Below are 121,896 nucleotides of genomic sequence, written 5' to 3' on the forward strand. Positions count from 1 at the left end.
ATAACATTCTATCCGATGTTTAATCTTCTCTGAGAGGATTAGATCCTGATAGGCTTGAGTTCTCATGGTGAGAGAAGCGAGTTCTAATCTGTCACTTTCCCCACTCCTACCTCTATTTTTCTATGCTGGAGACCCTTGCCCCTTCAAGGATCCCCCCAAAAAATCTGCTCTCAGAAATTGCTATCATCTTTCTGCAAACATACGGACTAAGGTATCGCCTTCCCTTGAAAAATTTTAAGGATTATATATAGTAATATATTTTTATTATTCCTGAGGTCATCAGAAGGCACAACTAGCATGAATTTGGCCTTATTTCCTGAAATGCACACACACGCAAAAAATCAAAGCCAGTTCCTCACTTTTCAGCATTAGCTGTGGATGGCTGTCTTTACTTTTCTGCATCTGTGTTAAAGAGTAATTCAAAGCCAGGCAAATCATTCTGAAGAAATATTTGTTCGTTGAGCAATGGTTTGTAGAAGTGCTCACTAAACACCGAACAAGCTCAGTGCAAAGTTAGGAATTAATCTTATCTTTTGGAAGGATGCCTAGGGCCCCGAGAGGTGTCCTGGTTTTCTGGGATTTAACCGGGGACCACAGAAGACTTGAAATAGCACAGAGACTTTGCTGATGCTACAACAGGGACGGAGGATCAGTTCAACCTGCCTCAGTGCCCAACGTGAATGCCCCACCAGGCTTTTTCTTTCTCTCTGAGGCACTGAAGATGGAGAAGCCAGCAAAACTTGGAGTTCATCCACAGCGTGAGTTTTCTCCCTGATGACCTGCTGGATCCCTTCCAGACAGATGTTGGGAGATGTCCAGAGAACTTCACTGAAAGCCACAGGTATGTCTTTGGAAGGGTTTTGACTAAAGCAAAACAGTGTTGGGTTTGTGGTTGATGCCAAGAGATAGATCGCACTCTCTGAAATCAAGACTTAACAACAGAGCTGTCATCGAGTTTTTTCTCCGGTGCTCACAGGCTTGCTGCCTGGCTGGTGAAGGAGAAATTCTCTTGTCTCTGGAACACATGCAGCAGGTTTGAATCTCACGGGTGCAGACTCGCTGAACCAAAATATGTAATCCTTTTTCCCCTGTATCTCAAGGTTTTCTCCATACTGAGTTCCCATCCTCCTGTGTAGAATGAACTTTACACTTGCCTATTCATGATAAACCATCCATATGCATCTTTTAAAAATCAAATTACTGTTTTCTTAGTCAATTTAGTGTTCTTTGCCTTCCTTCCTCTCCGTTGGATGGGTCCAAAGTTCCATCAAGTCATTAGGGAATGGATTGGGGGTATAAGGAAGGGTCCACTGGTCCTCAGTCATCACCTGTGTTATAGACTGAATGTTTGTGTCCACCTAAAATTCGTATGTTGGAGCCCTAACCCCCAATGTGATGGTATTTGGAGGTGGGGCCTTTGGGAGGTGATTAGGGTGAGATGAGGTCATAAGGGTGGGGTCTCCTCCTTATAAGAAGAGGAGGAGACACCAGAGCTCTCTCTCTCTCCACTCTATGAGGACACAGTGAGAAGGTGGCTGTCTTCAAGCCAGAAAGAGAGCTCTCACCAGGAACCAAATCCACCGGCACCTTGATCTTGGACTTCCAGCCTTCAGAACTTGAGAAATAAATGTCTGTTGTTTAAGCCCCCAGTCTGTGGAACTTTGTTACAGCAGCCTGAGCTGACTAATACACCCATTAATGTTGGCACGTGCATCATCCCATCTGGTTGCCAGGGTCTAGGGATGCAGGGAAGGGCTGAGCGATGGAGGGATTGGGTGTAACTATAAAGGAGTAACAATTCAAGGGACATCTTTGTGGTGATGAAACTGTCCTGTATCGACTGTGGTGGTCGTTACACACGTCTACATGCGTGATATAATTGTAAAGAACTAACCCCCCTTCACACACACACACACACACACACACACACACACACACACACGCAAGTGCATATAAAACTGGTGAAATCTAAGTCTGTGGATTGGACCAATGACAATTTCCCTGATTTTGATCTTGTGCTATAATTATGTGAGATGTTACCAACAGGGAAGTCGAGTTAAGGGTATGTGGGACTCCACTCCCAGGGTACCCGCCTTAGGATACTGGCATATAGAAAGTATTCAGTAAATGTGCCTTGCTCGACTGGCTGATTAGTTTACAGTAAGTAATTATCCATATCTTCTGTTTTCTAAGTGCAGCTCCTGAATAAGACTTAGAAGTGAATCTCTCTTGGGTATTCATGAGTTTTATGTGTTGTATGTCAGGATCAGTATTTTTTTTTTTTTTTAAGGACACCAATTGTACTTGAACATTTGTTACTTTTTTTAAAAAATTTATTTATTTATTTATTTATTTTTGGCTGTGTTGGGCCTTCGTTTCTGTGCGAGGGCTTTCTCTAGTTGCGGCGAGCGGGGGCCACTCTTCATCGCGGCGCGCGGGCCTTTCACTGTCATGACCTCTCTTGTTGCGGGGCACAGGCTCCAGACGCGCAGGCTCAGTAGTTGTGGCTCACGGGCCTAGTTGCTCTGTGGCATGTGGGATCTTCCCAGACCAGGGCTCGAACCTGTGTCCCCTGCATTAGCAGGCAGACTCTCAACCACTGCGCCACCAGGGAAGCCCAGGATCAATAACTTTAATACATGACGATGCCAGCGTTTTTGGAGGGAACACTGCATGGTTGACTGGTGATATTAGGCGTGTGCTTATGCAGTGCCACTACAGTAGAGCTCCTATGATTATTCTAGAATGACACGGGAGTTCGTTTCCACCCACTGCCTGGTCAATGCTTTACTGTTCTTGGTCCCTATTTTGCCCAAGGGCCTTTGGATCACCTCAAAATAGGTGAGCACCTTGCGCCATCTAGTGGAGACACATATGAAAACATTTCCGGTTATTTACTGGCTGAGATTTGCAGATCCACACCTTCCAAAAGCCACTTTGGTTAGACTTAGGAATCGCGGTAAAAACAGAAACTTCGAATAAAACTAAAATCTTTTCCCCAGTAAGCAGGAGCTCTAAAATCATTCTTCCAGACTCTGCCAGACTGTTCTTCCTGATTTCGCACAGCAGCTTTCTACTGAAAACACCCCCTATGTGTCCTAGAAGAGACCACTTTGCTGATCATTTGACCCCAGAGATTTCTTTCCTTCACAGTGTGGTGAAGGGGCTCCTGGCAAAGTCAGCAGTGCTGCTGGGTGCCCAAGGGCGGGCTGCAGGGTGTGGTGGGAAGGGCCAATTCCTGATTCCTGGTCACCCCTTGTCAGCTACTCACCTTTGCTGATTGAATGTGCTGTTCCATGCTTGATGGGAAGTTCAAGGGCCTCCCCAAATTTCTGCAAATTCTGGGCCTTATTCTTAGGTTAGTATCTACTTTTTATCCTGCTGAACCCCCAGTCTCAGTTCTAGCTTTCCTCTGCTGGTAGGCATTATTCTATACCAAAACCCAGCTTCCTTCTACTTCCAGGCATAAGGAAAGACTACAGTTCCCTGCCCCACTGAAATTAAGCCTAGCCATGTGCCTTCCTCTGGCCAGTGAACTATGGATGGAAATGACGTGTGTCACTTCCAGATAGAAACATCTGAACAATGTACTCCTCCTCACTTTTTCATTCTCCCTACCATTCCTCTTTCAGCAGGTTGTCTGAGTGAGGCAACAGGGAGCAGAGCCCTCTGCCCACCTGCAGTGGACAGGTAGTGAGTGTATCCATGAAGCACGCAAGATTTTGTTGCTTTAAGCTACGGAGATTTGGGGCTTGTTTGTTACCAAAACATAGCTTAGCCTATACTGACTAATACACTCCCCAAAGCAATTCTCTCTCTTCTTCTCACTCTCTTTCTCTCTCTCTCTCCTTCTCTTCTGTACTGATCTATTCATGGAATATGTCTCCCTCTCTTTTTTAAAATTCACCAAAATGCCACTTATTAAAACCTTCCATGAGTATAGGGAACTTTTTAAAATAAAGCATTATATATTCTTGTTATTAAGGATTCTGTGTCCACTCTGTGGTGACCTAAATGGGAAGGAAATCCAAAAAAGAGGGGAGATATGTATACATATAGCTGATTCATTTTGCTGTACAGTAGAAACTAACACAACATTGTAAAGCAACTATACTCCAGTAAAAATTAATTTTAAAAAGGGAATCAGGAAAAATTTTTAAAAAAAAAAATTCTGTGTCCACACTCCCATCACTAGAACCATCCTTCCACCTTTTTCTCTTCTCCCCTCAACTCGTGCTGCACACACAGCACTTCAGCAATTCCTGTGTGTGTCTCCTTCTAAACCAATGGTTCTCAACTCTGGCAGATCCAGTATTCTGTCCTTTATAATAAACATTTTTAACACTCCCTTTACTATCTTGAGACAAAATTCATAGCTAATATAGCTTACCTACACACATGATTTTTAAAATTCAATATAAACTCTTCCCTGTAATAGAAGGGAGAAATAATCCATAATAAAATATGATTTTCAGTAAGTTCATGCTCAGAACCAACCAGAGGAGAAGATGTGAGGAAGGAGTCAGATGCTTGCACGCATATTGGCCACTGTGACCGTCACACTACGGAGTCAGGCTGATAAAGATACAGATTCCATAAGCACCATTGTCATCGATGATGCTGTTTTCCAAAATGGTGCAAACTTCTTGGTTCAAAGTACAATCATTCATTAATTTGCACAGTAGTTGCATTCCCACAAATTCAATTACATTAAAACATTTTTAAACTATCGCATGAAATAGAATTAGGTTGGAAGACCAAATAATTTTAAACATGCTTTTCACTTACACAAATGTCTGGCGGGGCATTCAAATGCCATGTGGCCCTCACTGTCCTATGCAAAGCAGGACACTTGTTATTCTTGACCTCACCCACCAATTGCTCGCAGCACCTTCCAATCATTAAGACAACCAAAAAGTGCCCCCACAAACTCCCAAAGTAGCCCCTGGTGGAGGCCCACTTCATGGTTCTCAAACATTCCAAAGGAGGCCCCATTTTTTACCATAAAGCAAGCTATTGTGTACATGTGTATGTGTGTACGTATTTATTTTTATTTTCATATTTACACACACACAGAGGTGGTCCTCACTTTGCAACGTGAGACCATAAACATGACCCTAGATGCTGATACTGTGCAAACCAATCAATAATAAATGGGAAAAATGATGATTATTCCTTGACCTTTAAAATTTTTTTGTCAAAACATTAAAAACTCTCTTACTGTTGGTTAGAAATGCATAGGAAAATTTTAAAAGAGTAAAACTAGTATCTATTGAATACACCATAAGTTCAGGCATCAAAAACATTGAGAAAGTGTTTCACTTTTTGGTAAAAACTTACCAATAGTAGTTGAACAGTGCTGACTTTCTTCTTCCCACTGTGTAACTTCTGACATTAAGTGAGCATCTTCTCTATGCCTCGGGGAATTGCCCTACCTCTTTCTAAGTTTGGGTTCGCTTCCAAAATTTCTTCCTTTGAGCTTTCAGTGCTGTGAAACACCCCCAAGGGTTCCTTTAAGTGTGTTTTTTTGGCGGTGTCACTTTCTCTAAGAGACATCCTTCTTTCCATCACGACTGCTTTCCTCATTTATGCAATAAATTCACCTTCACAGAATTTCTCTGGCTGCCCAGCTAGAGTGTCCACATCCCCCATGTCAGCTTTTCGTTGTGACTCCATTTACGTTCAAATCCAAATTCCACTCCCAGCATGATTGCTTTTCATTTTCTTCCTGCACTTTCATCTTTTAGGCCAATTCTCCTTTTCAATCATCCATGTTTGTAAAATGTCACATGGGTTTATCACCGGGAGACAAGGAGGAAATACAAGTACATGCTTTGCTGTCTGTGTTTGAACCCAATAACAGATGCTTAGCGGCCAATCACAGAAAGACCGTGAAAGAAGTGATGTGATTGATCCTTGATTATGATGCACCTGCTGTTTACAGAGTGGAATTCTTTCCCTTGAATCTGGGGAGACTGCAGACTCTCTTGACCCAGTAAAACGCAGCGCAAGTGTGACTGTGCAACTTCCATGGACGGGCCTTACCCATCTACAGCTCCCACTGTCACACACCAGGAATACTCCTGTGGAGATCCCGCAGCCATGCAGGGAGAAGTGCAGGTCACGTGGGGAGGCCACAGAGAAGAGAGTCAAAACGCTCTGGTCAGCAGCCCCAGCTAAGCTCCAGCCAGCCACCAGCACTGCCTGCCAGCTGTGTGATGATCTGTTGTGGATGTCATAGCCCAGCTGAGCCCCAGTTGACCGCAGCCCCAGCCAACACCGCATGGGGCAGAGTCCGCCCATCAGAACCCCGTCAACCCACAGACTCAGAAGAGAGATTAAACCCTTGTGCTAAAGCACTGGAACCTTCCAGGTTCTGCCCTCTGGGAAGACAGTGATTCATCCATCTCCACAGGGCAGTTAGGTCCAGTTTGCCACCAGCAGAACCTTGTCCTAACCCAATGAGTCCTGCTGAACGGCGCCTCCAGGGAACGTGCCCACAGGTGCTCAGTGGTCTTGGGGTCAGTTCCAGAATGGCCCAGCTCCATCCACTTGACCCTGCCTCTGCCCACAGCCTCCCTGGGGCAGGGTTGGTCTTGCTCATTCTCCTGCCCCAGAGATCGGCCACCTGCCCAGCTCCTTCCAGTTTGTTAATTCTTTTCCTGGGTTCTGAATTTTTCTCTCCATCTGGCATGGCGTCTCCGTAGAACAATAGCCCCATGAATGAACCTCCTCTCTGGCCAGCAGGCTTCAAACTTGGCAGCTGTCATATCCATGCCTTCGCCTCATTTTTGAGCAGCTCTTTTCCTAAATGATGTATAACATCAAGCTCTCTTATGACACAGTTTTCAAATCTCTAACAATCCTGACTACCTTCCAGTGGTTTACCTTCCAATTTATTAGAATCCCTCATAATATTTCATTCAGATTTGAATGCAATATTCCAGGTAGAGTCTACATTGGTGAATGCACTGAGTCTTCACTGCTTCTGGAATTTATTTTGGCCTATCAAGATGTCTTTAAATTCTCGATCTGTCCTCCAGAATATTAGGCATTCTTTCCAACAACCTGTCATCTGAAATTTTGTCCAGTGTTTCATTCAAGTCTACTTCAAATATATCTTATTTGAACAAGCTCTGTGAGTTTTATTTTTTATTTTATTTTTTAAATTTTATTTATTTATTTTTGGCTGCGTTGGGTCTTTGTTGCTGCCCACTGGCTTTCTCTAGTTGTAGTGAGCGGGGGCTACCCTTCGTTGCGGTGCGCGGGCTTCTCATTGCGGTGGCTTCTCTTGTTGCAGAGCACGGGCTCTAGGCGCACGGGCTTCAGTAGTTGTGGCACACGGGCTTAGTTGCTCTGAGGCATGTGGGATCTTCCCGGACCAGGGCTCGAACTTGTGTCCCCTGCATTGGCAGGTGGATTCTTAACCACTGTGCCACCAGGGAAGTCCCTCTGTGAGTTTTAGAATGCTGTTTCTCACCACAAAATCCATTCCTTCAATTTAACATCAATCTATTCATCAAAGCTCTTCTGCTTGGATTTGTTCAAACAATGGGTTCTGTAATTAAGCAGTTGAAAGCTCATTCGTTTTCATTTTCCACCTCATCCATGATAAGCACACTGGAAACCATCTGTGCTTATAAGAAGTCTGGGTCTCTAGCGTAGAAACACTGGGGTAAAAAGAAGTGAAATTAGTTCAATCAAGCGCTGCATAATCACTGATCCTTTAGGCAGGAAATGGCCCTTTGCCATTCACAAGCTCACAAATCAAGGGGAAGAATTAGGCTATGATACACAGTACGGGCATGTTAATGGATTATGTGTGTGTGTTACCAGACCCTGACTCTGCTGACAAATTAGTTTGCATCTCAGTGCCGGACTAAGCTTGGGCCCATGCCTCGGGTTTCAACTCCAGCCAACATCAGCATGCACCTGAAGGTGGCTGGTTCCTCCTGCTTCCTGACCTTCCTTCCTGAGAAGGTCTTTACAGTACTCTTGCACCTTCCCGTGGTTTTCAGACTCCCCTTCTGCCTCCTGGGTGCCCACCTCCCAGGACTTCAGAGCCCAGGCTGTCTTCCTCTGCCATCTCTGGTCCGTCTACCCCCGAATCTCACATTGATTCCTCCCACTTTATTCCTATCCCATAGAATCTAGCGAGCCTTAGTCACCAAACCCCTTCCGCACACATGACTTTGTCAAAATGCTTCCTTTTCAAGAGTTCTCAGACCCTCTTTTGAATGGTTTCATTCATTCATACTTTTTCTAAAAAAAATAAAGTCAACCTCAAGCTCCCCAACCTATAATTTATAGAATCTAAATGGCTTCCTTTTTGGAAACTGAAGGAACCAAATGAGCATCATTTACAAGCTCTTTCTCCAGAACTTCTTTTGGTTCCCTGGCATGTAATTAGTCTTGGGCCGAAACACGATTAATTTGAATTAGTTCAGTGCAGCCTTATTACCGGTACATTCCTCCTGGGTTTTACCCATTGTTCATGCTACACCTTCCAGTTGATGATCCTGTTCCAAGGAAAAACCAAGCTAAATAAACTCCCAGTTAACATTACCCCTTCTTTCCCCGGCTGTAGGCCTGGTATTGTTCTTCATTGTCCCCCACACGCTCCAAACACAGTTGTTTTTTTGTTTTTGTTTTTGTTTTTTAACATCTTTATTGGAGTATAATTGCTTTACAATGGTGTGTCAGTTTCTGCTTTATAACAAAGTGAATCAGTTATACATATACATACGTTCCCATATCTCTTCCCTCTTGCATCTCCCTCCCTCCCACCCTCCCTATCCCACACCTCTAGGTGGTCACAAAGCACCGAGCTGATCTCCCTGTGCTATGCAGCTGCTTCCCACTAGCTATTCCAAACACAGTTTTAAAGGTGCATTTTGGTGTTGGTATCTCTCACACATCTATTTATTCTTTTAGACTTCCCAGCACTGCTCTCAAAAGTGTGCTGGTCCTCTTGACCCCTTCATTCCACCTCTCCTTCCAAGTTCCTTTCACCTTCCATCCCATTAGAAAAGAGGGTGAGAGTTTATCCTGTTGCCCCGACACCAAACTGCAAGAAGTACGTTAGGGATGAGAGTGAGGGAGGCCCATGAGGCCCCTCCTTGATGCAAGGCTAACAGGACAGCCTTTCTCCTTGGCTGTGTTTATTCCATTTGAAATACCCTTGAGACACCCTTGAGGAGACAAGAGATGTAACATGAAATGGAAAAAAAGCACCGAGTACTTACCTGGAGATCAGAATTCCTTGGATTAAATGTGCTTTGATATCACTACTAATCATTGCTGACATTAACTGAGCACTTAATGTGTTGCAGGCACTGTTCTAGGCCCTTTACACATGCTCAGAGATGAGTACTATTTCTTATCCCCATTTTTCAGATGAGAACATGGAGGCATGCAGAGAATTTCCCAAAGTCATGAAGACAGCTGGTGAGTTAGCAGGCTAGGGTTGGGGTTGGAAATGAGGAACTAGTCTGCCCAGTTCAGACACCGTTGCCACTACTAGTCTGTCCCCCACCCTATATCACTCCTCTGTCCACGACCAGCTTGTATCACTGTAGCCCCGGACTTAGCTTCTCAAGCCTCACTTTCATCACCTTTTAAATTAGACTCTCAGCCAGATGACTTTGAGCATCCCTTGTGGCTCAGATACCCACATACTCCTTGCCCTATTTATACCTCAGAGGCAACCACAATAACTCATAAGGAGGTGCTTCCCAACCTGGGACAGCAATACCAGCTGTCAGTGTCATAGTGAGAGCAGCTTCCAGATGTGGTCCCTTCCCCACCATAAACACCCAGATTCCCTGGGAGGGATGCAGGAAGCCGCTACACTGGAATTGACCTATAACGGCTGGTCAGTTCCCAGGCACCCATGAACCCAACTGTCTCCCTTCTGGCAATGGGTTTGAATGCAAACTTCTGAGACAGGGAACACAGAGCAGAAAATAATGGGAATGACTCAACGGCAAAGCCAAGTTTTCGTGGCTCAAGAATTAACAAGGAATAGAAAACCATAATTTGAAAACATCATATGCACCCCAATGTTCATTGCAGCACTATTTACAATAGCCAAGACATGGAAGCAACCTAAAGGTCCATCAACAGATGAATGGATAAAGAAGATGTGGTACATATATACAATGGACTATTACTCAGCCATAAAAAGAGAATGAACTAGGACTTCCCTAGTGGCGCAGTGGTTAAGAATCCGCCTGCCGATGCCTGGGACAAGGGTTCGAGCCCTGGTCCGGGAAGACCTCACGTGCCTCGGAGCAACTAAGCCCGTGAGCCACAACTACTGAGCCCACGTGCCACAACTACTGAACCCCACGTGCCTAAAGCCCGTGCTCTGCAACAAGAGAAGCCACCGCAATGAGAAGCCCGTGCACCGCAACAGAGAGTAGCCCTCGCTCACCGCCAACTAGAGAAAGCCCGCGCACAGCAACAAAGACCCAACGCAGCCAAAAATTTTTTTAAAAAAGAGAGAAAATGAAATAATGCCATTTGCAGCAAACATGATGGACCTAGAGATGATCATATGAAGTGAAGTAAGTCAGACAAAGACAAACATCATATGATATCACTTATATATGGAATCTAAAAAAAAAATGACATAAGCGAACTTATTTACAGAATGGAAACAGACTCACAGACTTAGAAAACAAACTTATGGTTACCAAAGGGGAAGGGTGGGGGGTAGAGATAAATTAGGAGTTTGGGATTAACATATACACACTACTATATAGAAAATAGATAATCGACAAAGACCTACTGTATAGCACTGAGAACTCTACTCAATACTCTGTAATAACCTATATGGGAAGAGCATCTGAATCTGTATATATACATATATATGTATATATATATATGACTGAATCACTTTGCTGTACACCTGAAACTAACACAACATTGTAAATCAACTATCCTCCAATATAAAATAAACAATTTTTTAAAAAGAATGAACAAGGAGATCAGCCCCCCACACTCTAACTTTGTGTTTTTGGCTCATGAAACCTCTACCCAATGTCTAACATTTTTCTTCTGAAATCTCTTTGTGTTCTGGTCCCAAATTACAGCAGCCCACACCTACACCTAAGAGAGAGGAAAAAAGATGTGACAGAATAATGGAACATCATCTTGAGAAATTAAAACAAATAATCTTTGAAGAACCTAAGACAGAACATCTTAACCTGACTACTCGAAGGAAGGTATGAGAGTTCAAATACGTGTAGAAAACAGACCTGCTCCATATCACGCCCCATCTGAACTCGCGAAACAAGCAGGTAAGGGTCAGATACAGCTATTTGTACGTTAGCTCACCTTTGACTTTGGACTTTTAAAAATAGACTCTTTCACAATGATAGAACTAGAACTGGATTTTGTAAATGTGCGATAGTTACCGCCGCACCGTTATCTAAGCCACAATGCCTTACACCCAGAGCCACAAATCCCAAGTGTATTGATATTCCCGAGAATTCTCATTGGGCACGAAATGAGTTGTTCTTTTATTTAAACATTATGAAGTGTACTGAAATTTTTTTCTCTTAGATTCCTACTGATTCTCACATCTGTGAAAGTGAATATTCTGGCAGCATTTGTGGTAGCGATTTCCATGCTATAAATCGGGAGAATGTAAGTACCAACCGATACTTTCCATTCACCAGTGACAGCCGCCCAGGGCCAAGGCTGGTGGAAGGGCCCCAGGTGCAGGACCCCGTGACCTGAATACACACCTGCCCTGATAGGGAGCCTGGCGCTTCTGGACAGCAGGAGAGATCAAACGTGGTGGGTTTTTTCCCAAGACCTTGGAATTTGGAGATAGGCTATCAGCATAAAAAGAGAAGCGTGACCCAGGCTGCCCTTAGCTTGGCTTGTCCTGAGGTCATTCCAAATATCAGATAATAGTCATCAGAGATGAAATGACCAATGGAAGGGGCCAGAATATTGGAAATCATCCTTATATTTGCAAAATATGCCATAAGGTCTTTTTTTTTTATTAGACCAACAAAAATGTTCCACATTATCCTTGCCCACAGCCAACCACCACCAACATGCTAGAAATCTCAGAAAACAGCAAAATGTGCTAAGTAACTTTCTTTTAGACCATGTTAATTTTACTTTCTCAACTTCAGTATCCACAGTATACTATGGAATTTATTTCAACATTAATAACTGTTAAAGATATCCACCGAGAGATTATCTTGGACCTCTTAGTTGAGAAAAAAAAAGTTGTGAATGGTTTTGTTCAAATTTTGGAGATTCTGTTTGGTACTCAACCCATAAGGTCTTAATTGTCTTTATCTCAGCAGAGAATGTAAAGCTGTGACAGGGTTTTTCCGTGAGGGCTAGGCTGAGGCACCCACTGGGCTGGGAACTCCCCCAGCCCGTCCTACACAAGGGAGGGGAGGGGTGGTTTTCCCACTTCCGGTATCCAGAAGATACATTTTTCCAGAAGGTATAACGCTGTGCGATTTCAAAGGCTGAAGGGAAAACTTAGGCAGAAAAATAGAGACAACTCTCAGTTATATGCCCTTGAGCTGGTTTTCTTTTGCTGTTTAGAACAGTGACAGTAATGATACAAACACAGAACAGCCACTAGATTTGCGCCAGGCACCTATCTCGTTCTTCACTTACTCTTCCTCACAGCCGCCCTATGACGTGGATGGTATAGTCCCATCTTACAAGTGAAGAAACTGATTTACAGAGAGATAAAGTAACCTGCTACAGTCACTAATCTAGTAAGAGGTAGACTCTAGATTTTGAAGATGGTATTGAATATTATGTTCCATTATTGGGAGCTAAATAGCTCGATGTGAACATATTTTGACAAGCACAATGTATGAAAGGAAAGAATTATTACTCTTGGGCCCAGGTCACCTTCCAACAGTGATTTAAGTCAGTGTTGATACTTAAGGGCCAGTTATGTTCAAAGGCACTGTGGTGAGTACTGTCCACAGTGCTGGGCACATAGTAGGCTGTCTATAAAGAGTGGGTTTTTTAGTTTATTTTATTGAAATACAATTGATTTACAATGTTGTGTTAGTTTCTGATGTACAGCAAAGTGATTCAGTTATACATATATGCATTCTTTTTTAAAATATTCTTTTCCATTATGGTTTATCATAGGATATTGAATATAGTTCCCTGTGCTATACAGTAGGACCTTGTTGTTTATCCATTCTATATATAATAGTTTGCATCTGCTAATCCCAAACTCTCAATCCTTCTCTCTCCCACCCCCCTCCCCCTTGGCAACCACAAGTATGTCCTCAGTCTGTTTCTGTTTTGTAGATAAGTTCATTTGTGTCATATTTTAGATTCCACATATAAGTGATATCATATGGTATTTGTCTTCCTCTATAAAGAGCGTTGAATGAAGGAGTGTGTGGTCTCTACACTTGAGAAAATGTAGCAAGGCATGGAGGTGTGTGTTGCAATTATGCCCCCAAATGACATGAATGATGAGTGTCAGCCAGAGGAATCTGCAAAATGTTGGTGACGGAAGTCGCAACTAAGACGGGCTTGGAAAGAGGGATGTGGTTTTAATAGAGAGACATTGGAGGAAAAGGTTGGAATTCCAGACAAGGGGAACTGTGTCAGGGAAAGCACTTGGTTGAAAGGTTTGGAGGTGAGCCAGTAATCTGGCTTTGTGGTGTGAAGGCTGGAGCTCAGGCTGAAAAGGTAGAGCACTGACCACCATGAAAATCAGTCTTGGCCGGATCCTGTATAGAAAGAGAGTGAAAACTTTGGAGCAGGGAGTAAGCGCTTCACAGCTGCACTTGGATGCTGCTTCAGCCGTGGTGTGATGGATTCAGAAACAGCAGCCAAGACGTCTCTGGAAAACATCGCTATCGTTCCAGAAAAATTCATGAGAGTAGTGACAGTGGGAATGGAGAGAAAGTACAATCCACATTGGTTGGTATGTCCCCAGAAATGCTTACCACGTTCACTCTTAGCTGAGACCAAGCATTTGGGGCAGGTGGGGAAGGGGCGTGTAAATTCACTACCCAAATCATGCAGTACACACTTAACAAAACCAAATCAACGTACACGATCCGAACCCACGTCATCTTCATTCGTAGCAAACGCCGCTCTACCTTCAGTTAATAGATTTATTTGTTTAGCTTAGATCTCTATTCTATTTAAACAAAATTAGGTGGCACGTAAAACAAGGGATTTTCTTTATTCCACCAAGTTTACCTGTATTGCTTGCTGAAAATATTTTTAACTGATTTGAAACTGATTTTTTTTTGCTCTTTAAATTGTTTTTAAAATGTTTAGTTATGAAGTATTTCAGAGAAAAGTTTAAAAATACACTTGTTTAACAGACGCAGCCTAAATGTCCATAGCAGGATGAATGGATAAAGAAAATGTGATATATACATATGATAGACTATTATATTTAGCCTTAAATAAAGAAGGAAGTCCTGAGAGGCATTAACATGGATCGACCATGAGGACGTTATGCTAAGTGAAATAAGCCAGTCACAAAAGGACAAATACTGGGTGATTCCACTTATATGATGTATGTAAAGTAATCATACTCATAGAAAAAGAAAATAGAATGCTGGTTGCCAGGAGCTGGGGGAAGGCAGAACGTGGAATTATTGTTTAATGGGGAAAGGGTTTTAGTTTTGCAAGATGAACAATTTCTAGAGGGGTACTTCACAGCAATGTGCATACAATTAATAATCTTAGATTTAATTCTCTCTTCTGACTTTCTTTTTACTATTATTTGCTATGACATCTATTTTAACCCGATACCAACTTTGTAACCCCCATTTTCAAGTATTTGAAATAAATAAGACAGATTTTAATGCTATCTCAACTTTCAGTCTGTTTTTGTCTCTTGGAGATAAAGTGTAATTGTTAGAAACAGCATACAGTTGAACATTTTTAAAAAAATCATCAGTAACCCTTCATAATCTTACAGATAAATTTAATCTATTTGCATTTTATATTACATTTGAACCAGCACTTCCAGTTATTTGGGGCATGTGCCTGGATTTAACAAATAAATTTGTAGTTTTTTAAAGATCATTTTGCATATTTTAATATGTCAGTTTATCTTTTTTGGCATGGTTTTTGATTTCCTCTTTTCACTTGCATTGTTTTTGAAATAAACTTTAAACCGTATCCCTTTGACCAAAATCAGAGGGCAATCTCAGAGAAGTGACCTATTTGTCCTGGGTTCACTGTAATCCTCAAGATGAGTGTCTGAGATCCACAGAAACTAGCTGAGTCTGGTCGGCACGGATCTGGTGGAAACAGCCCTACATCACCAGGTTTCAAAGGCCATCGCAGACTTCCTGTTTGCATGTGGGTGCAAGTTCCCCTGTGGGAGTGAACTTTGAGAAAGTAGAGGTTTTTTCAGCAGCAAGACCCGGACCAGGTGATGGATCAGTGAACCTTGGGCAGGAAGCCGTAGTTCCATCCTGGCAAAGGAAACTGCCAGAAAAGACATGGGAGCTGGCCAAATTGGGGTCCACAGCATGGCCCTGTTCAAGCAGATGTCTGGAGTAGAGGGTCAAGGAAAAGTTTCATCAAGTACACTGGCCACCCAGCTTGGGAACTACAGGTAATTGTTAGTCTAAATTCACACTTGGAACACTGATCCCAGAGATGGACCCCAGGCTGCCTCTCCTGGACGTGGTCATGAACAACAAAGGATTTGAGGTCAGGCTGACCTTGAATTAAGTCTCCACGTGCTAACTATGAAATGTGGAATCAGTGATTGTTACTTAAACTTACTTTCCTCCACTGTGAATGAAGATAAATGTAGTACACATCTCACATGGCTCTTTTATAGTTGGAAAAAAAACGGGGTTAAAGTTAATGTAGGTAAAAGTGCATGACACCACAAAGGGCTCAATACATCCTAGTTAACATTGTTATTAGGATTCATGACCATGAGCGGGCAGGGACTCCAGGCTGGGCTGTCTCTGGTTCTGGGATGGGGAGAACTGATTTTCCGCTGACCTGAGTGAGGCTGACCAGGGGCAGCGGGAACAGACTCTGTTCTCTTAATCAAAGAGGTTCCTGAAACTTCCTTGCTGAAGGGGTGCCTAACCTCCCACACTGCTGCTTGCCCAGTTCTCTCGTGAAACAGGTTCTCGGTTTTCGAAGGGAGAGGGAGGAACACTGCCAGTGAGTGCTTTGCTCAGAAAACCGTGGGGTTTCTTCTCCCACTTTTCCTAAATCCCTCCTGCTTTCACTTAAACCAAAGGATTTTGTTTCCAGAAGCTTTTCACTTTAGCTTTTTCCTCTCTGACTCGATTTCTCAGTCACGTGCCTCACTTGGTCTTTCAGAGAAGATGATGCTGATCTTTAGGTCTCTCTGATTTTAAGATGAACAGAAATCAGCAAAAGGGAAAAAAAAAAAAGCACTGCATATCTGTCCGACCCTGCCTTGCTCTCACAGCCCAGGGACTGCCCCCAGCTCTGCTGTTTGAATAACCTCTGGGTGTGTGATCCACCCCCCCACCCCAGCTTAAGTTTGAACTCCAGAACAAATATTTGTCCTGTTTTGGAGCAAAGTTTGAGAGCTCTCTTCTTCTCTTTTCTCTCAATTCTCTTTTTGAAAACCAACTGTACGGCTCTGTTGTCCCTCTGATCGTGGCTCAGGGAACAGTGGGCTCCTTCCAGACCCGGCGCTGGAGAGCTGGGCAGAGCAACCTAGCACAATGAAGGGGCTCATGTGCTTTCTTGTCTGCTTCCTCCTTTCTGAATCACAGGGCTTCGAAATCCCCACCAATGGACTTTCAGAGGTAAGTGCTTCCAGAAGACTTCCTTGCTGTCGGCCCCATATGTTAGCTTGGTAAATAACTTGTTACCTGTTGCTATTCAAGGACGGTATTCTGTGTGGAATGGAAATTCATGATAAAATTATTCTGAGTAGACGTGTTCACTATTATAATTACTGGAACCTGTATTTACCCTTTTTTTGATTCAATATTTGTATATATTGGAAAATGATCTCTACAATGTCTTTAATATCTCTCACATACATAGTTACAGTGTTTTCCCCTTGTGACAAGGATTTTTAACTTTTTATTTTATATGGCGTATAGTTGATTACCAGTGTTGTGATAGTTTCAGGCATACATCAAAGTGATTCAATTATACATGTATCTATTCTTTTCCAAATTCTTTTCCCATTTAGGTTGTTGTATAATATTGAGCAGAGTTCCCTGTGCTATACAGTAGGTCCCTGTTGGTTATCTGTTTTAAATATAGCAGTGTGTACATGTCAGTCCCAAACTCCCTAACTATCCCTCTCCCCCTCCCTTCCCCCCGGTAACCATAAGTTCTGGAACATATATTTACCCTTTAAAGCATTAACAGGTTTTGCATGAGAACCAAGTTCACAGCCCGGCCCCATAGTGTACCGTTTACGAAGTACAGCTGCCCTCTCCTTATCTAAAAAATTGGGGATAATAATTGATCTAACCCAAAGGGTTGTTATAAGAATTAAGTGACATATGTAAACTACCCAGCACAGTGCAAACCTGAGGAAGAACTTAATAATTATTAGCTCTCATAACTATTATTATGAAATATCATTATCACTCTTTTACTTAAGAGTATATAGAAAAGTCATTTTCAAAGCACTTTGTTTGTCATACCTAAGTGAAAATGATTTCCAAATTAAGGACACTTAATATTCCTGTTAAAGGGGAAGATAGGGCAAATGGGCGGGCAGAGTGTAGGAATTACTCCTGGGGAGCTCAAGGTCTTCACTTCAGACCCTTGATCATCCCCAACATATTGAAAGTCTTGGACTGAAAGTCATATAAGAGCTTTTTTTTTTTTTTTATAAATTTATTTATTTATTTTTGGCTGCGTTGGGTCTTTGTTGCTGCACGCGGGCTTTCTCTAGTTGCGGAGAGCGGGAGCTACTCTTCGTTGCAGTACGTGGGCTGCTCATTGCGGTGGCTTCTCTTGTTGCGGAGCACGGGCTCTAGGCATGTGGGCTTCAGTAGTTGTGGCTCACGGGCTCTAGAGTGCAGGCTCAGTATTTGTGGCTCATGGGCTTTGTTGCTCCGTGGGTTGGGTGGGGTCTTCCTGGACCAGGGTTCAAACCCGTGTCCCCTGCATTGGCAGGGGGATTCTTAACCACTGCGCCACCAGGGAAGCCCCAAGAGCTATTTTGATGTCAGAAAAGCAGCATGTATTCTGGGAATATCCTAGAAGGCGCAGCGGCTTGTGATACTTACAGAGTGGATTACCTACAAAGATGCCAAAGAACACGATGGCATATTTGCAAGAAAAAAAAAATCACCCTGTCTGCCTAGAAACTATCATATTTTCTAACACTTAAAAAACTACCAGAGTATGTTGGAAATCTCATTGACGAAGCCAGGAGTTGGAGGCAAGATATCCAAATGTGTTTGTGCTTTTTCAGTCACTTACTGGCATTCCTTTCACATCGCCATTTCTAACTCAATGGATAGTGGTCCACATTTACCTAGTAAGACACCTCTGATGCCCCCAAGATCTACCCAGTACTTCTGCCAGGCACCTTCCTGATCACTGGGCTACTGTAACCCCTACTGGGATATCCCATCATCTTCAGGCAAACTCAGAAATGAACTCCTGCCTCCAGCAAATTTGGAGATACTAACTCTCATTTACTCACCTCTGAGACGTAACTAGCAAACAAATATATTAAAGAAATCATTGTAGGGACTTCCCCTGGTGGCACAGTGGTTAAGAATCCGCCTGCCAATGCAGGGGACATGGGTTCAAGCCCTGGTCCGGGAAGATCCCACATGCCACAGAGCAACTAAACCTGTGCACCACAACTACTGAGCCTGTGCTCTAGAGCCAGCGAGCCACAACTACTGAGCCCGTGTGCCACAACTACTGAAGCCCGAGTGCTATAGGGCCCGCATGCTGCAACTAGTGAGCCCATGTACTGCAACTACTGAAGCCTGCATGCCTAGAGCCCGTGCTCCAAAATAAGAGAAGCCACCGCAATTAGAAGCCCGCACACTGCAATGAAGGGTAGCCCCTGCTCTCCACACTAGAGAGAAAAAAAAAAAAAGAAATCATTGTAACAGACACAGAAAACAAACTTAATAGTTCCAAAGGGAAAAGGGGGGAAGGATAAATTAGGGATTTGGGATTAGCAGATACACACTACTATATATAAAATAGATAAATGGCAAGGACCTACTGTATATATAGCACAGGGAACTCTACTCAATACTCTGTAATAAGTTGTATGGGAAAAGATAGTGGAAAAGAATAGATTATATGTATATATATAGCTGAATCACTTTGCTGTACACCTGAAACATTGTAAATCAACTATACTTCAATTAAAAAAAAAGAAATCATTGTATGAAAAAATGAGATTGCCCAGAGATATAGAAAACAAGACAAAATAATATATTGAATACAGTACCTTATGCCTGTCACCAGCTCCCTGTTTTTTGTTGATAGAACTAAACATCCTAAATTCTTTTTTAAGTTTGCAGAATATGGAGACCTTGTGGAACTGGCCCCAGGCAAATTTCAATTTGTGCCAGAGAACCGGAGGTACCAGGTACAGTAAACCTCAGTTGCAAAAGGGAAAATAAGTGAAAGAGATCATGATTGAAGAAATAAGAGAAGGATTGAGGTGATTTTTGCTACATTTTCTCAAGAGCATGTTTTTTTAGCAGCAAAGAGTCCGGTGGTTTTACACCCGGGGGAAACACTGTCCAGCTGAAATAAAGGGAAACCTCCACATGGCTGTCTGTTCATCTTCAAACTGTAATGGTCACCTTGGTCCCTTAGAGAATACATGGCTATGTGTTTTCTTCAAAGTTTAAGATTATGGGATAGTTTTACTGCCTTGTATGGAAGAGTTTCCTCTTAGGACACTTCCTATTGGGGCCGCACGTGCTCTCCTACCAGTCTGGGTCACTACTGTCTCGGGGAGTTGCTCAGAGAGCACAGGGGACCTGACCGGTCTTCTCCCGGATGCCAGCAACAGCACAGACAAAATGCTCTAACTCATGGGGTGAGTTCTCCAGGGGGCCAAGAAGGGTTTGGCTTCTCCCATGTAGAGCCCAGGTGCTAAAAAAGGAGGTATTTGTGGAAGCAACTCTAAGCTGACCTATGACATCTTTTGTGCGGGTACGAATTTTTGACCTGCTGCAAGTCCAGGCTTTTTGTAGACCGATAATATTAAAACCCAGTAGGCAAGTCCTCACGTCAGGGTCTTCATCTAAAAGGGAAAACTTCATCGTTGGGAATTGCATTCAAAAAGTCCAAAAGACCCACAGACATAGAAAACAAACTTAGGATTACCAAAGGGGAAAGGGGGAGAGGGATAAATTAGGAAGTTGATTAACAGATACACACTACTATATATAAAACAGATAACCAGGACATCCCTGGTGGTCCAGTGGTTAGGACTGCACGCTTCCACTGCAGGAGGCACAGGTTCGATCCCTGGTTGGGGAACTAAGATCATGCAAGCTGCACAGCACGGCCAAAAAATAAATAAAATTAAATAGATAACCAACAAGGACTTACTGTATAGCCCAGAGAACTATACTCGGTATTTTGTAATAAACTATAAGGGAAAAGTATCTGAAAAAGAATAGTTATATATGTAGGTATAACCAAATCACTTTGCTGTACACCTGAAACTAACACTAAACTAACACTGCTTCCCTGGTGGCACAGTGGTTAAGAATCCACCTGCCAATGCAGGGGACACAGGTTCGAGCCCTGGTCCCAGAAGATCCCACATACTGCGGAGCAGTTAAGCCCGTGCACCACAGCTACTGAGCCTGCGCTCTAGAGCCCGTGAGCCACAACTACTGAAACCAGCAAGCCACAACTACTGAAGCCCGCGCGCCTAGAGCCGGTGCTCCACAACAAGAGAAGCCACCACAATGAGAAGACTGCGTGCAGCAGCGAAGACCCAATGCAGCCAAAAATGAATAAATAAACTATGCTTCAATTAAAAAAAAGTCTAGAAGAAGGCAGTCGTTGGCCTCGCTATGTCACATAATACCCCCTAAAATTTCAACTCACCCCAAATGAGGCAAGCTAAGCTAATGTCCCACACCTTAATTATTACTTTAAAATCCATCTGACATTAAAGGTTCACCCATCACTCTAAAGCCAGTCAGTTTTCCATGCCCACAGGACAATCATTCATGTGGATACAGTAAGTCCCCTACATATGAATGAGTTCCGTTCTGAGAGCACGTTCAGCAAGTCCAATTTGTTCGTAAGCGTGACAAAGTTAGCCTAGGTACCCAACTAACACAATCGGCTATAAACCTACTGTAATAGGTTTATAATACTTCTCACACAAATAATGCATAAAAAACAAACAAACAAAACTTTTAAAATAATTTTTTTAATTTTAATTTTTTAAATTAATTTATTTATTATTACTTTTGGCTGCGTTGGGTCTTCATTGCGGTGCGCAGGCTTCTCATTGCCGTGACTTCTCTTGTGGAGCACAGGCTCTAGGTGCGCGGGCTTCAGTAGTTGTGGCACATGGGCTCAGTAGTTGTGGCTCGTGGGCTCTAGAGCACAGGCTCAGTAGTTGTGGCACATGGGCTTAGTTGCTCCATGGCATGTGGGATCCTCCCAGACCAGGGCTTGAACCCATGTCCCCTGCACTGGCAGGCGGGTTCTTAACCACTGCGCCACCAGGGAAGTCCCAAGAAAACATTTTTAATCTTACAGTACAGTACCTTGAAAAGTACAGTAGTACAGTACAACAGCTGGCGTACAGGGGATGGCATCGAGTGAACAGGCAAGAAGAGTTACTGCCTGGAGGAGGTAGAGGAGGTGGGAGATGGTAGAGCTGAAGGATCGTCAGAAGTAGGAGACGTAGGGCAAGCTGCAATTTCACTTATGCCTGACGTTGATGGAATGCACGTTCGCATCTTCAAAAGTTCGCAACTTGAAGGTTCGTATGTAGGGGACTTACTGTAATTCTCTAGCATAGCGGTTAGAGTACAGAATTTTCCACCGTGCTTGACTCAGGGGCTACACCAAGGAGGGAAATGCATCCAAGTCTCTGCTCCCATGTAGCTTCATCTAGTGGAAGAGACAGACACGCCTTCCCGCTGCCTGGCTTTGAGGAAAGACTCTGCTGCTGAGAAAACAATCAGTCAGACAAATAGGATAAAGGTGATCTGTGCTACTCAGCTTAAGTTTGGTTGAACATTTTCATTTGAAAACATAGGTTTTAGCACTGTATCAAAGGATGATGGGCATGCAACCAAAAAGTGACTGAGACATTTGTTCACAGAAACACACCAGTGGGAAAATAGCATTCAAGAATATTTGATAATTATGTCTTGGTTCCAGTGAATGAGTTATAGCTCAGCCCTGAAGGAAAAAAATATCTTTTGAGAAAGTATATTTTGAGAAAACAGTTTTTGCCCTCAAGGTAATAAGCAACACGCTTCTGAAGAATGATTATCCAACTTCCTTTCACAGAGGAGTGTTTCTGGAGAATCTGGAGAAATTATGGTAAGTTTACTTTGATTTTGTTAAAAATTGATGTCTGAATGACTTTTCTGTTACCTATTATCGAGAAATCAATACGGGTGCCTCCTTTGTCTTCATCACTGAGAACGTTTACCTGACTTTCGAAATACCCCCTTGCCCAGTTCTGTTTGGAAGTGTGTCTAAAATTCAACATGAAAGGGTGCAGTTTGTATGCAGCCGGGAGAGCTGTCCCCAGGAGCTGAAAATGTCCCTTCTCTTTACTTTCGCAAGTTTTGCCAACAGTGTAGGTGTTTTTGGAATAAAAACTGTGTATTTATTCCAACAGAACAGTTTTGATTTAAAATAGGACACCTAACAGCTTTGGAGGGTAAAGCGTGAGTGTGGAAAAAGCACTCAAACATGAAATGGCCCGATTCCCTGAGATGTTCGGAGTAGAGCTTCCTGTGGCAAGAAAACATCAAGAGGAAGGGGTTCCCTGGGCTTCCTGCTCTGAACTGACAACAACTGTGAGAAGCTCTGGTTTAAGGGGGAAGAAGGACAAACAATGTAACCTGGGTTTTATCTCAGCTTGATGTGGGCTGGATGTTAATGTGTTGAAAGGTTTAATCTTGGATGACAGAGTTTAGGGATATGACACCTAGTATTGAAATAAGCAAAACTTTTCGGAGAAAAAAGCAAAACCTAGTGGGTCACATCACTGCCATAATCCTGACAGTTTAGAGTCACCTCCTAAAAGATGTGCGTTTGCAGTACTTTGTCTTTGAGCACACGGATACTGGAACTGCCTTAAATCAGTAGAGAAGGATTGGGATTAGGGGTCCAGAGTACTGGACTGCATCAAAACGCCGTCTGCAAGATATTCTGTTCTTTGCTCACATCCATCAGCATTCTCATGTTTTGTTTTAATTTGGGAAAGGACAAGAGGACTGCGAGAAGGTGAAATTACAGTAGATAAGGTTGAAGACGGTAGGTGGCAGTGTGGGGCTTTGGGGACCACATGTGTCTTCCACCCCACCGTACCCCTGGAAGTGCCCAGGTCCCCTTCCAACGCTGCAGTCCTGCATCCTTCCTTCCCTCTGGCCCTGCATTCAAAGTTATTTCCTGCACTTTCGTAATCCAATCTTGCTTCCCCACAACCATTTTCTCCTCGTATTCTAACCTTTAAAATCATTTTTAATAGACTCATAGCGCTTGAAAGGCATCTCAAGATATCTCAGGCCTTTTGTTATTAAATTTTATTTATTTTAATTTCATTTTTCCTCTGACTTTTAAATTTTTATTGTTGTTGATATTTATTTAATTTATGACTTTGCTTTTTTAATCTTTGATCTGTTTGGTTCTGAAAAGGGCACATTAAAGTTTACTAATGACAAAAAAAAAAAAGAAAAGATATCTCAGGCTTCTGCCTGAGGGGTATTCCAAGAAGTTAGGAGAATGCTTAGTAATACCTGAGTTATACGCTTAACGATGCCTTAGAATTGTTTGTAATAAAATGGACCAATGTTAGCATTGAATACGTAGTGAAGTTCTGTGTCATTTTTCTCTGAGTACAGTTGTATTTTCTCACCAATTACAGGAAGATGTTGATCAAGTGACTCTTTATAGCTATAAAGTCCGGTCTACTATCACTTCCCGAATGGCCAACACTGTCATCCAGACCAAAGTGGTGAACCACTCCCCACAGCCTCAGAATGTCGTGTTCGATGTGCAGATTCCCAAAGGAGCCTTCATCTCCAACTTCTCCATGTGAGTAACTCCTGTGCAGAACCAGAAACTGGATATGCTCTGCTCACAGAATTGAACCCCGTCGCAGTTAGGATGGACCTTAATGGCCACCTATTCCAGTGGTTCTCGCTTTCAGAGCTGTGGACCCACTGGACATCAAGAGTCATCTTGGGGTGGGTCCCAGTATTTTGCGTCTGTTCAGAGTAACAGAATTTATGAAGCATTTGCTTTTCTTTTCTAATAAATTAAAGCATCCTTAAGCCTATCTCTGTGGTAACAACCTCCCACTTACTTGGGGAGAGAAAAATATATGGAGTTGCCCTGGGTTACAGGAAACCATATATGAGTGTGTAGGAGGTGGCAGGTCAGCATCATCTATCACATGTTTCTTTATGGGGAAAAAAAAGTGGAGAACCGCTGATTAAATCCAGTCACGTGTCCAGTGCTTGAATTCCTCTGTGTAGCTGCTGACAAGTGAATTATCCAGGCTTGACTTGAATATCTCCTTAATGATAAACTCACTACTTTCCAAGGCAATTCACTCAGTGGTTGGCAGTGCTTAGAATTATTTCTGCCACTTAATTGAAATCCGTTCCATCTCCTACTCAATGACTCTAGTTCTATTCACAAAAGAATTCTTAAAAAATTCTCTACAAAATGCATACTGAAGTGTTCAATGATGAGATGGTCAGCTACCTGAGACTGGCTTCAGAATAAATGAGGTGGAAGGAGGGGGTATAGACAATGGAGGTTGGCTGAGTATTGATAATGGTGTAACTCAGTGATGGTTTCATGGAGGTGTCTTACATTATTCTATTTTTTGTGTGTGCTTAAAGATTGCCATAATAAAAAAATTTTAAACCACCCCAATGTCTTTCAAATAGTGAAGGCCAGTTATTTTGTTCCCACTCTGAGGCTTCATTCATCAAGGGTAAACTTTCCCTGTTCTGCCAATAGAGGAATAAATAAAATAAAAGGTTCAAATACCAAGCACTTTGGCTTCTAAAAATGGCAGAGCCATTTTAATTATATTTTCTAAACAAAACAAAGCTTCTAAACAAAACAAAGGTTAGGGGAAAAAAAGGCAATTTGTGACTTGGAATTGGACTTTTTGGAATTGGAATTCATGGATTTTGAATCCTTTGAATTGTCTGAAAAATTTATTTCCGAAAAAAATTTTTTTAGTCAGCCTTTTCTAAAAAGCAAATGTAGAAGGAAAAGCTTTTATGTAGTGGTATTATATGACACTGTCTAAAACATTATATTAAAACTAGTTTAATAAATTCTTATTTTTAAACTATATGACTAGATATTCCAGGTAGCTCATCTTTCCATTTTCCTTCATTCTTTCAATTCGTCCTCATCTCATTCCTTAGAAGATTTGAGGTGATGAAAGACAGAATTGTGAAATATATGTTTATTTTGATCTCTCTGTACTCCCGGCTGAATGTATAAGATCAGAGAAGATAGCTCCTTACATCACCACAATTTAACATGAACTGCACAGACCTCCATCTCCAGTCAAAAAACTTCTCCTGCCTATTTACCAAGGTTCCGAATATTCCACCATTAGAGATTATTTCCTTTTGTCATAAAAACTTTTTGGTCTTCGAACCTTAGCATGATTTGATGGAAATAGTGCCGACCTGGGCACACGGGGTCCAGTTCTAGCTCTACCTCTGAGCAAGTGTGTGACCTCAAGCAAGTCGCTTGTCTCCTTGGCTCTGATTTCTCTCACCTACAGAGGTGAACCAAGCATGCTCGACAAGCGTGCTGTTGGCATTTGGGACAGGAAACTCCACCTCACGTTGCAGAATGTCTAGCACTCTTGGGGTCGTCCCATAATGCCAGTAGCCCTTCTCAGTCATCAGAACAGCCAAAAACTTCTCCACGCACTTCTAAATACCTCCTTGGGGAGAGATACTGCCCATTTGAAGGCCAGATGTTCCATTTTGCTTCTAAAATTCTGTCATTCGACTGCTCCAACTAATCATTATTTGGACGGATTAGGTGATGGCCAGCTAAAAGACAGAGGTGACATGAGCACACAGAGGTCCCCGAGGGAGATATTGGAGAGATAAACACAAACTTTGCGAAGAGATTGACAAGCACCTTTCTTTATCTTTCTTTGCTCTTTTCCACCCTCACAGGAGAGTGGAATGCCCCCAGGCCACCCCAGATCCTTAACACACGGGAGAATGATCTTATAAACCAAAAGTCAGCCAGATAACTAGTGACTTATCAGTCACCAATCCTCGGCACATTTGTCATTCCAAAGGGATGCACAAGAGAACAACCCTTAATCTGAAGGGTAAAACTGGAAAATGAAGAAACATTAAAAAATTTTTTTTATATTGGAGTATAGTTGATTTACAATGTTGTGTTAATTTCAGGTGTACTGCTAAGTGATTCAGTTGCACATATACATGCATCTATTCTTTTTCAAATTCTTTTCCCATTTAGGTTATTACAGAATATTGAGTAGAGTTCCCTGTGCTATACAGTAGGTCCTTGTTGGTTATCTATTTATATGCAGTAGTGTGTATATGATAATCCCAGTCTCCTAATGTACCTCTCCCGCTTCCACGTTTCCCCTTTGGTAACCATCAGTTTGTTCTTTAAGTCGGTAAGTTTCTTTCTGTTTTGTAAATAAGTTCATTTGTATCACTTTTTTTAGATTCCACATATGAGCGATATCATATGATATTTGTCTTTCTCTGTTCAACTTACTTCACTTAGTATGATCATCTCTAGGTCCACCCATGTTGCTGCAAATGGCATTATTTTATTCTTTTTTATGCTGAGTAGTATTCCATTGTATATATGTACCGCATCTTGTTGATCCATTCCTCTGTCGATGGACACTTAGGTTGCTTCCATGTCTTGGCCATTGTAAATAGTGCTGCTATGAACGCTAGGAAGAAACATTTTAAACACTACAATATGCGAGAGGAAGCTTTTAGGACAGAAGCCCACCTCACCTCTCTTAATCACACCATCAGATAAAGGGACTCCTGTGAAATATGCAAACGTCTCCGTGTTTCCTGCAGGTTCAAAATGATAATTAAATAATTCATTAAGTCCACCTGGTTGGGTTGTTGGCTTGTTGTTTGTTTGTTGTGCTAAGACTACTATTTGGACCAACTGTAGGCCCTCTGTCATTTTTTAGGACTGTGGATGGCACGACATTTACTAGTTCTGTTAAGGAGAAAACGGTGGGCCGGGCCCTCTACTCGCAGGCCAGAGCAAAAGGCAAAATGGCTGGATTGGTGAGGTAAGGGGGGGGGGGGTCCTCATCCACTGCTGCCCCCGCTCAACCCCAAAACCAGCCTCCAGGAAGGCACAGAACCTCATCCTCAGGGGGCAGAGTTAGGTATCGCCATTCCTGTTTCCCTAAGGCCTCCTGCAACACATGAGTTTTGGATGATCTCACACGTGTTAGCCTTACATAGCTTGCCTTGCATGTAGATGGCTGTCCTGTCACTAAACACTGATTCTCAGCAGAGTACAGAGAGGAACTACGGAAGTATTGGTGATCTTGTTACAGCACTGACCACATACACAGAAAGAAAGGTTTGGAATTTGTCTTAATGATTTTCTTGGCCTATTTTTATGGGGTGGCACCTTTTTCAGCACCAGTTACTTAGTTTAGATTCTGTTTATTTTTTTCCCCTTATGGTCTTAAATAAGACACTGGAAATGCCACGCCACCCTCAAAGAGGCAGCCTCTCCCACCAGAAATGTCAGAGGAACGTTCACTGATCCCACACTGTGTATCTAAGCTGCTCTCAGATCCTGCCATCTTTTTTTCTTCATCTCCTCCTCCTCCTCCTCCATACGCCCAAATTTCCCCTTAGTTGAAGTTCTTTTCATTTCATTCATGTGTTCATTCACTCAAAATAATGCACTGAATGTTAACACTGTACCCAGCTCTGTCAAAGGTGACAGCAACGCTGCAACAAACACCATCAGGCCAGTGGAGGAGATGGCCACGGAACCGACAGTGTATAGGTGACTGTAACATATAGGTGACCATAACATATATAGGTGACTATAATATATATATCATACAGGTGACTGTAATATGTATAATATTTAGGTGACTATAATACATATAACATACAGGTGACTATAATATATGTAACAGATGACTGTAATATATATAACAGGCGACTAATATATATAATATATAGGTGACTATAACATATATACCATATAGGTGACTACAGTATATATATTATATAGGTACGTGTAATATATATAATATATAATGGGGTAATATATAATGGTATAATGTGCTAATGTAGAGATGGTACAAAACCCTATGGGAGTTCCAAGTACCAAGTGAACAGTTCTGCCCGGGGGTCCAGAAGATCATCACAGAAGACTCGATGTTTGAGCTGAGCCCAAAGAGATTAATAGAATTCAGCCAGGAGAAAGGACAGGAGAAATTCCAAGCCAGGGGAACATCTCCAGCATGCATCCAGGTTAATAAGTGCTTTAAGTATCATTTTGCCGTCTTTACCCATCACTTTGACCACATCATCCATCCATTTATTATTTCTTCATTCCACAAATATTTCTTTACAGCAGAAACTCCTCCAGGTACTGCGGATACAGCAGAGAACACAGAGCTCACATTGTAGCCTGCCCCCCCCCCACCCAGATACATCAGGCCTCTCACCCCATGCTCTACTCCTAAGCTCTGTACCCGGCCGTGCTCGTCTTTTTCTTCAGCTGCCCTGTATCCCAAGCTCACTTCTTCATGGTACTTCCCTGATCCCAAACGATCCCATTATGCATGGTCTCACCTTGCTTATTTAGCCGTTTAATTTTTTTTTTAATCACCCATTGTTTCTCCTAATGCTCAAATCTCCCTCATTTGACAGTCCTGCTGTTTTCTCTTTAAAACCATAAACACCTCAAGATTAATGATCACATTGGACTTGGTGTGTATGGGACTAAATAAGGCATTAGTGCTGGAAATACACATTCAGTTTGATGAAATAATAGATGTCTTCTTTCTGAAGACTTTCAAAATATAAAGAATCTCTAGAACGAGTCTCAAAAGCAGTAGAGGAAAGGCGTGCTGTCTTTGGAATCATCTAAACTTGGGTTTGAGTTCCTACCGTAAAACTGACTCACCGTGTGGTCTAGAGTGATTACTTACCCTTTGTGAGCCTCACCTGTCATCATTTGATAACAGGGTATTGGGATCCAGCTTGCAGAGCTGCTATAATAGCAATGATATGTGTGTCCAGTTCCTGGTACATAGTAGGTGATCAATAACTAGTAGCTCTTTGCAGATGACACTCAAATCTGTAAGACGCTCTGGAAGAAAAAGATCAGGTAGGAGAGGAGAAGAAAATTCCAGGCTGGTGGAATGAAATTTATCTAGAAGTTGCAGTTACCTCTACTGTACGTACCGTTCATTCTTCTGAACAATGAGCAGGTTGTTAGCCCAGGGAAGCCCGGCTGCCCTCTGCGTAGGTTCTGCCTGTGATGACTCACGTGGGGGCCTCGCACCTTTAGGAGCAGAGCCCTCAATATGGAGAACTTCAAAACCGAAGTGAACATCGCCCCCGGAGCAAAGGTGCAGTTTGAACTTCATTACCAGGAAGTGAAGTGGAGGAAGCTGGGGTCCTACGAGCACAGGCTCCACCTGCAGCCGGGACGAGTGGCCAAGCACCTGGAGGTGAGCCCATCCTCCTACGGCTCTGTCCCTCATCTGTGCTTTCTGCCTGTCCCCACTCCTTGTGGTGTTCCATGCCACTCGACACTGCAGGTCAGGGTGGCGTGCAGAAAGGATTCTGGGTTTGGAGTCAACCAAGCCACTCCCTTGCGGATTTCAGTGCCAGCTCATCTCCTTATTAGCTGTGTCAGCTTCCTGTGGCCTGCTGTAACAAATGACCACACACTGGGTGGCTGAGAGCAACAGAAACGCCTTCTCACACAGTTCTGGAGGACGGGAGTCTGAAATCAACGTGTTGGCAGGGCTACGCGCCTAAAGGCTGCCAGGGAGAGTCTGTCCTTGCTTCTCCTGGTATCTGGAAGCTACTGGCATTCCTTGACTTGTGGCCACATCGCTCTAATCTCTGCCCCCCTGGTCACATCACCAGGGTGTGACCTCTTCTGAGTGTCTTCTGAGTGTCTCGAGTCTCCCTCTGCCTTGTTCTTATAAGAACACTTGTCGCTGGCTTTAGGGCCCATTGGGTAGTACAGGATGATCTCATCTCAAGATCCTTTATTGCATCTGCAAAGACCCTTTTTCCAAATCAGGTAGTAGTCACAGCTTCCAGGGATTTGATGTAGACATGTCTTTGGGGGGGCTCCATTTAACCCACTACACTGACCTTCCAACATGGGACAAGTTATCCTGAGCCTCAATTTTCTCACCTGTGAAAAGGGTACTACAACGTTCTTAGATTCCTTGGTTACAAGTGAGATGAGCTTATGGAAGTAGGTGGCAAATAATAGGAGTCAGTGAAGGTTGAGGTAGTCGTCTTCATCTGCTCCACGTTCCCCACGTTGCACCCCAGCTCTCTTTACCTCGAGAGCAATGCCTGTGGCAGGGCATTGGCTACCGATTTGAACTCACCTCTGCTGTAATCTTCACCTCTTGCCTTGAGAACTGAGCTGCTCTTTTCTTGGCTCGATTCTTATTGACATCACGTGAACACTTGTGTAAGAGGCAGAGCAGAACTGGAAGAAACCCAGGGAAGTGCACAGTTCAACCTGCTCTGCATTTGACGCATAGGAAGGTGAAGCAGACAGGTTGTAATTTGCCCATTGATGTAGAAGATTCAAGGGGATGAATGAATGGATCATGGTAAAATTCTCATTCCATTCTTGTTTCTAAATAAGAATGGAATGGGGATTCCCCTGGTGGTCCAACGGTTAAGACTCTGCGCTCCCAATACAGGGGGCCCGGGTTCGATCCCTGGTCAGGAAACTAGATCCCACATGCCACAACTAAAAGATCCCGCATGCCGCAACTAAGACCTGGTGCAGTCAAATAAATAAATAAATATTTTTAAAAAATAAATAAGAATGGAATGGAATAGAGTAGACGAAGGGAATTAAATCCCAGAGAAATGAAGCAATAGAAGGGGAATACTAGGTTGCCCAAAAGGTCTTCAGCCTACATGGTGAGATGCATTGTGTCACACAGAATTTAAAGAGCTTGCAGAAGTGATGGTGGAGCCATGCTGGGTCATCTTTGGGAAATCCTGAGGATGAGAAGAGCAGCAGAGGACTTAGTAAGTGTACTTCTTGCTCAATCTTGAAAGATATTTTAATGCTTTGAGTAATTTCTTTCCCACCTCTAGGTAGATGTGTGGATTATTGAACCTCAGGGAATGAGATTTCTTCATGTTCTGGACACATTTGATGGGCATTTTGATGGAGTTCCCGTCGTATCTAAAGGACACCAGAAGGTACCACAAGCATTGATGTTACAGAGTCTAAGAGGCCACTGGCTCCTGGGTTCTGCTCTCCTCCTCTGCTCTGGGGGATAGAAAAGCCATCAGGTGCTGAGCTGAGGGAACTATATGAAGGAACAGTGATCCCTGAGCAAAGTCTAGGGTCTCCCACCAGATATACAGAATAATATTACTGATTGTTTCATTGCATTTTGACCAGAGTCTGTCCCTTTTGGGGGTCCTGTCCCACTTCCCCCGGGTAATTTCACTTGACCAGTAGCTAAAAGACAGTTTTCACAGGGACTTGAAAACCACTGGTCCAGTGGTTAAGACTCTGTGCTTCCACAGCAGGGGGCAAGGGTTCGATCCCTGGTTGGGGAACTAAGATCCTGCATGCCGCGCGGCGCAGCCAAAAAAAGACAGTTTTCACATAATACACAGTGGGTTTTCATTAACCACAGCAAGAAATACTCAGCCTAATTCTCTCTGCCCTAATGGCCAATAGTAACCACCTTTGGAGGGATCGAAGTCCTCTAAGAACCTTTCACCAGCTCTTTCTAGAGCTGGTAGCTGTTTCTTCCTTGGGGGGAAAGGGAGGAATTCTTTGAATCTCTTATGAAGGACTGAAATCAGGCCAACAGCACCGCAGGCTGTTGGATGCCCCCTCCCATGCTTTGGCACCATCCCTTCCATCAACAACAAGACCACCGATGCTGCCCGGATGCAGAATGGCCCTGGACCTCCACCTGTGTGCACGAGAAGGTGCAGCTGTCAACTCCTCACCTGGAGAGGGAGGGGGGCCGAGACCGGGCTGTGACACTACTGTTCTTTCCAGGCACACATCACCTTCAAGCCCACGGTAGCACAGCAAAGAAAATGCTCCAACTGCTCTGAGACTGCGGTCGATGGTGAGCTCGTGGTGATGTACGATGTGAACAGAGAGGAGAAAGTCGGTGAGCTTCAGGTGGGTGAAAACAGACTCTGGGAGAATGGCCCTGCCAAAGCCTAAGAACTGTTTTTTGTTGAATAATCCCCCCTCATCCCCCCACCCCAGAATAAACCTTGCCAGCCTCTGGTTAGTTCCCAGCTGCCCAGGTGAGTGTCAAGGCTGCAGACAAGGGACTAAAAGCATATTTCTCTAAGTGTCGCTGAGCATTTTATGTCAAGATAACTGAATAAAGGTCATTGGGTCTCATGCCTTTGTCCCAGGAAGGTACGTCTAGGCCTCGAATGAAGAACCATAGGAAATCACAAAATGGGAATTTTCGATAACCTTCCAAGGCCCTTTGCAATGAGATGATCAAAGAAAGCACAGAGATTATGTTCCTTGTGAGATTTCTTGAGCATTTCCCTTTCCTCTTTTGTCACGTCTTAGATGTGTGTGCATATTTCCCTGTGCTAAAGTAATGAGGCCTTAGTAGCCAAGAACCTCTCTCTTGGGATGAGAGAAGCACTTGAGCCAAGTGCTTCTCTCCAGGGATGGGGGGGGCGGGTCGGGAAGTGTCCACAGCTACACACCTGACAGCTGGACACTGTAATGTCCTGGGGGAAGCAACCAAAGGGCAGTGGAAAGAGAATGAGGTGAGCCAGTCTTTAGCACCTACAAGGGAAGACAGAGGCGGGGATCAGGAATCCAGCTCCTCCCATTAACTTCTAGAACAACCCAGACTCCCCGGGGTGCACATCAAGGTCATTCATGGTCTGCCCAGTGGGTTCTCTGCCCTAACTCCTTGAATTCATCGTGCTGAACCACTTATAGAGCCCTAAGTGTGCCAAGGGCTGCCCTGTCTGGAAGTCTCTTCCCCGGCCTGGCCCCCACCCCCCAGCTCAGTCCAACCCCGACGCTGGCAGCCTAACTGCAAACTCACGAACCCACGTTGAAGTCCAGCGTAGTTGCCCTTTTCCTGGGGAAGACTCCCCTGTCTGACTTAGATGCACCGCCACTGGGGGTGTTCTCGGAGCCTTTTATTTTTCCTGATCACGGACTTAACACCCTGTGCTGCAAATTGCCTCTTTATTTGTCTGGGTCCTTCATCGCCCGCGAGCCTCAGGAGAGCAGGGACTCTTCCTGATCCACCTTCGGTTAGCAGGGTGCCTGGGACGGAGGCTCTCGATGAAGACTGGGTGGGGTGGCAGGAGTGGAGGGAAGTACCCTAGGAGGTGAACTGCTGAGAAGGCTCAGACCTTCGCAGGGAAGGACAGAGTGGGAGCAGGAAGGAGAGAGGAGAAGCAGGTGGACACCAAGCCTCTGTTCTCTCCTGCTCCCTGTGACCACCCCTCTCCTCTCTGAGTCCCCAGACCCTCGTCTTCCTACATTCCGAACATTGATAATGGTTTGGCTCACAGATGTGTTCTGGTTTCCAGGTTTTTAATGGATATTTTGTCCACTTCTTTGCTCCTGAGAACATGGACCCAATTCCAAAAAACATCCTCTTTGTCATCGACGTTAGTGGCTCAATGTGGGGAATAAAAATGAAACAGGTAAGTACCCCTGGTGGGCAGTGGTACCCGGGGCTCCCTACCTTTTCTCATCCTCTCCTGATGATGCAATTGTTCGAGGCCCCTTCCCCGCAGGGCTTGTCTCAGCTCAGGCTGCTAACGAAGTCACACAGACTGGGTGGCTTCTGAACAGCAGAGATTTATTCAAAGCTCACCTTTTTGAAAACTTTCATCTCAGTGTAACCTCTGCTCACTCTTCTGCTTCATATTCTTTTGGTTCTTCTGCATATAACCCTTTAATACCTTGCCATTGTTCATGAATAACTTTGACATCACTGTATGCATATATTTTCTAATTATGCTGTAATTCCTTGAGGGTGGCCATCCTGTCTCACGTCTTCCAGTTCAGAGTTCAACATAGGCTTATTCAGGGTTAATGGTATAGATGCAATTCTAAACAAACAAGGAAATTTCTTATTTTATTCATCAATCCATCCATTCAACCAATTTGAACCACCAACTAACCATTCATTCATTCAGCAACCATTTCTGACCACCCAAGTGTTCACTACTGTTCTAGGATCCAAAAGACGGAAAAGACATGGCCCTGCCCACTGTGCTTCTACCCCGGTACCCGGGTCTCCACAGTGGTGTTTTTGACAGTTCAGGCTGGCTGATCCTTTGCTGTGGGGACCACGCTATATGTTGTAAGATGTTTAGCAGCATCCCTGGCCTCTATCCACTAGATGCCAGTGGCACCCACCCTCCCAGTCATGACAATCGAAAATGTCTTCAGACATTGTCACATATCCCCTGGGGAGAAAATTACCCTCAGTTGAGAACCACTGCTCTAATACAAGAGTTTTTTCACCCCTCCCTCCCTCCCTTCCTTCCTTCCTTCCCTCATTTAACAAGTATTTATTAAGCACCCACTATGTGTCAGGCACTTAGTTCATCACCGAAGTCTGAGATGACTATTACACACCCAAGTGAACACGTTAAGCAGGCTGTTGGCTCTACAGATCTGGTGCTCAGAGGTGAGATATTGAGATAGACACTTAGGAGCCACGAGTATGTAGAAGGTATTCACAGCCATGAGACCAGGTGAGAACATCAAGGAGTAAGTGTAGATAAGAGAAGAAAACCAAGAGTCAAACTTACACTATTCCAGTAATTAGAATTATCTGAGGAGAAGACGAGGAACCAGCAAAGAAGACTAAGAAAAAATAGCCAATGAAAGAAGAAGAAAACCAAGAGTGTCCAAGGCTCTGGAAGAAGACGAGGAAGTTATATTAGGAGAGAGATGTGACCAGTTGGTCCAAACGCTGCTCAGATTGAGTCTGATGAGGTGAGAATAGTCCACCGGATTTCACAACAACCTTGACGAGCGATGTTTCAGTGGAGGGATGATGGTGAAAACCTGAATGGAATGTGTTTCAGAAAGAATAGGAAAAGAAGATTTGGAGACAGTATGTTTAGACAGTTCTTTCAAGGAATTTTATTGCAAAGGGAAGTTGAGAAATGGGGCAAGTGGGTACATTATGAGGTTTTTAAAGGAATGAGAAATGATAGCATGTTACTCTGTTTATGGAAATGTACCAACAGAGGGAAATTCAAGATGCAGGAGAGGCAAAGGGCAGTTGCTAGAGCCATGTGCTTCAGTAGACGAGAGAGAATGCAATCTAGGTCACAGGTGGATGGATTTGCATTAAGCGGAAATACAACTACTGGTTCTTCTACATTACCAGGCGGGAAGGAAAAGTTTATGGGTACAAGCACTGGCAGGTGGGACTTTATGGTGGTGGGAGTTGTGGAAATTTTCTTCTGATTGCTTCCATTTCTCAGTGAAGTAGGAATCCAGGTCATCAGCTGAGACAGGAGAGGCGGGTGTTGGTGGTTTGAAGGGGAAGGAGATGGGAAGCAATAATTACGTGGTAGTGGATGAGAAGGCTGAGTAGATGCACTTGAGAAGTACATTTGATTTTCAGGCACCACAGAGGGGACACCTGAAGCTCATAATCCTCAACTTAAAGTCAAGCTAGTGAGACTGGTCATGCATGACAAAAGAAGACAGTAAAAGTTTAAGTATCAAAATACAGACAATACATGTTCAGAATACAGGAGAGGTAGATCTGTGTTGACTCAAGTGGATTTATATGGTTTTCTGGAAAAATTATAGCTTGAGCCAGTGCTTGAAAGATGACTAGGATGAATTATTGGTCTTCCTCATTTCATCTTAGGCTTAGAGCTTATGTATTAAAACCCTTCTCTATTCTCTCTCAAAACAGACAGTGGAAGCGATGAAGACCATATTGGATGATCTACGCGCTGAAGACCATTTCTCCATGGTTGATTTCAACCACAATGTTCGAACCTGGAGAAACGATTTAGTCCCAGCTACTAAAACACAGATTGCAGATGCCAAGAATTACATTCACAAAATCCAGCCCAGTGGAGGTGAGTAGGGTTAGCCCACAGCCCAGTGAGAAACTTCCATAGGATTCAAATCTTGGTTCACTTAAGAAATACGATTCCCTACCCCAGTGGTCTTTGCCCAGTCTGCAGTGGTCTGCTTTAAATAATACATTTATTATTAAACAATGAATACTATGGTCGTGGTGAAAGCATACCCCATTCCACACACATTTTTAACCATTCCATCCTCAGAAAAGGGTGTCAGTAAGTGATACTAGCCTTCTTATGACTCGCATAGCAAGAGAAAGACAAATACCATATGATATCACTAAGATATGACACAAATGAACTTATCTGTGAAACAGAAACAGACTCACAGACATAGAGAACAGGCTTGTGGTTACCAAGGGCGACAGGGACGTGGAGGAGGGATGGACGAGGAGTTTGGGATTAGCAGATGCAAACTATTATATACAGGATGGATAAACAACAAGGTCCTACCGTATAGCACAGGGAACTATATTCAATATCCTGAGATAAACCATCATGGAAAAGAATATAAAAAAGGAATGTATATGTATGTATAACTGAATCACTTTGCTGTAAAGCAGAAATTAGCACAACATTGTAAATCAACTAAACGTCAATTAAAAAAAGAGAAAAAAATCACATGTCATAACACATAATTGTTTACAGAACAGTGTCCAAGTATGTCAGCAAGGCTGAATTAGGTGACTTCAGTTTGGTGGTTAACAAAATGACTGTTGCTTTGAAAGGGTTAATTCATCTCTAAGGGAACCATTTACTACAAAGTGAATATTTTATTCCACTGGGGGATCTGGACCAGCCTGGTCAAAATTTGGAAAGCAATCGAATGATTTGGGTACTGAATAAACTATACATGAGTCATCACCAGACAGATGAACCTGAACCCAAGACGTGATTGTTTCTGTGGAAAGTAAGAGTATGTAACAGAACAGCACATTCTATGGCTTTCACAGGGACGAATATCAACGAAGCACTCCTGCGGGCCATCTTTATTTTGAATGAAGCCAATAACTTGGGGCTGTTGGACCCCAACGCGGTCTCGCTGATCATTTTGGTGTCTGACGGCGATCCGACAGTAGGCGAGTATCATTTACATTTTTAGTGATAAATATTTTTACTCTCGTTGCTTGGGAACGTGATTTGCTCAAAATGGGAACTCAAATGGCATTTGCCTGAGTGTCTAAGCCATTTTAAAGCCATGCTTCCTAAAAGGATTCTTTTGACCCTGAAGCATTCACTCCACTTAAAGCAGTCCCCAGACGTTTGGGGGCAGGATGCTCTTGAATGCCTCAGTTTCCCCTCCACAATGTGGGAAAACTTGCATTCGAATTTGAGTCATGTGCTATGAGGATTGCTGATACATACTAGTGCAGTGTGTTTATTTCCTCAGCGTAAGGTGTGTGAGGTGGTGTGTGGAGTGTGTGGGTTGAGGATGTATCCTCTGAGTCTGCAGTGACCTGTTCTCCCACTGTTCTCCAAATTTCCCCCATGTACTCACTGCACCTGGGCAGATTACTTCCCTCTGATGCATCCTGTGTGTTTTCTTATCCACACAATGGCTCGCCATCTCCCTGCTTCTATTACATATAGTGTTATTTTCATTTGCTTCATTTGCGTCTTTACACGGACGAGCATCAGTGAGAGTGAATGCTAGATTGAGCTGCAGTCCGTCTTGTAGACAAGGTTGTACCTAACTGTGCCTGACACAGCTCAGTGGAAGGAGAACCAGTGGTGCAATCCTGACAATGTACCAGAGTTCTAGAAAGAGGGAGGGCGAGGCAGAATGGCAGTCGTTGTGTATTTGTCGTAGATTCAGTGCTTGGATCAGATGACTTTTAAAATTCAATTTTAGAATAAAATCCTAAGGAAAAAAAGGAAATAAGCTTAAAAAATTGTCAGTTTCTTACTCCTGACCCTCAACCATCCATTTCCTGTCCCGGGAGACAGTCACGGGTTACCAGTTTCTTGTGTATCTTTCCAGAGATATTCTATGTGTATCTGTATACTGTATATACATGTACACACAAATATATGAAAATATATACACACACACATATATACATGTATACAAATGCATCCTGCATACACTGACCTTCACCTTGTTTTTCTCCCCTTTAAAAATGTGCCTTTGAGATCATTCAATATAAACACATAAAGAGTTGCCATGTTCTTTTTTATAACTGCATAGTATTTCACAGTTTGAATATACCATAATTTAACCCATCTCCTTTATCAGTGTACATTTAAGTTGTTTCTAATATGTTGCTATTCCCAATAACATTGCTATATACCACTGCCCGTCCTTCATTTCAACATGTATGAGGGCATCTCTAGGGAAAATTCCTAGAAGTTGAGTGACTGAGTCAAAGCATAGGTGCATTCTGAATTTGGACAAATTTTGCTAAACTGCCCTCCATGGGTTTTCCCAAATCTTGATAGCATTGCCTCCTCACTCCTTTCCTTCCTGTCATCATCTTTAGGGGAATTGAAATTGTCAAAAATTCAGAAAAACGTGAAGCAGAACATACGAGAAAACATCTCCTTGTTCAGTTTGGGGATAGGATTTGATGTTGACTATGATTTTTTGAAGAGACTCTCCAACGAAAACCGTGGGATCGCGCAAAGGATTTATGGAAACCAGGACACTTCTGCCCAGCTCAAGGTAACTTTTTTTTCTGTTCTTTTTTTTTTTTCTTCACTTGAAATCATTCAACTAGCAATATCTGATGCCCAAAAGAATATGGCTGAATTTAAGTAAAAATTGTCATTATGTCAGCTATATTAGGTCACAAGAATCGGGGAAGTGTTCTATTCCTTTCTCATGCACCCCACCCCCACTTGTACACCTGCAGTAACAGTGAGATGAGAGGTGGTAAGGTGATGGATACCAAGTTCCCTACTCCCTGAACAGGTCTTGGGAGACACCATCACGGCTTCCTGTGTCTCTCCAGTCCTGCTAAGCCGTCGGTCCTCCTAATCGCCATGGGCACTGGTCTCCCTTTAAAGTACATTGGCATCTTGGAAATCAACTTTCTATAATGCAACACAAATCAAACTATAGCCTGTACGTTTCCTTAAATATAAAGGATATCAGTTACTTGTTTATTTTGACTAAATGGACAAGAAAAAATGAAGGAGAAGAAGAATATACTTTACTCCACCCTCTGTCAGTACCAGGTACCATCTATCAATAGCAGGCACCATATTTAAACCTGGGAACAGGTAAGAGACGGGTTCTAACTTGGGGATATCCACCCAGCTGACTTATTATGAGAGTCCCTGAGCTTTTCATGCTCGTCATAACAGAAAGAAAATATACTGGGCTCTTAAATCAAGAGTAACATTCTTAACAAAGTCTTGATCGTCTCTGTTTCAGTTCATTGAATAACTATGAGGATTTTCCATAGCTTTCCACAGAGATCCTGGGAGAATAAATTGAGCGATGTCTGCTAAGCACTTGAAGAATCTCAGAGAAAAATGCTTTAGGTCTATAAAGTGATATGAAAATAATGATTTCTCTGTTTTTTTCTATGAATTGTAGAAATTCTACAACCAGGTCTCGACTCCCTTGCTCCGGAATGTTCAGTTCAACTATCCCCAAACACCAGTAACAGATGTCACTCAAAACAGTTTCCATAACTATTTTGGAGGCTCAGAGATCGTGGTGGCAGGAAAAGTTGACCCTGATAAATTGGAGCAGTTACAGAGTATTATCACTGCAACTTCGGTACTTCTACTTATCTGCTTATTCTAAAAATACTAATTGTCCCCTTAGTATACAGGAGACATCTTGTATATTAACAGGCTGATACTCTGAATTCCAAGAATCTTGTGGGTATGATAAAAGCAAAAAGCGAAAGGGAAGGCCTGAGAATATCTGTGCCATCTTCCCAACTATTGTGTAAATCCTTACCTTTTTCATCCCAAACTCTAGAGGTTGGCACTTACTTCCTCTTGTATATTCTTTTGGATTATTTTGCATTCCCCTTCAAGTTGCCTGCTACCCTGATTCACTCACAGTAGATCCTTTGGAAAATGTGAATTGATTAACTACAATTCTGCCCCACTGGTGTCTTTCAACTGAACCTTCCATTGTCCAGGCTAATGCAGAGTTAGTCTTGGAAACCCTGGCCGAGATGGATGGCTTGGAGGATTTTCTATCCAAAGACAAGCATGCAGATCCTGATTTCACCAAGAAATTGTGGGCCTATCTGACCATCAACCAACTTCTGGCTGAACGGTAAGAAGACCATACACCACAGGGATTTGCAAACGCAAAAGACTTGCCTTGGATACTTGACATAATAGACAAAAAAAAAAGAGTTTGGAACCAAGAAAGGCAGCAAATTATTACAGGGTTTGGAGTATTCATTTCCACTGGTTTCAGGCAGTTTTAACTCAAGCTGGGTTCACTCTTTTTTTCTTTTTTCTTGACATGTAACATGCATACAATAAAGCATGTGAAGTGCATTCATTTTAAAGGTACAGTTGAATGAATTTTTACGCACATCACCCACGTAATCAGCACCCGATCCAGACACGGAACACTTCTTCCATTTCTGAAGTCTCCTTCATTTTCCTTTCCACTCAACACCCACCTCCCACCTCGAGTAGAAATCACTATTTTGACATCTGTCACTATCAATTAGTTTTGTCTATGATGAAATTTCATATAATGCTACAAACTGTATTTTTTGTTTCTGTCTTCTTTCACTCGATGTGATGGCCATGAGATTCATCCATCTCATTGCTATGGGTATCAGGAATTCATTTGCATTTACTCCTGAAAATAAATTATTGTCCAAAGAGAAATTTACGCTTATGCAATTCTGATATCACATAAGGAAGGGCTTCCCATAGGTACCTGTTTCATCTCTGGCTTCTCAGCTGACTGGTATTTAAATGCTCCAATATAAAAACTATATTTCTAGAGTTATGTATGGTTCTTTGATCACGTGTATCAGAATTACAGGAGGGTGTTTGGATAAGAAAATTACTGTTCCCCAGCCCGCCTCCACCTATTCGATCAGATTCTTAGGAAGAGGGAGCAGGGTGGTGTGAACGGGGCTGGGAAAAATGAAATACGGCTGTATAACTGTGCTCAGAGAGAAAATCCTTAATGTCAGTAAGATTATAAAACAGACACAAGATTGTAAGCTGTGGCTTTAGAGTGAGTGGGAACTGTCCCTGCATCTTTACAGAGGCAACTGGGTGTATGTAAAGGTACATAGCAAATTGCTGCAGACGTTAAATATTGATTTTTAAGAAAGAATCCCTGTAAAGTGGATCAGTGTTTGCCATTGAGCAGTGGGTGGAAAGGATGAACAGGCAGAGCACAGGGCATTTCTCAGGGCAGTGAAACTACTCTGTATGACGCTATAATGATGGATACCTGCCATTATACATTTGTCCAAACCCATAGCATGTACAACACAAAAGTGAACCCTGGGTGATGGTGATGTGTAGATGTAGATGTATCGATTGTAACAGATGTACCACTTCTACTGGGAGATGTTGATAATGGGGGAGGTTGTCGGGTGGGGAAGGGGCAGGGAGTATACGGAAAAGCTCTACTTTCTGCTCAGTTTTGCTGTGAACCTAAAACTGCTCTCAAAAATAACTTATGTAGACTTGTTTCCAAGGGGGAGGGGGTCGGGGAAGGGGTGGAGTGGGAGGTTGGGGTGAGCAGATGTGAGCTATTACATCTGCTGAACAACAAGGTCCTACTGTAGAGCACAGGGAACTATATTCAGTATCCTGCGATAAACCATCATGGAAACGAATATGAAAAAGAATGTATATATATGTATAACTGAAGCACTTTGCTGTACAGCAGTAATTAACACACAGAACACTGTAAACCAACTATACTTCAGTTAAAAAAAATAATAATCTGTTTAAAAATTCCTTAGGACTGCATGGATAGACAAAATACTAAGCTCCATGAAGCCAGTTAATTCTGTTTTACCTCGTGGTCCCCAGGGTCCCAGTTGGACCCAGAAGTGGTGGAGTTAAATCTAGTGATGCTGTCCAATGTCTCTGTTTCCTGAGTACAGGAGCCTGGCTCCTACAGCTGCTGTGAAAAGGAAAATTACAAAAACAATCCTGCAGATGTCTCTGGATCACCATATAGTGACCCCCCTCACATCCATGGTGATAGAGAATGACGCCGGGGATGAACGCATGCTGGCAGACTCCCCTCCACAAGACCATTCTTGCTGTTCAGGTGAGTCTGCCTACCTGGTGGAGAAATTTTTCATACGATGTTACGGAAAAACCCAAATGAACTTTTTGGCCAACCCAATATTTTTTTATAAGCCTAAGTCCTGATAAGCCTTGTTGACATACATAAAAGTAAACAGGAATGGAAAGAACTTGGTTATAGCAGTGGCACTCACTTATCTGAACTTCTTTGAAGTCATATACAAAACTCATATAGAATCTAGTACTCCAAAAAGTATTTTTAATGGTCTATCAGATGACAGGTCAGGTCCTACTCCAATCCTGTTGAAAGCAAAGAGTTGAAAATTGTCTGACTTACAAATAGATTTGTTTCCTAGACATTGGAGTTATTCCATTTGGGGGCACTACACTGATTTTCAAATGGACACTTAGTTCCCGGGAGGTTTTTGGTGAGGCAGGCAGGAAAAGGTGTGCCTTCCATTTCTAAACTAGGAGAAAGGGGTTTTCTTGGGAAAAATATATATGGAAGCTAAGAAGCTCAAAATTGCCATAAAAGCTATCCATGATCTCTGTGTCTTGTGGAATGTCCCAAGGTACACCCAAGGGCATGTGTGCCCACATTTAGAAGAGCTTGGTTTACTCATCTTCTTCCTTCCTCCCTTTCTTAGGGACTGGTCCTGTTATAACAATCTTGAGAATGACCAGCATTCACCGGAGGGATCGTTTTCTGCATTTTTAATTCTGTCCAAGTGAGATGCCAACTTTATGACAGTGGTCCAGGCTTCAAGAAACTCTTACTTCTGACTTCCAGTTACAATAGCCTGGAGCCTCACAGCTAAACTTATGCAGGGAGAAACTCACGCTAGATGACCTGGCATTTATAGGTGATTTTATATCCCCTGGATAAAATGCCTAGGTGAACTGGCATTTTTTCTCAGAGACAAGGAGCTGACTGCATATCAGAAAGCCAAATGAATTTTTTGCAACCAGTAGGGGATATTGGTTGGTTGGGAAACTAAATCGTTCAGATTGTTTTGTTTTGTTTTCTTTTTTATTGAAGTATAGTTGATTTACAATATGGTGTTAGTTTCAGGTGTATGGCAAAATGATTCCATTTTATATATATATGTATTTTCAGATTATTTTCCATTATAGGTTATTACAAGATATTGAATATCATGTTATACAGTAAATCCTTGTTGCTTTCTGATTGTCGTTTGGTGAGTAGATAGGAATAGATCCGAGAAGATGCCGTCCAGAGTCTGGCTGGACCTCATCTCCCCAGTTTATGGTGAAGGCACAAGGTCCTTCCCCAACCTCTGAGGGCTGGTTCCTCCTACTACTGACCCTAGCCCGGGACCCAGACTCTGCAGAGAAGCCTACAGCAGGCCCTCACAGCATGATGATGGAAGGAGCTGGAAGATGGAGAACTCAGGAATAAAAATAATGGGAGAAAACCTTAGCTGAGAACCTCTGGGGTCTGTCTGCATAAAACAGATTCTTGATATTGTAAGCAATGTCCATGGAAAAGTAAACCCGGAAACTAATGGATACAGTTTTTTTCTATGCAGGTGCCCTGTATTATGGCAACAGAGTTGCTCCAAATTCATTCCCACCTTGGGTGAACCCTTCACCGACACAAATGGTCCCAATGCCCGCGGTTGGCGCTCCAGTGCTTGAGACAACCCCTCCTCCACACGTGATGAGAGGTAAGGGAACTTCCACAATGCTTCCACATCCCAGATCTCAATTGGACCATAATGCCATGGAGCATTTGTATACGTTTAAAAAATCCTGGTAAAACTGGGAGCCTTTTATAGGCATCGTTGCCTTCCATGGAAAGAAGATGGCCCCGTGTATTAGTCAGCTTGGGCCACCAAAACAAAATACCATAGACGGGGTGGTTTAAGCAACAGAAGTTTATTTCTCACAGTTCTGGAGGCTGGGAAGTCCAAGATCAAGGTGCCAGCAAGGTACATTTCATTTTCTTCGTTTGTAGGCAGCACCTGTCTTCCTGTGTGTTCACATGGCCCCTTTGTGTATGCACTGGAGAGAGAGATAGAGGGCAGGCTCTCCAGTGTCTCTTTTATAAGGGCACAAATCCCATCATAAGGGTCCCACCCTCATGACCTTGTCTAACCTTCATCAGCTCCCAAGGCCCCACCTCTAAACACCATCATGTTGGTGGTTACAGCTTCAACATATGAATTTGGGGGGGACAACGCGTTCCATAGCACCCCATTTCCAACTGTACGAGGCAAACCCTCTGGGATGGAAGAGATGCACCTCTCGTGTGGGGAGGGCCAATGGGTATCAATGGAAAGGACATCTTCTTTGGAGATTGTTCATGACACTCATTTGAACTTAAGTTACTTAACATTTCTGCACTTCACTTCCTTCATTTTGAAAAGAGGCATCATGATACTTACATAGCTGTAAGTACGTAAGTATCATGATGTAAGCTACTTACATAGCTGTCGATTAAATGTGTAACCATCTTTAAAGAGCTGGCATGTTATAGTCACTCAATAAATAGGTGTTTTGTTTGTTTGTTTTTGGCCGCACCGTGCAGCATGTGGGATCTTAGTTCCCCCGACCAGGGATCAAACCTGTGCCCCCTCCAGTGAAATCGCAGAGTCTTAACCACTGAGCCACCAGGAAAGTCCCTAAATAGGTGTTATTATCAATTTTATAATCAAAAATACTTGAATGTTGTTTCCTATATAACTGCATTATCATACATTATTTTGTGGGGTTGTTTGTTAATTTGCTTACTTGATTTTAATCAACAGCATATTTGAAAATCCTAGTTTTGCTCAGCATTTAAAAATCTTTCTACCAGTGGTTTCAGTGGCAGGCATGGGTAGCAGATGCAATCGTGTGAAAGCCAGGAAAACGAATTTCCTCGTGAGAGTCCTGGCAGCTGCAGCTGGCTTCCTTGTGCAGATTCTTTCTTTGCCTTCTGGTTGTCAACCTCTGCAGGGTCTTATTTCTCAACCAGAGAGAGGAGCTGCCTGGGGGAAATAGGAAACTATCTTCTCTCCTGTTCCTGGTCGGCACTGTGCCTTTCAGTGAAAGGGATTTCCACTGCCTACCCATTGGCTGGTCCCATGTAGAAAGCTTGTGCCCCTTTTCTGCCTTTTACTTAGGAGTAAATTTAAACATTCAAAGAAGGAGCACATCCCTCTCCCTCTTGGAAGTTCCAAAGTACCAGCTTAACTCAGGTGGTTTGCAGTTTAAATATCAGAGTAGCTTCTGGTGTAGCTTCTTAGAAATGTGCTGCTTTTCTAGACTGCTTGGAATGTAAGACTCTTCTATCCAGAAATCCTCAGAACTGATTTCTCAGGACTGTACACCTACCACTCACCCGACATCGAATTATAACAGAGAGAACACAGCAAGGGCTTTGAATCGATATTTATGATATCTTTAAATATCTTTAATAAGTATCTTGATAGAGATATTTTGAAACATCCCACCTCTACGACTTAGCTCTGAAATTGTTATTTGTGGGCCCAAAGTGATCTTCTTCACACTTTCATTGGTGGTGATGCTTCAGACAGAGGTCCCTCCACTCCCCTCCCACATCACCTCCAACTATGGAGCTTTGGTGAAGGGCTCTGCATGTGACTCTCAGAAGTGACAGCCTCGTAAAGTGGCACATGAGGAGGGACTCTATGTGACCAAGGTTGCTGTGCTTGCACAACAGCCATTTTTACTATGTGTTTCCAACGAGTGGCTTCTGAGAGCAAGACCTGATTGCAGTGACAAGTTCATGAGTCACTTAAACTGTTCCTTTGCAAAATAAAACTTTTCGTAGAAACATGTAGAGCCCGAGCCAATTTATTTTGAAGTGTTCTTCTCAGTAAGAATGCAGTGCTTGCTCCGAGTTTCTTGTGTCTGCTGTATGAGGCAACCAAAAGGACAAGGTCTTGAGAGTCAAACAGTTCTGGGGTCAAACTCTGCCCCCATGACCTTGGCCTGGACACTGAAACATCTATAGGTCTCAGCCCACCTTCAAAATGGGTATGATAATAACCTGCAAGGTGGTTCTAAAGTAGGTTCCTGGTTCCTAGGAGAAGCTCAGTAAATGCTGGCTAGTCTTACACCCATTAACCCCAGGTCCTCAATCTCCCTCCAACCTGATCAGAATGGAAGGCTGCACAGACTAACTTCAGTATGATCCTTTGTTTCTGGAAGATGTCTATCAACTCATTACGGCAGTACTGATTCACTGCTGCTCACCAGAAGGTCTGATGGATGGGATTTAGGTTCATCAAAATGGCAAAACCCATCATTATCTTTAATGAAAGCAATTTCCTTCAAGCCAGGTTATCTCAAAACACCCTATTTGTGTAGAGGAAAGAAGAGGCTATCATAATAAAATGATTTTTTTGATTAAAAAAAACAAAGAGCTGGGAACCTTTGTTGCGTGTTTTAATGATGCCCTCTCATGCCCAGCTCCTACACAAAATCAATTAACCAAGTATTTATTGACTACAGAACATGAGCTTGGTGGTGTGAGGGGTGCAAAGAAGTACAAGATTTTGTTCCAGTTCTGGATGAGTTTATCCTCCATTTCGAGTTCCCAAACACACACCTGAAGGAGCATATCAGGATGGCTGGGAGAATGGGCATGTAATCAGACGGCGTGGCTTTGCGTCATAACTCTGCCACTTATTAACTCTGTGATGTGACCTCGGGCAGGTCACCTGTCCTCTGCAGGACTGCGGTGAGAATTAGTTAATATTTGCGAAGAGCTTTGTGATAGCATCTAGAAAACAGCGACCTCTCACTGGATGGTAGCCCACTCTTCCAATTTTATTCTGGAAAACACAACCACTGCAGGTCTTAAGTCAAACCTTCCTCTTCAGTTTCTTCAATTCTGAGGCTAGAAGCCTGGAAGTGCTAAATGACTCCTCTCCACTCGGTTACCAGATACTGTGGATTCTACCAGATGAATCTTGAATTTCCCCTCTCTCGCCAAACCCATTCGCCCGCCATGCTGGGTTTTGCATTTAACATTTCTTGCTTGAATTACTGCTGCCTTAGCTGCTAAATGATCTTCCTATGTCTACTTTCTGATCCTTAATTCATACTGCGACCAGTAATTTTCCTAAAATGAGGGTCAAATCATATCACACTTTTCTCCAAAACCTTCAATAGCTCCCCAACAGAATAAAGGTCCGTTCTGTGGCCTGGTGGTCCACGGTTCCCTACGACCTACATTCTCAGTCTTATCTAAGACTTCGCAAAAACCCATCCTCTAGTCATCTTGAGTTACTTTCTTAACAAATCATCAACTTCTCTCCCTCCATGCCTTTCCTCATTCTGTCCACTCAGAATAAAATATCTCTCTCCTGTGTCTTTTATCTACCTGTGTTTTCCTACCTTCAGGACTTAGTTCAAAAGCCAACCCTTTTATAAAGCCTTTCTCCGCTTGCCTGGGTGGAATTGATCATCCTTCCATCTTCATTCCCAGAGTAGTGTGCTTGGGCCATTTTTCAATCATATACTTTAGTCCATCTCACATTAGTGGTTGTGTCTGCCTTCATGAAAGAAAAAATGATATTCTGTTAAAGGAAAAAATTATTCATGACATTTGTTAAAGCACAGTAAGGAACAATTTATTCATGATGGGTGTAGGGACCACTGCATTTGGGGTATTGCAGTGCAGGAGGGAGATTAGACTCAACTCTGAACACACCATGGGAAAGTGGGAATTTACAGACAAAAACCAGGCTGGGGTCAGTAAATGGAAGATTACCAAGAGGAAACATCAGTGGAAAGGGGGGGTTCTGGTTAAACTAACCTAACAGGATTCTTCCTGAAGGCAGGCCAGGTAATCAGACCTCACTTGAGGATGGTGGGGGGAGGAGGAACCTGAATAGATATCAAGGGTGATCAGATTTGGAGGGTGGGGGATTCTAGCTAAACCTACTTAGTAGGATTTTTGCTAAAATTAGACAACGCAGAGAGGAACATGGAAGTCCAAAAGTTGAGGTCAAACTTGGAGAGTTCAGGGAAGCCTGAGTAGAGTTAGTCCCAGGAGAGTCTTTGTCACTCCTTCATTAAATTGTTTCTCTCTTGAAGGTAAAGACCATGACTTATTTATAGCTACACCAAGCATTGCCTAATTCAGAGTTTTGCACATAGTTTGGGTTTTTTTCTTACCAAATATTTGTTGAATGGGTAAACAAACAAACAAAAAAGATCAGCCGGAATAATGGTGTCTAGTAACAAAGGAGTACTTTCTTGGGAATAGCTTGATCCTTCATTGCTCTTGGAATTGATCAATATTAATCTGTATGCCAAAAGGTAATATTATGTCTTTTTAATTTTTATGCACTGTATATGACTACTTAAAAATACAGGTATTTTACCTATCTATACACACAGTCACTGTATATACACATATGTAGTGCATTTGTAGTATATATTATATATATATAGTGTGTATGCTTGTGTTTCTTATACCTTATGTCTTTCTTATTCATTTTTTTCTCTCTAGCCTAGAATATATGTGATAGCTACAAAACGAGTATACACTATATTTGTAAGATAACCTAGAACTCTGATGGCAGCCCCATGAGGAAGGGACAGCGCTTGGACCACTGGGTCCCTGGTGCCTAGAACAGTACCTAGCATATAGTAGGAGCACAGTAAACATTTGTTGTTGTGAAATTAAAGATGTTCGGGAATAAAATACTGTTCAAATTAACCTTCCTTTCTATGATTTTGTTTGTTTTCATTTTCTTTGTATATTTTCCAGTTGAAAATGACCCACACTTCATCATCTACCTACCAAAAAACCAAAAGAATATTTGTTTCAATATTGACTCAGAACCTGGAAAAATCCTCAATCTTGTTTCTGATCCAGAATTAGGTAAAATAAAAAGATATTATATTAGAATTGGACTACTAGATCATGGTCATTCTTCACTGTCACTACCTGGGATTTCTTTCTTTTCTACCTTAATAAAATCTTATATATATATTTCAAACTACTCTTTTCAAACTCTGATAGTGAGAAATGAATTATAAATATATTCCTAACTATTTGAACTATTATAGATAAAATGCTCTGAGTATGAACTAGCAGAACTTGTTGTGATGTGATTAATTTAAACCATAATAAAATAGTTATAAAATGAGAATTACAGAGGAAAAAAATGTTATGTAAATCCTGAAGCTAAATAAAAAAATAATTTTCCCATACTGTCAGGTTTTATAAATTTGAATTATGGTGCCCATATGTGCAAAAAAAAAAAGAAAGAAAGAAAATGAGCGCACAAGAGAGAAAAAAACATTTTTTTTCCTTGCAGGGATTTTGGTCAATGGACAGCTCATTGGTGCCAAGAAGCCCAAGAATGAAAAACTAAGCACCTATTTTGGGAAACTGGGATTTTATTTCCAACATGAGGGCATGAAAATAGAAATCAGCACCGAGACCATCTCCCTGAGCAGGGGCTCTCGAACATCCGTCTTGTCCTGGTCTGACACGGCCCACGTCCTTAACCAGAGGCAAGTACAGTTACATCCGTATTCAGGTGTATCCTTGGCACGTGACTACATCAACAAATCCAGACATGCGTGACACAAACATAAAATTCAAAATCATCATTTTAAATGTGAAGAAGTCAAGGTTCAGAAAAAATTTTGTTACTTTCTGCCCTGCTCCTGGCAGTAGAGTCTATGTGTTTTGGTCACGGTGTGTCTCAGTGCTAGCCTGGCGCCTGGCATACAGTAAGTCCTCAATAAGTACATGTTGGACATGTGAATGAATCCATCAACTGAAATCCAGCTCAGAGTGTCAGAGTGCTCAGAAACACTATGATTTTGTCCTGTGAGTAATATCTTCCCATTAGTATCTGTTCATTGTTGATACGGAAATGTATACATTGACAGAATTTCAGCGCTGGGAGATAAATCAACGTTCTGTGGCCAAAATGTTGTAAAGCTCTTAGAAAACTGGGGGGATTGTACGGGGCAGAGTGAAGTCATATTAGGGGTGAGAGAGGAATGACATTCTAAAACGAGTCTGTTCTGGAATCATTAATTCCTTTTTGACTTCCCACCAGGGTGCTTGTCTCGGTGAAGAAAGAGAAAACTGTGACTATCACCCTGGATAAAGAGATGTCCTTCTCTGTTTTACTTCATCGCGTTTGGAAGAAGCATCCAATCAATGTCGACTTTTTGGGGATCTACATCCCCCCCACAAACAAGTTTTCTCCTAATGTACACGGGTTGATAGGTAAAGTGTCTGTGGACCATCCGGCAGGTGTGGGACTGACCACCCTAGGTCTTGAACAACTTTGGCTCAAGGTTAGAACATTTGGTTAGAATGTGGGAAAGTGACAGGTATGGACTCAAGGGTTCAGGGAGGACCCACACTCTGTGCCCCGGTCTTAATTTATGAAGGTGCCTGAGTGGCACACAAAGAGGTCAGTGTCGCTGAGAGAGTGTAACATTTACCGTTGCTCGCGGTTTCCATAGAAACATGAGACACATCTCACCATGCAGGGCCATGGGGAGGCCAGGTTTGGGTCAGGAACCAGAAGCAGAAGCAAGAGGTAGGCCCGGGCCAGAGCCTTTATTGGGGTTTCTGTGGCAAAGACAGGACAGAGCAGGATAGTTTGGGGTTGGCTAGCTTAATAATTTCAGTGGGCGTTGGGCTACAGGGCGGTCTTTCCTTGCCTGGCACCTGGCCCTGGAAAGATTCCTTCTGGGGCTCCCAGGCCAGAGAGAGGAGGTCCGGCTCTGGCTTGGTTCGTTTGCAGATCCCCGCCATGCTCCCGGCTGAGTCCTTTGCTCTCTTTCAGACTTGGCTTTCCCAGGGAGGCGCAGTCTCTCCCCAGCCAGACGGAGTTTTTAAGATGTCAAAACATCATAATACACAGAGAATAAAAAACATGATTCCTACAACCCAACACAGCAGTGCAGGGCGACTCGTAATGCTATAGCTGGGACTACTTGCTGCTCCAGACAAAGTTTCCCAGGGCTGGGATTTCATCACATACTGGGCAAATTAAGAGAAGGGATGGATACATTGTAAGTTTTGTGCTGAAGATTTTTTTCTCACTGAAGAGAAGTGAACTGGTTTAGGAAGTCTGTGATAACAAGCAGGGCGTCCAGGTCAACCTTCCCTCCTTTTTAAAGAACGGTGGCAATTTAAGCGTACTGTATAGCATCACAAACCAAACGTGTTTCTAGATTTGAGCTGTACTCTCAGGTGCTGACCTTTACCCCCACCATCAGGGTGTTCGATTTTACTTAGGGTCCAGTCGATCAGACTCATATGTCAAATGACCATGGGGTGAGCAGCATGGATTTGCCCTCAGGAAGAACCCATCCCCATCTGCATCCTTTTCCTCTCAATACATCTGCCTACCCCAGAAAGTCTAGATGGGGGGACCAAAATGCAGCTTGGATCACATGACCAGGCTGTCCTTCTGTCTTCCTTTGAGTTACATGTAAATAAACGTCTGGACTTTGTTTCATAGGCCAGTTCATGTATGAGCCAAAGATACGTATCTTCAATGAGCGACCAGGAAAGGACCCTGAGAAGCCAGAGGCAACCATGGACGTGAAGGGACAAAAGCTGATTGTCACCAGGTATGTCTCAGATGCATACTACGGGAACAAAAAGGGCTCCTGTTAGGATTGGACTCACTCGGCCAAATAGAAGAACAAGAAAAGCCATTTCAAGCTTTACCTGTGTCACACTAAACAATTCACCAGGAAGAGACACATACGTGGCATTGGCGTAAGGACACTGCAGAGAGTTCATCCGAAATGCAAAAAATGACCAGGTACATAAGTACGTACCATCAAATGCCAAGATTAATTAATCTACTATTCTCACCTTCATACATTAGAAGCCATATGGCCACAAGCTGGATAATTGAAAAAGCAGATCAGAGGAAGAAATCATAAAAATATCTACGTGCCTTAGTGCTAGCGAAAGAATGTGTAGATTTTTACGTAAGCCTAGAGCTTTCTTTTTGAGTATTTATCCACTGAATGCATGTTTGTGTTTGAATCTACTGAATATGTCTTGGTGTAGCTTTTCTTACACAAACCGGATCCATATGTTTCATTTTGAAGTGAAAACATAGATACCTGTAAAGCATCCTGAGTGTAAAATTTTTATACGTCTTTTTCATTTTTCCCAGTTTTTTACAGTTGTCTCACCCAGGCCTAATTTGGTATCATATTAAAGAATTTGGGGCCTTTTTAGAGTTTTTACAAAGCAGCCAACTTTGCTCGATGAGAAATGACTCTTTTGGCACATGGATGTCATTGGCTTCCATGTACTTCATTAAACCATAAAATTACAACAATTAAGCCATAAAATTACAATAATCATTAAACCATAGAATTACAACAGTAAAATAAAATTACCACAGAGATAGATTTGTGAACTGAAACAATGGGCTCTTAGTACACTACTCAACTAGTACGGGTTTACCAGAGATCAGTGAGTTACCACTGGGCGTCAGTAAACGTGTTTCGTAGAAGCAACGCTGAGCACAGTTGATCACAGTAATAACAAGTTATCTGAGGTTGGTAAACACACATCTACTCTATGCTAATGACCAAAGGTAAAGGCTGGGCCCCATTTTCATCTACTGCCAGCACCTCGTGACGCACAGCGGAAACTAACTCGACCAGTGGGCCACGCGCAAAGATGTATGTTTTAAAGCTCATTAATGGCAATATACCGTATAGCTTCTTTACCCTTAAAACGAAAGACATGAATGTCTCAGGAACAGCCGGCGTCGCCCCTAAGTAGAACAGTCACCCCTGCAGTCAAGGTGAGAGGCACCTCAGATTCATCCTGCAGGGAACCTGCGAGCTGGAGCTTCGTTTCCACCTTCTTCCCATTTGAACGTTATTTCCGCCCCGCAGCCTCCCTGCAGTAGCCTCAGCGCCCCAGAGAGCACGATGGCTGGATCCTCTTCCAGTCTCACCAGATAAACACAAGACACCCAGGAAATTGTGAATTTCAGATACTTGGGACATACTTCTGCTGAAACATGAGTGGTGTTTATCTGAAATTCAAATTTAACTGGCATCCTGCATTATTTGCTAAATCTGGCAGCTTCTTCCTTGCTCTGGGCTAATTTGGAGACTATACCAGCCCTAGGCAACCTTGAGGACACAGCCCCCAGCCAGTTCCCACTGCCCCCTTGTCCCTTTCCCCATGTCCAGAAAGAGGACTGCCTCTGAATACATGGGCCTCCCCTCCGCTAAGGCAGCAGGGAAAAAATAAAAAAGGAAAGTTAATTTGCACTCTTTACCTTCCTGGAAAAGTCCATATTGGTCAATCTCTAGACAGGTTATTTGAATTTCTAAGGACACACTGCTTATTGTCTGTCTTTCTAAACCAAGCCCCAGGCTCTGGTGCTTTGTATGACTTGGGGAAGACTTGGGGAATGGGGATGGGGCACGGGGGTGTTAGCAGATACGGTGCTAGAAGCGGGCAGAAAACAGAGAGGGAGAGTGTGTCTTCTTTCTGGATACACAGGCTGGCCACGCCCCAGTCTGTGTCCTAACCACGCCCATCGTTCTCCTTGCAGAGGCCTCCAGAAGGACTACCGGACAGACAGAGTGTTTGGGACCGACGTTCCTTGTTGGTTTGTGCACAACAGTGGGAAAGGCTTCATCGACGGACATTACAAGGATTACTTTGTGCCTCAGCTCTACAGCTTTCTCAAATGGCCTTGAAAAGTTTATAGTTGGGGAAATTCTATGTATAAATATACATTTTTTTTCCTGCCACCTTTGTAGTCATTTTTGAGTTTGAATAATTAAAAACTAACCAGATATCATGGTGGTTTATAAAACCTGTTAACACACCTGAAGAAAATAAATACTTTGCAAAGAAGTTTTAGGATGTTGTTGCGTTTTCAGATGGGAAGGTGTATTAATCGAGGTCGTGCAGAGGAGGGCTGCGTTGGTGAGTGAAGCTGCCGTCCAGACGGAGTCCTGGGTTTGGCATTTACAGTAAGGACTTCACTGTTTTCAGTGTCAGGTCCTCAACCTTGCAACTGAATACATTATTAGGTTGTCAGTTACATGGGAAATTCAATTATAAGGTTATTTGGTGAACTTGGAATAAGAACAGGGGAAGTCACTTATCTTGTTTTGTAGTTATATATATATATGTATATAAAGCCCTGTCACCCTCTGTAGGGATAACCTTGTCAAGGTACCTATGATGCCCATGACGCTTTGCCAAAATTCCCTCCTTAGTGTTGGCCTCAGAGACACTTTTTAGTCCAAGAAGCCTGTATTAGTCAGGGTTCTCCTGAGAAAGAGAACTAGTAGGATGGCTATATCATATATACACACATATATAAACGTACACACATATACAGTTGGCCCTTGAACAATGTGGGGCTTAGGGCTGCCAAAATCCCACACAGTTGAAAATCAACAAACTTTTATCTGTGTCTCAAAGACAAAGGAATTGATAGATGACTCACCCAAGGGCAGGAAACTGAAACAGTATAGAACAGATCAGGACTCAAACCCTAGTTTTTTTGTTTTTTTATAAATTTATTTTTTATTTATATTATTTATTTTTGGCCGTGTTGGGTCTTTGTTACATGCGCACGGGCTTTCTCTACTTGCGGTGAGCAGGGGCTACTCTTCATTGTGGTGCACGGACTTCTCATTATGGTGGCTTCTCTTGTTGCAGAGCACAGGCTCTAGGTGCGTGGGCTTCAGCAGTTGTGGCATGTGGGCTCAGTAGTTGCGGCTCACAGGCTCTAGAGCACAGGCTCAGTAGTTGTGGTGCATGGGCTTAGTTGCTCTGTGGCATGTGGGATCTTCCCGGACCAGGACTCGGACCCGTGTCCCCTGCATTGGCACGTGGATTCTTAACCACTGCGCCACCAGGGAAGTCCTCAAACCCTAGTTCTTTGATTCCACATACTGTGATCTCTAATTAAACACAAACTTTTCCCCATACTTAATTTTAAAGATCTGTAAAATGAAACAACAGGTGCTATATTTGTTTTTTAAAAATCCACATACATGGGCTTCCCTGGTGGTGCAGTGGTTGAGAATCTGCCTGCCAATGCAGGGGACACGGGTTCGAGCCCTGGTCTGGGAAGATCCCACATGCCGCGGAGCAACTAGGCCCGTGAGCCACAACTACTGAGCCTGCGCGTCTGGAGCATGTGCTCCGCAACAAGAGAGGCTGCGACAGTGAGAGGCCCGCGCACCGCAATGAAGAGTGGCCCCCATTTGCCGCAACAAGAGAAAGCCCTTGCACAGAGGCGAAGACCCAACACAGCCATAAATAAATAAATAAATTAAAAAAAAAAAAATCCACATACAGGTGGTCCCATGCAGTTCAAACCCATGTTGTTCAGGGGTCAATGGTATATATATATATATATATATATATATATATATATATATATATATATATATATATATATATATATATGAAGAGATCTATTATAAGGAATTGGCTTACGTGATTATGGAGGCTGCTGCAAGTCTGATCCATTATCATTCTGTGCTTTCCTTTGTTTATAACTTTCCTTTAAATCTATTCTGAAAATGGATATATGTTCAAAGGCCAAAGTGATGAAATTGCACTTAAAAAAGTTTTTTAAGTTGCATTTTTATGAAGCTTTCTCTCCATAATTTGGTAAAAAACATTTTTCATTTTAGAAAGTAGACAAAACTACCTCTTTTTGGACGTACCCAACCAATATTTGAGAAAGCAAGCGATCATCTTTTGACATAATTGCAAAATATTAAACGTGATTATTTCTATAATTTCAAGATAACCTCAGTGCTGAAGAGGTAAATAGCATTGCCTTTTAGTTTCATTCCTCTATAAAAATTGGTCATCTATGGCACCTATGATTTTTTAAAAAATCTATTGCATCTTTTCTATCCCTATTTCAAAAATACTAATCTTAAAATGCTAATATTCAACACAAACTTCAAAAGTGGGTTCTTATACTGGTTACTTTGTAAAAAATTTTGACCTTAAAACTGCTACCTTTAGCTATATAAGGTTAGTTCTATTCCTAGTATTTTACATGTGCTCAGTAGTTTTAAAAATAATGATGAAAATCTTGGGGTGTAAATTTACATGCAGAGTACTGAGCAACATAGTCCTAGCAAAAGAAACTAGATTTAAAATCAAACCCATGTTATTCAAATTATCAAAACTTTTATTAATAGCTGGTGTTTTAAAATTCATTTCCTGTAAAAATAACCTTATTAATACTGTTCACATGTGTCCCTCTTGAGACCAGAAAATTGCCTTCTCTATATAATTAATTTTGAATTATAAGTGAATAATCAATTTTGAATTTCAAATGAAGAAACCAAATTAATGGGAATCATTGGAAAAGAAGGAACTATTCCACTGTCTACCTCTTGATTAGTTCTGAAAGTATTATGCTCTCAGTGATGAAGAAAAACGAGTTGACAATTATCTATGTTTATTCGTTGAAGCACCTTGGAACCCACTGGTAATTGATCAATATTTAATTTTGTATAAAGCTGGGGTATTACAGGGCTGGTATTTGTCAAACATATTCTTCTTTAGGACAAAAGTAGCCTATCGTCAAAGCTTTTTGTAAGTATCAATCTAAACAGTTCCCATTAAACCAGTTAGATATGTATGTCTTATTGTCAGAACTGTCAGGAAAATAAGAGCCTTTGTTTGAGAAACAAGACTGCGTTCAGATCATACTTCTGTCATAAGTTTGTTTGTTTGTGTTTTTTAATATCTGAAAATTAAACAAGGCTTCTTAGAGTTGGAAAATTGGCAATCCAAAGAAATAAGTAAAAAAAAGGGAATTAGAGAGTGTCTCTATGTGTAGTAGAAATGAACTATGAATCAGCAGTTATTTTAGTACCTAATGGTATGAGGTCTTATGCAAATCATTCTACTTGCTTTAAAGGATCACTTAATACCATAAGGAGGAGCATCTTCTCTTCAGCCTTATCCCAATCGAAAGAGATGTAAGACTCCAAAGACCCAGTAAGATGAAAGTAGAAATTACCTGGCTGCCTAGATACATAAAAATGCTTATATGCTGTAATAATTTAGTAGTCTTATTCCTTTCTTAACACTTTTTCAGGGAATTCCCTAGCAGTCCAGTGGTTAGGGCTCAGCAGCCGTGGTCTGGGTTCAAACCCTGGTCAGGAAAGTAAGATCCCGCAAGCGGCAAGCATGAGGCATGGCCAAACAAACAAACAAAAAAACACTTTTTCACACTGGCAAAGTCTACATGGGTGACTTTTTCTGAAATATCCATGTGAGAGAAAGAAAAATCAAGGATGCTTCCTTTTAATGGTACAGTGATTCAATTACCCAGTTAACGTTTCTGGGGTCACTTCAGTCAACCTAATGACGAACTTACAACGAAGGCTGAGCCATATTCTAATCCTGTGATCCCATTTCACCAGAGTGGGAACTGAGGTATATACGGGTAACAGTAAAGGTCTCTCACTGCAGTACGTCAAAATCAGGGCGGGTTTTTTTTTTTTTTTTTTTTTTTTTTGGCTGCACCAGGTCTTAGTTGCGGCATGTGGGATCTAAATCCCTGACCAGGGATGGAACCCGGGCCCCCTGCATTGGGAGCGCAGAGACTTCACCACTGGACCGCCAGGGAAGTCCCAGGGTGGGTTTTTAAGTAGCTACTCCAAATTAGCTAATTTCTCTTTATCAGCTAATCATTTCATTTGAATATCAAATGAATATCAATTCACTGAACATTTCAATTCCTACACGACACCCATCTTGGGCCTACACCTGCTTCTCACCCTTTTATCTCCAGCACCTCCTGCAATTGTTTACTTACAGGAGGCGCTTTAGTAAATGTTTGTTGAATAAATTCACTCAAACATGTCAGCAAAAACTGATAGGCAGTTAGAAGTACACAAGGGGAAAAAGCAAATAAGGCAATGGGATCTGACGGCATTCCTAATGAAGAAAACTCAAGGAATTTGGTTTCCTAAAATATCAATGCCAATAGTTTGATATGACCTCAAGCAAGCTGGTGAAAAAGAATAGCTTTCCAAAAACTGAGAAGCCACAGACTGAGAGAAAATATTTGCAAAAGACATTATCTAAGACTATCAATCATCCAAAATATACAAAGAACTCTTAAAACTCAACAGTAAGGAAGTGAATGACCCAATTTAAAAATGGCAAAAGACTTGAATAGACACGATATACAGATGGCAAATAAACATATGGAAAGATGCTCAACATCATATGTCATTAGGGATTGCAAATTAAGACAATGAGCTACTACTACACACCTATTAGAATGCCAAAATCAAGACAATACTAAACGCCGGCGAGGATGTGGAGCAACAGGAACTCTCATGCACTGCTTGCGGGGAAACAGAAAAGAACAGCCACCTTGGAAGTCAATCTTACCATTCAATCCAGGAACCACGCTCCTTGGTATTTCCCCAAATGAGCTGAACACTTAGGCCTACACAAAAATCTACACACGTAGGTTTATAGCAGCTTTATTCATAGTTGACAAAACTTGGAAGCAACGAAGATGTCCCTCAGTAGGTGAATGGATAAATATACTGTGGTATATACAGATAAGGTGGTATTATTCAGCACTTTAAAAAAAAAAAAGAGCCATCAAGCCACGAGAAGACGTGTGGAGGAAACAGATGCATATTACCAAGTAAAAGAAGCCAGTCTGAAAAGGCTACGTACTGTATGAGTCCAACTATCAGGCATTCTGGGGAAGGCAAAGCTATGTAGACAGTACAAAGATCAGTGTTTGACGGAGGCAGGCAGGGGAGGGGGGCTTGGCAGGTGGGCGTTTAGACTGATGAACCTATTTTGCATGACACCATAATGGTGAATCTATTTCATTATAAATTAGTCCAAGCCCATAGAACGTACAATCCCAAGAGTGAACCCTGACGTCAGCTACGGACGCTGGGTGAGGATGACGTGTCCATGCAGGGTCATCAGTTGTAACAGATGCACCATCTGGTGGGGATGCTGATGGTAGGGGGGCTGTGGCTAGTGGGGCAGGGAGCACGTGGGAAATCTCTACACGTTCTGCTTAATTTTGCTGTGAACTTAAAATTGCTCTAAAAAATAAAGTCTATTTTTTTTTTTAAAAAAGAATAGCTTACAATGCTTTAAAAAGAAAAAAAAAAAGTCAGGGAATTCCCTGGCGGTCCAGTGGTTAGGTCTCTGTGCTTCTACTGCAGGGGACCCGGGTTCAATCCCTGGTCGGGGAACTAAGATCCTGCAAGCCGTGTGGCTCGGCCAAAAAAATAAAAAGAAAGAAAGAAAAGAAAATAGAGAAAAAAGTCTACATAAGACTTGATTTTAGGTGTCTGCAGTCACTCTGCTTAACATAACCATACTGGCCTCTAAAAACTTACAGGAAAAAAGGTTCTACAGTCTAGCATCATATTTTCGTGCTTCAGACTTTTTCAATTAAGTTGACCTTCAATAATGCTACTTTATTTTATTCTGTGATAATTTCAGGAAGATGCTGGAGAAAAGAATTAAACGTGAGCGGTAGGGATGAAACATGGTTTTCTAAGAAGAAAACCACTGAGTTGATTCCAAACTTACAGATTTGGGGGAGGCCTATGAAATTTGTCATGTTTCATTTCTCCACTATAATCAGGGAGAACCATTCCCCTTATGGAAATTCCTCAGGTCACAAACGCTCGCCCTCATTTACTGACACTACTGCTTACTTCCGTTTATCAAACACCTACTAAGTGCTGGGCTTTACGTCTGACACCCCATATGCATTTTCTGTAGTTCTCACAACAACCCTGCCGGGACACACTATTTTTGACAATTTATACATTAAAAGCATTGAAATTCAAGAACATTAACTTTCCTGAGATGACTTAGCTAGTGAATAGAACAGCCAAAATTCAACCTAAAGTCTGCCCAACTCCAAAACCCAGCTCCTTTCCCCAGTACGATGCTGTCCAGCTATTTCAGAAACGCTTTAATTCATCCCAGAACATTTTCTGTAAAGCTACTGACATCATCCTATTACTATTTCTTTCGCTGCCTACTCTGTCTCTGTTCACCAGCAAATATTCTCCCGCCTTCTCATAATAGATTTATCACCCCTCCCCTAAGGGTGGGGTTCAAGAGGGATGGCCCATGGGTTGGAATACAATCCAAGTCTGGCCAGTCGGTAGTATTCCAATCCTTTTACTTGGAATGATCTGTCCCGGTGTGGATCCATAAGACTCAATCCCAGGTTTTTTGCTGGAACTGTGACAGAAGGGTAAGATGTAAACCTGGAGGCTGGAGACGCTGGCAGTCATCTTGCTGTTTTGAAAAGCACCTGCGAATGAACCCAACACAGAAGCCAGAGATGACAGGGACCCAGCCCTGAATCTGGACTGCTTGCACCCTGAATCTCACTTGAATCGAGGGTCTGCTCCTTCGCAGTTATATGAACTATAAACTTCCTTTTTTTTCTTTCCATAAGCAACTGTGAGGTGGGTTTCCTGTCTTTTGTATCCCTTCATAATATGCTGCCCTACTTATTTAAAAATGGATAGCTCACCATTGCTGGTGGGATTGTAAAATGGTGTGGCCACTTTGGAACACAGCCTGGCAGCTCTTCAAATGTTAAACATGGTATAACATGAGTAAGTTACAGTATGACTCTGACTCCAATCCTAAGATCTGAAAACGTACGTTCACACAAAATCTTGTACACGAATGTTCACAGCAACATTATTCATAATTGCCTCAAAGCGGAAACAACCCAAATCCAGCAACTGATGAATGGTTTTTTTAAAATGTGGTATACCCATATAATGGATAATTGTTCAATGAAAAGGAATGAGATAGTGATCCGTGCTACAACGTGGATAACCCTTGAAAACATGCTGTATGAAAGAAGCTGGTCATAAAAGACCGCATATCGTATGATTCCATTTATATGAAATGTCCAAAACAGACAAATACACAGAGATGGAAAGTTGATTAGTAGTTGCCAGGGGCTGGGGAGAGAGGGGGAGTTAGGAGTGACTATGGATACAGGGTTACTTTCGGGGGTGATGAAAATGTTTCAAATTAGTTAGTGGTGGTGCTTGCACAACTTTGTAAGTATTCTAAAAACCACTGAAATGTCCACTTTAAATGGGTGAAATTGTATGGTGTGTGAATTATATCTCAATAAAGCTGCTATTCTATTTATAGTTTGACTCTTTAAAATGCAATTGTATTTACAGTTCAACTTTACTACTTTACTGATGAAAATAGAAATTTAGAGTATATGAAGGATTTCCTCTAACTATATGATTCTAAATTGTCCTATATAAAACACTTTACAATAATGTTCTTTTAATGAAGATAAAAAATCATCAAGGAAATATTACAAAGAAAAAAAAATAACAAAGACAAAATTACATAATTTTGATACTTCGTGAGATATAATTAGATTTTTCTATAAGTTTAGCTAAACAACTATACAGTAATATTTAAATAAATCCTTTTGTTTCACACAAGAGAAACACCCTAACACAGTAGAGTCTTGTAATGCCTTCGTGAACACCAATTTGATGCTTTAAGATTTTAATGTGCTGTTAACAAGTTTTCAAACTCAGGCAAGTTTAGAAATGTCTTCGTATTGAATTCCTTCAACTCTGCGTCCTTTTAAAGGGCCCTACAAATTAAAATAATTGAAGAAGAGGTTAAGAACACACATGTACTTACAAGACAGGAAAAGGACACACACTTCTGGATCCAAATTTGCCTTTTTCACATCGCTAAGATACCATTAAGGTAGCTAACAGTTCCACACATCTGTGAATTTTTAAAGTATTCTACGGCATCCTCATCAAGAACTGGCCATATTTTCTTCAGTGCTATGTGGCATGTGTTATCTCTAGACCCTGTGGCAGAGCCTGGCTAGCTGGTCAGTATCTCCTCTGCTTCCTGGATAAAGTCACACTTCCTGGCTCCTCCTGTGGTCAGGTATGGCCGTGAGATGGAGCTCCGGCCCAAGGAAGGGAACAGAAGTGACGCGGGCCCCTTCCAGGCCCAGGCCATGCTCCCCTCCACAGGCAACCCGTCACGCTCCCCGCGGCCTGCCTGAAGCACACAGACATGGCAGCTGTCAAAGCCCCGGCTGAAGGTGGTAGAGCCACAAGTCAGAAGGACCCTGGGCTCACAAATCACCCCTAAGAAAAGAGCCATTCCCTGATTCAGAAGACCTGTTCTGGACTTCAAAATGAGAAGTTAATGTCTATCATGTTTGTGCCATTATCAGCTGGGTTTTTTTTTAAATAACAAATATTATTTTAAGCAATACAAATCCTCATACTCAAACATATTTGTCTAGTTTAGCTGTGACAGGCTGGTCTTATTGCAGAAAATGAGTCTAACCTGAAATATGTTTTCTTCTTCCCTTCATATCCAACAAAAAGGGAAAGGGGAAAGAAAACTGGATTAATGAAAGATGATACCTGTCATAAAAGCTGATACAGCCTGGGAACACAGAGGCTAAGAATATGAGCTCTGGACCCAGACTGCCCAAGTTCAAACCCCACCCTCAGCAGGTGACAAAACCCCTCAGTGCCCCATTATCCCCTAGTGGGGAACAGTAACAGTACCTACATTACTGGCTTGCTGAGAAATATAAATGAGTTAGCACATATAAAGTGCTCAGAATAACATCTGGAACATAATATGCATATGAGCTCAGTAATTCTTAACTCTTATTATTAAATCTTTCGGTTAAAGTTTAAAAGTTGCTCCTCTCCACTGCGAAATAGAAAATGATGACGATGACTCTACCCCTGGGCTGAGATTTCAGCATTTCTTAGATTCCTTTAAAAAAATGCTTTTAAAATGTCTTCCTTTTAATGTACTATAATGATTACATATAAAGGAAATAAGTTCCCAGATAAAGCATGACCCAGCTTGACTCTTTCATTATCAAGTTCAAAGGTCGAAGGTCAATCACACTTCTGTGATAAGAAGGCCAAGCAAGGGATAAAGAAGGGGGCCAGACTTGGGTTAACTAGGCAAGTAGCTAAAAAGCTGGGGCTGGTTTTGAACAATTTGTGAGCTATTTAAAAAATCTGCTTAATAAATGTGTAAATTTCAAATCTTATGATACTGATACTAAAATTTAAGATGCCAGAAATAATAAAAAAAGGAGAAACCACTCGAAAAGTTCATGTTTTTCAGGGCATTGACTTGGAGAAAACATGCGGACGTAGAGACAAGCTGACCGACATGCACAAACCAACACAGATATTTTTAATGGAGGCAGGCTGCAAAAGAAGAAAAAAACAAAAAATTCCCATGTGGGTTTCCTCTCCCAAGAGTACACGCTGCTTTGCAATCAACCAGAAAGGCCTTCCCTGCGATCACCTCCGAGGTTCTATCTCGGTCCGGCTCTGAGAGCAATGAAAGCATTAGAGGGGAAGATGGAGCTATGGGTTCACAGCAAGGCCGGGAAGAAAGCAGCTCTCGAAAATCATACAGACTGGAAACCAAAGGTGTGGATGGAACCTAGAATACCCTCAACAGTACTGAGTCGTTCTGTTTCCCTTAGATGAAAACGTGAAGCGAGATCTAAGTTGGATAGTATTAGGAAACTACAAAGTGGAGGAGATTCAACCTGCCAAGGAAATATGAGAGTTTCCACGATCTTATGCTGATTGAATCAGGAAAAAAAAAAAACTGATTTAAAAAAGAGCTTCAATCTGTTCATGTAGTCAGATTAATAAATTCCCTACTGACAGGTGACATTCCCTGTTCCTTTTTTTCCCCTTAGAGTTTATGTTAGTTGGTGATTAGGTTAGTATTTTCAAGGACAGGGAAAAAATGCTTAATTTACTGAAATGTGATTTCTTTCAAATAAGAACCTAAATGGTTTTTCTAGAAAGCCTTCCTGAAACACATATTCTCAAACCAGTTCATAGGTGGGCTCAGGGGACCTAACAACTCCTTAAAGGGAACACATAAAATTTGGCAGTTTATGTGCAGTTTCTTGCAGAGAGCCCAAAACTTTCATCAGACTCTTCAGGAAGTTGATTATTCCCCCAAACACTAAAACTTCCTGTACTGGAGATGAAAAAGCCTCTCGTTTAGAGATAAAGATACACGGTGCAGTAGCGCAGGGATCTAAAAAGAATCAGGCAGTTAGGAAAAAACATGTTTCAGACCCTTCCTTCTGAAGACAGCTCAGGTCTCACTCAGCCTCATGCGCAGACCTGTCAGTGGACCATCAGTTCTAAGTCAACGAGCAATTTTACTTAAATGTCAGATTTCTTAAAATTAATTACTTTATTGATCTCTCCTACCTTAAATCCTTTATGAAAGAAAGAAGGACATTAAAAAATATTATTGAACTCTGGCTTTTCCCCCATTAACTCTGACTATACATTCCCCACTAATCACACTACTACGGCAGATTGAATTTTATGTTAGATGTGGGGGAAAAAAACTGGGATACAAAACTATGTGTAATATATACAATTTTATAAAATACAAAGACTGAAAAAAACAGACCAAAATATTAATGGAGGTTATCATTTGCCTGGAGGTTTACGGGCAATTTTAAAAATTATTTATATTAAATTGTATTTTTCAGCTTTTATCCAAGAGAGCTGCTAGAGACTGAATGTTTGTGTCCCTGTCAAAATTCATTCAATACATTCAAAATGTGATGGTATTAGGAGGTGGGGTCTTTGGGAAGTGATTAGGTCATGAGGGCAGAGCCCTTGAGAATGGATTAGTGCCCTTAAAAAGGGATCCCAGAGAGCTCCCTTTCCCCTCCCACCATGTGAGGACACATTAACCAGGAAACAGGCCTTCAGCAGACACCGAATCTGCCTGGGCCTTGATCTTGGACTTCCAGCCTCCACAAATGTGAGAAGTAAATTTCTGTTGTTTCTAAAGCCACCCCAGTCTATGGTATTTTGTTATAGCAGCCTGAACAGATTAAGACACATAAGGAATTTCTTTTGTAATCAGAAAATAAAATGCTTTAGTAATGTCAGTCATTAGAGAAAATAAGCTTACAGATTTCCAAATAGGAGAGAAGGCAAACAGAAAACCCAAACGTAAAACACCAATCCAACAAAAAAAACCATAGCACGTTTTAAAAGCATTTTGAAATTTCTGTCTTTGTGTAAACTATACTTACGGTTTCAATGACTATAGTAGCTGAAAAAGTCTTCTCATTGATGGATTCTAGGGTACCTTCATTTCCTCTGTAGCCTCCATTTAAAACGAGAATTCTTTTTCCTATAACAGAAAAGGGTTAACACTTAATAAAAAGAAAATGGCCACTTTCTTCTACTTTCTTACAGCCAAATGCAATTACACTGAATCAACGTAGTAGAAAACAAAACTATTCTCTTAGAAGTTCTTAATCATTTAATATCTGTATGATTCTAAAGTACAGTTTGTAGATACTTTGATTACTATAAACTTACAAGACTCATCATTTTTTCTACTTATTTGTCAAGAGATGTTTTAATTTTATACCAAGGAGTATAAGGTTCTTGGAGGAGATGCCCAGAGCCCAGAAGTAATCAGAAAAAATTCAGCTTACTTTTAATTTCTCTCTTTTTAAAATCATAAGATGGTTGCTAGTTTCATAAAAGCGTAAATATATGCCTGCTATTTGGTTGAGCCATTCTATCTCTAAGAATTTTCTCAACAGAAATCATATATCCATACAAAGATCTGTATGTGAATGTTCATATAGCAGTTTTGTTTGTAATGGCCAAGAGCTGTAAACAGCCCCAATGTCCATCAGTAAGTGACTGGATAAAGAAACTGGAACATCCACATAATTAAATACTTGGCAATGAAAAGGAATAAAGTATAGATGCACACAACAACGTGAATGAATCCAAAATGATGCACTTACTGAAAGAAGCCAGACAGAGACACAGGACACGTGGTATGATTTTATTTATATAAAATTGTAGGAAAATATGAGCTAATCTAGAGTCACAGAAAGCAGATTGGTGGTTGCGTGGGGGACACGGGAGACACAGCAGGGAGCGAAGGATTATAAAGGAAACAGAGGAAACTTTGGGGGGTGATGGACACATTTGCTAACTTGATTGTAAGGATGGTTTTCACGGGAGTATGCATGTGTTGAAAACATCAAATTATATACTTTATACAGATGCAGTTTATGTCAATTACATCTTACTGAAGCTGAAAAAAAAGTCCACAATTTCTAATCCATAAAATGAATTTTATTTTAGGGAGAAAGAATACAGGAGACTAGAGACTAACATTATCACTGTGCCAGCAATGATACCACCATGAAGAGTCTGGGTCAGAGGCAAACAACCTAACTACAGAAGCATTTATACTAGATATGTGTAAGACAATTAAGGAAAAGAAAATGCAAAATAATACTGACTTTTACTCTACCATCTCAAATAGCTAAACAAGTATATTAATAATAATCCTAATATGATTGATTTTATCCAGATATGTCTGTGATTTGCTTCTGGAAAGAAAACAAAGATTCTAGAAAGGGAAAATTTATTTATGCCACAAAATAGCTTTCTCAGAGGACTGGTAAACTACCACCTCACCAAGTCAAACTGGGATCAGTTATACTGGCAATTACATGTTTCTAAAAAGGAAACTCATACCCAGAACTATCAAGTAACGTCAAAAACTAAGGTTTTAAGAATGGAATCACTTATTTCGATGGTATATTAAGTGGTCTGCAAAAAGATTTACCTGGTGCTGGAATTACTGTTTCTAAATGAGTCTGGTCAAGTTTCAGCTTGTCTCCAGAATCAATCATCTTCACGACAGCTGTGTAATTGTCAATTACTTCCTGCCATGTAAAACCAACACTTTTATAACAGAAGAGAGATGTGAACACAAAGTCCAAAGGACAGAAATAAATGTAAACAATGAAATTCTAACCAAAAGGTAAGAGTAACTTGTTTTAAGAGTAACTCCTTGTATCAATGGAGTTTATTTTCTAGATGCCATATATGACCTCAGGCTATGGTTCTTAAAGAATTCAGTTCAAAGCTTAGTTAAAGTTTTCATCTGGAAAGAAAAGGCTGGTGATCTTAGAATAAGACTTTAAGAAATACAATGAGAGGGATAATTCTGTGTCATTTCAAGTACAGTAGGAGGGCAACTTATACACGCACAAGGCTGGGTGCTAGCATGAAACTATACTTAGGAAAAGCAAAAGAAAGAAAAAGACTGGGACTTCCGTGGTGGCGCAGTGGTTGAGAATCTGCCTGCCAATGCAGGGGACACGGGTTCGAGCCCTGGTCTGGGAAGATCCCACATGCCGCGGAGCAACTAGGCCCGTGAGCCACAATTACTGAGCCTGCGCGTCTGGAGCCTGTGCTCCGCAACAAGAGAGGCCGCGATAGTGAGAGGCCCACGCACCGCGATGAAGAGTGGCCCCCACTTGCCGCAATTAGAGAGAGCCCTCGCACAGAAACGAAGACCCAACACAGCCATAAATAAATAAAATTCTTTAAAGAAAAAAAAAAAGAAAGAAAGAAAAAGACTGGAGCATTGATTTTTAAATTTTAAAATCCTAGAGCAATCAAAAGATAAGTCTCTCAGGCAAACCACAAGGAAGTCCTCCTTGGAACTCTGGGGCACTATCACATTGCCCGTCATTAACAAAGGGAATGTACCTTACTTACTAGCAAGGTGCGCTCACTGAATTTTTTTAAGTGGGATTTCATACATACCATTTGCTCTAGTAAGAAAGTGGACCTAAATTAAGTATAAACTATGGCTGGAAATGAAATATTTCTCCAACCATTGTGAAGTCAGCCTTCCTTTCATGGAACCAGCAAGAACCTTAGACACACTGCTTCTGTTACTAGGACTTGATTTTTAAGGAATATCAAAATGGCTTTACTCAGCCACACACCAGCTCCTTCCCCAAATTCCATCATAACTTCATGTTCTTACCTTAACAATCCCCTTTTTCTTATGATATTTCTCTCCAAGTTTTTTGGTTATAATTTTCACTACAATTTCCTGGAAAATAAGAAAAAAATAAAGATGGAAGGAATGATATAAATTATCTTTCCTCTTTTGCTCCTTCATTTTAAACATTTCCACCAAAAACCATAGTAAAATGTTAACTGCTTTGCTAAATAAGACATTCTGGAGTTGGAGGCCTTCCCAACGATGGCAGATCATTTCCTTAGTTGTCTCTTTTTATTCAACATAGTTGGTTACCAAGAGGAAAAAAACGCATATCTCATGGCTGATTTCCATAGTGAAGGTTTCCTGAAATCTAAGACTTTCATCCACCAATCTCAACTCTATTAATCCAGGTCTTTCATAGACAGCTTCTTTCTTTCTCTCCATTCAAGGAAGAAAAAATGCCAAGGATGTTTTATGTTGACGTTCACCGCTGACAAAAAACTCAGAGAGCAAGAGTCTCACTGGGAACTGCAAGAAACGGAGGCTTCGAGCTAAAGCACAGCACTTTCCACAATGCTCTTTTCTCACGATGTTGCTCTGGCTTTTTGATAAGACTGGACTCCTCCAGACCAGCTCCAGCTGAAAGCATTGCTCTGCTGAGCATCTAGTTCTCAACGGGAGAGAAATCTGAGTTTATTTCTTTTTTTTTTTTTTTTTATTTATAAATTTATTTATTGATTTATTTTTGGCTGCATTGGGTCTTTGTTGCTGCGCGCGGGCTTCTCATTGTGGTGGCTTCTCTTGTTGCAGAGCACGGGCTCTAGGCGCGGGCTTAAGTAGTTGTGGCTCGCTGGCTTCACTAGTTGTGGCACACGGGCTTAGTTGCTCCGTGGCATGTGGGATCTTCCCGGACCAGGGATCGAACCCGTGTCCCCTGCATTGGCAGGCGGATCCTTAACCACTGCGCCACCAGGGAAGCCCCATGAGTTTATTTCTTATTAATGCATTCTGAGTTTGCTTCTTTATCATTGTTTTCCTGAGTTCGATTAGCTAACGGCTGACGATGAAAATTAAATCACCTGACTTAATTCCAGATTCACTACAGCAATTCTGTATTTGCTACTTCAAGTGGATACAGCAGAAGTACTAGATGGTCACAAGTACTTCAATAAGCCAGGCTAAACATTACATTAACAAAAACCTAGTAAGGACTTTGGGGGAGAATATTTAACAGCAGAAAAATATGTTTAAGAGAAGGCTTGAATGTTCTTATTCTTAAGCCAGTATTCTATTAAGACTTTCTCAATGAAGCCATATAATACCAACAGCTTCTCTGATTTCTGGGCTAAATTTCTCAAGGCCCTCATGGGTACACACACTTATAATTTAAACGTAATTCATTACTTCATTGTACTATTGACACTTGCTCATAGCACATCTGTCAAAACTTTCTTTTCTGAGTTTAAAAACTAAAGCTCTCCAATGCATCTCTGTGGGCTGCTGGTTATTTTAACACACATACTGCCCATTTCAAAATGAGACACACACTGAGTCATTGGATCCCTGTTGGCTGAGCTTCACTTTTAATGTAACATTCTCCAAGAGGAACTAGGAAGAAAATCTGAATAATTTACTATACCAGAAGATTATCAAACTGAAAATAAAATTTTATTGAAAGTATTGTCAATGCAGGGACTTCCCTGGCGGCCCAGTGGTTAAAGACTTCGCCTTCCAATGCAGGGGGTGCGGGTTCAATTCCTGGTTGGGGAGGTAAGATCCCACATGCCTTGTGGCCAAAAAACCAGGGCATAAAACAGAAGCAATACTGTAAGGAGTTCAATAAAGACTTTAAAAATGGTCCACATTAAAAAAAAATCTTAAAAAAAAAAGTATTGTCAATGGGAAGAGAACTTTTGGACTAACTAAAAATGCTTTGCTTTTTTTTTTTTTTTTGCTTTTGGTTTGTTTTCTTTTTCCTTTAAACCAATGGTTCTGAACAAACGTGATTCTAAACATGAGAATCACCTAGGCAGTTAGTGAAAACAGCCATTTCACCCCAGGAGACTGGATAGTGGTAGTATTGAAGCATATATATCTTAGAAAGAAATGGTCTAAATTTTTTTGAATTGTGCTCTGTTTAAGAACTACTGCTCTAAGCAAAATTCTTGATTACACGTTCATAAACAATATATGAAACTATTAATATCAAATGCTAGCTACTCCAACAGGGAAAGCAAACAAAATAATTCATAGATGGTTGCCTCTCTCTAGGTCCTTCCTTTTCTAATCCTGACCCAAACTTCTACTCAGAGACGGAAGTAAGGGAGACTAATGCATCCCAGGAAGTACTGTTTATCAGGGCAGAGTACAACCTAGTGAATCTGACTGCCAGGGAAATCCTAGCTCACCACTTTCTAAATGGCCTTGGGGGAATTACTCAAATAATCTATACCTCAGTTTTCTCACCTATAAAAAGGGAATAATAACAGTAATTACCTTGTAGGGCTGATACGAGAATCACCTGAAATAATTCATATGAAGCACTTTTTTTTAATATATATTTTTTTAAATTGAAGTATAGTTGATTTACAATGTTGTGTTAGTTTCAGGTGTACACCACAGTGATTCAGTTATATGTATATCTATTCTTTTTCAGATTCTTTTCCTTTATAGGTTATTAAAAAATATTGAGTATAGTTCCCTGTGCTATACAGTAGGTCCTTGTTGGTTATCTGTTTTATACGTAATAGTGTATAACTGATAATCCCAAACTCCTAATTTACCCCCTCCCTACCCCCTTCCTTTCCCCTTTGGTAACCATAAGTTTGTTTTCCATGTCAGTGGGTCTATTTCTGTTTTGTAAAGAAGCTCATTTGTATCTTTTTTTTTTTTTAGATTCCACATATAAGCGATATCATGTGATATTTGTCTTTCTCTGGCTGGTTTATGAAGTACTTGTTTTCTATTTAATACAGCAAGGATTTTCATTTTACATAACTTATTTCATGATCTTTCATGTGATCACCAGGCAAATGTTTCCCACTGTAAAAGGACATAAACTAAGACATGGAAACAAAATTATTTTTAAGCTAGTGAGGGAATAACTATGAAGATTTAAATTAGAACTTTATGCTTTTTGATCTTCCAGATTATTATTAATAATAATAATAAATCAGAAATTTTCAAATCAGAAATTACCCAAATAATTACCTTTCACTCTCGTGTTATTGATCAAGCCAGCTTCTTTAAGGATAACTAAGATACCCTGAAGGTTTTATGAAAACTTCATATTCCAGTAAGTTCAAAATCGAGCAGCAATAAATAAAAAATATTTAAAGTACTGAAATGTTTAAAGATTATTATGCAATTGTTATCTTAAAAGAACAAGAAATAAAGTGAAATAAGTCAGAGAAAGACAAAAACTATGATATCGTTTATATGTGGAATCTAAAAAATACAACAAACTAGTGAATAAAACAAAAAAGAAGCAGACTCACAAATATAGAGAACAAATTAGTGGTTACCAATGGGGATAGGGAAGTGGAGAGGGGCAATAAAGGGATGAGGGGAAAAACAGTTATTACAGGCTTACATGAAATCATGTGTGTGAAACTTTTGAAAACTGGAAAGCACTACAGAATTTAAAGAGTCTTTCCCTCAATAAAAAAATTTTTTTAAAGACTTTAGTAAATTAGATTAAGAAAAAATGAAAAAAGAAAGAAGAAGCAATAATAAAAAACAAATCTTTCCTTGAACGTATATAATTAAAACCTGTTTTTAGAAAAGGGAACCCTCTTGCACTGTTGGTGGGAATGTAAATTGGTGCAGCCACTATGGAGAACAGTATGGAGGTTCCTTAAAAAACTAAAAATAGAACTACCATATGACCCAGCAATCCCACTACTAAGCATATACCCTGAGAAAACCATAATTCAAAAAGAGTCATGTACCACAATGTTCATTGCAGCTCTATTTACAATAGCCAGGACAGGGAAGCAACCTAAGTGTCCATTGACAGATGAATGGATAGAGAAGATGTGGCACTTATATACAATCGAATATTACTCAGCCATAAAAAGAAACGAAATTGAGTTATTTGTAGTGAGGTGGATGGACCTAGAGTGAAGTAAGTCAGAAAGAGAAAAACAAATACCGTATGCTAACACATATATATGGAATCTAAAAAAAAAAAAAAAAATGGTTATGAAGAACCTAGGGGCAGGATGGGAATAAAGACACAGACCTACTAGAGAATGGACTTAGGGACATGGGGAGGGGGAAGGGTAAGCTGGGACAAAGTGAGAGAGTGGCATGGACATATATACACTACCAAACGTAAAATCAATAGCTAGTGGGAAGCAGCCACATGGCACAGGGAGATCAGCTCGGTGCTTTGTGACCACCTAGAGGGGTGGGATAGGGAGGGAGACGCAAGAAGGAAGAGATATGGGGATATATGTATATATATAGCTGATTCACTTTGTTATAAAGCAGAAACTAACACACCATTGTAAAGCAATTATACTCCAATAAAGATGTTAAAGAAAAAAAAAAAAAGCTGTTTTTACAACAAAGTACCTAACTGGGTATTCTTATAGCAAAAATTGAAAATAATTCCAGGCTTAAATTCAAGGTGTCCATACACAAATCTGGCATTAAACTCAAGAAGCATTACTGGTCCATGAACATGAAGTAACCCTCTAATAACAATACAACCAATACTTACAGAGTAGATGCAAAGACAAGTCATCAAAGTTATAAATCTATCTATAGAATTTACAGATATTTAAAACATTTAGCCATTTATACCAAATGCTATTTAAATCATTCGCTTAAAAGCACATTTAGAAGTAAGAAGCCCCAGCGGGATACGTACAGGCTGGAGCCAGTAATCTGTTCGGGCAGCTCTTTTCTTCTCCTCTTCAATCTAGAGGACGCATGAGACATTCATAAAATTACCTCTTTAAAATCCTCAATTTATTTCAAATAACATTCCATTTAGCAAAAGAACACCATAAAACACACTTCACAGAAGATCGATATAATTTGCAAGCTCAGATAAACACAAACCTTTTTTGCAATTAGTTTTTGATTGGAAAAAAAAGCAACTTGGATTTAAGAAAATAAGTGATAGGCAAGTCAACTGACCAAGAAGATAAACGCAAACAACCTCTATTGGGTCAATACTGCAATGCCACCTGCCAGCATTACTCTGCCCTATCCCTGCTTCCTCCCCTGGACTGTCATGAGCTGGAAAACAGGCGATGTTTTCAGGGGGTAAAAACATAACTCTTACAGACCAATTTAGCACAGCATAGTTGGGTATACAGTTTGATGGCAAAGAGGAGCTTCCCTGTTTGATAAGGATAATAAAGCTTGTGAATGGAGGGGAAGAAAAACACAACCAGGAGAGAAGTAAATGAAAGGGTGACCAAAAGGAAAACGTGCTGACCAGCCGACCTGGCTGTATCTCACAGCTTTTTCTTTCTCACCTGCTCAGTTAACCCTAAGTACCTACTTTCAAAGGGACTGAACAATGTCGCTCTTTGGTTGATTCAAAACCTCATCTTAATTCCTCCAACTTTCCAATATGAACAAAAAGTATTCTAAACTTGGCATGGTTATAGTCTAAGCAGGTAGATCTGGCTTTCCATTTTACTTTGAATTAAATTCAAAATGGCTTATAAGACCTCTGTGGTGTTGCCCCTGTTTCTCTCTCCAACCTCAAATGTCACCACTCTTGTGCTTACCATGCTCTAGCCACCTGGATCTTCCCTTTGGATGCTGAACTAGAGACCTCCCCTGCCCTAGCGGGGGAACAAGCTATCTCCCCACTCCCTGCCCTCAGACCTCCTCAGCACATAGCATTTTGTAATTACTTATCCACTGGTTCACTTGGTCGTGGAATGCCTCCTTCACTAGGGTGAAAGCTACATGACATGCAGGGACTGTGTTTTTCTCCCTACTCTACACATGCAGGACCACATGATGCCCAGCACATAACAGCAACTCAGTATCTGCTGAATGATGGAGTGACTACATCTCACAGCGTACACACGTTATATTATACTTTAAGCTTTTCTAACTGTCCCGCATTGTGTGAGGACTCAGTAACAGGGAAGACCAAACAGTTACCCCCATCCCTTCACAAATGAAGAAAAGGGATGAGGAGACCAGAGGAAATGATGTTACGGGGAAAAACGTTAGCTTCTTGTATCCATTTATTCTTTCTCTTCACCTTTTCTACTTATTTCATAAATTTATTGATAAGGGAAGGTGATGTGTTGGAAGGGAGAAAGGAATATTTAGGAATATATTAAGAACCTTCTGCAGAACGGCTCTAGAATTTCAGGTAAATTTAGAGCAAAAGTATAGCCCTAGATCCAGATAATCATAGGTTTTCAATGATTCATCGTATAAACTTGGCCATCAGGTTAAATCAAATTAAAAATATGTCAGAGCTTTCTCTCCCGGCTAGGAGGTGGTAAGTGGAAATCAGAGGCAACACGAGAGCCCAGGTTGGTGGGGGCATCCATGGAGGATGCCAATTTCACGAAGCCACCAAAGGTGAGCAGAGCTTTCATTTCTGGCTTCAATTACCACTGAGGTTCTCCTAAACTAACTCTATTGACCATAATTTCATGGAGTGTTTTGAAGATAGCACTTGAGGCAAGAAAATAAACCTATCTAAGGAGGTTCCAGCTCCATTCAGATGGAACTACACCTAGGCTCTTTTTTCCTAACCTGGTATGAGCACATTTTTCTCACTTTATATTAATCTCATAATTGGTGAAACTATTTAACGTTTCTTGGTTGGAATCACATCATTCCCCAAACAGCTAGAGTTGACAAGCAGTTCATAAAGCGTACCTCCATGATTTCATCGAGTGCAGATTTCTTCTTCTTCTTTTCTTTTGACTGAGCTGAGGTCTGGGAAGATTCCTTCCGTTTCACCGATGCTGCGTTCCCTATTGTCTTCAGAGCACTTGGTCCCAAAGAACTGATGGGAAGAGGAACCGTGCTGTTAACAAAAACTGTGCAAAGACGTAGGCTTTATAATGTGCAAAAGGAACAACAGAGAAGAAATCTGTTATATGGTTAGTTTCCAACAGATTAGTCAAAACTACGAAGGGTGTGTCTATCACGTACAGACTGGCAGCACCATGAGAACATGGAACCCTTCCTGTCCCTCCCACCTTCAGTTAGTGCCACTCTATCAGTGTGGCTGAGTGACAGATGACAGCATTGGCTTCAGGGTTGCCGCCACCAGGGTTTGATCCTACTTCTGCTGGGACCTTGAGCAATTAATTTTTCTAAGCCTCATTTCTTCACATATAAACGGGGATAATAATGTGACCCAACTGTAGCTCGACCGGCAGGATTAAGTGAGATGTTTGTAAAACAGCTGGTAGAAGTCCAGCACATTGTTATCAGTTCTATTTCTTTAAAGCAAAGATCTCAACATTCAATTAGAAATTTTTTTATCGTTCCCAATTGCCTAACGTCATCAGTGTACATTCTAAATTCCTGAGTGCCATGATAAAATTGTCACCACAGGCCCCAGAATGCCATCCCTGATGTATTATGTATACTTGTCATTCTGAACAATTTGCTATTGACTGAGCCATGTCCTGTGCTTCAAGCTTTTGCAAATCTGCACATGCCTCTTTTATACCTAAAATAGTCTCTCCATTTATCTCCATTTGCTGAACTTCTTTAAGATCCATTCTTCATGAGGCTTCTTGGAATTTGTCGTTTTTGAACCACCATAGCACTTTGGGGCAGGCTTCCCACTCCACCTGGTATATAACCATTTGTATACGTGACTCCTCTCTCACAGTAGGGGAGAGAATATATATAGCCACATATATATATATATATATATTTTTTTCCCCCCTGTAAAGTAGCAGTAACTATCTTGTGACTCAGATAAAATAGATGCTCCATTAATATTTGCTGACTCACTGAATATTATCAGTCTAGTTATTTGATTTGTCATACTTATAAAATACAAAGAACACATATTTGCACAAAGCTACCATGGAAACAAGAAAAAAAGTATGATTAATACAAAATACAGTAGAGTTAATATTTTCCACTCTTTGGACCTTTTCCTTAAGGCATTTAAAGGCAGCATTAGCTTTATTAGCAGCCGGATGACTGTCAGGACTCCCAGTGGAGCCTGCAGGCAACTGAAATCCCTGCTTCTTATATGGGGAGGCTGCAGGTCAGGACTCCCCCACCCTGTCTTCACGGAAGCCATTCTCTCTTTATCTAACTGGAAGGCTTTACATTTACTCTTGCAACATTTCACTTACTAGGTTTTGTCCCATAATTCAATCCTCTGACATACTTTTAAGTTCTAAGGTTTGTGACAACTGTAAATAATATACATTGGTTGTGAACAGATTAAGTCCAAATAAAGATAAACTCTTCAATGTGCTACTCAAAATAAATATTCTTTAGATTTAAATGTACTTTGAGCTAGGAATCCACTGAATTTAGCAATAATTCCAGTTCATAAACAACCCCAATATGTCTATATAAATAGGCACTAATAATCCCAGCAGAAGGGCAGCTAGGATTATGTGGCTATTTTGGGGTCTAGTAATTACCTTTTCCTTACATGTTCACAAACCACCTATTTCCTACTATAATCACTAGGAAAACAAAATGTGTCTATATATACAGTGGGGTATTATTATTCAGATTAAAAAGGAACGAAATTCTGATCCATGCCACAACATGGATAAACCCTGAAGAGCTTATGCTAAGTGAAAGAAGCCAGACACAAAAGGACAAACACTGTATGATTCCACTCAAATGAGGTAGTCAAATTCATAAAGACAGAAGAGTTGAACAGAGGTAACCAGGGGCTAAGGGGAAGTGTAGTGGGGAGTTATTTTTTAGTGGGTTCAGAGTTTCAGTTTTGGATGATGAAAAGATTTGGAGATGGATACCGGCGATGGGTGCACAACAATGTGAGTCTACTTAATGCCACTGAATTGTATACTTAAAAATGGTTAAAATGGACCATCTTATGTTATGTATATTTCACCACACAAAAAAATTAAACTGAATAGGAAAAATAAAGTTTTCTATTTAGAAAATGTATTCAGCATTACTAAATGATTAAAATGTGAGAATCATTGGAAATAAAAAGATGAACAGAATAGCCCATCAGGATCTCATGACGTAGTGGGAGAACAGATACGGAGGGCATTCCGGGAGAAAGAGCAGTAGATGCAAGCGAGGGTGAGATCACAGAGTGCTTAGGAGACAAATGGCTTAGCGGAGCTGCGGTGCAGATGGCAGGTGGTACACCTGTAAACGTAACTAGAGGTTATCATATAGACGATGGCTTAAATTGCTGAAGGTCTTTAACAAGAGAAAGACATGGTAAGATCTGACGTTCAGAAAGATCCTTTCTGCTTGTGATATCAAGAATCTCTTAGAGGGACTTCCCTGGTGGCACAGTGGTTAAGAATCTGCCTGCCAACATAGGGAACACGGGTTTGATCCCTGGTCCGGGAAGATCCCATGTGCTGCGGAACAACTAAGCCCATGCGCCACAACTACTGAGCCGGCATGCCACAACTATGGAAGCCTGTGCACCTAGAGCCCGTGCTACACAACAAGAGAAGCCACCACAATGAGAAGCCCACGCACCACAACAAAGAGTAGCCCCCGCGCGCAGCAATGAAGATCCAACACAGCCAAAAATAAATAAATAAATTTTAAAAAAAGAATCTCTTAGAGCTAAAATGAACAAATGAAAAATATAAAGAATGTTGATGAGACATGATGAAGGACAGCATTCTAAAAGATTAATAAAACATAATAAATTTGAATACCTAGTTGAAAAGAATATTCTAGAAAAACAAAAATTATACAAATGATCAAAATTGACACAAGATTAAATTGAAAAACTGAATAAACTAATGATGACCAAAAAGAAACAATCAGTAAAAACTATTCCTTCACCTGCAAAAGACACCAGCACAATATCTTACAGAAAAGTTTTACCTTTCAAGAAGTGATGATCCCGTCTTAAAAACACTATTTAGAGTAGTCAAAAGAGAATATGTATACAAATCATTTTAAGAGTTTACTATCACCAGGAGCACAGAAAAGAAAATTAAACATCAATCTCACTTCTGAACATGAAATTAAAACGCAAAAGAAAATAGCCAATTTGTTTCCAGCTTTGCTTTGTATGATATTTAATCTTACACCAGCTGCTGTAACAATAATGCCCCTCCTCCCCAAAAAAAGATCTAGTAGAAAGGTGAGAGATTGAGACAGGGTCAAATGAGGTTAAAATCAAGGCAGGAAATGAACAGTAACAGACTGGAAATGGAACGGAAGGCTTCTAGAACAGCCCTAGGATTCTGCTTTCAGTAACTGGAGTGGGCATTTGTGCCAAGCCTTCCTGGAGACGCGGAGGTGTGTGGAGGCCAGGCTGTGTCTGGAGACGGAAAACCAAAGACAGCGTGTGGCTGACAGGGTCTTGATGTTCTGGTTGGGTGTCAGGTCTGAGCCTCTGAGGTAGGAGAGCCAAGTTCAGGACTTTGGTCCACTAGAGACCTCCCAGCCCCACGTAATATCTATAGTCAAGAGCTCTCCCAGACATCTCTGTCTCAACGCTAAGACCCAGCTCAACTCAACGACCAGCACGCCATGCCAAACAACTAGAAAGACAGGAACACAACCCCACCCATTAGCAGAGAGGCTGCCTAAAATCATACTAAGTTCACAGACACCTCAAAACACACCACCGGATACAGTCCTGCCCACCAAAAGACAAGATCCAGCCTCATCCACCACTACACAGGCACCAGTCGCCTCCACCAGGAAGCCTACACAACCCACTGAACCAACCTTAGCCACTGGGGGCAGACACCAAAAACAGCGGGAACTACGAATCTGCAGCCTGTGAAAAGGACACCCCAAACACAGTAAGTTAAGTAAAATGAGAAGACAGAGAAATATACAGCAGATGAAGGAGCAAAGTAAAAAACCACCAGATGAAACAAATGAATAGGAAATAGGCAGTCTACCTGAAAAAGAGCTCAGACTACTGATAGTAAAGATGATCCAAAATCTTGGAAATAGAATGGAGAAAATGCAAGAAACGTTTAACAAGGAACTAGAAGAACTAAAGAGCAAACAAACAATGATGAACAGCACAATAAATGAAATTAAAAATTCTCTAGAAGGAATCAATAGCACAATAACTGAGGCAGAAGAATGGATAACTGACCTGGAAGATAAAATAGTGGAAATAACTACTGCAGAGCAGAATAAAGAAAAAAGAATGAAATGAATTGAGGACAGTCCCAGAGACCTCTGGGACAATATTAAACACACCAACATTCGAATTATAGGGGTCCCAGAAGAAGAAGAGAAAAAGAAAGGGACTGAGAAAATATCAGAAGAGATTATAGTTGAAAACTTCCCTAATATGGGAAAGGAAATAGTCAATCAAGTCCAGGAAGTGCAGAGTCCCATACAGGATAAGTCCAAGGAGAAACATGCCAAGACACATATTAATCAAACTATCAAAAATTAAATACAAAGAAAAAATATTAAAGGCAGCAAGGGAAAAGCAACAAATAACATACAAGGGAATCCCCATAAGGTTAACAGCTGATTTTTCAGCAGAAACTCTGCAAGCCAGAAGGGAGTGGCAGGACAAATTTAAAGTGATGAAAGGGAAAAACCTATAACCAAGATTACTCTACCCAGCAAGGATCTCATTTAGATTTGACAGAGAAATTAAAATCTTTACAGACAAGCAAAAGCTAAGAGAATTCAGCACTAACAAACCAGCTTTACAACAAATGCTAAAGAAACTTCTTTAGGCAGGAAACACAAGAGAAGGAAAAGACCTACAAAACAAACCCAAAACAATTAAGAAAATGGTAATAGGAACATACATATTGATAACTACCTTAAATGAAAATGGATTAAATGCTCCCACCAAAGGACATAGACTGGCTGAATGGATACAAAAACAAGACCTATATATATGCTGTCTACAAGAGACCCACTTCAGACCTAGGGACACATACAGACTGAAAGTGAGGGGAGAGAAAAAGATATTCCATGCAAATGGAAATCAAAAGAAAGCTGGAGTAGCAACTCTCATATCAGACAAAATAGACTTTAAAATAAAGACTATTACAAGAGACAAAGAAGGACACTACATAATGATCAAGGGATCAATCCAAGAAGAACATATAACAATTGTAAATACTTATGCACCCAACATAGGAGCACCTCAATACATAAGGGAAATGCGAACAGCCATAAAAGGGGAAATCGACAGTAACACAATCATAGTAGGGGACTTTAACACCCCACTTTCACCAATGGACAGATCATCCAAAATGAAAATAAGAAAGGAAACACAAGCTTTAAATGACACATTAAACAAGATGGACTTAACTGATATTTATAGGACATTCTATCCAAAAGCAAAAGAATACACTTTCTTCTCAAGTGCTCATGGAACATTCTCCAAGATAGATCATATCTTGGGTCACAAATCAAACCTTGGTAAACTTAAGAAAACTGAAACCAAATCAAGTATCTTTTCAAAGCACAATACTATGAGACTAGATATCAATAACAGGAAAAAACCTGTAAAAAATACAAACCCGAGGAGGCTAAACAATACACTATTAAATAACCAAGAGATCACTGAAGAAATCAAAAAGGAAATCAAAAAATACCTAGAAACAAATGACAATGAAAACACGACATCCCAAAACCATGGGATGCAGCAAAAGCAGTTCTAAGAGGAAAGTTTACAGCAATACAATCTTACCTTAAGAAACAAGAAACGTCGCAAATAAACAACCTAACCTTACACCTAAAGCAATTAGAGAAAGAAAAACAAAAAACCCCCAAAGTTAGCAGAAGGAAAGAAATCATAAAGATCAGATCAGAAATAAATGAAAAAGAAATGAGGGAAACAATAGCAAAGATCAAAAAAACTAAAAGCTGGTTCTTTGAGAAGATACACAAAATTGATAAACCATTAGCCAGACTCATCAAGAAAAAAAGAGAGAAGACTCAAATCAACAGAATTAGAAATGAAAAAGGAGAAGTAACAACTGACACTGCAGAAATGCAAAGGATCATGAGAGCTTACTGCAAGCAACTACATGCCAATAAAATGGACAATCTGGAAGAAATGGACATATTCTTAGAAAAGCACAACCTTCTGAGACTGAACCAGGAATAAATAGAAAATATAAACAGACCAATCACAAGCACTGAAATTGATACTGTGATTAAAAATCTTCCAAAAGACAAAAGCCCAGGACCAGATGGCTTCACAGGCAAATTCTATCAAAGATTTAGAGAAGAGCTAACACCTATCCTTCTCAGACTCTTCCAAAATATAGCAGAGGGAGGAACACTGCCAAACTCATTCTATGAGGCCACCATCACCCTGATACCAAAACCAAAGATGTCACAAAAAAAGAAAACTACAGGCCAATATCACTGATGAATACAGATGCAAAAATCCTCAACAAAATACTAGCCAACAGAATCCAACAGCACATTAAAAGGATCATACAGCATGATCAAGTGGGGTTTATCCCAGGAATGCAAGGATTCTTCAATATATGCAAATGAATCAATGTGATAAACCGTATTAACAAACTGAAGGAGAAAAACCGTATGATCATCTCAATAGATGCAGAAAAAGCTTTTGACAAAATTCAATACCCATTTATGATAAAAACTCTCCAGAAAGCAGGCACAGAGGGAACTTACCTCAACATAATAAAGGCCATATATGACAAACCCATAGCCAACATCATTTTCAATGGTGAAAAACGGAAACCATTTCCTCTAAGATCAGGAACAAGAAAAGCTTGCCCACTCTCACTGCTATTATTCAACTTAGTTTTGGAAGTTTTAGCCACAGCAATCAGAGAAGAAAAAGAAATAAAAGGAATCCAAATCAGAAAAGAAGAAGTAAAACTGTCACTGTTTGCAGATGACATGATACTATACGTAGAGAATCCTAAAGATGCTACCAGAAAACTACTAGAGCTAATCAATGAATTTGGTAAAGGAACAGGATACAAAATTAATGCACAGAAATCTCTTGCATTCCTATACACTAATGATGAAAAATCTGAAAGAGAAATTAAGGAAACACTCCCATTTACCACTGAAACAAAAAGAATAAAATACCTAGGAATAAACCTACCTAAGGAGACAAAAGACCTGTATGCAGAAAACTGTAAGACACTGATGAAAGAAATTAAAGATGATACAAACAGATGGAGAGGTATACCATGTTCTTGGATTGGAAGAATCAACATTGTGAAAATGACTATACTACCCAAAACAATCTACAAATTCAATGCAATCCCTATCAAACTACCAATGGCATTTTTCACAGGACTAGAACAAAAATTTTCACAATTTGTATGGAAACACAAAAGACCCCGAATAGCCAAAGCAATCTTGAGAAAGAAAAACGGAGCTGGAGGAATCAGGCTCCCTGACTTCAGACTATACTACAAAGCTACAGTAATCAAGACAGTATGGTACTGGCACAAAAAACAGAAGTATAGATCAATGGAACAGGATAGAAAGCCCAGAGATAAACCCATGTACATATGGTCACCTTATCTTTGATAAAGGAGGCAAGAATATACAATAGAGAAAAGACAGCCTCTTTAATAAATGGTGCTGGGAAAACTGGACAGCTACATGTGAAAGAATGAAATTAGCACACTTCCTAACACCATACACAAAAATAAACTCAAAATGGATTAAAGGTCTAAATGTAAGGCCAGACACTATAAAACTCTTAGAGGAAAACACTCTTATGACATAAATCACAGCAAGATCCTTTTTGACCCACCTCCTAGAGAAATGGAAATAAAAACAAAAATAAACAAATGGGACCGAATGAAACTTAAATGCTTTTGCACAGCAAGAAAACCATAAACAAGAAGAAAAGACAACCCTCAGAATGGGAGAAAATATTTGCAAGCAAAGCAACTGACAAAGGATTAATCTCCAAAATATACAAGCAGCTCATGCAGCTCAGTATCAAAAAAACAAACAACCCAATCCAAAAATGGGCAGAAGATCTAAATAGACATTTCTCCAAAGAAGATATACAGATTGCCAACAAACACATGAAAGGATGTTCAACATCATTAATCATTAGAGAAATGCAAATCAAAACTACAATGAGGTATCACCTCACACAGGACAGAATGGCCATCATCAAAAAATCTATAAGCAATAAATGCTGGAGAGGGTGTGGCGAAAAGGGAACCCTCTTGCGCTGGTTGGTGGGAATGTAAATTGATACAGCCACTATGGAGAACAGTATGGAGGTTCCTTAAAAAACTAAAAATAGAACTACCATATGACCCAGCAATCCCACTACTGGGCATATACCCTGAGAAAACCATAATTCAAAAAGAGTCATGTACCACAATGTTCACTGCAGCACTATTTACAATAGCCAGGATATGGAAGCATGCTAAGTGTCCATCGACAGATGAATGGATAAAGGAGATGTGGCACATATATAGCATGGCATATTACTCAGCCATAAAAGAAACGAAATTGAGATATTTGTAGTGAGGTGGATGGACCTAGAGTCTGTCCTACAGAGTGAAGTAGGTCAGAAAGAGAAAAAGAAACACCATATGCTAACACATATGTATGGAATCTAAAAAAAAAAAATGTTTCTGAAAAACCTAGGGGCAGGACAGGAATAAAGACGGAGACATAGAGAATGGACTTGAGGACACAGGGAGGGACAAGGGTAAGCTGGGACAAAGTGAGAGAGTAGCATGGACATATATACACTACCAAATGTAAAATAGATAGTTAGTGGGAAGCAGCCACATAGCACAGGGAGGTCAGCTCGGTGCTTTGTGACCACCTAGAGGGGTGGGATAGGGAGGGTGGGAGGGAGATGCAAGAGGGAGGAGATATGGGGATATATGTATACTTGTAGCCGATTCACTTCGTTATACAGCAGAAACTAACACAACACTGTAAAGCAATTATACTCCAATAAAGATGTTAAAAAAAAAAAAAAAAAAGACAGGGAAGCCCAAAGGAAAAACAGAAGTGAGAACTGAGTAATCTTTGTTCCAGCAATGGGGAAGCAGGGCTTATCTTTGTGCCTCACACAGCCTAAATTATCCATTTTTGATATCTAGATCACTTAGTTAATTCTGGGTTTTAAATATATAAGAGATATAAATCAACAGGAAAATAAATCCCAACCTCTAAAAAAAATACACCATAATTTCAGAAAAAGAAAACTTAGATAGTCTCTCCATTGTATTATCTACGACACTATTTTCACATTACTGTAGACACTTGAGACTGAAGTCACAGAACTTGGTCAAATAAAACTAATGTTTTTATTAATAAAATCACAGTTTGGCATAGGGATGTAATAGGCTGAATAGCAGACCCCCAAAGCTATCAGGTCCTCATCCTTGGAACCTACAAATGTTACCTTATTTGGAAAAGGGGTCTTTGCAAATGGGATTAAGTTAAAGATTTTAAAATGAGATTATTCTGGATTATCTGGGTGGGCTCTAACTGCAACCACATGCATCCTTTAAGAAGGAAGCAGGGACTTCCCTGGTGGCACAGTGGTTAAGAATCCGCCTGCCAATGCAGGGGACACGGGTTCGATCCCTGGTGCAGGAAGATCCCACATGCCGTGGAGCAAATAAGCTCGTGTGCCACAACTACTGAGCCTGCGGTCTAGAGCCTGTGAGCCACAACTACTGAAGCCCTCACGCCTAAAGCCGAGCTTCGCAACAAGAGAAACCACTGCAATGAGAAGCCCACGCACCGCAACGAATAGTAGCCCCCACTCGATGCAACTAGAGAAAGCCCACGTGCAGCAACGAAGACCCAAAGCAACCAAATAAATAAGTAAATAAATAAAAATAAAATTTAAAAAAAAAGAGGGAAGCAGAGGGGGATGACACACAGAGGGGAAGGTGATGTGAAGACGGAGCAGAGATAAATCTGAAGGGATGCAACCAAAAGCCCAGGAATGCCTGCAGCCACCAGAAGCCGGAAGAGGTGAGGAACAGATTCTCCCCAGAGACTCTGGGGGGGAGCACAGGCCTGCAGACACCTTGATTTTGGCTCAAGGATACTGATTTCAGAACTCTGGCCTCCAGAGACAGAATCAATTTCTGTTGTTTCAAGCCACCTAGTTTGTGGTAACTTGTTACAGCAGCCATAGAAAACTAACATAAGGGCGATCAATTTGGGGCCCAGTGGGACCAATCTCAACATTCATCCACATTTAGGAATAACAAATAATAAAGGAAAATAGAAACACATAAGGGTCCAAAACTATATGGCACGTGTTAAGATATACTCCAGCCTGTCTTCCAGGTCATATCACAGCAATATTTTGAAAAGAAATTTTCTTTTCAAATGTATCATATATAGAACCCAATTAACCAATTTCTTCATGATATCTAATATAGATGTTACTACTGAAACACTTTGATCAAAGTTAAGACAGTTGGCAAGTCATCCTGAAGCAGTTAGGCATTGTTGACTCAGACTGCCCGTTTCCTTCAATTCTCCTAGACACTTATTTAGTCGTGCAAATAACCACTAGCCTGTAAACTAACCAAAAAAAAAAAAAAAAAAAAAAAAAAACTCCCACAAACAAAAAACTGAGTTAGGTTAAATAAGCACCATGTAGAATATTAAGTAAAACAGCAAATCACCCAGCTTAAAACTAAATTGCAGTAGATACTGAATATACAGTGCCCTCCTGAATATCCTGTCTGATTTATCTTTTCACCTCCATAACCAAACTGAATGCACTGCACATCACAAGTACTGCACAGATATTTGGTGAAAGAATATATGAGAACTGCAAGAGAAGAGAACATGAAAAGTAGATATAAATACCTGACTACGTGCCATACCAGGGCTTGAAAAATTGCAGTTGAGGGCCAGATCCAGTCTGCTGCTTGTTTTTATAAATAAGATTTTACTGGAACACAGCCAAGCTCATTCACTTATGTATCATCTATGGCTGCATCCTCGCTCTGAGAGCAGAGTTAAGTGATGACAAAGACACATGGCCAACAAAGTCTAAAATATTTACTACGTGGCTCTTTATAGAAAAGGCTGGTCAAGTCTTGCTCAGTACCACACCATCTAGAAGGGAAGGCAATTATTACTGAGTGTCTACTAATGCACTTATATTCTACCAGGTGCTAAGGAGATAGCTGAATAAGTTAGTCTCTGTTCTCAGAATATCATAATAGAGCAGGTAACACAACAAGTGTGTACTCCAGCTAACAAACTTGATAGTGGGCTATGACAGAAAACTGAATAGTATTGCCATAGCACAGAAAGAACCTTTAAGTGGAGAAGCTTTCAGGGAGAAGCAAATGTTTACCATGTGAAACATTTAATCAAAATGAGCTTCTCCTTAAAAGATAGAATCAGCTCATCATAGGCAAATAAGAAAAAAACCAGTTCCTAAGAAAATAAAACAAAACAATCATTAAACAAAAAAGAGATGAAAATAACAACCAGAAAAAAATAATTCACAGTACTGCACCTTTTAAAATGTAGTAATCAACATTTCATCAAAATTTTCAGGTTCTAAGATACCTGTTCACATAGCTCACCTTGATTTGGAAGATGCTCCTCCTGAACTACATGCTCCTTTATTCAAATTAAATGTAACTGCAAGAAAAGAATTGGTATTCCATATATATTTCAGGAAAATTATAATAAAACAGCAGATATAATAAAACAAAATTATAATAAAAATTATAATAAATATCACAATGCAGCTACGTAGAAATTCATGGACATTTTGAATACATGAGAGCTGGAATGCTCCTACCCAGAGATCATAAACTCCTGTAAAATATACTGGGCTGATGCTTAACAGAGCTGGGAAAGACCATCATATGATGTAGCAGACAGCCTTGGCCACTTCCCCACTCCACTGCCCCTCTCCCCTTGGTAACAGGAATCCAATTTTGTTTGGGTGTCCAAACCCCTCACATATGGCTTGGAGGATGCTATGGTCCGAAGGTTTGTGTCCCCTCCCAAATCCAAATGCTGAAAACCTAATGCCCAAGGTGATGGGACTAGGGGGTGGGACCTATGGGAGGTGATTAGTAAGGCTCTTTGGTCTAAACCAATCAAAATAATTCCACTCCCTTTCCAAGTGACTGTTTTTTTAGGTGGACATGTGATACAGTCTGGTCAATGACATTCAAAAGGAAGTATGCTGGTGGGAAGAAGGTCTTCTAGGAAAAGTTTCCTTGCTCACAGGGGACTCCAAAGGAGAGAGATGCTCTCTGTCTTCTTCTGGACAATGCTGGGTCTGCATATGACGGCTGGACTGCCGGCAGCCACCTTGTGTCCAGCTGCTGATAGTGTGGCATCTGGAACCACCCTACCTCTGGGACTCTTGGTATGGCAAGGTATTTCCTTATTGTTTAGGCTCATTTTACTCAGTCTGGTTACTTGTTGCTGTCAGCATTCCATCCAGTTCACTGTTAGCACCTTTTCATTTTACTGATGAGAATAATCCAGACAGATAATACCTCTTGCTCCCAAACATGTTGCTAGTTTCTGGCAGAGCCAATACAAAAGCATCCATATTAAAAAAGGAAGAAAGAAAAGTAAAACTACCTTTTTCTTCATCATTTTCTCTGCTTAATTCCGTAAAAACAGGGACTTCCTTTAAAAAAAAAGTTTGAAGGTTTGGTTCACAACTGCATTTACCATCAATATTCAATAGTCCTTAATTATGACTTGCTACCTAAAATGGTTTAAGATACTAATTAAGAAATTATATGTATTGCAAATATTCTCCAATAAAGAATTATTCTACGGGGGGGAAAAAAGTAGCTTTTCTGTACCAAACTGCAGAAGTTTACCTACATTTTTATTTCTATTACAATTTAAGCAGGAAACAACAACATAAAGCAATAAACTCTAGGAATCTTAGCTAGAGGATTACTTTAAACAGCAAAACCTTTCTCTTTTGTGGTACGCTTTAGTGTAATGATCAAGGGTCTAAGACTAACTCAAAGACGACTGTGTATAAAATCCACCTCTGCCACCTATGAGCCTTGTCATCTCGGTCAATCTCATCGTCTCCCTGAAGGCTCAATCATTACATCTTTAAAGTAGGGATAACCTACATATTTAGAGTTACGATAAGGGTTAATTAGGATAATATAAATAAAACACTTAGCATAGTGCCTGCTGTAGTGTTTGATAAATGTTAATTGTTGTTACTACTGATAAATAAGAAGGATGACCTTGAGATCTAGCTGAAATATTTTGTTAGGTAATGTCCATATAGGATTTCACAAAGGAACACAAAAGAACATGATCTTACTTTGAAAAAACTGATATGTTTAAATGTGGAATGAGGAAGCACTCATCAATAGAATTTCCCCTGCTTTTTTGGGTAAAGATACTGTTTACACCTGAAAAGTACAATTAACTTGAAGGTTTTAGCAATATTAAGCTAAAATGTTACAGAGCAATAACGTTATTCCAAAAAGTAAACCTCTTTCCTCAGTACAAGATGTGAATCCTTTGTAATTTCCACGATAGGAAGTTATAATTTTTTCTCTGTTGAAAATGAAGATTTAAATTTTTAAAAAGCAAGAGAATAAAAAGCTTTCAGTCTTAAGGAGTTTAAATTTCACATTTACAGCAGTTTAAGCACTGTTCCTGTTTTAATTTAATGTAGAAAACTCCTAAAAGATTGTGTGACAATACGCATGTTAATGTAAGTAACGTTAACACACACTCACTCTCTCACTTATCAAGAAGTTCAATCAACATGGTACAAAAGTTGATTCACAAAGTGATCCTCACTGATGTCTTAATTCTCGTCGCCTGCTACTGCCTGCATCACTCTGTACTCAACGGCTTATACAACATGTGCTCCACAATGATCAGAACAGCTGTACTCATAATAGCTAAAAGCTGGAAATGAGCCACATGCTTCTCAACAGGAGAATGGATAAATAAATTGTATTATATTTGTAAAATGAAATACATCAATCAAAAAAAAGAGTGAAGCACTGATAGGAAAGGATGTAGACGAACTACACATACAGAACAGTATACAGAGCTAAGGAAGCCAGACACAGAGAGAACAAACTGGATGATTCCATTCCTATGAAGTTCAAGGGCAGGCTAAACTAACCAACAATCAATAGTATATCAGAACAGTGCTTCCTTCTTGGAGGACAAGGAATGTTCATTGGGAATGGGCATGAGGGACCCTTCTAGGATACTAGAAATGTTCCATATCTTGATCTGAGTGGTGGCCACAGGGACTACCTATCTATTGATCCATCCATCCATCCATCTAAAGACACATACATATGTGAAAGTTCATCGAGCCGTAACCTTAAGATAAATGCACGCCATCCACTTTACTTCATGTGTGCTACAGCACAATAAAAAGTTTTTAAAAATACTAAATGGCTAGCAGTTTCACATACACACTAGGCTGTATTTTCCTGCTGACACACAACTTCTGGTATGTAAGCTCCTTGAGGGCAGGGATTTTTATCTTTTGTCCACTGGCTGTATCCCCAGTGCCTAGAAGAAGGCCCGGCACACAGGAGGTGACCAATAAATGTCTGTTGAAATAAGTGCCTTGATCTAGTTATTCTAACACCTGAACCAGCTTTATCATGCTCTCCCTCCCCCATTTACCTGGATTTTACCCATTAATTCCTCAAGACTCCTCAGCCTAGGGGATATATCTACCTCCAAATATTCTAGGTCCTCCCCAGGCTGGAGCAAGCGCCAGCCCTCTGTGTTCTCACACAATGTGTTCATCCCCAGCACTGCATTAATTATAATCAGTTGAAACGCTCTGTTTATGTCTTCGCCACTAGCTACTGACTCTATTTTAGAAAGGAGGAAACTGAGGTTTAGAAGATTCCATAATTACACTTGTGAAGTCAGTAAGTCAGGAATGGACCCAGGTTTGTCTCAACTCCACAGCCTGGACTTTTATACCTGGCTACGCTCTTTCTCCTACAAAACTCATTCAAGGCTTAAACAAACAAACAAGCAATTTTGCTTCTTCAGACCTTTGTCTATTGCCTCTCTGGAGGATGCCATGCCCACCTGCTCTCTCCCCTCCAGACCTCTTCTCACTTGTTCTTGAATAAATTTGGCAGTTTTTTCTTCATCATCAAGGTCCTGCTTCTTCTTCTTCTCTAGTTCCAGCTGCCGGCGGATCGTCTCAGGGTCCCTATCTATATACTGAATATACCAGCCTTTTGGTGTTTCGTCCACTTTGCACAAGCCTTAAAAAAAGTAACGGACACTATAATTTTGAATACAATCAAAGCTGACGGTACATATAAATGTGGTCTCTCTCTGCAGTATTTACTCATTCATTCAAATACACTCATTCAAACACATTCAAATACACAAATTCATACAGCACGTGAATTTTCCATATTTACAGTTAGTGACATTTAGACTTTAATTGGAATATTTTATCTCTTTAAAGAGAAAAGAAATATTATTTTGATTTTTGACTAGGTTGAGGCAACACGTTTAAACAAGGGAAACATAAAAAAAGCATTATCTTGCTTAGTAATTATTCAACTGTCTCTAAGTACTTAACATCCACTGAGTACAGGATATTCTGCTAACTTAACTAAGCAGAAATCTTCCCCAAAATGGAATAAAGAAACACACTGAATAACTAATACCTTGATACAAAAGTTCTTTCTCTGTTCTTTTCCTGAACTTTCCATCCTATTAGAAATGGGAAAAGAGGCAGCAAATTTAAAAACTGCCTTAAGAAGGGGTAACAGAAGTTTCCAAAAGTGCAATGAAGGTAGGGGGAAGAGTGGAAGAGGACGGGTACTGATCCTTAACCTAACGAGTGGATGCTTCAGTGATACATCTTTGCACTGTTGACAGAATCCCTCCAGACGCTCTTACACACCTGCAGCGCACAAAACCAATCCTGGAAGACTATGCTCCTCTCCCCCAGTTTCTAACTGCCCTACTCATCCTCTTTTTCATAAATTTACACAGAAAATATGATCATTCTCTCCCTGCCTGCAGTGCGGCCATATAACAGCTGCTCACATCATGTCTTGTTCTCACCTTCTCTGCCCAGCCACTTAGTAAAATCTGTCAGCGTCTCCCACTGAGTGGCGTTCATGTGGATGTGCTCTCGGTGGCTGATGTACTCATTGTAAACGATGTTGTTGTGAACCCTCTTGGTTCCTAAGAAGAAATTACAACACTGCTGACCCTGAGCAGATTATGAGATTATAAAGTCATTATGTGCACAAGACTTAAGATACTTACCAAAGCGTCTCCTGAGAAGTTCTAGAAAGTCATTTCGGAATTCCCTAATAAAGCAGGGAGGGAAAGCATTAAGGTAATTTCTACAAATACATAGCATCACCTTCCTGAAATTTAAGCCATCATATAGTTTGCATGAGCACATGATATATAAAACATCTACTTGAATATCTGTTCCGAACCTTTAAAAACTGAACAAGGGAAGAATCCTGAAAGATTACAGCTTTCAAGAATTAAAGTTAAAAGTCAAGTTGGAGTTGGAACTTTTTGTCTTGGTAAAGGAGGCACAGCAAAAGTGCCCACACATCTTTGGAGCGGATTCTTCATGGAGTCTCAGTGCTACTGAATGTGGCATAATCATCCCATTCTATTGATAATAAAACGTGAAGTTGGCACTTAATGTGTCCCTCTGAGCTGAGCACACTGTGTTAAGTGACAGATAAACATAGGTGAATAAGATATACATTCTGACCAAGACGTTTACAGGTGAAGAGAAAGAGAAGGCTGTTCCCATCTGGCGCAGAGACATGAAAGCGTCACTTGATATTTGAGAAATGACAGACATATAGACAATAGTTATTTCAAATTAAGTATTCAGTAGATATTTTCTCAAAAATAAACAAAGTGAGCCTGTCACGTCAAGAAAAACAACTGACGGTATTTGTTGCCAATGATAAAATTTGAGCTTTCAAGCAAAAAATGTGAATTCTGGTAAACTAGTATCCGCCACCATGAGTCTGACATACTTCCCAATACTTAAAGATGTTTCTGACAGCACTGAGTTGACATTAGTGAATATGATTTTATGATATTGCATAATAAAATGTATCACCGTTCAGAATTTCAGAATACCTGTGTAACTCAATGAAGCAATATTTTCCAAATGACTGATGTGTGATGTTACAAAACCATGCATGGGTACAAGATCCACTTAAAGTAAAAGATCACATGGATTTTAATGTCATAGAGTACAAAAGGTTTGCTATATGGTCTCTGATTCCACATTGCAACTAATCTTTAAGAAACTACCACGCCATTGTGTTTCAATGTAGTATCACAGAAAAATAGCCAAAATTATGTGAAAAGGCTACTAAAATACTCTCCCCGCTTCCAACTACACATCTGTGTAAAAGCTGGACTTTCTCTATGTATTTCAACCAAGCAACATTTCAGAAGAGAATGAAGGTAGAAGCAGATGTGAGAAATACAACTGTGTTCTATGAAGATAGACACTGAAGAGATTTGCAAAAATGTAAAACAACTCCACTCTAATTTTTTTGTGTGTTGTAAAATATAGTTAATTTTCATGTAACAATGTTATTTTAACTGTAATAGGCTTATATTGTGATTTTAAATGAATAAATTTTTTTTAATGTCTCAGTTTTAATCCCTAATTTACAAGCTATAACCCACATAAACAAAAGTCTTTGGGGTTTAAGGCCAAAAGGTCTAAAACCCTGGAAAGAAAGAAAGGGATGGAGGCAAGACTAAATATTAATTGTAATAATAATAATTAACAGCTAATATTAATCGAGTACTGACCACTCCTCTAAACACTTTCAAAGTATTAACTCATTTAATCTTCGCATAAACCCTATGAAGGAAAGACAATACTTGAAAGGTGCAAAACCTACAGATGAGGGGACTAAAGCACAGAGAAACTGAATAAGTTCACCCAAAGTCACACAGCTCCTGAGTGGAGAAGCCCGGGTTTAAAGGACTTAAAGACAAGCAGTCTGACTCCAGACCTGTGCTCTTAGCCACAATTGTTTTAGACTGAGAGATGGTTTTTCATATGTTTGAAGTGAATGGAAGAAAGACTGATTTGTGAGACATACTTTTTTAACAATTCCACACAATGATAAACTGTCAAAAGAAAACAAAAACTGAGCACAAAGATAATACAGCTATCACGTTAATATGTAAGGAATAAGCAGAGCTTCCAATATATTAAATATTAAGCATCTATTAAACGTCCAACTGAATAAAGCTTATGATATAAGGATGGCTTTGAGTTACTTACTCTGAAAAATAATCCATAAACTGCTGAGGATTTTCTGAAGCCAGCAATAGTTGTCTCTGATGAGATTCGGACATACAATGACACTTAAAGCCATTCTACAAAAATGTAAAGGTAGTGGTTAAATCTTGATTTAGCTCATTATAATGGGCCCTAAATATAAGTATTTAATTAAATCCTAAAAAGCTGCTCTTTGATGATAAATTGTAAAAAATAATCAAGTCACTGGCTGTAAGCACCCTATCGTTTTAAAAATTTTTTTTTATAAAGTTGAGTTTTGCAACCCTGCTAATCAAAGAATCCCAGAAGATTAAAGAGACAGAAAAATACTGCTTTGGAAAACAGACATTAGTAAGAAACATTACAGGGCACAGTAACAGAAGAGCGATTTTATTTTTTGACTCAATTTAACAAATTCCTATTGGGCACCTACTTCATACAAAGTGTTATGCAAGCGTTTCGAGGACTATAACAAAGTAAAATGGGTCATCAGTGAAGTTCCATTAAGGAAACTATTTTCACTCACTTTCCTATACTTTAGCTCATTACCCAAAATACACTTGCATTTTATACATAAACCTTATTTTATCATACTAAATCTGTATCTTCTTCAGATGATTGTAAAAAACATCCAAGTTTTGACTTTGTGTCTATTCTACTTAACATTTGAACCTGATTCTCCACTAGTAAGAGAAATGAAAAATGTGCCTCTCCTCTGTCTCCCCCATCTTGGTGAACAGCACTGTCCTGTACTGTCACCCAGGCCAGGACCGAGGACAGCATCCCAGCGTCCTCCACCTCCACTCAGCACTACGTCTACTCCGCCGTCCTAATAACTTACCCAGTCCCTCGGCTCAATCCCATTGCCACTGCCCTGATTTCAACACTCAGTCTTGCTTAGAGCAGTTTCCTAATCTTCAGTCATCCACAGATGCCTACACAATTCTTGCCTCTTCTGTGCCCTACCTATGCATTACTCTTCCTTAACTGTGTCTTAAAAGGAAACTTGATATCAGTCTCATAAACGAAAAGCCAGCACCACTTTCCATAAATTACAAATAAATCAGTAAGATGAAAGCAAAATAATGTTATTAAATTCTAGAAACTCAAGGGAGTGGATGGGCAGGAGGGGAATACTCCGGATCTGACCTTCCTCCCCCTCAATCTGCCGGTATTAGAGACAGAGACAGGGGAGGGGGCTTGTAGGGGTCAGCTTCTCCTCCCCCAGGCAGGGAAGGGCAATGAAAAGATGTGAGGGCAAACAGGTCAGAATCACCCCAAGTGTCTTACTCTGAAAAGTAGTAATTAAAAGAGAGAATCAAACGTGTCTTCTCTTTCCCTGAAGAATTCTATTTTAGGATAACATTTGAGGATAACCAAATAACCCTAGTTAATGAGAAAAAGCTCATTGTTACAAAAGAATGGTGGTCAACAATAAATGTAAAAAGAACTAGAAAAATAACCACTTTGCAACTTCTAATGAAATAAGTGACACAAGCAAAGATGTTAAAACACGAGTAAAAGGCTGATGGGAAATTGGAGCTATGGGCACGATTCCACACTCCACTAGTATTTGTTCCTCGTTCCCCCATAGTTACTTGCTCTTGCAAAGGGGAAAATATTACTTTCCAACATTACTTTACAGGCTGTCAACTGTACCCAATTTTCTTAGCACTACCAGACATCATGGGCTTCCTTATTTGATGCAATGTGATATACACAGGGTCACCTATCAAGGATTCTGCTCCCAAATAATTAACCTGAACCTAATCAAGCCTTCAGACCTAAGTTCCAGTTTACAAAAACTACAAGAGTTAGAGAAAGAAGACGAACGACAACCACAAGAAAACTTAATTGTTAAAGGGGGAATCCTCTAGGATCATTACTGGCCTAGCCTCTTCAAGTCAATGTCAAGAAAAACAACTGAGGGGAAGGGAGGGAATTCTATTTTAAATTTAAAATTGAGAGAGAATTAAAAGTCCTAACACCTGACACCACAGAGATTTTTAGGGCAGTGAAACTATTCTGTATGATACTATAATGGTGGATATTTGTCATTATACATTTGTCCAAACCCACAGAATGTTCAACACCGAGAGTGAACCTTAATACAAACTATGGACTTTGGTGCTAATGATGTGCCAATGTAGTGTTATTGATTGTAACAAAAGTACCATTCTGTTGCACCAGGCTGATGGTCTGGGAGGCTGTACATAATGAGGGCACAGTGGGTACGAGAAATCTCTGTACCTTCCGCTCGTTTTTGCTGTGAACCTGACACTGCTCTAAAATATAGTCTAGTTTTTAAAAAGTTCAAACAACCAAATCCAACTATAGCTTTTGACTGGATCTGGGTTTTTTTGTTTGTTTGTTTTTGTTTTTACTTTATTTTATTCAAGTATAGTTGATTTACAATGTTGTGTTAATTCCTGCTGTACAGCAAAGGAATTCAGTTTTTTATACATATATATACATACATACATATATAATTCTTTTTCATATTCTTTTCCATTATGGTTTATCACAGGATATTGAATATAGTTCTCCGTGCTAAAAAAACTGTTTTAAAAAAGCATTCACGGGAACAATTGAGAAAATGTGACTATGGAGTATGCACCAGATGATATGAAGAAATATTTATTAATTTTGTTACGTGTGATGACATATATGGTGGCTATATAGAAAAATATCCTAATATTTTAGAGGAGCGTATTTAAATATTTATAGGTGAAATATCCTGATGCTTGTAATTTACTTTACATATTTCAGAGAAAAGGAAACATGGCAAAGTACTTAAAATGTTAAGTGAAACTTAAAGCGTTAAATCTGGGTAGTGGATATATGGACGTTCCCTGTACTAGTCTCTAGTTTTCTGTGTGAGAATTTTACCTTGACTAGTAGTAAAGAGAACTAAAGAGAAATGAAAGAGAATAACTGTATCAATGTAATTCAACGTGAGGCCCACCTAAAGTATCTCATCCCTCACTTGCAGAAACACTGGATTAGATTATTCCAAGTGCCCAGTGTTCTTCCTTTCCTACCCAATTCAATCTCCAGAGAAAAACGTGATCCTGTCACTAGCCTGCTCTCAATTTTTCCAGGTGCTTCATCATTCATCTAAATAATGTGGAAAAGTGTAAGCTCCACAGCACAGCATACAAAGTTTTCTCAAGATCTGCTCAAAGACCCCTTGAGCCACTTTACACATAATACACTCATTTAAAACTCACAACAATCTTACAAGTAGGGACACTTACTATTCTCACTTTTCAGATAAGTAAACACGCAGAGAGAATGTGACTTGTAAGTGGCCACAGCTTGGCTTCCTAACTCTGATTCTGACTCCAGAGGCCACATCTCACTCGCAATAACATCCTGGTCCTGGCACATGGCAGGTGCTCGATAAATGCTTGTTAGGTGACTAGTGTGCAAGAGCTTAGTTCTCCTTTTTCATCTGATCCCGAAAAGAGGTGTACACCCTGATCATGTCTAAGAGCCACGTCAAGTCAGAGACGTCTGTTACTGTCAATCCCGGGAGTCCGGCTCGGCACTGTTCACCCCGCGTTTCTTGACGACTTGAGTGGGGTCACTTCTCCGAGGGCTGCAAAACCTTTTCTTACTTCATTTCTTTTTTGGGGTTAGACTGGGGAACAAGGAGGTGTCAAAGGCCACTGGCTCCCCGCAAGGACGGGGCTGAAGGGAAGGACGGCCCTACTGAGTTGAGTCCTTGACTCACCCTGCGCAGCCCCCACGACTAGGGACGGGAAACCCAGGCCCTCACCCCGGCGTCGGGGACCTCAGCCTGCATCTCCAGCGGGGTCCCTCCGGGGAGAGGAGGGGGTGGGCAGGGAACCGCCCCGGGCCCGCTTACCTCGTCCCGGCACTGCTTCTGGCACATCTGGCAATACCAGCGCAGCTTCTGAAGCCCCTTAGACTTGATCCTGTTGGCGATGGCCTTAGGGGTAAGAAAATCTGATTTCCCCATCGCGCCCTCCGCAGCAACAACTCTCGGGAGCCAAGCGCCGGGTTGACCGGAAGCGGAACAGGGCTGGCGGGGGTGGGCAGGACAAATACCCTCCTCGAAAGGAGGTGGGGCTTCGGAAGCCTGGGCCCCTCCCCAACGCTCGCGAGGCTTCGTTCCATCCTGCGGGAAGAAGCGAGACTGAATGAGACCACGGGGTGGGCGGGGCGCGTGGGGTAGCTTCCGCGCAGGCGCGGTGAGGCCTGGCTGATCGACCTTCAGCAGAGCCGGTATCACCATGTTTTCTCCGGCGGGCCTTGCCGGGCTCTCGGCCTGGGCCGTGCAGCCGCAATGGTATGGCAGCTCGCGGTGGGAACGGGAGGGTTGCGACGGATGGAGGGGCTCAGGCAGGGGGCAGGGGAAGCGGGTGGAGGCGAGTGGGACGGAACCGGGGTCACAGGGCCGGCCAGGCCCGGGTCCCTCAGAGGCCCCGGAGCCCGGGCTGCAGGAAGCGCTCGGAACCGGGAAGGGCGCGCCACGTCTCCGGAGGCGGGCTGGGGCGGGGTGAGGGCCACGAGGAGTGCTCATCTGGGACCTCGAGAGTGGGGCCTTGGGCCCAGTTAATTTCAGGGCAGTCGTGGATCCCCTCAGCTACTAAATAAATGCTTAGGGAGCCTCTGCTGCGCGCCAGGCGGCGAGCCTCTGGGAGGCCTTACCCGGGCCCTCAAAGTGGGGGAGGGGAGGGCCCCAGGGAAGGTCCAGCGGAAGGTTAAGGTGTGCTTTTTGTCCTTGGCGCCTTTTGAAACTCTCCGGTGCAGAGCGCAGTAACCCCCAACGCGAACTAAGCAACGACCTTGCAGCAGGCGCTTTGCTGGGCCCAAGTGAATGAAATAAGTGCCCTCGTGGGTTGCAAAGGGGACTTTAAATATCTGTTGGCGAGGAAGGGGAAGACACCTTGCACTATCTCGAAACCGTTGTGCTGAATCAGTAACCCTGCAAGGTCATGATATCGTCCCAAGGCCCCGAGGAGGAGGAGATAGATGGACTTTTATGCGTCATCTGTTCACTGCCACGCAAGTTTTAGGGATTTTAAACATTGGTTTCCCCCCACCCCCAGAAAAAGCATCTTAGAAGGCCTAGGAATAGGCAGACAAACGTTGGTTTGTATGGTACCCTATAATAGCATGAGATGTGTTGAAGCTAGACAGAGTCTGGAAGAATTTCAGATACAGTGCTAAAGGGTTAGCTATAGACTGTAGCACTTCTCCGGTTTTACAGTAAAGGAGAATTCTAAAGAGCCACCCCACTAAACTAGACTTTTGTATCCTAATTTATGAGAAGGGACTATAAAGCATTAATTAAAATAGATATGTGTTCATTAAGCAAAATATTTATAACAATAAACGATTTTCAGCTTAATGAAGTAACTAAATCTGATGTGAAAAACCTACATACAAATGTTAGTGGATTTGCCTTGGAATTCAGAGTTTCTTTCCCCTAATACTGAAAGAGTATTCATGGGAAGTAAGAAGTCACCTTAGTTGGATTCTCACTGGTATAGGTTGTCCCATTTCTTAATCACTCAGCGCACATTTGTTGGGTGCTTGCCCTGCGCCAAGTTGGCACTGTGGAAAGTGCTAAAATGTGGTGAACAAATTGACATGTTCCTGGTGAGCTTTGTGGGACAGTTCCTCACATGCAGTGGTGCTCTGCAAACATCAGCTCTCCTTCCTTCCCATCTTCCTGTGCATTAATGTTATCTGGAAGTATTTTTAGAACTTTAAGTTACCCAAGTTGATCTTTAAAAATGGACAGTTTCTGAAATGAGGACAAAATATATTACATAAAATTGTAAAAATAACTTTTAAAAAACCTGTAAGATCTTTTGAAGATCTTTTAGTAAAGAAGCATTTAAGCGCTCGCTGGGTCTGAGACAACTACTGCGTGGGGTGGGGCTTAAACTGGAACCTCAGTCAGCAAATAAATGTCGAAGTCCTGACCTTACTCCCTTTGGAGTGTTGGTTTTAAATTGTTAGGTTATGAATATTCATCAAACATCAGTTTCCACCTTGGAAAGCATACTCTCTCTGTCCTCTTCCTTTTCATATATTCCATCACTCTGGGTGCCTGCTGTCTTTCCTGCCTCTTCTGCCTTTTCCCTTCCACTCCCTGTAATTGCCTTTTAAATTCAGAAACTAAAGCCATCTTAATGTTTCACACTCCACAGAATTAATTTGGTAGGGAAATATATTATACTTTTGTCTTTGCAGAACCAGAAAGAGGCATTTCCTTGTTTGTGTTTTGGTTATTGAAAGCTTTTTAAACTGCAATTTGTTGTTATAGTTTTGGTTTCAAGGAGGTTAGCATACCAACATTAACTAAACATTAGGCTTGATTAAACATAGTGAAGTTGTTTTAATTGTTCAGGGTGTCAGTAAAATACCCTAAATTTTTGGAAATTAAACTTTTTTTTAAACTAGTATTTAAGAAAACGGAAATAAGAAATTTGGTATCTCAAATCAGGGGGAAATACATTTCTATTTCCTAGTGTTCCACATTGTCTAAAATGGAACTGTTTTATAATAGGAAACCAGTAGGCCGTAAGTTGAACTATGGACACTGAAAAGGGAGAGAGATGGCATTTCAGGGGAGAGAAGAGAGGCCGTCATCTCAGGCTGAGATAGCAGATATTTACTTTTAAACTTGAGGCAGCAGCCTGTAGTGTACCTGATGGAGTGGTGCCAAACTGCCCGGCTTTGAATCCTGACCACCGCTCACCTGGCAGTGTGGCCTTGGGCAAGTTACTCAGTGTCTCTGTACCATTTCCTCATCTGTTAAATGGGGGTAATGCTAGTACCCCATTCACTGGATTAGTGTGAGGATTAAGTGAGTCAGTATTTGTAAAGAACCGAGGACAGTGGGAAAAATGCTTGTGAGGATCCAGATGTATCAGTTGAAAAATGAAAACGAATTTATACATACACGTTCTACATAAAATGTAATGTGAGAAGGTTAGAAGCCTAACAAGACTGGTTTGTGGGTCATGGTTGGTGATAAAGTTCTGGGGAGTCACTTGGTGGAGAGGCCGGGGTCGGACTTTCACCCAGGCATTCAGTGTTAGAATTAGACATACTTCATAATTTTCTTTTCCTTAGGAATTAGTGGATGCTACTTCTTCCTTAATTTTTGTATTATTCAGCATTATGCACTCCTTAAAATTCATTCAAGCTGTCTGTAATTTCTTTGAATGTTACATAGTTCACCCACGAACCTGCTGTGTGATCATAGTAGATCATGGTAATCCGCCATCTATCTGTGCGATTTGCCCTCTGCTGTATTTGACGTGTTTCTAGTTTCTCACATAATCTCCCGAGAATTTTTCAGGACATGATGCAATTCTCCAGAACACAAAACTGACTCAGAACTTCCTTTATCTTCTCATTTGCAAAAACTGTATATTCAGTAGAGCAGTCTGTCGCTAGAGAGAGTTCAGATCAGCTCGTGGTTATTTTGCACTCAAATTGTACTTAAAAAATAACTTTGTAACACAGATAGACATGTTTAGAATTAAATGAAGTCTAAACATGAGAGTGCTTCAGAATTGGGGAAATTAGGGTGTGTGCACAGCAGAAAGAATCACAAAAGATCCTATATCTTCCTGCATACCTCTCACTTGGGATACGTGTGGAGACCCGAACATTCTGTGTTCATCCAGATATAGCATGCAGTTCAGAATTTGTTCCATATGATGTGCTCTGACTAGAAACCTGTGTCAGTTAAATTGGAGTGCATGCCTGAGACCATGCTGTCCCAGTGTCACTCTTTATAGTATCTAAATTTAGATGGGCAAAAAAGTTGTTATTCCAAAAAAAGAAAATCATCCCCAAAATATTACTTTTCAAGTGCCATGATGAAAAGATGTTCATGGGATGGTCATTATGTCGATAAGTCTGCCCTCTGAACTAGCAGAGCTTGTCAGTGTTTGACAGCTTTTATCTTTGCCTTTGGCGGATCCACTCTTTTTTTTTTTTTTTTTTTTTTTATGGCTGTGTTGGGTCTTCGTTTCTGTGCGAGGGCTTTCTCTAGTTGCGGCAAGTGGGGGCCACTCTTAATCACGGTGCGCGGGCCTCTCACTATCGCGGCCTCTCTTGTTGCGGAGCACAGGCTCCAGATGCGCAGGCTCAGCAATTGTGGCTCACGGGCCTAGTTGCTCCGCGGCATGTGGGATCTTCCCAGACCAGGGCTCGAACCCGTGTCCCCTGCATTAGCAGGCAGATTCTCAACCACTGCGCCACCAGGGAAGCCCTGGGGGATCCACTCTTCAAACCAAACCTAATATTTTCCAGGTAGTCTTCTTCCTCTTATTTTCTTTATTTTTCTTTCTCCGTGGCTGAGTAATACCAGTAGCAAGATATATAAGTCAAGAGATTTTTAAAAATAACTGTTCTGGTTATGAACTTTCAGACTTACTTTTGTGCACATAAACACATAGAATCACAAAAATGGCATCATATCTTATTTCATAGCCTGCATTTTAAAGTTATTATAGACTTTTTTTAGTCTGTTTTTTAGTACAGTTTTAGATTTATAGAAAAATTGAGTAGCACAGAGAGTTGCATATACCCACACCCCGCTCTGGACATTTTCCCCAGTCATCAACATCTTACATTAGTGTGGAGTGTATACTACAATTAATGAACCCGTGTTAATGCATTATTAACTAAGGTGCATAGTTTCATTAAGGACACTCATTTTGTTGTATACTTCTGTGGGTTTTGACAAATGCATAGTGACCTGTGTCTTCCATTACAGTATCATGCAGAATAGTTTCACTGCCCTAAAAATATCTCCCTAAAATCCTGGCAACCACTGATATTTTTATTGTTGCTATAGTTTTGTCAGTTCTGGAGTCTTATAATTGGAATCATACAGTATGTAACCTTTTCAGACTGGTTTCTTTGACTTAGCATTATGCAGTTAAGGTTCCTCCATGTCTTTTTGTGGCTTGATGGCTCATTTATTTTTATTGCTGAATACTGCTCCAGCTATATGGATGCACCTGTCTGTTCATCCATTCATTCATGTATTGAAGGACATCTTGATTCCTTCCAGTTTTTGGCAATCATGAATAAAGCTGCTATAGGCATGTGAATGCAGGTTGTCATGTAGATATAAGTTCTCAGCTCAATTGGGTAGGTATTTAGGGTTATGATTAGGGGTATGATTGCTGAATCATATGTTTAAACTATGTTTAGATTTGTAAGAAGCTGCCAAACCATCCTCCAAAGTAGCCATACCATTTTGTATAACCACTGGTGATCAGTGAGAGTTCCTGTTACCCCACATCCTTGCCGTCATTGGTATTGTCAGTTTTTGTTTTAATTTTAGCCATTCTTTGGGATTTTCTATGTAGTTGATCATGTCATCTATGAACAAAGACAGCTTTATTTCTTCCCTCCCAACCTGTACACATGTTGTTTCCCTTTTTGTCTTATTGCATTAATTAGGACTTCAGTACAATGTTGAGTAGGGGTGGTGAGACAGGACATCCTTGTCTTGTTCCCAGTCTTAGGCAGAAAGCTCCTAGTTTCTAACCATTAAACCTTAGGGGTTTTTTTTGTGGATGTTCTTTATCAGGTTGAGGAAGTTCTCCCCTATTCCTAATTTGCCGAGAGGTTTTTAATCATGAATGGGTATTTGATTTTGTCAGATCCTTTTTCTGCATCTATTGATGATATAATCTTTCTTCTTTAGTGTGTTGATGTGATGGATTGTATATTTGAATTTCGAATGATGAACCAGCCTCACATACCTGGAATAAATCCCACTTGGTCGTAGTGTATAATTGTTTTTAATACGTGGTTGGATTGCATTTGCTAGTATTTTGTTGAGGATTTTTGCATCTATGTTCATGAGAGATATTGTTCTCTAAATTTCATTTCTTATATAATGTCTTTATCTGGTTTTAGTATTAGGGTTATGCTGGCCTTATAGAATTAGGACATATTCCCCCTGCTTCTCGTTCTAATTCTCTTTCTTTTTCTTTTTTTCTTTAATTTTATTTTTTTTTGGCACCAACTACTATGTCTACTGATAGTTACAAATCTGTCTCAAAATTCATTATCTCCAGGGAGATCTCCCCCACCCAGTTTTTCTCTCTTGGTTAAATGACAACACTGTTCATTTAGGTCATTAAATTAGAAACCTTTGGGTCAGCTTGCTCTCACATCTGGTCTTCTGTTGCCTAGCCAACCTCTCAGTCCAGGTGCTTGCCTTCTCTTGTCTGGAAGCCCCTTGTTTGGCCTCCATGTCATCAACATTTGGTATCATTTTATGCTTTTCACTGCCATCCGAGATACCTTACTGAAAAACTAAACTGATTTATGGGCTTAGAAACATTCATCATTTCCCCAGTACCTATAAAATAATATTTAAACTTATTAACCCAAGCTATGTCTCCAGCTTCAAAACTACATCCAGTTCCTAGGAATGCCCTCCTTCGGCCCTCCTTCTTTATGCACAAATTTATCGATTCTTCATTTCTCCCATGGAGCTTTCCAGGCCAACACAGGTACTTTATGGACTTAAGAGCTAAAAGATAATGTATATTCGATAACATGTCTTCACCAGTAAGAGGAGGATCCTCTCGTAATTTATCTTTCACCAACATTACTTTTAAGTCAAGTTATTTTGACTTTAATGCATTAGCACTTTAAAGACTGTAGAAAATATTTAATGTAAATTTCATGTAAATCTAAATTTGCATAAATCTTGTTTATGAGATAATAGTATGCTTCTTGTGGTTAGAGACCATGTCCTGGAGCAGAGTAGCTGCTTAGTAAAAAGCTTACTAAATTGAGTTGAAAAAGTTAAGAATTGGTTTAAATAAACTGTACTTTGACACATATGGTCACGTTAGAATGTGTAGTTGACCCTAAATGTTATTTGAAAAGGTTTCAGTGAACTGAGGAAGTCAGGAACAATATAGGCAAAGACATAGGGGTGGGAAAAGAGCATGTGTGAATGCCATTGTGACTTCAGTGGAAGCTTTGTGTTAGATCAAATAGAATGAGACCTTTGATGGTATAGGGTTTGGTATCAGTATTGAGGAATTTATGTATATATACACACACACATACACACACACACACACACACACACACACACACACATACACATTCAGAGTCTTATAGATCATTTCTTTATGGGACACTCTTTAAATTAGTTTATCAACTTTGAAAGTTTTTCTTTGAGCTATTTTTCAAAAAACTAAAATGTTTTTTACCACCTTTATTCTCAGGATCCAAGTTCGAAATATGGCAACCTTGAAAGATAGTAAGTACTTTATCACAATATGTGAATTAAGAAAAACTAAATTTTGACAAATAAAAATGTGCTGCTTTAGCCCATTTACGTATTTGGTCAAAATGGACACAGTGAAGCTATGTCATCTGTGTGCAGCATTGAACTTGTTTTGGAAAAGACCCATGTGAGGTCAACAACATGGTTGTTGATTCTGTTGTCTGTAGAATGATAATGATATAACTAGAAAAAGCTGTGTGTGTATAAAATGTTATGGAATATGTGGCTAAAGGCCATTTTCAGTACCATTTAGTGTTTTAAATACATAATTTATTGATACTATTATGTTGCCGTTTTGCTTGTCCTGTCCAGGTAGCGCAAGGTCTGAGTTATTGGTACTCTAACATTAAGCCTAGCTTAGCAGCTGCTATTAATTGAAGGTCTAACTGCTAATTATTCTACCTTGCAGTTTAGGAAAATATTTCGATAAATTCACAAATGAAATCGTAACTCCTTTATCTTAACACAGCACTTCTATTTTTCAGTTACCAGGCGACTAAAATCAATCAAAAACATCCAGAAAATTACCAAGTCTATGAAAATGGTAGCAGCAGCAAAATATTCCCGAGCCGAGAGGGAACTGAAACCAGCCCGAGTGTATGGAATAGGATCCTTGGGTAAGAGGAGAGTACAGTCACTAATTACGAAGTACCGTTTAACCTAGAGATCACTGCTCGTGACTCATCTGTCCTGAGTACTTCCCGGCCCCCATCTATCACAGCAGCCCTGTGCGGGTGGGGACTGTCAGAGCTCCCGCTTTGCAGATAAGAAAAACTGAAGCCCAGTGCAGTCATAACTACACCTCTGTGACTTGGCATCTGAGCTTCTCTATTTGTTAACCACTGTATGTGATCATGTTCACTTTTAAGATATTCTGAAAATTTTCTTAGATTATTAAATATACCATCAAAAGAACTTGGAAATTTAGTGCATCAGACTCAAATGCTTGATTTCTTCCTGTTACACTGTGATGTGATCTTTTAGGACTGCAGGGTGGGGAGGGGGTGCCCTGGAGTGGAAGGTGACTGAGTAGTCATGGATATGACTCTGAGTACATGAGCGGAATGTTTAAACATCAACTGTAAAGAGGGAGAAATTTGCTTATTTCCAAATTGAAGAAAAGATGTATCTGTATCATCTATGTGTTAGTACATCTATGTATTACATATAAATTACCTTGTGCAATAGTTTTCTTGTGCTCTTCATATTTTTTAAGCATGCATTTATAGCATGCTCTTTTTAATCAGTGTTTTATTTTTTGGCTGCATTGGGTCTTCGTTGCTGCGCGCGGGCTTTCTTTAGTTGCTGTGAGGGGGGGCTAATCTTCATTGCTGTGTGCGGGCTTCTAATTGTGGTGGCTTCTCTTGTTGGGGAGCATGGGCTCTAAGCACGCAGGCTTCAGTAGTTGTGGCTCGCGGGCTCTAGAGCGCAGGCTCAGTAGTTGTGGCACACGGGCTTAGTTGCTCCGTGGCATGTGGGATCTTCCTGGACCAGGGCTTGAATCCGTGTCCCCCTGCATTGGCAGACAGATTCTTAACCACTGCGCTACCAGGGAAGTCCAGTCAGTTTTTTTACATATAAATTTATTTATTTTATTTATTTTAATTTTTGGCTGCGTTGGGTCTTTGTTGCTGCGCGCGGGCTTTCTCTAGTTGCGGTGAGCAGGGTCTACTCTTTGTTGCGGTGCGCGGGCTTCTCATCGCGGTGGCTTCTCTTGTTGTGGAGCGCGGGCTTCAGTAGTTGTGGCTTGCGGGCTCTAGAGCACAGGCTCAGTAGTTGTGGCGCTCGGGCTTAGTTGCTCCGCAGCATGTGGGATCTTCCCGAACCAGGGCTCAAACCCATGTCCCCTGCATTGACAGGCGGATTCTTAACCATTGCGCCACCAGGGAAGTCCTAGCATGCTTTTTTAAGCATGCTCTAAAGAAACTTTTGTATGAGAAAACGATAGGGCACTAGGCTTCAGTGGAAATGGCTCCTTGCTTTAAAAATGCCATATTTAGGGAATTCCCTGGCAGTCCAGTGGTTAGGACTTGGCACTCTTACTGCCAGGGTTCGGGTTAGATCCCTGGTTGGGGAACTAAGATCCTGCAGGCTTCGTGGTGCAGCCACAAGAAAAAACAGCCATATTCAGCTTTTCCTAGGAGGCATAATGGAGACTTGCTAGGTTAGGGTTAGCAATCATTAACAACCCCAGCCGTTTGCTCTCCTGAGTCCTGTTCTCCCACCAGCATAATACTGAGCACCTAGTTAGCGGCCCAGTAGAGGTTGATAAATTACTCTAGCCTATTTCTATGAAAAGGGGAAAGTCATTCACTGTTCACCTTTCATGCTGAAACGAGTAAGTGTAATAAATTTGTTTCCCCTCAAAACTCTATAACCACAAAACTATCAAATAAGGAAATTGGCTCAGATATCTAATTATAATATTTGTGGTGTAATATTAAAAATTCAAGTTAAGGCTGCCATTCAACTTCTAAGTCCTTCAAACAAAAAATACTAACTGCTAGATATTAAATGGCTAATCATTTAAAATATTTAAGAACTTTAAAAAAAAATTAAAAAAAATAAAAAGTAAAATATTTAAGAACTTTAAATAGACATTTTATGCTGTACAATATAAAACATAAAAAGAGACTGAAAAGGAATATTTTCTCCACTTCCCTAAACTTTAGAGTTGAGTATTTACTTCTCTCTGCTTTTTATGGAGGGTCCTCAGGTATTGAAATTTGAGAATCACTGCTCTATACTGAAAAAGGCAATAGCAGGAATTTTGTTGAAGTGGGGGAATGTGGCAGCCATGAAGATGCACTTTGTAACTAGAGTGAGCACAGCTGCTGAATCGTCCTGTGTTTTTGCACCTAAGCCATGCTTCCCACGGGCTGCTCCTGGCCAGCACCTGAGCACAGGTGGGATACTCAGGTAGGCGTGTTCTTGTGAGACTTGGGGCTCCCTGGCAGCCTCGCTGAACTTTCCCTCAACTGTACAGCGGTCCAGGAAGCTGCCACCCCACCTTTCTTCCCACTGGTCAGACTGGCATCCTGGTGTGATGGCTATTCTGACCTCCTTCCTATTTTCTCTCACATGCATTTCCCCAGTAAAATCAATGTATATTTTGTCCTATTTAAACACCTCTTGCCTTCTGCTTCTTGGAAGACCAACAAAGTGAGGTTGTTAGTAATACCAAAAATAGGGACTTCCCTGGCGGTCCAGTGGTTAGGACTCCGTGCTTCCACTGCACGGGACACAGGTTTGATCCCTGGTCCCGCAAGCCACGCAGCCCAGCAAAAAAAAATAATAAAAAATAAAATGGCGTCCATCATTTTAATGTCAACAGTTTTCATAAAAGCTTGCTATGTAGATTATATGAGCATTTCAGTAAATATTTGTTTTCTGCTTTTTTGGTTGTACACTGAAGATTTGTCTTCTTTAGAAATTTGGCAAGTCCAGAGAAATTGGTACTTCTATAAGTCTGGCCTTTTTACAAGTTCTTTAATTGTGCTAGCGATTTCTTTTAGTCAGTATTTAAGATAATTTGGCCCTTAGGAACCTTTGTCTTAATAGAGATTTAAACCTTTATGGTTTTCAGCCTGATCGTAAATGAAATACGTGCACAGACACTTGATTATATTGAGGCATCATTTTGTAAATTAGGGATTATTGCTGTATTTAGTGTAATTACACATACTTTTTTTTTTAGCTCTGTATGAAAAGGCTGATATTAAGGTGCCTGAAGACAAGAAGAAACATCTCCTTATTGGTGTGTCCTCAGACCGAGGGCTTTGTGGTGCTATTCATTCCTCGATTGCTAAACACTTAAAGAGTGAGGTGGCCAATCTCACAGCAGCTGGGAAAGAAGTTAAGATTGTTGGAGTTGGTGATAAACTCAGAAGTATACTTCACAGGTAATTTAAGTATATATTGTTTATGTTTAAAGGGCTGCAAGAATGAATAAAGGGAAGTTTCTTTGATAGTTTATTTAAGCAAGGTGTCTTTTTTTGGTTACCATTTTATACCCAGAGGTTTTGTTTTGTTTTGAATTTTTTTCCAGAATATAGTAGAATGGATAGATTCCTCTGTTTTCTATTTATCTTTTGTTTTTCCTTCTTCCAGACCATAAATGGAATACAATAGGAATATCAGAAGCTATGGGTTTTTGTTTTGGGGGGCGTTTTTTTGTTCTTTTTAATGAGGACTCTAAGGAGCTCTCACAGCCTAGAAATGCCAGAAATGAATGACAGTTGATTAGGACTGGAAGGAGAGAAGTAAAGGCAGAGAGAAATGTAAGACAAGAAAGGCCTGATGTTAGTCCTTAGTTCTTGGCAGATGCTGAAGGAAAGGGACAATCATGATAATGTAGGGGCACCTTAATTCAGTGAACACCCCCCGGCCCCCTCAAAAAAGCTTGATCTGTAGTGAGAGTGTTTTTTCCTTGTTCTCTGTTCTTTCAGCAGAAGTATTCTGTTAAACTATTTTATGTGACCTCTTCATTTTCATGTAGGACTCATTCTAACCAGTTTCTGGTGACATTCAAAGAAGTGGGGAGAAGGCCCCCTACCTTTGGGGATGCGTCGGTCATTGCCCTTGAACTGTTAAATTCTGGATATGAATTTGATGAAGGGTCTATCATCTTTAACCGATTCAGGCAAGAAAAATGTTGAAATCCGAGCTTTTTTATGTTTATGTTCAGATTTTTCAATTAAGTAAATGTCTACTTAACAGTTTAAAATTATACTTTTGGAATTTACATTTGCTTTTGCCATTTCTAGGTCTGTCATCTCCTACATGACAGAAGAAAAGCCCATCTTTTCCCTTGATACCATTGCAAATGCTGGTAAGTAGGTTTTGTATGACGAGTATTTTTCCTATAGAAAGGAGAGATTTGTACATGTAGGAAAACAGTGATTGTCAGGGTGGCTTTTTTTCAGCAGTAACAAAAATAACATTGGGCTGTTTCTGTCACCGTCTATTAGTGGCTTCCATGAAATCATAAACATTTATTGTTTGACAACTCTTACTCCATTCTTTCATTAATTGAATAAATAAATAAATATCCATTGAAGGCCATCATTAGATATGATTTCTGTCCTTGGAGATTGAAGAACTTAGCTAGAATGATCTATCGGCTTTGCAATCTGTGTGTGGGAGCCCTCCCTAACCACAAAACAGATGCTCTAGAATAGAGATTTGAACACTATTCACAACTAATATACGTTGAACAACTCAGTTCTCTTGTTTTGCTGTTGAAACAAAGTGATCATTGCTCAGTGATGCATCCTGGAAATAATACTCAGGAACTGATTATTTTCCCTTTTTGTATATTAGCTTTCTCCTGTTCTAGGTGTATAACTTTGACATTTTTTAAAATAAATTATTTATTTTTTGGCTGCATTGGGTCTTCATTGCTGCGAGTAGGCTTTCTCTAGTTGAGGCAGGCGGCAGCTACACTTCATTGCAGTGTGCAGGCTTCTCATTGCAGTGGCTTCTCTTGTTGCGGAGCACAGGCTCTAGGTGCATGGGCTTCAGTAGTTGTGGTGCATGGGCTCAGTAGCTGTGGCTCGCGGGCTCTAGAGCACAGGCTCAGTAGTTGTGGCGCACAGGCTTAATTGCTCCGCGGCATGTGGGATCTTCCCGGACCAGGGCTCAAACCTGTGTCCCCTGCCTTGGCAGGTGGATTCTTAACCACTGCGCCACCAGGGAAGTCCCTGTAACTTTTACGTTTTAACGTCTTAGAAACTGGGATGCTTCTACCAGTCGATGGCATGTCATTTTTAATTGGCTATGTTATTTTCTTTCTTCATGGTACATAAAATAGGAGTTATAATCCACCGCATCTTAAGTTTGATGAAATCCAGTACTGTCTCAGCACTTTACACTAATGAATGAATTTTGAAGTCTGCTGCTACGTTTCCACTGCCTAATTACTAAAACGCACAGCAGCCTCTTAACTCTTCCTCTCTTCCACATTCTCAGAAAAGCTTTCCCTCCCTTATTTTCCTGACACTTTCAGATTTCCCCAATAATCAAATGGCTGAAATGGGATTTTTATATTACACTATACGAGTCTCAGTTCTTTCCTTAATTTTTTTTATTGAAAAACACAGTCACTGACTGTTGGGTGGCTTCGTGCCCAGCACGCTGCCAGAGACTGTCCAAAGGATTTGTATCCATGAAATGTGGTGCTGTTACTTTAAATGTGGACTTCTTAAGTTTTATGAAGTTAAGCATTTGAAGTAGAATATCAAATGCTTTGTTTACACATCATATTTTGCTGAAAATCTGCTATTATCTGTAGTACGGAAATAGATGAAGCTTTTAAAACTGAATCCTTTAGCCAATCTTACATTGACTTCTCTGTAATTATAAAGAGTTTTTATACTAGGAAGCTGTCTTGATTAAATCAGTCTTTGTGCTGTATCGCTTCAGAGAAATCCATGGCTTGTTTTAACAGAGAGCATGAGTATCTATGATGATATTGATGCTGACGTGCTGCAGAATTACCAAGAATACAGCCTGGCCAACATCATCTACTACTCTCTGAAGGAATCCACCACGAGTGAGCAGAGTGCCAGGATGACGGCCATGGACAACGCCAGCAAGAATGCTTGTAAGCGCTGAGCATGTTCCTGAGAGAATTCCCTTGCGGAAAGCAGCGTGAAGACCCTCACGTCAGAAGGCATTAGCGATTCTGGAAGTGGACCAGGAAGCAGGAGAGCTGGGGTCTAGTCCTCGGCTCTGCCACCGATTCTGTGAGGATAGAAAAATTATATTCTCTGCCTTAAAGGAAGTAATATCTTACTTGGTACGCAGTAAGTGTGCAGGTACTTTGAAAAGGTATCTCGTGGAAGAAACAAAAATACCTTCATAAAATTTTTTGAGGGGACAGTTTGGGTACCCAAAAGGAAACAGAATCTTATTTTTGAATTAAGCAACACACGTCTATAAATGAGTTAGTGAAAAAGGTATTCTTTTCTAGTTTCAGATCTTGTTGTCTAATCTTTTGTTTTGTTTTGTTTGTAGCTGAGATGATTGACAAATTGACTTTGACGTTCAATCGCACCCGCCAAGCTGTCATCACCAAGGAGCTGATTGAAATCATCTCCGGTGCTGCGGCTCTGTAAGTAACCGTGCGTCGCCCTCAGACTCCGTGTGTCATCTGTGCCTGCTAGTTTAACCTTTGCATGTTTGAGTTTCCCATTTTGTTTTGTCTGTTAAAGATGAAATGATCCATTGCTTAATCTCGTTTCCTTAATCGTAGAACATAAAGTTTGATGTAAATGAGATCTCTGGTGTATTTTGATTGTTTCAGCTGAAATATTCAGGCTTAGTTTCTTCTTTTTAGAAATTAGTATATTGCTAGCTTGCACTTTCTTCAAGTTTTAGGAATAAGGATGTGAATAATTCAGTATCATTTATAAAATCTGTCTTTGAAACTTAAAATATTATAAATCAAGCTTTCTGAGTTACAGGACTGGTTTGGGGTTTGGTTTTATATAAATCTGCAGATCATTGAATGGTGGTAGGGTCCTGGAATTTTTAAATTAAGTTTTCTGTATCAGTACTGTCTTAGAGTAGTTCTTAAAATACCGCTTTCCTCAAGAAAATGTCTTGGTTGTCTAGCTAGATATGTTAATGTTTGTGAAACCAGGGTTACGATAATGGGAATTCTGTTTTAAAAATTATTAAGTTGAACACCCATTATATGCCTCATACAGTGCTAGGCACGGTGTTAAAGGATGTGATCCTTTCTTCCAAGGCATTTACGTGCTAATAGGATAAGAAAAAAATGCAGATAATTGTGCTGAAAGATAAAATGTGTCGTAAGTTATCTTTGACTCATTCTCTCTTACCTCCTGCTAATTGGTCACCAAGTTCTGTAAATTTTACCTTCGAAATATCCCTTGACCCTTTCCCCTTTATGCCCTCTTCACGCAGATCCTTGTCATTTCTCTCCCAAATTAAAAATATATTTTTTGAGTGGCACATGTTTTTTTCCCTGAAATGCCATCCTTCCCCTACACCCTTGATTCTACATCTGACTCTGTTTATCTTTCCTAACGGAGCTGGGGTAATCCTTTCTTCCAGAAGTCCCCCCTTCCTGGTTTGAGTGGGGCAGCCTCCTGTGCTTCCCTTCATCATAGCACTTACACTGTTTTACTAGGAGTTGCCCTTTTGTTTTTCTGTGTCCTCCTGCGGCTTGGGACAGGGAGTGTCTCATTCAGTCTTGTAGCCCCATCACCTGGCACATACTTCCTCAGTAAATATTTGTAGGGTGAATGAATGGCGTGCCATGAATATATATATATATATATATTTTAATTAATTTATTTATTTGTTTTTATTTTTGGCTGTGTTGGGTCTTTGTTGCTGTGCGCGGGCTTTCTCTAGTTGCGGTGAGCGGGGGCTACTCTTCGTTGCAGTGCATGGGCTTCTCATTGTCGTGGCTTCACTTGTTGCAGAACGTGGGCTCTAGAGCGCAGGCTGAGTAGTTGTGGCACATGGGCTTAATTGCTCCGCGGCATGTGGGATCTTCCCGAGCCAAGGATCAAACCCCTGTCCCTTGCATTGGCAGGCGGATTGTTAACCACTGCGCCACCAGGGAAGCCCGCCATGAATATATTAAGACCTGGCAGTTCAGCAGAGAGAGAAGTAACATTTTATTGGGGATGTGAAAACGTGAATCCAGGTTTAAGAATCAGGGAAAGGTTTATCACTACGATGACATTTAAGTTGGTCCTTTTGTCTCTGGAGGATAGAAATGGGCAGAATGCCAGAGACACAAATAAACTGGTTGAGACTGTCCTGTAAGCGTTGGTTGGATCCAGCAGCCTTCCTTCTCTTATTTTGCTTTCAAGCGTGAGTTTAAGACTAATCCATCTCTCAGCCTGGTCACTCCTGCTCTGTTAACATCAGAGTCCAGTGCAGTGATGAGCGGCCCTGCCATTTACCAGCTTGATAGACGTGGTTAAGATACTCTCCCTGCAACGCAGTTGTTTTCTATGACATGGGGGCTAATACAGGGATTAAATAAGTGTATTATTCACGTCCTCCTTGCTGTACTTCGTACTGCTGGAGCCACGCCGACTTCTTCTCGGGTGGCGTGCATGCAGAGGCCTGGGGGACAGTTTTGACTGCGCTCTGAAGGTCCGGGAGCTGAGAGATGTGGAGAGCCAGGGAAAGAGGAATGAACGCTCGGAATAGACGGTGGCTACAGCCTCTGCAGAATTGAGGACCAGGCTCTTTCTTGATTAGGAATGCGGGGACTTGGCTGAAAAGTAGCAAAACCAGAGAAATGAGGAGAGGGAGATTGGGACATGAAGACCAAGAATTTTAAAAACTCAAATAACTGGAAATTGACTAGTTTTCACTTTCTAGAAAGACAGTCTAAATCCTTTATTGCAAGTTAGCTGTGCAGCCCCACGGTGGATTATTTATATGAATGGACCTGCATGCTCTGTAACCTGTCAGCTCTTCTGCTTAAAGGCTTTAATACAAACACATTTGGCTCTTTGGTAATAATATAATAGGCATGAATAAACCATAATTGAGGTACCAAATATTTAGTTGCTAGCCTAAAATTTTTTAATATATTGTGTGCTATTTATAGAAAAGTTGTGGTTTAAAGTATGCTTTCATAGTCCTGCCTACTTGCATGAACATGGTTTTATTGCTTCTAACCAGATTCAAGTCTATGACCTTTTATAACAATCATTGAATCTGTTTTAAGGGAATATTTTGGTAAGTATTTATGTGATACACTCAAGGTAGTGAGTGAGGAAGTGGGCTTTTTTCGTCAGAAATTGTATGATTAACCAGCATGGATTGTTTCTTGACCTGCTTGTTTTGTGTTTGTCTTTTTCTTCTAATATAATAACCCAGGAACTAATGAAAATCGAGTTTCGTCCTCAGACAAGAGGTAAAGTGGTAATATTTCACACACTCTCCCCTACCCCGTCAGAAAAGAAACCCAGTCAGGTAGAATTGAAGGTAATTCAGCAGCAGTGAAACTGATTCCCTGAGAGATGAGATGGCCAGGCCATTGGAGCAGCAGCCAGCTTGTGGGAGTATGTGGGTGATGCTAGTGGGCTTTTTTTTTCTTCTTAGATATATTAAATAAACTGTAAGGATAAAGAATTAGCATTCTTAGGACCTCTCTGGTGGTCCAGTGGTTGGGACTCCACGTTTCCAATGCAGGGGACACGGGTTCGATCCCTGGTCAGGGAACTAGGATCCCACATGGCTCGTGGTGCGGCCAAAAAGAAAAAAATTAGCATTCTTTTGAGTTATTAAATACAGGCTGGTGAGGAGCAGTGGTTCTCAAACTTCCTGGTCTCAGAACGCTTTGATATCTGACTTCACAGAGGATAGCTCAGTTCTCTCCATTTCTGTATTCATTCTGTTCTGATATTACATGTCACGTAGGCTCTGGAAAACTCCACCGTGTGCACCTGAGAATGAGAATAAAATAGGCAAATAACATTGTTATGAAAATAGTTTCGCCCTCACGGACCCCATGAAAGGGTCCCCAGACCAAAATTTGAGAACCACTGGTGTAGAGTAGTAGCATTTTATTATGTAGAGTCAGTTCTTTAAGTCCCACTGAAATATGTATTATCTCTTGACATCTTTATTTTTCAAAAAAACATTGTTTTTTATTTGTTCTGTACTTTTATCTTTCAGGTAAAGAAGATTCAGCAAGCTGATTTTGTTTTTAGCTTACTGCTGTCCTTGTCAGAAGAAATTGTTGGTCCATTGTTTAAATCAGTAAAGACAGCGAGATATTTGTAAATTATCTTACAATAAATGACTCACCATAAGAAAATCACTGTCTTTTCTTATTATATAAGAACAGCACTTTTCCAAATGAGATCTTAAAACACTTAAAAATATTAACATGCTTCTATTAAGAAGATAGTTGAAGAGGCTCCTCTGATTTTCTGGTTGCCTAACAGCCGTGGAAAGCCTGGCCTCCGTGGGGTCAGAGTGGAAGGAGGAGGCATCAGGCCACAACCCCAGCCCAGGCCCCCGAGCACCACACCTTCATAGAACAGCCAGCACAGGGAAGCAAACGCGCTGTCCGGGTCATCTGCTGTTTCTCACGTGCACGGTGTAGAGTTTCAGGCATAAATCTAAATAAATTTTTAAATCTTTTCCAAGGACTGAGAAACATTTCAGTAGGATATTTACCCCATATTCGCATTTAGATAACCATTAAGATTGGGCGCGTGAGCTATTCCACACAGCGAGTTGGCCATGCCAAAGTGTCAGGGTTTTTTCCTATTTATTTAAAAGAGGGCTTAGGGGTTTTTATTGCAAAAGTAGTATAGGAATTACAAAAGACTGTAGAACTATAAAAAAATACAAAGTCCATTCTCACTTAACACTTTATATTACTCTTTTAAAAAACATTAAGTAAATACATGCATATGCTATTATTTTACCAATAACTATTCATAAAAATGAACAATAAGTAATATAAAAATGGATTAGCAACCACAAACCTGTAAAGAGCAGTGTTGCCACTTTAAGAAGAAGGCTGCCAGGGAAAGATAAACTGAACAGAATCTCAGGGTCATTTTCTAGCTTCCCTGAAATGTTACAAGAGGCATTTTGATTTCTGAGCCTTGGTGACATTTGTTTTTCTCTGAAAGCTCATAGGTCTTTACCTGTGTTGCTCTGAAATGTCACAAGGATGATTGTTAATAAGCATCCTTGGGGAAGTCTTTGCACACTTGGACGAGTACTTCTGTGTTCTTAATTTTTGGAAGTGGAATCGATGACTCAAGACTATGTACATTTTTTGATGGACACTGCCAAATGGCTCTCAAAAAGATTGTAAACTTGTGCTAACTGTATAAAATTGATTTCCTCTACTCGCTGAGACTTTATCTTTTAATCTTTAATGATCTGATGGGTGAAAAGAATAGACTACTCATTCATTGCCCATTTTTTTAAGTGAGTTTTTCTCTTTTTCTCATTGAAACATAAAGAGTTCTTTGCATATGAGTGACATCAGCTCATTTGTGTTGCAAATTAATTTGTGTTAGAAAGTTTGCACTTCCACTACTTGCAGATGCAGCATGGGGTCTTGAGAAATAAAACTAAGCAAGGATTTAACACGAGTGTTCGATGCATAGAGCAGTGGTTAAGAGCATAAACTTGGGGCAAACTGGGTTGGAATCCCAGTTCAACCCTTACCAGCTGTGTGACATTGGGCAAGTTACTTAATCGTTCAGTTTTATCATCTGTAAAATGACGATTAAAATAGTACTTACCTCATAGTGTTGTTATGAGGACTAAATGAATCAATATTTGCAAAATACTTAGAAACTGATGTGGGACGAATGCTGTGTCTGTGATTAAATGTTACCTGATCTATGTAAGTGACCATCGGTCCAATATCATGTTTCTGATGTTCTGTGTATTAGCACTCGTAAATTCTGAAGCTACGATGATAATAATTATACTTCCCAATAGGAGCTTACAGTCTGGAGCAAAGACAAGCAAAAAATGAAAAAAAAAACGTGGTAAGGTTTTTTGGTAAACTGTTATTGAAGTATAGTGTATGTACAAAAGAAGGCATAATTCATAAGTTTATGGCTCAGGAAAATTTGCAAAGTGTAAACACTCATGTATCTACAATCTAGATCAAGATCTAAAAGGTCCTATCGTTACAGAAGCCTCCCTTGTGTCCCTGCCCTTTTTGTTATCTCCACAAAAGTACCCACAGTCATGACTTCTATCACCATAGATGTGTTTTGATTGTTTTTGAAATTTAAGTAAACAGAATCATACAGATGGAGCCTTTGGGGTCTGCTTTTTCTTAAAATTCAGTATTATGTCTGGGAGATTTCACTCACATTTGTAGAGCAGTTTTTTTCATTGTTTTATGTTACCACATGTGATAAACATCTTAGAGTTTAGTAATTCTGTTGATGGACGTTTAGGTTATTTCCAGCTTGGAACAATTATAAATGCTTCTCTAAATCTTTTGTGCACCTCTCTTGGTTTAAATTTGAAAGAATTTCTGTTGTGCACATACCTAGCAGCGGGATTGCTTGGCCATAGGTTCTGTAAATATTCTGCTGCTTTGGCACTGCCAAACACTTTCACAGAGTGGATGTATTGATACCAATTTATACTCTCTGGCAGTTGTCTACATCCTCATCAACACCATTTTGCCATCTTGATAGGAGTGTAGTGTTATATAATAATACCTTTAACTTGCATTTCTTTGATGGCCAGCGAGTGGGGTTAATCATGCATATTGGTTGTTTGGAACTTAGATATTCTCTTTCCAAAAGTTTCTGAGCACTCTGTGTGTGTGTGTGTGTGTGTGTGTGTGTGATTTTTGCTTGTTTTCTAATTGAACATTCTATTGAGAGAATTGTAGATTCACATGCAGTTGTATGAAATAATACAGAGCGATCCCTTGTACCGTTGCCTCAACTCCCCTCAATGGGGGCTTCCCTGGAGGTCCAGTGGTTAAAGACTCTGCGCTTCCACTGCAGGTGGAGCGGCCAAAAAAATAAATAAGTAAAAATAAATTCCCCCAATGGTAATATTTTACAAAACTATAACATATCACAACCAGGATATTGACTTGATACAATCCAAAAATCTCATTCAGATGTCCCCAGTTTTACTTATAGTTGAGAATCTGAACTCATAAGGACAACACTTATTTAGATAACCTAGGAAAATGGGAGGGGGGGGAATAGTATCTTAAAATGTTGGGTTGGATTCCCTGAATTTGCTTTTTAAAAAAAGAAAGAAAAAAGCCCTAGAATGGCTAAGATAAAGAGATGATTATATCAAATATGGACTGAAGTCCCATACATATACATGCTGAGAGTTTAAATCAGGATAAACACCTTGAAAAACTGGTCGGCAGTATCTACTAAAGTTGAACATTTGTATACCGAATGATCAATGATCTAAAATATATACTCATCAGAAATGCATGCAGTCACATGTACAAGATATTCATAGCAGCACTGTTCTTAGTTGAGATAACCATGCTTTAAAAAAGGGGAAAGAAAGGTTTACTTAAGATATCATGGTAATTAAGATAGTGTGGTGGTGTTTCAAGGATAGAAAAATAGACTAATGGAACACAATAGACTAGAAACAACTACGTATACAGCCACCTGATTTATGAGTCACTGTAATTCAATGTGGAAAAGAATATTTCCAGTAAATGCTGCTGGATCCGCTGGATATCTCTATAGGAAAAATCCCTGATCCTTATACCATACACAATTTTAATTTGAGATAGATCATAGATATAAAAGGTATAATAATATAGCTTTTTGAAGAAAATAGGAGAAAGGCTACATGATATTGGGAATAGCAAAGATTTTTTAAACATGACTCAAAATGAACTAATCATTTAGGGAATTCCCTGGCGGTCCAGTGGTTAGGACTCAGCGCTTTCACTGCCATGGGGCGGGTTTAATCCCTGGTCGGGGAACTAAGATCCCACAAGCCACACAGTGCAGGCCAAAAAAAAAAAACTAATCATTTGAAAAACATTGATAATTGGGCTTTATTAAAATTAAATTATCAAATGACTGAGGGAAGATATTTACAATACAAATAAATCTTGTATATAGAGTATGTTTTTTTAAACATCCACAAATCAGTAAGAAGACAGAAAATCCAATTTTAAAAAATGAGCTTGGGACTTCCCTGGTGGTGCAGCGGTTAAGAATCCACCTGCCAATGCAGGGGACACAGGTTGAGTCCTGGTCCAGGAAGATCCCACATGCCGCAGAGCAACTAAGCCCGTGCACCACAACTACTAAGCCTGCGCTCCAGAGCCCGTGAGCTGCAACTACTGAGTCCCCGTACCACAACTACTGAGCCCTCGTGCCTAGAGCCCGTGCTCTGCAACAACGGAAGCCACCGCAATGAGAAGCCCGCGCACCACGACAAAGAGTAGCCCCTGCTCGCCACGACTAGAGAAGGCCTGCATGCACCAACACAGCCAAAAATAAATAAATAAACAAATTTTAAAAATGAGTTTGAAGTATTAATAGACACAGTAACAAATGAATTTCCAGGGAATTATGCTGAAAATGTGTTTATGTGCACAAAAGTAAGTCTGAAAGTTCATAACCAGAACAGTTATTTTTAAAAAATCTCTTGACTTATATATCTTACTACTGGTATTACTCAGCCACGGAGAAAGAAAAATAAAGAAAATAAGAGGAAGAAGACTACGTGGAAAATATTAGGTTTGGTTTTAAGAGTGGATCCCCCAGGGCTTCCCTGGTGGCGCAGTGGTTGAGAATCTGCCTGCCAATGCAGGGCACACGGGTTCGAGCCCTGGTCTGGGAAGATCCCACATGCCGCGGAGCAACTGGGCCCGTGAGCCACAACTACTGAACCTGCACGTCTGGAGCCTGTGCTCCACAACAAGAGAGGCCGCGATAGTGAGAGGCCCGCGCACCACGACGAAGAGTGGCCCCCGCTTGCCACAACTGGAGAGAGCCCTCGCACAGAAACGAAGACCCAACACAGCCAAAACTTAATTAATTAATTAATTAATTAATTAACTTTAAAAAAATAGTGAAAAAAATTAAAAAATAATTTAAAAAAAAAAGCTGTACTGATTTAAAAAAAAAAAAGAGATTCCCACAGAGCTCCCTAGCCCCTCCCACCTTGTGAGGATACAACCTGAGAAATCTGTGCCCCAGGAGAGGGCCCTCACATGACCATGCTGCACCCTGATCTCAGACTTCCAGCCTCCAGAACTGTGAGAAATAAATGTCTGTTGATAAGTTACCCTGTCTGAGTTATGGCAGCCAGAAGGAGCTAAGACAGTACGGACTACCATAACGCACTGCTCAGGATTAAAGGCTTCAGTGTTCTGTGGAATTGCCCCAGCTGCACTCAGCTCCTTTGCCCGAGATCACACACCCTTTCCAGGGAAGCCCTCAGGCAATGACTTACCAACAAGGGAACATAAAGGTCCAGAACCCTTGTCCCAACTCAGGAAAGAGGTGATAGGCCATCCCCAAGTTAGAGCTCCCTATGGGATTGCCTGAGGCCCTCCTTGAAAATGCAGTGCAACCCCATTCCCTTGCACAGGTGTGGATCCCAGCAGCACTCAATAAACCTGCAGGTTGATCTCCACCTCAGAACTGGAGAACTGAATCTGCGACACATGGTTATGTAGGGGAATGTCCTTGTCTGGGGATATACACGCTGAATTGTTTCCGGGTTAGATGTCACGAAGTTTGCAACTTATTTTCAAACTGTTCTGAAAAAAAAAAACGGTTTGTGTGTGTGTGTGTGTGTGTGTGTGTGTGTGTATGTAAACATAGTAAATGTGGCAAAATAGTCAATATTAACAATTGGTGAATCTAGGTGAAGTGTGTACCTGTGTTTATACTTGTTTCAACTTTTCTGTAGGTTTGAAATTTTCCAAAATAAAAGATTAAGGGGTAAAACACACACACAGAGGCAATATAAGAGATGTAAAAGGAGCCTGCAGAAGTATTGGAACAGAAGAGAGCAG

General features: G+C 40.8%; 3 protein-coding genes and 1 long non-coding RNA gene across 10 annotated transcripts; 2 read left to right on the forward strand and 2 right to left on the reverse strand.

The window, feature by feature from the left end:
* The first annotated feature begins 16,538 nt into the window (after positions 1-16,538).
* On the forward strand, positions 16,539-54,613 carry ITIH2 (inter-alpha-trypsin inhibitor heavy chain 2). The gene is made up of 21 exons (XM_082387133.1): positions 16,539-16,787; positions 19,496-19,570; positions 22,483-22,515; positions 24,071-24,240; positions 27,389-27,493; positions 29,752-29,914; positions 31,548-31,655; positions 32,476-32,604; positions 34,005-34,121; positions 36,368-36,536; positions 37,496-37,621; positions 39,023-39,204; positions 40,084-40,269; positions 40,643-40,782; positions 42,599-42,768; positions 44,297-44,434; positions 49,498-49,611; positions 50,051-50,249; positions 50,807-50,979; positions 52,229-52,340; positions 54,308-54,613. Exons 1-21 carry the CDS (start codon positions 16,704-16,706, stop codon positions 54,453-54,455), a joined length of 2,841 nt encoding a protein of 946 aa, XP_082243259.1. The 5' UTR covers positions 16,539-16,703; the 3' UTR covers positions 54,456-54,613.
* A 7,452-nt stretch (positions 54,614-62,065) lies between these two features.
* On the reverse strand, positions 62,066-98,227 carry KIN (Kin17 DNA and RNA binding protein). 5 transcript variants are annotated; one of them, XM_082387161.1, is made up of 13 exons: positions 97,923-98,105; positions 94,055-94,149; positions 92,035-92,078; positions 91,828-91,950; positions 90,859-91,010; positions 88,354-88,402; positions 87,333-87,390; positions 75,514-75,643; positions 73,520-73,570; positions 68,683-68,751; positions 67,468-67,567; positions 65,900-66,000; positions 62,150-62,404 (listed from the first exon to the last, which is right to left on the reverse strand). In XM_082387161.1, exons 1-13 carry the CDS (start codon positions 98,034-98,036, stop codon positions 62,342-62,344), a joined length of 1,149 nt encoding a protein of 382 aa, XP_082243287.1. In that variant the 5' UTR covers positions 98,037-98,105; the 3' UTR covers positions 62,150-62,341. The 5 variants fall into 5 exon arrangements, with proteins under 5 accessions (XP_082243289.1, XP_082243287.1, XP_082243286.1 ...); XM_082387160.1 differs by having other exon boundaries at positions 90,829-91,010; XM_082387164.1 differs by lacking the exon at positions 62,150-62,404 and adding an exon at positions 62,411-64,875 and having other exon boundaries at positions 90,829-91,010.
* On the forward strand, positions 98,220-116,193 carry ATP5F1C (ATP synthase F1 subunit gamma; the record flags this gene model as incomplete). 3 transcript variants are annotated; one of them, XM_082387193.1, is made up of 10 exons in its annotated part: positions 98,220-98,366; positions 105,313-105,347; positions 105,860-105,991; positions 109,072-109,276; positions 109,873-110,016; positions 110,141-110,205; positions 111,823-111,978; positions 112,392-112,488; positions 115,251-115,287; positions 116,052-116,193. In XM_082387193.1, exons 1-9 carry the CDS (start codon positions 98,311-98,313, stop codon positions 115,255-115,257), a joined length of 897 nt encoding a protein of 298 aa, XP_082243319.1. In that variant the 5' UTR covers positions 98,220-98,310. The 3 variants fall into 3 exon arrangements, with proteins under 3 accessions (XP_082243319.1, XP_082243320.1, XP_082243321.1); XM_082387194.1 differs by lacking the exon at positions 115,251-115,287; XM_082387195.1 differs by lacking the exons at positions 115,251-115,287; positions 116,052-116,193 and having other exon boundaries at positions 112,392-112,492.
* On the reverse strand, positions 113,454-116,045 carry LOC309626472. Its single transcript, XR_014243216.1, has 2 exons — positions 115,322-116,045; positions 113,454-114,639 (listed from the first exon to the last, which is right to left on the reverse strand). It is a non-coding gene; the product is annotated as an uncharacterized lncRNA (long non-coding RNA).
* Positions 116,194-121,896: the final 5,703 nt, after the last annotated feature.

Source organism: Balaenoptera borealis (assembly GCF_965194805.1).
Source record: "Balaenoptera borealis genome assembly, chromosome: 3".
Classification (NCBI taxonomy): Eukaryota; Metazoa; Chordata; class Mammalia; order Artiodactyla; family Balaenopteridae; genus Balaenoptera; species Balaenoptera borealis.

Coding starts and splice junctions, on each gene's coding strand:
- ITIH2 (XM_082387133.1), top strand. CDS start 16,704: ATGAAGGGGCTCATGTGCTTTCTTGTCTGCTTCCTCCTTTCTGAATCA. Junction 31,656..32,475: donor TATCTAAAGGACACCAGAAG/GTACCACAAGCA, acceptor TGTTCTTTCCAG/GCACACATCACCTTCAAGCC. Junction 50,980..52,228: donor TAATGTACACGGGTTGATAG/GTAAAGTGTCTG, acceptor TTTGTTTCATAG/GCCAGTTCATGTATGAGCCA.
- KIN (XM_082387163.1), bottom strand. CDS start 98,194: ATGGAACGAAGCCTCGCGAGCGTTGGGGAGGGGCCCAGGCTTCCGAAG. Junction 87,391..88,353: donor AGAAAATGATGAAGAAAAAG/GTAGTTTTACTT, acceptor CTTTTCTTGCAG/TTACATTTAATTTGAATAAA. Junction 66,001..67,467: donor AACAGTAATTCCAGCACCAG/GTAAATCTTTTT, acceptor TTTCTGTTATAG/GAAAAAGAATTCTCGTTTTA.